Source organism: Hermetia illucens, chromosome 2 (genome assembly GCF_905115235.1).
Source record: "Hermetia illucens chromosome 2, iHerIll2.2.curated.20191125, whole genome shotgun sequence".
Taxonomy (NCBI): domain Eukaryota; kingdom Metazoa; phylum Arthropoda; class Insecta; order Diptera; family Stratiomyidae; genus Hermetia; species Hermetia illucens.
In genome coordinates this window covers 147317104-147443526 of record NC_051850.1, presented here as the reverse complement: position 1 = coordinate 147443526, position 126423 = coordinate 147317104, and the positions used below count along the sequence as shown (strand labels likewise).

The window sequence follows — 126423 nt, the reverse complement described above, 5'->3', positions numbered from 1 at the left end:
AGTTCCCCTGGCTGGCGAGAAAGCGCGTTTGAACCAACAGCTCCAAGTTTTCGCTAGAAAATTCCGTCCAGGAGCCTTCCGACTTTTTTTAGAAAGGATGGGCTCTTGGACAGAATCTTACTGAGCCTCGTGGATTCACTGCTGCTTTCGATGTTCTGACAATAGCCCAAACAAGACCGCCTCTTGGCAGTCCTGATTGCCGACTTGTACTTCTTCAGGCAGTCCTTATATGGATGCCAATATTTTTGCCTGTAGCAGATGTTGAAGATTTTTCTGGCCAGGTTTCCAGAGCCCCGACCTTTGACTCCAGTTCGTCTGTCGTGCCAATCTTACCAATTTGCGCATCGGAGAGTTTGTTCTTAATTACTTGACCAAACCTTCTCCAGTCGATCCTCCTGGGGTCTCTGAAGGGTTTGCAGACCTCTACGGCGAGATCTAGGCTGAAAAGTATCCAACTGTGATCAGAGAAGGATCTCTGGTCAGACACTCTCCAGTGCTCCACCCTAAGAATCCCACTGTCTGTTATTAGGGTGATATCAAGGACCTCCCAAACGTCACAGTTCTCCGAGCAGGAGAAATGGAAAGTTGGTGTACTAAAATCAAAGAATGACTCACCTCTCTGGTTGATTTTCGAGCTGCCGGAGCTGGCGTCGCAGCCTATTAACAGGTTGGCTTTCTTTGTTGCTATGGTGTTCGACAGATGTTGTAGTTCTTCTGGCAGAGCTGATCGGTCGTGTGATATGTAAGCCGAGGAAATGTACACATTCTCTGCCCCCGCCTGCTCAAGCTTGACCATGACTAGGTCGCTGGAACTCAGGTCCGGACACAGAAAAGCGTGCAGACTCTATCCTGATCAGCGTTTCCTGTGCTGTGGAATAAATTAAAATATTTGCTTTGGAGCCATTTGATGGTTCGGTCGCCCCAGGGCTCCTGTATTAGTGCGATGTCGATGTCTTCCTCTAGTAGGAAGAGAAGCAGATTAGCCAAGGCGCACTTCCAGTGCTGCAGATTTATCTGCGTTACCCTCAGCATGATCTGCTTGCGTGGGGGTTCGTCAGTCCCCGTTGGACCGTTGATCGTTATCTCCTCCGACAGCTCCTTGGCGGCGTCGATAGGATCTAGGTCGTCGTCCAGTTTTGCAGTACGGAACACTTTTACCTTTGCATTTCTGACTTTTCCAGTGCCTCCAGGCACTCTTCGTTTATAGGGAGTAGTAAAGGTTGGCTGTTTATCTGAGGTTCCTCCTCCTTGATAACAACCCAGCCGTCCATGGGAATCCTGGGGTTTTGAAGGCGCAGATATTTAGCGAGGGCTTTTTCATCCCGCTCGTCGATAGTACCGGCCTCCTTATTCTTAGCAATCTTGCTGAGAATATGCATGGCCTTCTCGTACTGGCTCTTGAGCAGGACACCGGTGGACCTTCACTTCTTAGTCGGTTTCCGACGACCGACGTTCTTGTCGGTTTTCACTTTCGAGGGATTCGACGACGTTGATGGTTTCGGATTAGGAGTACTATGTCTGGTATTCGCTACACCCACTTTGACGGCAGTGGATTCCAGGCTGGAAGCCAATAGCCTGTCTGCCGCCTCGTTTCGGGTGCTACGGCTGGCACCGAGTGTACTGCTACTGTCTCCTGGCTGGATGCCAGTAGCTTGTCCTCCGATGATGCGCCTGGCATCACCCCCTCTTCTTCTATCGTCGTTTTTTGTTTTTTTTTTAAAAGACATGGACTCAGTCTTGGTCCCACGAGTAGTCCGGAAAGAATGTCCACCCTGGCTGGCCCGGCCACCAGGGTAAGGGTCTTATTTGAAACTGAAGGTGCCCAAAGTACTCTACTACCAAACCCTATCCCCACCTCCACGTGGTCACTGCTGGGAATTCTTTCTTAATGGAAAGGTGCAGACGAAGAAGGATGAAGTCGAATCTCCCGTGCCTAAAAACGGAGCAAATTGTACCAACTGGTCCTCCAAGTTTGGGATTGGGTAGGGCTGACAACCCTTCACGGAAAATCGAAGTTACGAAGCCACAACAGGAGCCTCGGACTGGATGGATAACACAACGACGAACCCGGCAACGACAAAGGAATAACGATTTGCGCATTTTCTCATGGAACGTGCCCTCCCTGTACAAAGATGGAGCTACCAAGCAGCTAGCCGATACATAGGGCTGCTGTAACCGCGTTACAGGAGATGCGTTGGACAGGGACCGGTTTCCTGGAGAAGAGTCGCTACACCATATATTATAGCGGCTATCCAGTAAACCATGTTCGTACTAGGTTTCCTAATCAGCCAAAAATGAAACCTACTGTTATCGGCTTTGAAAACATGAGCGCACTCGACGCTTGCGAGGCAAATTTAGAAATACAAGCCTCATTAACGTTCAGGCCCCTCCAAAGGAGACTGCAAAGTGGGAGAAGGATACCTTCTACGGGGCAGTAGAAGGAACCCTCGAAACCTGTCCGAAATATGATATCAAAATCATACTTGGGGATTTTAACAGCCAAATAGGGACGGAGCTCGTATTCAGGCGATACGTTGGCTCCCATAGCTTACATCAAAATACAAATGATAACGGACTGCAGATTATTCAATTAGCAGTGTCACACGAAATGATTGTTGGAAGCACCTGCTTAGTGCCGAAAGGAGTCCACAAACAAACCTGGACCTCTCCAGACGGGACCACTTTCAACCAAATTGACCACGTGTTGATCGAACGCCGCCAACTCTCAGCCTTAATGAATGTCAGAACATGTGGGAGGCCAATATAGACTCGGATCACTATCTCGTTGGCATGGTGCTTCGAGCGCGGATAGCAAAACCGCCCAGAATCCCCTCTGACATTCAGCTGAGAGTTAACACTGAAGCCATCCAGAACACAGCCCTCTGCAACACCTATAAGAGGGAAATGGATTCCGCAATAACCGCAGTCAACAGAGAACCTGGAGATGAAGCATCAACAAATAATCTTCACAATCACCTGAAGAACGTTATCATGGATACGGCCACAAACATACTTGGCTCCAGCCGCAAAAGGAGTCGGAACGGCTGGTTTGACGATGAATGTAAGCTAGCAACGGAACGGAAGACTGCCGCATACCGAGTAATGTTGCATTCTCAAAGAACGCGGGCACGCGCAGAGACTTATCACGAACTCCGTCAAGTGGAGAAGCGACTTCACAGACGGAAAAAGGAAGCCTGGGAGAACCAACAAGTCTGTGAACTAGAAAAGTACAGAGAGCAACCGCACCAGGCGCGGAAGTTTTACCAACAAGTCAGCAGGATGAAGCCTTATACACCTCGATGCTCATCCTGCCGAGACAAAGAGGAAAATCTGATTTCCGACAGAATGGTCATATTAGAGCGATGGGTTGAGTACTTTGATGAGCTACTGAACAACCAGAACATCGGCGAGTTGGAGGTCCCGCCAACTGAAGACGACGGACAAATACTGCCACCACCAAGTTTAGGAGAAACAGTCCGTGCAATTCACCGGCTAAAAAATCATAAGTCGCCAGGAGCCGATGGAATTACAGTCGAATAATAACGAAATCTATGAGCGATACCACGACCGTCCGGTTGTGGATAAAATCTGGCTCAACTGGTTACGGTGGGCGGGTGACTTAATTTGTCTGGATGATGATGACCGAGCCCGGAAAGTTTATAAAGGCAGTATCGATGGTAGACAAAGAAGACGAGGCAAACCCTGCCTAAGATGAAGCGGTGGCGTAAGTCAAGATGCCACACAGCTTTTAGGGATATTGAATTGGTGGACCCCGGCGCAAAACCGGGATGTCTGGAGTTCTTTATTAAGGCAATACTCTTTAACAACATGAGTAATTTGTGAAAATTAGTAACATGTTTGTTTCCTTTAATTGCGTATATACTAAAATTATTTGTTTTTTCAAAGATAACTCTAATCATTTGGCCACCCACTGTATATTATTTTAGAAATCGCTAATGGTGATTGCATATTCAAAAATATAGTTAAATTTTTAAAAGGGAAATGTTCATTTCTACGGAAAGCGTTTTTCAAAATTAATAATTGACTTCACTGATATTGAAAAAGTTTTACAAACATTTTTCAGTTTCTCTTGCCACAAATGAATTATAAATGTTGCTAAGCAATGTGTCCAGCAACAATCATTGCCATGTGTTGTGTCCAACTCTCTCTCATGACACATCGAATGACAGTTCTTGCAATTTTGGTTGTTTGCCAAAATCTTGCACGAGTTGTTTTGGTTCGAGTGGGGTACGCAGGGAATTCATTCCGCGTGCCACTGATAACGTGATAAGTGCCGTCCGGAAATATTTGATTTTAGTTCGCTGGCGTTTATTGTTCTGTTTGTTCTGTTGTATCTTAATTGACGACTTTTCTAGTGCTTCATAATGGCCTTAAGAATACTCACCGGCCGGGGTTTGCGGGCTGTTTTCGCTGCTAATATTCCAAAGTCCAAAGGTGGATTAATTGGGGCCCAGCGATATTTATCACATTATCCCATCGATGACACCGTCTTTGGCCTAACCGAGGAACAGAAAAAGGTGATATTGGTGATAGTGAACGTTGGGAACTAACTGAACATAACCTTCCCTTTTCTAGCTGCGCGAGACCGTCTTCAATTTCGCACAAAAGGAACTTGCCCCTTATGCTCAGCAAATCGATAAGGAGGACAATTTCAAGTAATGTTTCTGCAATTCTACTCCTTGATTCGTTCTCAATAGTAAAACTCAATTGCAGGGAGTTTCGCCAATTCTACAAGAAAATGGGCGACCTTGGCCTCTTGGGTGTGACTGCAAACCCTGAATACGGCGGCACCGGACTCTCATACCTGGACCACTGCATAGTTATGGAGGAGCTCTCGAGGTATAGTATGAAACCTGTAACGTTAACCCTTAGAAATCATTGAGATTTTCATGCTTTTAAAACTTATTCTGGTGCTCACTAACCACATTTCTTTCATCTGTTATGTAACCGGGCGGCTTTGTGTAAGTTCCCTTTGATTCGATTGGAGAGAACGTATTCAGCTCAATTTTTGGAGTGAGGACATTTCATACAAGTGTACGCAGCATCTATGATGCTCCGTAAGAGGAATTTCATCCCCATTAACGCTTAACAGACGCTTTATTGTATGGCTGTACTCATAAACTAATTTCCACAAAAATCAGGTACTTTATTCTGCATCTTTGCAAGTTCGATCGAATGTTGTGGATGTTAGTCAAATGGTGTTGATTTAAAATGGCTGTGTACGTCTCTCTGCTCTCCCGCATTTGATATCCATTCGAAAACTCCAAATAACACGACTTATTCTAGGGCTGCTGGAGGAATTGCACTGTCTTATGGTGCTCACTCAAATCTCTGCATTAACCAGATTCACCGCAATGGAACCGAAGAGCAGAAACAGAAGTATCTTCCCAAGTTATGCAGTGGGGACCACGTCGGTGGCTTGGCAATGTCTGAACCTGGGGCAGGAAGCGATGTTGTTTCCATGAAGATTAAGGCCGAAAAAAAGGGGGACTACTATGTCCTCAACGGAACTAAATTCTGGATCACCAATGGAAGTGTTGCCGACGTTTTGGTTGTCTATGCGAAAACGGATTTCAATTCCAAACCACAACACGGGATCACAGCATTCATCATTGACACGAAATCAGAAGGTTTCAGCGTTGCACAGAAATTAGACAAACTTGGAATGCGTGGAAGTCCAACGTGCGAACTTGTTTTCCAGGATCTAAAAGTTCCCGCTGCAAATGTACTGGGTGGAGTGAATAAAGGTGTTTATGTTTTGATGTCTGGGTTGGACTATGAAAGATTAGTCCTAGCCGCGGGGCCAGTTGGTCTCATGCAAGCGGCTGTCGATGTTTCCTTCGATTACGCTCACCAACGGCGACAGCACGGAAAATTAATCGGCGAATTTCAATTGCTGCAGGGTAAGATGGCTGATATGTACACAACTCTGAACGCTTGTCGTTCTTACTTGTACTGCGTTGCTCGGGGAGCCGACGCAGGAGCTGCAAATTCCAAAGATTGTGCCGGAGTGATTTTGTATTGTGCTGAGAAGGCTACACAAGTGGCTTTGGACGCAATCCAAATTTTGGGTGGAAATGGTTACATCAATGAATATCCAACGGGAAGGATTATGAGGGATGCCAAATTATATGAAATTGGAGCTGGCACCTCAGAGGTGCGTAGATGGTTGATTGGACGTGCTCTGAATAAGGAATACTCTTAACGGATATTACTATGACCGGAAAACTCAAATGGCAAACGAACTGACGAACTGCAAAAAGGTAAAATTGTTATAAAAATTAGGTCGGAACGAACAGACTCTATAAAGTGCATTTATTTTTCATATATTTTGAGATGATATTTTACTAATAAAGTATTTAAGATTTTATTTCAAAAGTTGTTTTCCTTTGAAAAAAAATCGTTTCAGATCTTTCGGAAGGGTGAATTTAGTAGCAGGAGTGACAAGCTGCTTTCTCGGAAAGTTTTTGATAAAAATAGGCTGATGGTGCAATTCCGAGGGCCCACATGTCTTCCCTTAGGCACGGAGTTGCTCTGTACGACTCTCCACGTCTGTCTGTTCGGTGCCTGGGGCCATCACGTATTACTTGTTCCAGGACCAGGTTAAAGAGGACGCATGATAGTGCACCCCCTTGTTTTGGACTGTTGTTAATGTTATTTGCCCTCGCACATTGGTCAGGGTCATCCTAGACAGTCTTATCAATTTCATCGGGATACCGAATTCTCTTATGGCTGTGTACAGTTTTACCTGATGGCTATGCTATCAAAGGTGGCCTTAAAGTCGATGAAAAGATGGTGCAACTAATGTCCATATTCCAATAGTTTTTCCATCGCTTGTTGCTGACTTGCCTGGGGTGAAGCCTCTTTGGTATGAGCCAATGATGTTCTGGGCATGTGGGGCTATTCGACCTAGCAAGATAGCGGAGAATATCTTATAGACGGTACTCAGCAACGCGATACCTCTATAATTACTGCACTGCGTGATATCTCCCTTTTTATGTGGCTCCTGTCGACTTATAATTTTGAAGCCGATGAATTGCATGGACTGTTTCTTCTATGCTTGGTGGTGGCAGTGTTTGTCCGTCGTCTTCAGCTGGCGGGACCTCCAACTCACCGATGTTCTGGTTTTTCAGCAGTTCATCAAAAGGTTCAATCCATCGCTCCAATATGCTCATTCTGTCGGAAATCAGATTTCCCTCTTTTGTCTCGGCAGGATGAGCATAGAGGTATATAAAGCTTCATACTGCTGATTTGTTTTTAGAACTTCTGCGTCTGGTACGGTTGCCCCTGTACTTTTCGAGTTCACAGACCTGTTGAATCTCCCAGGCTTCCGTTCATTTCGTCTGTGAAATCGCTTCTCCACTCGACGGAGTTCGTGATAAGTCTCTGCGCGTGCTCACATTCTTTGAGAATGCAACATTACTCGGTTTGTAGCATTCTTCCGTTCTGTTGCTAGCTTACATTCTTCGTCGAAGTAGTCGCTCCGACTTTTTTTCCCACTGGGGCCAAGTATGTTTGTGGCCGTATCAATGATAACGTTTTCCAGATTATTGTGAAGATCATTCGTTGAGGCTTTATCTCCTGGACCTCTGTTGACTGCGGTTATTGCGACATCCATTTCCTTTTTATAGGTATCGCGGAGGGCTGTGCTGTGGATAGCTTCAGTGTTAACTTTCACCTGATTATCAGAGGAGGATTCTAAGAGGTATTGTTATTCGAGCCCGTAGTATCATACCATCGAAACAGTGATCAAAGTCTATATTGCCTCCCCCCTCCCCCTCATATGTTCTGACATTCATCAAGGCTGAGAGTTTGCGGCGTTCAATCAACCCTTAGTCAATGTAGTTGAAAGTGATCCCATCTGGAGAGGCCCACCTCTCTCTGTAAGGACTGCTACATCGCAAAGCATTAAGTTTTGCTTTGAGTCGGTAGGTGTATACCGTAAAATGTTACGGATAAACTTTACCGACAAAGACAGGAATGAGTGGCTCAGGCAGTATTGCTCCTCCCTCAACGATGTGTGGGAGGGTGCGCGACTAACCGTGAAAAGGGTCTCTGAGTTGCCATCGTTAAGAAAGTGCTTCCTCTGGCTTCCAGAAGAAGAACAACCTCAACACTTCCACCTGGATGCTGTTAGGCAGCAAAACAGGAGAGAGAGTCGATAGGCCGGGAACTTTTCTCACTATCGGCCGGGAAAAATCGAGACTGCCGGATCTACTACGGGCTAGGGACCGTCACGTTACAAGTGTCGGCTCCTAAAACCATTTAAGGGGACGTGCAGCCCTCGGCATCTTCATCTGAAGCGTAGATAAGGTGCCACATTTACCAAATAAATTTGCAGCATTGTAAAGCGGCGGCTGCACTTACCAGTCGTGGGATCAATAGCTGCAAGACATTTATATACCTCATACAAGAACCGTGGGTTGTTGGTGGGGTAGTTAGGGGCCTAAACTTCCAACATTCTGACCTGTTGTACGCCAATGGAATTAATCGACCCCGCTCCTGCATGGTAGTCTCAAAAGACTTCCAGGCTAATTTGGTTAACGACCTATATGATGGCGACACCACATCGGTTAAACTCACCATAAAAAGTCAACAGGGAGATAAAGAGATACTATGGTGCTCTGCATATTTCCCCTATGACGCAGAAGACGTTCCAAGTGGAACATTCATCAGAACTATCCAATATGTCAAAAGTAGAGGCATGGGGGTACTAGCAGGATGTGATGTCAATGCTCACCACATATGCTGGGGAAGTTCCAACATCAATGCAAGAACGATGCGATGCGAGTAACCGATTTGCAGATCCTTAATTTGGATAATGAACCCACTTTCTTCAACGTGGTCAGGCGAGAAATCATAGACATCACGGTGGTATCCCCTCACATCGCGGCTCTGATCGGCTCGTATTGAACGATATCACACTCTCGGATCACAGACGCATTGATTTCGTAATAGGCATGGATCCACCTCCACCGACTCCATTTCGGAATCTGCGGAAGACAGATTGGGTGACGTATAAAATAGAATTGAGCGCCCGAGTTACGATCTCTGGGAAGCGCATCAAATTCATTGCTGAAATTGAGAAGACAATCTAAATGGTCACAACTAGCATGAGAGAAGCTTTCGAAGAAAGCTGTCCACTCAAGATGTTAAAGAAGGGTAAAGCACCATGGTGAAACTCGAATTTGGCAAAACAGAGGGGAACAACAAGGATGCTCCTCAATCATGCTCTGAAGTGTGATTCAGACGCTAGCTGGAATCGCTATAAAGAGGCCCAGGAGGCTCTAAACATATGCTCTTCGGCTAAACGATCATCATGGATACGTTTTTGCGAAGAAACTAACTCTCTTGAGGCAACCTCAAAGCTGAAACGAATTCTGGTTAAAGAACGTAGCCAGAAACTGGGTTATTTACGTTTACAGAACGGGATGCACACAGAAACCGATGAAGAAACGACAAACCATTTGCTTGAAGTGCACATCCCAGGGAGCATCCAAAATTTAATCTCAGGGCCAAAAGGTGCATATAACCCTCAACCTAGACACTGGAATCTGGCATGCAAAGTAGTATCACTGGAGCGAGTAAAATAGATACAAGCCTGCAGGTCCGGATGGCATCATCCCTGCGCTAGTAATAGTCTTTTCTACTAAAGGGACTAGAAAGACTAAAGGAGGACATAAAGGATATACACATTCATAAGTGGCCACTTCACCATAGGCAACACGCCTACCACAAAGGCAAATCCACGGAAACAGCACTCCATGAACTCACGGCAAAAATTGGAAAGGCGATGTCCGAAAAAGAATACGCCTTAGGCGCATTCATGGATATCGAAGGTGCCTTCAATTATGCCTCATTCGCGCAAGACAGCATGGAATCGAACTGCTGCTAATCAGTTGAATCCTTCACATGCCACAGTGGAGAAAAATCCACATATTGGTCGGCCAGAAGTCTATTGAAGCAAGATGTCTTAGGGGCTGGCCACATGGAGGGGTTCACTCTACGTTGTTATGGCTCTTGGTAATGGATACCTCGCTGTGGCTCCTGGAGGACAAAAAAGTCTTCGCACAAGCATGTGCGGACGACCTAGCCGTAATAATTACCGGCAAGATTGCGGACACAGTATGTGACTGCTTGAATGCAGCTCTGCATGAAATCCACAGTTGGTGCCTCCGCAATGGACTCACAAACAGTCAAGTATTTAGGAATACATTTCGACTCCAAGTTAACGTGGAAACAATATATCTAGGAACAATATCAGAAATCTTGCCGATTTCTCTGGTGCTGTAGGAATGCGATAGGTAAAACCTGGGGACTTTCACCAAAACGGATATACTGGATGTATACATCCATAATAAAACCCATTTTGATGTATGCATGCATCATCTGGTGTCCGAGACTGAACTTTGCTAACAGCAGGAAGCTGCTAACGCAAATTTAGAGACTTGGTTGCCTAAGTATTACTGGAGCAATGAGTAGTACGCCGACTGCAACACTTGAAGCTATGTAAATCTAACCCCCATTCACTTGGAGGTGAAATGGAAAGCAATCAATGACGCATATAGACTCGATACCATTGGAGCGTGGAAAGGCGGTCAATCACACGGTCATGTGTCTATCTGGAAATTCCTTGACAAACATCCGGTAGCTTTGATGCCGACCGATCATATGGTTTCCAGATTCGTCTTTGAAAAGACATACACTGTCGTAATCATCGAAGGAGAAGAATGGTTGACAAATGGTCATGAATCTTTTCAGATTACAGACTTAATAATCTTCACCGACCGGTCAATCATAGAGGGTGGATCGAGCGCAGGAGTGTTCTCGGGGAATCCGATTATAGAACTGGCCCGACCCTTCGAAAAAAGACGCCAGGGGGAGATATATGCCATTTCATTGGCGCATAAGAATGTCTGCGACAAAAATGGAGGAGTCGCACCATTCGAACCTGTTCCGACAGCTGGGCGGCATTATCAGCACTAAACAGCAACGACATAGCAAGCCAGTTGGTTTGGAGTTGTCATCAGGTGCTGTTGAAACTTGGCCGACTGAACGAAACATTCCTGATGTGGGTGCCGGGGCACTCTAACATCGCTGGTGATGAGGAGGCTGACAGACTGGCTCGCCGAGGGTCTGGATCCACAATGGTGAGGCCAAAACCAGGTTTTGGAATCCGGCCATCTACTGACTACTCTGAAGGGTGAAATTGCAAGGATTCACGCAATCGAGTGGAGAAATTTGGACTCTTGCCGGCAAGCGAAAATCCTTGTGAAGGAGCCTATGGCCACTAGAGCGGCATTTTTGTTGTCCCTTAAGAAGTGGGACATGAAAACCCTAGTAGGGCTTTTGACGGGACACTGCCCCTTAAACTACCATATGGAAAAGATTGGGATAGTGGTTTCGGCTGTGTGCAGGAGGAGGAGGAGGAGACGCCCTGCACTTTCTATGCAGCTGCCCGGCATCCTCAGATCTCAGACGAAGACACCTTGGCAAGGTTTTCTTCAATGAAGAATCTGCACACTCTCTGCCTCTGGAGAATGTTCTCAGATTCGTTAAAGCTTGCGGACGCCGTAGGCGGGAAGTCGTAGAATAGGTGATTTACGGGGATAGTACAATGAGCCTAACAATGGCCTGAGTGCTCGGAGCTGCAGCTTCCCCCAGTAAACTAAACTAACTACTTCGAACCATTTAGCACACGTAGCACTCATTTTAACAATGTCCGATTTGTGCGAATTACAAAGCAACTAAGACCTTACTTGCAGCGCGTATTGAGTAAAACTACTACAAACTGAAGTAATAAAAACTTGTTGTTTCTTTTTCGTTGGTGTGGGTATTTATTCTTGCAAATACCGATATTTCGGGAACCACTTGTTCCCTTCATCAGTGCAAACAAGTTCAACGAAAAAGAAACAACAAGTTTTTATTACTTCAATTAATTAATCGTTGGAAACACCGCATAATTTCACTCTGATACTACAAACTACCAGACACAATCATACGTGACAGGCTGCCTGAAAAAATGACTTGGAACTGCATCAAGCATTAACTCAATCCACACTGCCCCAAAAACATTAAAAGAAAAGTTGAGACATAATATCCAGATTTCTTCATCTCTCATTACGTCCCACCATGGTTTGTTTGATTGAAACTCTTCATGATTTAGTTAAAATTAAAATTTATTTTTTATTAAAACTTGTAAGGCGATCAAAATAAAAGTTATACTGACAAGCATTATAATGCGATCTATCTATATATTATTCTTGAAAATCTCTACGCTGTTTCCTCTCTGAAACAAAACGTTACTCTTTATTATTCCCTACTACACAATTTCTTTATCTTTTATCTAAAATTTAATAAAAAACCAACATATAAAAATTTTTGGTATTTTAATTAAAAAAATAACAGTCGTGTAAAAATTATACAGAATAAAAAAAATGATAATTGAAAAGCAAAATCTAAAGACTAACACGAAGAATATGATAATGGAAAAGATATTTCATTAGTATCAACAATAAGCTCATCTTCTCGTCATCGTTACTGTAAGTATTGTTTAGATCTTTGAAGGAAATCAAATCATAATAACAAATTGGCAAAATAATGGCAAAAGACACGCATTCTAGACAGTTTCACAGATAAAATCGTCAACAAAGCTTCCTATCCGTTTGATACAGTCATATAAACAATTTTTCCAAGACTGTAGATTCCAATGTCTGCTAGTTTTCTGAATAGCAGATGTTTGATTTCTTCTAAATTTTATGGGCGGTACATGCACTATACAAATGTCCTGTCCAACTTAACATATTTTATTCAAAAATTTCTTTAATAACTATTAGGCACCGAAAGAATTTTTAATTTTGTGTTTCCAGTTTGAAGCACAACAAATCCCAAATTTCAATAAAAATTTCAACTTTATGGTTTTGATTTTCTTTAGATTATTTAGAAGTTCAAATTTCCAATAAAATTATTTACAAGACAAAAGCACTTGAGGTGTTAAAGTCAAAGATTTTCTGAAACAAATTAATCAGCCAACACTATCAGATTAATGCATGCTTTCAGGCATCAAAAAGAAGTTAAAGTCTCAGCTAACTTGTTAAAACTAGTAACAGTATCAATAATAATCATAAAATCACTTTTTAATGTTAAGAAAAATAAAAGTTTGTGGCACTTTGTGATTGTTTGTTATTAAAAAAAATTATATACTTCAAATATAGAATGTTGTAGTTTTTTTTCAAGTTTTTATAGATGTAAAATTGTTATAACATCAAAAATGTGCTAAAATGTGTTATGTATATAAATGTGTGTAGTTTGTTTCACGTGAAACGGCTATTAGATTCAATAAAAGTGTAAAAACTTGGCAAACAGATTAGCTTTCAATGCTCTTTGACACAAATTGCACATTCATATGGAAGATATTTTATCTATCTTGAAATTTTTTTTTCGGACGAAAATATTTCAAACCGGTTTAGCTAAATTTTGTTATGCTTGTTTGTCTATTCTAATCGGAAGCTATGTTGCTGACTTTTCTTTTCCACTCGTGATTCAGTCGTTGTCGTCATTGTTTTGCGTTCCACCACTCGTTGTGTCATTGATGCCAAGCGTGTCGAACTTCCTTCCGTTAAATTTAATTTACCATCTTCCGATAGTGACATTTGGGAAAATTGACTGTCAACTGTTGTGGTTGGCTGCTGCTGGTCGGCGGAGCTAGTATCATAACTTCTTGTCTCATATCTGTAAGAAGGACTGGCGATTAGGAGAAAAAACGAGTGGTTAGTTTTGCAACACATTATTAGCAACCACAAAACAAGAAGAGATGTTGGTAGAGATTCAAACATAGAGCCGAAATGTTACATAATTATAATTTCGTTAAATTTTGAAAAAGGTTAGACAATTAATAACTCGGAGGACGTTCTTCGTTAATGTGCGTTCGAAGAAATATATAGTAGTTTCTCCCAATGAGAACAATTGGATCTTGGGCATGTTTGTATGATATTGATATCGGCAGTATCCACACAATTTTGCGGTGGAGGCTGAAATCAGTTAATTGAAGACAACAGTCATACTGTTGTGACGAAAGTCGTTTTGATAATTTGCAAGTATACAACAATTGTATAAGCGTAGCGCGACTATTTAGTTAGGTTGACCGCAGACGGCTCAGATGTCGATAAGGATTCCGGAAGTCAAAGTAGTTTCTAGCAGAGTATTCGCGCATATTTTTGATATATTCAGAGAGGTATAAGAGGGCCTCAGTTCCGCCCCGAAAGCTGACTCAGTTTTAGAAACAGAAAATAGTGCATCGGGTTATAAACATAACTTGAAGTTAGTAAGATGGAATTTAATTAATTGTAAACAAAGGGCTGTAAGACGAGTTTCGGTGAGTGCAATTGGCAATGTAGTGATACAAATTCACGGATATTCGTGCGATATTCCTTCGAATGTTTGGAAATATGAGAGGAAATTCACGCAACAACCGACCACGCGATGTCTGTAGGTTACCGTTGATGCTCATAGGTGGTGAGGAGGATGGGGCAGCAGCCCTGTCTGTTGAGTACACCAAAGAGCCAAAGGAGAGCCTCCAAATGGTGGCACAGGAAAACGCTGCATTCACATCGACTTGCTGGTCTTGAATACAGTAGACGAATTCTTTGAGATCAAACCGGAGTCTGCAGTGTCTCTTGCCACGAGAGAGGTTACTTGGTACCATGCAAATCGGGACGGCCCTCTGAGAGCATATGTCTGAGGACAATTCCTGGGGGATGCACAGTTTTTTGCGGTTGGCCCCCTTGTGGAGCTTCATGTGGCACCGTATTTCTCAGAGGTGTTAGATACGCCTCGCATCCAGTACCACTGTGCCAATCATACCGTGTCCGACGAGGACCGTGTTATTATACCTATACGGCAAGTACTCACATTGAACCGCGAAGACTTAATTGTAAGTTACCACTGAATCGTAGCGTTGTATTTCTCTTACTGTTGTCGTGTCGTTCCGCCTAAGAAATCGCTACGGGAAATTTACGAGAGCAAAGGGAATATTTAATATTTTGTTTCCTGCTTGAAAAATCGACAACGGAACCTTAGCGAACACTTCAACAGACTTTCAAGGAGAACGCCATCAGGCGCATTGTTTTCGAGTGGTTGCTGGGATGAACGTTGAAGACCAGTTGGCCCTGGGCGCCCTCGTTATTTCAAAATTATAAAAACGTTGAAAAAATCAACGAGGGTCGTCGTTTCGAGATCGACAAAATTAGAGAAAAGGCGGGCGTGAGTTGGAACTCGTGCAAATGGACTTTGACTGAGGATTTGCAAATTAGACGTGTTGCCGCTAAATTTTTTCCATACTTTTTCAAACTGGATCAATCAGTCAATCAATCGATTGATTTTATGTCAGGACTTGAAAAAACAGATTCAAAGTTATCCAAACTTTTTATCTAAAGCTGTTACCGATGATGAGAATTGGTGTTACGGATACGACCTAGAAACCAAGCAAGCGCTAAACCAATAGAAGGCTCCCAACTTCATCAGACCAAAAAAAAAAGCAAAACAAGTGTAGAGACCATGATCGTTGCTTGCATCATGCTCGTGAAATTATCCATTGGAAATTTGTTTTGCTTGGCTAAACTATTAACTAGCATTTTTATTTGGAAATTTTAGAAAGATGTGGAAGGATGTGCGGAGGAAACGCAACGTGATCAGACCACTGATTCCTTCAACAAGATAATACCCCGAGGCACGTAGCGTTGAGTAAATCGCTATTTGATCTCCCAGGGGTGGTTTGTCGGTCCTCAGTCTCCATGCGACTTTTTCCTATTTCGAAGAATTGAGAAAACCCAAAGGAAGCGTTTTGATGATGTAGACGTGGTGAAAACAACTTCGCGACGAGCATTGGGCGATATCAAAGTTGAAGAGCCTGAAGTTCATCACACCTAAGGCAATATTTTGAGGATGACTGAAGGAATTTTGTAAAAAAAGATAATATCGGGAAATCTCGTTATCTTTGTCCCAAACATTTGGAAAACTCCTAAATTCTATTGTTTTGATATTTAAGGACTAACTGTGGATATGATTCTTCACAAATTGCTTGAAATAGCATTTTCGATTGTGTCAGAGACAGGAAGCTCAGTGTTTCAGATATAAAAGGGTTTTGTCGATTTTTTATGTAAGAATATTTGAGTACACAATGGTTCCATTTCTATAGATAACTCGTAGTGTACATACATTGATTATTCTCGTTATTCAATTCGATATGGTACAAACATTTTATTTTTTAGGGGGTAAGTAACTTAACCTACTATAACTTTAGTAATAATATTAGGATTTCCACCAAACTTTCCAATATGAAATCATATAAAAACCTATATTGCTGCAAAAAAAAAAAAAATAATAAAACACCCCTCTTTTAGGTTTATGTTACAGTTGCACCTGCAGCAATGTAATTCACTGCATACGTGGGGATTCACAGTTTCAAAATTTCTACCGAATTTCGAGTCAATACTTGCAACCGTTTCTGAGAAAAAATACGACAGACAGACAGTACACCAAAAAAGCGCCCTCTCACCGTTCCTTTTGCTGCTTGTGGACACTAACCATTGGTATAATCACTACCAATAAAAATGGTTTGCTTAGAAATGAACGATGAAGATCATCGCAGATCGGTGCTCCGCGGACTGGTCCATGAACCTGGTTCACGCATCAGCACGATAACTTTGCAAACGATGCATCAACGCTTGCCTCGAATACAAAATATCTCTTCAATGCTTCTTAGTGCTGGGTATGTTTCCCTGGACTAGTGCCATCACTTACACCGTTCCGAATAGAATATTCCTTATTAGACATGATCTGTAGGCTAAGTTTCCACATGAAGCTCAACCTCAAACAGAAAATCGGTTCAACGTTATCAACAATTTTAGAACAACGACCTTTTTGACTTTTTATGACTTTCAAGGGCATTTGAATTATGATCGAACAAAGGTAGCAAGGGCTAGCTCATGCTTTGCAAGAATGATACCTACATCGGTCGAGGCGAGACTGGTACAGTCTATTCTTTTACACAGGCCAGTGCCGTGAACCTGAAAACTATATTTTTAATAATATTAATAATCGTTGGCACAACAATCTATATTGGATCAAGGCCTTGAAGTGTGTTAGAGCACTTCATTCAAGTCCGCAACGGTACACTGTAGGAGGAAATGTGATCAGCATTGCGCTCGCCCGAGATTATTACCTTGATTTGACTCACATAGTCATTCACAGCTGAGTCGACTGGTGTCCAACGGCAAGTCACAATATAAATCCCACTGCCACCAGTGAGATTTGAACCGCGACCCTCCGTACGATAGCCTTGTGCTCTAACCATTCAGCTATCTGTACACACATGTTTTTAAGATGTGCAATAAACACAATGCAATTTGGGAACTATTACGTAAAGGATACCGAAAATCTGTTTCAAGCCATGATGCTCGCCGTGTAAGAAATGGACGAAACTGCACACTGTCGTCTACGAATCATCAAGAAATGAGTTCAGCGAAACGCGTGAAAACCGTTCGTGAAACCAGTATTAGTGATTGATCACCAATACCAAAAAATAATCTTAACTTCCGTGCCATACAAGCTCAGCATCTCACTGATGAAAATAAGCTCCTACGTCTCCAAACACGTTTCAAGAAACATTCACGGTGGAACAATCCCATAATCCCCTAAACGATAGTCACCGAATATTGTCTAAATCTGCGATCGATCATGGTTTGAAGTGGAATTTACCCTAGGGGTGAGACATTCCTTGTTTTCGAAAAGGGTCAAAATCAACCAAATCATGAAATGTGCCGCTACAACATGCTCAAGGCCACAGTACTTTAGTGGATCCAACAGTACTTTAACGATGCGGATTCGATGTTTCAATAAGACGTCACATCGTCCGTTAAAGCAAAACTGTTTCAAGAATAGTGCCAGGTCAACTTTTCAACTTTCAGCATGTTTGATGAATGTTCGCCCTGCTCACCGAATTCAATAGGCTACAGCGTGTGGTTAATTTTAGAGGTAAGGGTCTGTGCTACACTTCACAACAATTTGAAGTTGCTAATGCTGTCGCTGCCGAGGGAGGTCATTTCGAAGCCGGATGAGCATGTTGTTATTTAAGGCCTACATTATTGCGATTGGTTGTTTTGATACATTTCTTTCATTCAATGAAAACGGATAGCAAAATATTTAATTTTTTGCTGTATTTGTGGAACAACATTAGTTGATTCCGTATACATCCTCGCGGGAATTATCCGTTTAGATCAACAAGATCCGTTTCCAGCAATCAATGTAATTAGAAAAATAAAAGCCGGGCGTCGTTTCTTCCACAAACGCGATTCAATTTATATACAAATACAGATATTTTGGACTAGATATTTTGGGAACAACTTATTCCCTTTAGGAGTGCTCGGTGTTTGTTTCAATAATTTTAAATAATCTCTACATTGATTTATATATTCTAACGATTTAAATTGAAGGAAAACCATTCCACCGAATGTGACTACGGACTACCGAAAAGTCATTAAGAAGGAATTCGATAGCAGATGTCAAAAATGGTTGGACCGATCTGGAAAAAGCGACGAGAGAAATAAGTTGCGTAGAAGAAAAGTAACACCTTACACAATCAATTCCTTACAGTTTGACGTCTAGCTTCGCTTCCTAAACGCGTCATTGTTACACCCAAGGACCGACTTTGAGTGTGCAGTTTTTACTATATGAGAATCATGGAGGAGAGGAGGAGGTGGACAATTTAATCAAAAGGATGTTGGAATCAGATAACTCCATGAAATTCTTTCTAAGATTTTTCCTTCCATCAAAATAAAAATAAAAAAATAAATAAAAAGGATGAACGCTAACGCATATTAAGGCAAAGGTGGGTGATATGCATTGATATGCTATGTCCCCGTTATCAATCAAAATTTGCTCATTACGTTAGGGACAGGAACATGACTAATGTGAGGCTCCGGCCCTAGTAATTACGACTGAAGACGTAATATAGGTATAACAAAATTTGAATAAAGATTAGGTGCAATGCACAACTATTGCTATAATATCGTGGAGCTCTTTACGAGCTGAGTATAATGTCGCCCAGGAACGATTATATTTTCCCAAATGTCAAAATTGGTTTAGTTTTTCATGTCTTTTGAGATGACATGTTTAAATGAACAACATGTCGCTATAAAATTATGTTTTTAAGTGGTCAATTACCAAAACATGAAAATGCCGAAAAACATTGTGAGTTCATAGTGGAAGAAATGATGGAATTAACTAAATTATTCTGGAGCTGGATTCAGTATAATAATCGTTGCCAAATTAGTGTCGTAAATTTCTATCAACCACCAATCGCAACGCCAACTGGAAACAAGTCATGCTTTGAAAGAATAGATCATATACACTTGCATATGACATCGTTTTCCCAACAAATACAGTCAAAACTCCTATATAAAGTCATTACTAATTGTTAATGAAGCTGATGGTTGCCATAAACCACGATATGGAGCCTCTGGATTTCCAGAGGAGCTTGCACTCCTCCCCCACTGTTCTAAGCCTAGTTCTAGGGCAATCCATTCGTCGACTATCATGGTACAATGGGTTCCATTACATGGCTTTCCACGGAGGCAATCGCTCCATTCAATAAAGAAACACTTGTATTGCTAAACTGTCATATAAGAATCTATTTAAGGCCGAAAATGTTTTCTCCATCGATAATAATAAGTGAATTAAAGTGAAAGAGGCAAATTTATAAACTTTCTATGAAAATAAACACATTGAAACATGTTTTTATGTCACATTTTCACAAGGCTCACAAAATATAATTTGGTCAAACTGTTATGCAGAAATGTAAGGAAATAAAAACAGAAAGTTATATATATTCGATCCTGTTAGAAGATAAAGACTCATTTTTAATAAATAAAAAAAATATTTTCCTTTGCCAATCAGGACAATGTGACCAAACTTTCTCTTACCTCGAAGTGAATCCTTCATAATTCTTCCCGGGTGTTTTGTAAGCTCCACTCACAGCCATAACTCCATCTTGACCGAAAGTCTTCTCGTGTAAATCTCTTATACACGCTTCTAAATTGTTATTCCTCTGAGACTTATCTTGCTGTTCATTCTGTTGTTGATTCGTTGTCGATGTGGTGGTGAAAGTTGACGTAGTTGTACCGAATGATCGGTTTGCTAATGGACTAATAGGCGAGACTTCACCAATGTGCCCAACACCCTGATATGGTCGTGGAACAGCATTAGCAGTTAGTGTTGGATTAGAACGATAGGTCGCCGACGTGATTGTTACGTTTTGATTTTGATTAACATTTTGATTGTAGTTGGCGTTATTGGCTTGTGGATGGTGAAAATGTTGGGGCGATGTGGCTGTATGTTGGTAGTAATATTGGTTTCTTTGTGATTGCTGCTGCTGGTCCTGTTGCTGTTGATACCCAGGAGATGCATTTTGCACATTGCGGTTATATGACTGTTGATTAGGGAGTTAAAACAGAATTGTTAGCTAAGAGATTAGTAATTTGTTATAAACAAGGAGAATGCCTCTCGCGATGTTAATTTATCAGTCAAATTTTTTCCGGATAACATAAGAAATAATTCTTGCCATTAAAAACTGATCTTTGTTACTGAACATTTATCGCAATCAAGTATTATCAACTACTTGTGTGAAATGTGGTTAAAGACAAGACCGGCATTCCCCTTCTTAACTACCAAAACTATTCCAATGTGAATTTTGATTATGCCAAATACCAAATAAATAAAATAAAGAGGTAATTTAAATTTAGAGCCAAACGAATCTTATAATCTTTATCTTAACAATTAATCAACTTAAGCTCGTACATTGTTAGTAAGAACCGGTGACGTATAACCCTGCTGATGATATTCAGAGTCGCTTTCATCGGTTGTGAAACCACCAGCATTTTTCTTTGATCGCGCTTGACGAATCTTTATAAGTTTATGACGAGCTTCTTCTAGTTGTTTCTCCATTCTGAGCACATCAGACCGAGCATTGATTTCCTGCGCCATTCCGTCAACCATGCTTGTGTTTATTTTCAAGATATGCTCTTCCTCCATATCAATTGCTTGCTGTGCAGCTCGTACCAGATTGTCAGTTGACTTAATAACTGCATTGCCAGCCGATTGTAAACGACGGCCGGTTTCTGAATTTGGATCTGATTTAACTTTACAAGCAATCAATAGTTGCGCAGTTGATGCAGCCACTTGCTTTGCTGACGAAATCAGCATCTCTTCAGTTCCATTACCGCGGACTAAATTCTGAGCGGCTTCGACAAGACTATGAGTTGCAGCCGCAACATGGCGAGCAGCTGAGATCAAACCTTCAGACCATTGTCCGTCATCGGATGATGTAAGTGGACGTCTCGATACTTTTCCTTGATCGATCAGTTCACGTTGTGCAGCATTGGCAGCTCGAACGAGAGCAGATGATGCCGCCATTATTCCTTTAGCTGCTTCTAAAATCATCTCATCGAATTTCATGTTCTCATCGGCTTCCTGTAAAGTAGAGATGTAATTTAGATATTGCAACATTCGTTGTTCTATTTGAGTGCATTACTATTCAGAATGTGATTGTTTAAAAGATTATTTATATTCCGAGAAAATATGGTCATATGCTTAAATATAACTGGATGAAGGAAGTTCTTGAAGAGAAAAATTATATACGCACAATTTGATGCCAATGCTTGATTTAACTGTACAACCAAATTTCGGACTAATCTAGCTTTTACTGCAAAGCACGTAAACAAAATCTCCATATTTTCTCGGATATCATATGGGTAAATAATGAGGAAATTTGTTAGATTTATTAAATATATACATGAGAGAAAGCCTAATGGGGACCACGGTAATAATATGTTTGATTCCTGGGTGAGAACTAAAGCAACAACCAAGAATATCAAACATATCTAACCGTAGCCACCAACCACCACCTGTTAGAAAATGCTAAGGATGTAATGTTAAGCTATTATATATTAAAAGGCAGAATGCAGTTGTTAAATGTTAGGAATTTAAATATAGTTAGAAGTTATATAGAATATGAAATTCATATAGGTGTGCGAAATAAATGTGTTACAAACCTTAACATCTGGTTGGCGACGTGGTCTTAGATTAGCTAATTTCTTGGCCGCGGCGTCAATCGAGGCAGCTGCTCCCAAAAGTTCATTTTCAGCAATGACAGTAGGATCTTCAGGATCAATCCATTCGGATCCCTTCAATAAACGAGCCATAGCAACTAAATCTGTAACACATTTGGCGACACGACGTGACAAATGCATTCTTTCATCCGCCGAACAGTTACGGAGAATGCCTTGAAGAAGGTCACCATAAGCTTCACCAACTCCTGCACCCGCTTCTAGAGTACGATTGCGTAGCTCTTCAGTTTCTGCACAGCTCCATGCAACAGTCTGTAATGAAAAAAATATTACTGAATAAATAGTGCACACTGATCTTTCCGAGAAAATATTTCTATTAGTCACATAAGAAGACGCCTAAGACAAACGTAGTGAGTAGTAATTCTTCTTCTGGTGGATAAATACGCGAAATTAGTGGGTCTTCACAACTTTCGTTGGGAAGCTTATATATTACTAAGTGCTTCAGCCTGGGGACAAAATAGCCAGTCGATAGGATTTTGACTTAGTATTCGCGAAAACTGACTATATATTAGTCATGTAGCTGCATTTATTTCAACGTTTCAAGGGTAACCTCTCTGGTACGTGTGCACTTATATTCCAAAATTGTACAATAAACATATATATGATAAAGGGATCGCATACAGTACAAACAACGTCGTAAGGCACACAACTGATCTGCACATTTTTGCTAAAAACGCACCGAAAGCCTAGTGTTCGTCATTTGTTACTCTCCAGATGATTATTTATTGTTACTAAACTTAAGAACTCAGAGAAGATTCGGCTTTAACGATGAAGTCAATGCTCAAACCAATGCCTACTCTGAAGGCCTCGGCAAGTCTTAGCATTTGCAAGTGGTCGACAAATTCTTCGTGGTGATTTAAGACCTTCCCCAGTAAGTGGAAAAAGGAGATAATCGATAAGGTTCTGGAAGACCATCCGCCTTGAGTACGACAACTAGAATGGTAAAATTATCCTGGGATGAATCAAAGAATACTTTGAGCACTGACTGGTTTTCGTTTTGGATCCTCCTGTACCAAGCACATTAACATCTTTCGGCTCATTGTGGAACAGTGTGCCGGGTTTAGATCACCGCTTCACGTGCTTTTCATCGATTTCGAGAAAATTTTCGGCAGTGTCAACAGGACGTGCATATGGAGTACTTCATGAATAAGGGACATTCCGGAAAAAAATAATGACTATTATCAGAGCGAAATATGATGGCGCAAAATGCCAAGTTTTGCATCGAGTTAAAGCTTAGGCAAATTTAAAGAACAAAGCGGAGTCCGACATGATTGCATCTTTGCACTGATACTTTTTCTTCTCGTTATCATGTTGCCGTGGCTGGAGGACATGGTGCGGTTCAATGGACTGTCATATTTCCTCAAATACCTCGATTACGCAGATGATATCTGTTTACTCTCTCACTAAGTCATGCTCCTTGCTCCATTGCTCTCAACTTGAAAGGATTGGTCATGTAATCTTCCTATTTGCATTAATAGACAGAATATTGAAAGGATCGGACGGTTTGTATATCTATGTAGTGTGCTCTTATCAACGACGTTACCGAACTTGATTTCGCTCGGTGTATTAACAGTGCTAGATCCGCCTTTCTCTGTTTTGTTCAAAATCTGGGAATGCAACTAACTCAATACCAACGCTAAAGTAAGGGTGCTCCGCGTCAATGTTTTGACTTTCGCCAGCATGTTGTACGTACGTGTTGATAAGAAAGCGTGACAATGGATAGGTCACACTTTGAGAAAAGCCGACAACTCCATTGCGGGTTACGCCATGCAATTAAACTCACTATCCCAGGTTGGGCAACGAGTGGCGTATAACAGTGGAGGAAAAGTACAATCGTCTTGGAAAATTGTGCAGTGGCTGACGCTTTATTCCCCACGTAGTGTTTTATGGTAACCATATAACAAATTTGAGAAGCGTTAGATGAAGTGAATAGTGCACAAAGATTAGATCGAAAGTAGATTTTGTTTTCTGTTACTTTTAGAACAGTCTGTTGTTTGCTTTAAAAGGCATGATCTCAATGGTCAATCCTTCTAATAATCTAAAGCGCAAAAATACTAATGCAGGCCAGAAAACGCTTTCACGTACAAAACAAAGCCTCAGGAATGCCAAGTTGCTTAAGCAACTTTTGAGCCGACATTAGGGAGCCATTTAAAACGTCATACCCAGAAAGTGCGGTTTTCGACATAACATAACATTAACCATTATCATAGTCCCAAAAGTGCAGTCGCTTGCACCAATCGAATGACCTGGACCGTTTTTCACAGACAACATGGGTAATCTTCGGTCGTCGAATCCATGATTTTCTGTCCTTGAGGTTATCGCACTGAAGCTGTTTCTCGTTCCCAGTCGCAATACGATATAGAAATCCCTTCCATACTCATTTTTCAAACAAATTTTCACAAGCAAACAAACGCCATTAAATCTCTCGCCCACAACTTGTGCGGCCCATGTCACAGTCATTACAATCGAATGTGCAAATTCTTGCCACTTTTGAAACGAGTTTTGATTAAAGAATGACCGTAATTCGGCTTTTACGAAAGCTAGACCACGAAACCTTACCAGGGGTATACTGTTACCATCGGAACCGACATAGTCTCTGAATTCACATGTTTCAAAAGAATTCTTGGAATTTCATGGGGCTTGTGGTTATGCTCAAGCGAACAGAGACTTTGGGCCTCAAACATAGTGTTGCGTTTCAATACGGGTGCCGTACTCCATAGTTCGGTAAAGATTTAGGTAGGTCTTGCATTCACCAGTATGAATAGCTATGCATTCAGTATAGATTAGCACCGTTGTGCTTGTCTTATTGATCATGGTCACAAAATTAATCAGACCGTGGGAAGTCGACGAAGCAGGTACTCGCGTAAATCCACAGAGAGATAACTGCATCTTTGACGTTTTCGTTTTTCTGTTTCTTGTTTCGAAATATGTGTTCTGGAGGTTGCTATTTATGTTATTACGGAAAAATAATTACAATAGAAACTCTATTTCCCTGTATTTAGCGCGTCCATTCCTTATGTAATATCATGACCGAATATTATTGTGGCTGAGTGTAGATTGAGATAATGCTGACATTAGTTATTACAGGATTTGAAGTCATATTTGGTTGAGCTGTTAATAGCTCCCTCCCTCCCTTGGCAAGAACGCGAGGAGTCCAGCGTAAAACTCAAAGAAAATTAAAAGAAGCAAAACGTATATTCGTCATTTATGAGATGTTAGTTGACGGCGAAACATAAAATACACAAGAATCGTTGAAAATGTTATCACACACCATCTAAAGCATAGTCCCCAAGTCAGTCGATAATTTCGAAGCAATGGCGTGTGAATGGAAAACTTGAGAGTACATAAGCCACACATTCATTTTTTGTTCACGCCTATGAAGCATTATCTTTCTTAATTGAGTGTGATAAAACAACTGTAAGATATTTCTTCTGAGCATTATCGACGCAGCGAAGAGGAGGCACTTCCTTTGTGATTGCCCAGCAACAAACAATTATTTGGAAACATAGAAGAGATCTCTGGTTTTATGATGGCAGAGAGCTGCTAGTCTTCGTCAACGCTATGGGCTGGCTCTGAAGCCGGTTAGATTGTGGGCTCTTGTCCTTCCCAAAACAGTCATGATCATACGAGTTTGTGAAATCAAGACGGCGCACTATAGCTCTAATCAGACTCTTCGCCATTTATATCTAGCTACTTATCTTCCCAGTTTCATAGGCGTTAAATATTTCAAGAATTTAAAAAAAAAAACTTTAAATATACTTACTCGGCACACAACGAGCATTTCGGAAATCGCACGCCGTCCCATATTAGCTGCAGCAACAATATCAGCTTGAAGATTTGATGCTCCAGCAGCAACAGCTTTAGCCGTAGCCACGGTGACGTTCTTTGTGACTCGTATAAGATCTTCGGGTGTAGCCGGGGTCATTCCAGGTGCCAGTGGAGAATGCATAGCCTGCAAAGAAAAATTGTATTAACTTCATATTTCTATATAAATAGCTATTCTCCTCGACTTACCCTAATCTCCTGCGAAATAGCTGCAACAGTGGCTTCCATTGCTCGTGTGCCACGTGTATGTTCATCCTCTACAGCTTTAACGGTCTTAAGCAATGATGACACATTCAACACCATAACCTTTGAAAGGAAACAGATTCAATTAGATAAATTTCGTTTAATTTAGGATTGGTAATATGATTGCAATGACATTGTGGCAATAGTTACCTAAAAAAATTCAACAACTCAATAGATAAGATCATAAAAATTCACTGCAGAACAATGGCGTTGGGTTGATTACATATGTTTTTAGATTTATTATGATATTATTGAATTATTTGTAATGAATTATCTTATTCGCAATTATGATGTAATGAAGGGTCAGTATAAGGACTATGAAGGGTAATAGCTAAACCAAATTGTAAGGCATCATTTAATTTTGACTGGATTTATTTCAGATATTTGATTTGTATTTAAAGTTTAAAGAATACATACATATATACTTTTTATGGCTAACGTTTTGTAGTAAGAAATTTTATTGTTATTTGTTATGGCACTTAACGAAAACAATCCGCATAACTATTGGCATTGACTTTTTTCCACCAAAATTAATTTTTATTTCATCGGGATAAAAAAACAGCATTTGTGGACTTTATTGCCAGCACTTTCAGTGCTTATCTTTCGATTAAATTCAGCAGCAGACATCGTTGAAATATGTTAATATTTATGTTAATCTTGTATTCAAATGTAGTGATTGTCGGATCGTTTTTGAAAGTAGGATACTTAACATAAACCACTAGTTAAGTGTCAATAGATTTGCTTGTCCCTTAAATGTTGAATACTTTTTTATTGGTTAAAATAAAAAAATATATGTATGGGCCAGCTATATTACAGTTAACTTATTGAAGAAGTAGGCAGACACATCAATAGGTTTTGAGTGAAGCATTCAAACATTTGAAAAGCAAACCAATTCTAAACAATTATGATCAGTTGTTAATCGAATGATACCGAGTTCGTTTTATCATATCATAATGCCGGGTTTACCTTTATTTTTGGATTTTATAGTTCAGTAATCGTGATTAATACTTTTTGTGAGTTTCTAAAAATATTTCTCTGTGGTGGTGATCCAGTGTGCCACTAATTCTCCCATTCAACATCCTGACATCGGATTCCAGAAGATCTCAACAATCTGCCCTCTTTATTCGTCTTGAGCGGGATAGCCCTTGGGTGTTTAATTAAATTGAACACAATGGTAAAGTTCCAACGCATTGTTGGTCCATTTTGGTGTTCACAAATACTAAAGCCTCATAATTTGACAATTTTCCTTTACATGGAACTTTCAACTACTCCCATTTGTACTGGTCTGCCTACTTCTTTTACAAGAATATATTACGTATAAAACTACCATAATTTAGGTATGAACCCACTATGTATTTTAACAGGAGGACATTGAACCAAAATCTAATTTAGAGACATATTAGAAAAATGATACTGATTAGCACTCAAACATCCACTGATGCCATTGTTTATGTTAACATGAGTGACTTCTGATACGCACATATCCCTAAGCATCTGTCAGAAATAAATAAAAACAATTGAATATAATATACTCTAGCTATCAATTTACTACTATGCAAGAAATTTTGAATTTCGAATAACCGTAAGGAGTTCAAATATAGTGGGGATGCAAGAAAAAAAAACAATGAAGCCATAGACAAATTAGCCCAACGAGAAAAGTAAAACCGAACATTCCATATGATTTTCTCGAAGAATAAGGTTCCTAAATATTAAACAGCTAAGTAGAACAGATGCGCACAACTTTTTCACCAAAATAAAATCGACATCGTGCAATTTTCGATTTGTATACATAACATCATCAGCATTATTAGATGAACTACTGTTTCGAGTCATTAAATGTTGTTTTTTGTAAGTTACATTTCTTTATTCTAATGCAGGCAAGCATGTGTTCAACTACGATGCATTCAAAGAGAGAGAAATAGATCGCCTTAAAGAAATTATTGTCTCTTATATTTGGACTATAGGAAATCTATTGAGAGAGTAGTTTTCTACTACTATTCTGTATTATTATTACTTGCCTCCCCCTTTGTTGGATGTTTTGTTATTTTAGATAATAAACACATCAATTTACTTCAATTTTCAAAAACGATATAGTATGATGCGGTTGCGGTTAAGTGCCATGTCCATTTCTTATGTTCTTAGAAACTTTTCAAAAGTATTTATTCAAAATATGAGATCTTTGGTCATTTATTTATATTGAGTATTTAGGAAAAAGTGAAGCACATCTATTAGTTGGAATTTAATTCTAAATTTTAAACAATATTGTAGAAAAAATCGTTATTTTACAACACAAGTAGTCGAAGATGTATTCCATAAATGTTTTACAAATCCAGTGCGTTACGATTAATGAAAATTTAAGCCGATCTATAAATTGAGTTTTTTCGGTTGTGAAATAATTAAGCATACAATGATTAGGAATTAGTGGAAAACTAAGTTAAAATATAAAAACGCAGCTCACGAAATTGTGGAGTTTCTAGTTAAAATAGAAGCTTTTTCATGAAAATTGAGTTTTCCGTTTAGTAAAACCCCGATGGCGCTCATCTATAGTGTACGTCACAAAGAATCTCCGTTGATATAATAGAACACCGATTAAGATATTTTTAGTAAAACAGGTGTTGGAAAAATATTGAGACTATGTATCTAGACTATCCATGTACAGATCTTTGTTAGCTTCTATCACGCGTACAATAATTTTCATTGGGACAACCTGCCTGAGCTTGAAATAAAATTGACTAACGACACACTAGCAAACATGACGTTCCAATATGTAATCAGGTAAATTGAACACTGTTTAAGTCCACTCAAATAATGGCGTACGCTGATGACATCAACCTAATGGCACGACTAATGTCACATGTGAAGATGCCTTTTTAGAGCTCAATTTAATAACGAGGAAGAAAAAAATCGGAGCCTATAAACCATTGAGACAAAATTTGACTTTACGAGATTAAACCTGGAATATATTGATCACTTCATTTTAAAAAACCCTTACCAAAGCTGCCCATCACTTTTCCAATTTTCAAAACATCACATATCGTCTCCCCATTTATATCTATGAAAGATATATAATTTGAACCCTACTGTCCTCTTGAAAGATGGCATGATTCAAAAAACCTCTAACATTGTTTCGGGATCATACTTTCCCCACTTATATTATACGAAACTGTTAATAGAACATGTTATTACGAAAAATAGGAACCACCAACATTGGAATGTTACATAGGGACATCTTTCATTTTGAACATGAAATCTTTTTATAAATTTTTCAAGCCTACTGATAAGACCTCTTGGTTTCTTATGAGTGTGGACCCTCGGCACAAACAAGTGCCATGGTCAATTTCTTCTCAATGGCCCACAACAGGCTCCCAAATATCTCTCAAACCCCAATTACAGCGATCGAGTAAATATTAGGACTCTACTTTATACATCCATAAGCAGGGATAAAATCATATACTCTTTTCCTGCAGTGCTCCCCATTATCATCACAACTATGATAATAGCACTGGAAAACACCCGAAAATTATTCTATGTACAAGACTTTGTACAAAAAAACTTGCCATTTATCGTAACACTGAACCCCTCAATGACTTTGTGGATGGCACACATCAAAAACACTCTTTGCATATAATAGCTAACGCTAAAAACTGACTTGGATATCCATCTCTCTACATAATTTAATTCCGTGGATATCTAGAAACGCGTTTATATAACAAACTCCTTTCACAATGAGTTTGAATTACATTGAAGTGAAAGTAATAAAAGCTTGTTGTTTCTTTTTCGTTGGTGTGGATATTTATTCTTGCAAATACCGATATTTCGGGAACCACTTGTTATCTGCTTTCTGAGTACTGCAACTTGCGCTAAAATTCTATATATATGTGGGTACCTGTTAATGATCATCAGGAGTATAGGTCTGCCCTATAGAATGATGTATTACGTTGAATACCCAACTATTGGGCAACCCAAATATTCTGTGCTGAACTCACATCCTCTCCCTGTTCTTCAATTGACCAGAAAAACAAAGAAAATCCCCATCATCCCCATTTTAACTTTCTCCCCATATTTACACACACGCAGATGACACAGCAGTTGACCTACACCCAACAATGCGCTTATCCAATGCCTCTTCTCTCTCTCAATATCTCAATCTTAATGCTCCATTGAATTTCCCTTCTAGCAAATTGCGCCACACACCTTTTAGGAACGCTTGATGAGGTCCTTGAAGGACTAGTTGAGCGTGTACGGTATTCCAAATACAGCCTACACGGCAAAATTGCAAATTACGTTTGCCCTCTTATTTCCCTAATGCCAGAGCAACAACGGATAAGTCACGATCACCCCTTTCTCTCCCCCAACCATCGACACACGTGACATCCGCACATATCTTCTTCTCCTCTGATTCCAACTCGACCACACCCCAAACAAATATTGAATAGAAAGAATCCCACACACCACAAAATCTAAAGATGGTTTTGCTCTTAGAGCTCCCTAGCATCCCGCAAAAAGCCAACCCTTTGCTTCAATAGCAACCTCTCTCTCCAAATACAAAACAGAATATCAGCCAGTTCATTGTCCAGCGGGTGCGGCCATGAGACAAAGCCTGGTACAGATCGGGAAGAGTCGCCCCCAATTTTTTATTTTGGTATGAATAGGATCGATCAATGGAGGTGGCAACGAACAAGATGAAATTCAGCGGCCAATCATATGAGCACGAGGTGTCGATATTCCTAGATACATGAATAAATAAACATAATTTCTAAGATTAGTAAAGGAGCGCTTAGAATTGCGTTTACGATACGCTGAGCTGTACGGTTTGTACGACGAACTATCTGCACCGAGCCTAGTGAAATTATGTCAAATATACTGGTATAGGCATATGCAACTCAAATTTAATGAAGAATTCTTGGTTGTACATCAAAACAACTTAGAGGAACACCACGTAAAAGATGAAAGGACTCAACTGACGCGGTCAGCAGATAGTTTTTGAGGATGCCCAATTTAAGGACACGGTTCTTGAACCAAGAAGACTAGGCAAACTATCGTGGAAGCAGCATTTTATTGTGGCTCTGAGTTCACTATCTACTTGATTACGGACTGCATTGATTTGGAGAAGCAATTTTCTCCTCCTTTCTAGTGCCTAGGCAAGGTTTAAGCCTATGGTTTTTGGTCGATATAATTCATATCGGTGGTGGGTTTTAGCATTAATATATTCGGAACCAATATCTGTAGCCACATTTAGTTACAGCACAGAGGTAAGCCAACGTCTGATGAGTCTGCCTTGACGAATGAGACCATCAGAAAATGAAAAAGAATAAATGCTTTCACATGGAAATACTTTGTTGATATGTTGTAATCGATTACTAAGATACATACATAATACACCTCATATAGCCCAGATTAGATTGTCCGAAGTAGTAATCCGTTTCCTAGATAGCATACAATAATAACTCTAGACGCTGAAGCATATTAAAACACCTGATTTCGAAGTCGTTATATCCGCTAAGATTTAATATGGTAAGCATGGCGTTTGCCCGAGAAATTTCACACAACAAATCAACCATCAAAAGTCAAAAGGTCTCAAATGTGCAGGCACGATATATACCAAAAAAGTGAATAATTTTTGAAGGTGAGAAAAATTACTACAATTCCCTCTTAAAACGAATCGAATTGCTCATGGGAAAATAATTTATACAATAAACTATAAACCGCCTCTTGTCAGAGATCCCATTTACTTGGCGAAGTAATTAGGTCTTCTTTGTTCCAAAAGTTGTAAATTTGTTGTTCTGCATCAAATACAACTGGCCAAATCTACCACTCAACCTCCCCGCGATTCCCGTTCGATAACGATAGTAGTAGCGGCCGTGAGACTGGTGTTACGTTAATGCCCTGAAACTCGAAAAGGAGCCTCGGAATGGATTGAATCAAGGGAAATGATCATGTAAATCAACTTTGGACTATCCTCTCGGGTGCTCGGATTTGGGAACCTTGTGCAGGCCATGAGCAGTAAACACCCTCCTCGAACAGGTCATTCAGTACAAACTGTATATGGTAGCAATCCAGAAATGAAACTATTGGGCAGCCAGATCTCAGAAATGAAATCGCATACATTTTTTAGAAGCAGAGAAGTCTGTAGGAAAGAGCGTTTGAAGTTTCATTGTTCATTTCTCTTGAACCACTTGTTATAGGCTTCAACCAATTAACGAAAGATTACATAATTCAAATATGAACAAAATTAAGGGATGCGAGAACCTCGAAACAGACAATATATACCTACTAGGATTAAGATCAATATGACGACCATCGCAAAGGAGTCATCGCAAAGGTTAGAATCGAATCAAAAATAAGTAAGCTCGACAAAAGGATATCAGCATCATTATCGGAAAGGAAAAAGTGAGCAAAAAATAGGGGTTGAAATTTGCCGATCTTCTCAATCAATCCGACACACCACCCAGAGATTGATTTGTAATTCCGTAGAGGAAAGAATGGATTCATGCAAAAATAAAGGACCTAAAAGCAAATAAAGTGCCTGGAGTCGATGAGAATCCGTGAAGGTCTTCAAAATCAACCAATATGAAGGATTGAGGAAATACCCGCAAAATAGTATAAAAGTATACGAAATTTGCTTTGCTCGTTCTTAAACTATTCGCAGAAAATGGCACCACAAAGTATCAAGGCAGCTTTAGGAAAGGACGCTCGATAATAGCTCTTCACCGTGCAACAAGTGCTTGAGAAGTGGTAGAAGTTCAATTTCGACATCAGTCGTCAACTCCAAACGATCATATGACAGTATCAATCGCAACGTTCTGTACGAAATCATGCTTGAATTTGGTATTTCGTCTAACAAAAGTAATCATGATAGGCTCAACCTCATAAGCACGGACTGAAAACAATCTGGTTCATTCCCAACAAGGAAGGATCTCAAGCATGGAAACGAACTGGCGCTTTTTCTCCTCAACTCGAATCTCAATAGGGAAAATCGCTGATAGTACAAAAAGAACGCTATTTTCTAAACCAACCCTAGTACGGTATGCCAAAGACATCAAAATGTTGTGCCTCCTTATCGTTAAAGAATCCTTCATGAATATCGATAAACCGCCGAAAAAAATAGGATCACACTCAATGGGCGTCTAAAAAATACCCAAAAGGATATTAAAAGAAAGAAGAAGAAATACAAAGTTATCCCCTCCCACGGAACAAAGCTGGTAAAAGACATGTAATGCAATTCAACTTCTCCCCTCAAAAGTTCTAAAAATGGAACTGTCTTCGATAGCTTTTCTGATAGCCCCTAATCCAAAGCTTTAAGAAGTAGAATCAAGTGCTTCCATTGTGGTCCATAGTGGTTTCTATTGTTAAAGAATAAGATTGACATATACCCTTGTGTGGATCATGGTGGGTCAATTGTACCTACGCGGTGTTGTTGTTGACTCCAGGAAATGCTTCCTCCACGATTTTCTGAGAAGTTGCGCTGCTCTACTATGAGTTCTTCATCAGTTACTGTCTGACACTAAAATTCTCCAATGGTACGAAGTAGACATGAGCTGATGAAAACTTATAGCTTTTGAATAACAGACTTTCGCTTTTCATGTACTATTCCCACATAGTAACACAGAGAGAAAACTGGCGCGGAATAGCTTCAACTTAATGTTGGTGTTAAGAGAGTTACATTCTCAGATTTCAGACAAAACAATGATATCGGATTTGCTGTTAATGTGTTGATCGACATCTACTTTCGGGGCAAACGTCCGCAGGAACAACGCTACCTAGATATATCAATTGTTCGACGTCCTCGATGTTCTGCCCGTTAACGCAAATAGATGCAGATACAGGAGTGCAATGACCAGTCTAAATGAGAGCCTTGGTTTTTTTGGTGTTTATCTTCCGACTCTACTTGCCCCCTCTTCCAAATTTAGAACCATTTAGCCAATGTCCATGATTCCGTGAAAGAGCAAGCAGATGTCATCAGCGAAGTAGAGATACCTGAGAAAAGATCTCATCGTGCATTGAATGCGCGGGAAACGTTGCTGGTAATTAGTAGACAATGTTTCGGAGACGATATGAAACTCCACGGATCCCGCCTCGGGCTTCAAATTCCGCTGAGATTTTACCTTGATGTAACACGTGACATTTTGCGCTATCATATGTCTTATTGTTGGAAAACGTTGATAGGATATCGATCCAAAATCACATTTAAAGAAATATAGTATAGTAGTAAGGATATCGCATCGACTTGATGACGGACTGGAGTAATTGGGAAGCAGCTTACTTCCACTCTTGTGGCCCACGGACGCGTTTGCTTTTGCTCTGGATGAAACCGTAAATTCTCTTTTTGAGTAACTTGGGTGAAGAATAGTCCGTGCATCACAAAAAAGAAGTTAAGTTGTTTCCCAATTAGTCCGGTCCGTCATGAAGTCAATGCGGACTCCCTTAATCTTCAAACAAAAAAAAATTATGTTTAGCTCAGTGTAAAAGCTTGTTTAAAGGCGGCCGCCCACTGCCACCGGACAACTGCGGCAAAACATTGCTCGAGATACGGGGTCTCATTCTTATAAGAACAAAGTAGGCTTAAACCAAAAACCTAAAATCAATACAAACGACGACGAAAATAAGAAATAAATTTAGATAAAACAGGGATTAGATGAAGCAACATTGACAAATTGCATCAATGGACGGATCGATTATTCCCAACCTATGTGACAGCAAATGTGTGATGGTTTGTCCACCAATAGGGAGAAATCAAAAATGTTTAGCACCACAAAGGTCTGCTATACTTTTAACTTTAACTAGCCAAACGAACGCGTCTCCATATCTTGGATAGCACAGGCGATTATGAAGATAAATAATTGACGAAATAAACAGATTTGAGAGAGAATGAGAAACCACTTCCTTAATATTATAAGAAAAACAAAACTGTACAATTTATTATCTGAAAATTAGCATGGTGAAGTTGTATAACACGAAAAAAAAATCAGATCAGTTATGGAAACTCCGGAGTTTCCCTTCTTTCTAACCAAATGGAATACACTTCAACATGAATGTTAATTATAAATTTATCCAGCAAACACATGTTTCTTATTTCAAAAGATTTAGTCTTGTTATAAGAAAACCTCTTAGCCTGTAACATTTTCATTTTGCCAAAGTAGTGCAGCTTTTGTTAAATTGTAAACAAATATTAATGTTTATAGTTAGACCCAACACATTTGTATCACAAAAAAAAATCAATATTGATTAATGATTATATCGTTAAGAAAAAAAACTTAATAAAGAAATGAATGGAATGGAAGCATGAAAGGAATATGAAAGTGACCGAAAAACGTATGATTGATGAACATTTTTAATTGAAGAACGTCGAGAATACTTACCCTTGCGCTTTCTTTCAAGTCCTGCATAGCCGGATCGAGGATTGGCTTGCCTGAAGCCAATTTCGTTGCATTGATTAATTCTCCGAGTGCAGCGGCGACATCTTTTACGGCGTTTATAACCATCACCTGGGAATCTGGTTGATTCGATCCTAAACTGCAAGCTCCAAGTTTCACGGCATCCGCAAGTTGAACTGCAAACATCAATTATTATTAGCGCTTAGGGACAAAGGAATATTTCGTGTGTTAGAGACTAACTAGCCAATTGTAATTGTGATCGAAAAATGTGAAGAATATATTACATTGGAAGCAAAGACAATTAATAATTTGAAAAATACTTAGAAGGAATAAGGAATTCTGTACAGAAGAGGGATGTATTTGTAAACCGTCTCAAACTTAGTGAAAATATTTACAAGAAATAATTCATAGTATAAACTCACGTATAGTTGTAACTGCATTCTGTGCAGCTGAAGCCAATTGATCTTGTGTGCCAGCAGCGCCAGCAACAAGTACTTTAGTATCCTCCACAAGAGCCTTAGCCGTTTTCAAAATATGTTCGCGATGATCAGCGAACGAGCCTTCACCATCAGAATGTAAAGTTCCAGCTGTGGCAAACATAATTGTCGTATCCAAATCACCAATAATTCCAGATACGGTACTGGCAGCATTAATGCACGCTTGTGTTCCGCGTGAGCCAGCTTGTAACGATGCCAACACTTGAGACACCTTCTCAGAGACATCGCGTGCATTGCGTGAAATTTCAGTTTGACCTGATAGGTCGTTTGCCCGAAGTCCAGCTGTCGATTGAATCAGGGATGTGACAGAGCGTCCCAAATCAATTACACTTTGTCGAATACGCATTCCAACTTCCGGTGAAGTTGTCGTGGTTGATGCGCCTACAGAATCTTGAGTGAGTTGTGTGTAGTGGTGGGTCATATCGGCGGCGAGCGATGGAAGTTTCGTTGTGTCGTATGGAGCCTTTGCATTAATCTCATTGGCTAAATGAGCAATTTCCTTTGCACTTCGCACCATGCGTGTTTGATAGTCAACGAAACTATCCGAGATCGAAGCATTCAGGAGAGATTGTCGTTTGTCGGTGAGACGGGAAATGGCACGAGCAACTTGTTCCATGAGACCAGTCACAGCTCCAGTTTCCGCTGATAGCTTTTCAGCGGTGCTATTCAAGTCCTTGATTGCAACTTTAGTGTTTTCAATAGATTCATCCAATCTGGGATGAGCGTGAGTTGCCCGGGGATTGCCACCGGACTCCTTTGCGGCCTGAACCAATTGCGTTGCGCTCTCAGCAACTGACTTCACCTGATCAACAAGGGCCATTTGTTGGTTCGAATGAATGATATGGGAGCAAGCACCAATAGCTCCATTGGTCATAGGAACTACATAGCGAGATATTTCACCTACTGCATGACCAAGCTGTTCTGCATTATGCTTGGCAGCCACTCGGATCGGTTCAAGCTTGTCACCCAACTCAGCTGCGGCATTGAGCGTTTGGACAGTGAATCCTTGCAAGTTGTTATCCTTTCGTTGTGCTAAGCCTTGGGCATTGATAGCCAATGCAGTACTATCCAATTCCCTTATGCAAGTTGCCAATGTATCCAAAACTTGGTCGCATTGTTGTTGACCTGGAGCTTTTTCGCGAATACTATCCACCAATTTCTTAACACTTTCAGAGACAGGTTTGCTATGCATAGCCAACTGTTGCCAAACTGGTGGATTGTCTGGAGAAACAGCTAAGGCCTTAGCTGCTTTCACCATTTCAATTACTCCATCAAGAACTCCACGGCCTGCATTCAGTATCGGTTCTTGAGCCTTACGTCCTTCTGGTGAAATTCTAGCAGGGACTGAAATGAATTCAGGACTTGATGCATATTGACGGACCGCTCGAACTGCTTCCAGTAAAGGTTCCACATAATGCGACCTGGAAGGCGCTGATGAATCATCTCCCAAAGCTTTGACCTCTTGAACCAAATTCGACGTGGCGTTCGCTACATGCTTAGCTCCCAAAATGAATTCGTTCTTCGCCACAGGATTGTTGGTGGTCATACTAGCTTGGCGGCAAATTGTACACAAATATGAAGTGTGCTTGGCCACAATGGTAAGTGCCGAGATCTTCTGCTGCTTGCTAGAGTTCGGACTGCTAACAATATCACAATGCTGTCGAATTCCTTGATATGCTCGTGTCAATTGGGCTTGATCGATGATTCCTGGCCGGCCAGAAATACTGCTCGGATGAGAAACACCAATCAGATAAGCTGCCTGTGCGGACGATTCAATCAAGCCATGGATAGAGTCTGCGACATTGTTAACAGAATGTCCAAATTCCATGTGTTGTGATTGTTTAGCGTTCTGAATCATTTCAGAGATGGCATAGCCTAAGCTCCTAGACTTTTCGGTTGCATATTCAACACAATCATAGTAGCCTAATTCGTTGATTGGCTCTTGAGGATGTTCTAAGAGCATACGAAGATTCTCGATAGTACGGATGGCATTATCGCATTCCTTCTGGCCAGGTGTTGCTGACACATAACAGTCGACAAGTTTGTTTATGCTTTCCGTAACTTGGCGAGCTGCCTGATTCAACAGATTCTTCGAATTATGCTGACCAGGATCGGCAGCAATTGATTTAGCGGTTGAGAGTAGAGAACATGACTGTGTTGAAACATTCCTTAGGCTATCAACCATCTGGGCACGAGCGGCTTCATCTTTTGTTTGACCAGCCATCTCCATTGCGACCGAAAGTAGATCTTTGTACGAATGACCAAAGTTCTGGCTAGAGCTTGCAAGATTTGCAGGACTTGCGTATGACTGCGCAACTTGGCCACTTGCTTCATTTAGGGAATCTGCAGCCTGTTTCAAATCTGTTTGCAGATCCTTGTAGTTTCTATTTGATGGTGGATATTCTCCCATCGTGAGCACTTCACTTAGCTCACTTACATTTCGCAGAACACTATCGACTTCTCGTTGGCCTGGTATACAGTCTACAGTTTCCGCTAAGGATTGATTGACGTCTCTGGCTGCAGTTGTTAGCGCTCCTTCATTGCCTACGTTTTGAAGCATTCTTTGGGCTTCTTCAATCAACCGAACCGAATTGATAACAGCATTGTCTGCTGAGTCGATGACTGTGCCGTTATTAGTTGTCGCAGCAACGCCATGTACACTCTTCGTGAAATCTCCTAAAGCCAAGGCAGTATCTCGTCCAGCAACACCGGCGTAGAGACGTTGTCCTTGCAACACAGCTGATACTAACTGTGAGATTGCGATACCAACATTTTTCGCTGATTTACTTAATTGTTGTGCGGTATTTTCTACAGTTTCGCCAGGAAGTGGACGCAAAGTTCCCTTATTTGCTGCGGTTCTGGTGTCGTCTAGGACTGTTCGAAGATTCTTAACAGCATCTAGAGCGGACTCTAGTTCCTGTCCTCCACAGGCTTCTCGAGCACGATGAGCTGCTGTGCTGAGTTCTTGAACAGTCTGACTCAAGTTCAAAGCACATCGGGACAGTTGCTGCGAAGCTAGCCCGTCTCTTACAGTTGGTTGAAGGGCACGAGCCGAAACTGATACTTGATTGGCAGGTTCGATAAATTGTTCGGCAGCTTCGATGAGATTTAGTTGTGCATTAGCATCGTCTGGATGGCTCATAGTGCTCTTTACACCGTTGATCAATCGAGGGATTGAGTCAGCCGTATTACGACAATCTTGCAGTAAGGATTCCTTAGTATGGTGATCTTCGCTGAATTGTGCGGCATTTCGGGAAACCTGGATACATTGCGTTGCAGCAGCGGCTGCATGTTTCGCGCATGCTTCCAACCTATTGATTACTTTCCTCTTCATTGCTGGCGTATTGGCAGCAGTTGTGGTTACTTCACGAAGTTCTTCAGCGGCACGACGGAGAGCATCTTGGTGTCCAGAATCGTGAGGACTGCCTGCACACAATCTGGCTGCTTCCACCATTTTCGATGTGGCATCTGCAAGTTGCTTTGCTGCTGCCAAAAGGCGTCTTTGAATCTCGGAATCTTGTTGTGATTCTGCTTCACCCTTAATGCTTTGAATCAAAAGGGCAGTAGCTTGTCCTAAGGCTTTGGCGTGACGGACCATTTCCTGTGGGTCTGATGAGGAAACGAGGATGTCTGTTCCCACAATAACATTCTCAACAGGATTCACTTCCTCGACCGAGCGAGTGGCACGTTCGCGTGTGGAAAGACGGATGTTGTCAAGCAAATCTTGTAAAGTCATGCTCACATCACGAGCTGCATCGAGCAGCTCAGTCTTAAGTTTCTGATCGTTTGTCGCTTCGTTGCAAAGTTGAACAAGTTGGTTTACAGCTTTGGCTACTTCTCGGGCAGCAGATTCTAGTTGTTCACGACAGGCAGCATTATGAATTGTTGGAGCAACAACTTTAGCGCAGGCAACTAATTGACTGGTAGCCAATGCACATTGAGTTGCTTGTTCGATAACTCTGTTCCGTTTCTCTTCATCCTCACAACTTGCTGCAATTGATTTAGCTCGCAGGACAAGTGCAGCCGTTGCATTTGCAACAGCTTTAGCAAGAGCCAAGAGCATGTCGTGCATTTCTCGACTTTCTGCAGTCTCCTCGCCAATCGTGCTAAGCATTTGTGTGCTTGCCTCGCCCACGCGGCTAGCAGCATTGATAAGACTGCTGCGCGGTTCTTTGCTCTCAGGCTCCGCTGCCCTCAATAAATCGCTGAATGCACTACACAATTTCCTTGCTGCCTCTAATAGTTTATCGCCGCTGTTGTCATCTTCCATGAGAGCGGCAATAAGTCGCACTTCCTTAGTAACTTCTGGAATTGTTTGTGCAATTTGCGACACTGCAGAGCCAATTGCATCCGTGTCCGTGTCATCGGGAGATGCTGTAACGATTTGAGCAGTGGCAGCACTCATTGTAGCCACATGGGTAGTAACAGCTTGTTTCGATGTATCCAATGTGTTTTCACGCCATTCAATTGAGTGTGGATCAGAGCCAAGATCAGGAATTGTAGCCTGCAATGACCAGGAGTTGTTTGTATTTCTTGTTGTAAAAATAACGTATGGTTTAGCTTTTACCTTGGTTCTTAGCTCTTCTTCAGCGCGAGAAATTGCTTCTTGACCGGCCGAAATGTAGCCAAGTAAGGCACGTTGTGGTTCACTAAGATGAACGGAACTGATTCGTATTTCTTTTGTCTGAAACGGAAATATATTTAAGTTTTCTCCATTTTAGAGCGGAATCTATTAGCTTCATAACAGTTTCTGTATTTATGTGGTCAGTGTTTCAGGACAATATATTTTAAAGTAGTCTACGTTATTCTTTGAAGGGAAACTGTTACAAAAACATATGACGAATTTTACATACTTCACAATCATGATTTTATATCCGGAGAGAAAGACGTGAAAAGAAATGATTATGCAATTAATATTGGACTATCAAGTTCATACTCTTGAAACCCAATAATTATGAAATCCACGAAGCAAAATTATTTACAAAACAAAATTCTAAACTAGCAGAGAATTGAAAGTATTCAATGAAAAAAGCCAACTAAAACTTACCGTTGGTGGTTGATGAGCAACATTCACTTGCCCGACCACCGCACCATATTGTTCGGACTGCATTTCTCCTTGCGTGTAAGATTTTTGGCCTAAATTATAGTAATAATTTGTTGTTCATTGTGAAATCAAAACAAACAACTAAATGTGATTTACAAGCGAATATTGTGGAAAGGCATAAATCCAAATATGCAAAGAAATTGAAATTTCAACTGATATAAATAATTGTCAAGAGTTTTGAGCAAATCAAATGTGAACAGTCGTGTATTTACAATGTTCTCATTTCTGAAGTGATGTATATATAATATTGGATGATGCATTGATTCCATTTCTATGACCTCTGCAACTCAAATAAAACCTTGATAGGAAGGTATTGACTAATATTTGTTAATCATGAATAATGCAGGCTTCATACAAATGAAATCTCAAGTCTAACTGTAAATGATTCGTTTCAAATTACCGTCATAAGGTCGGATTATTCCAGGTTGGGCCAGCGACTCCGTTGTTACCTTACCAATCTTGCTGGTCTCGTGTTGTAGGAAGGTAGCCCTGCAAATGTTATGGAATTAAGTAAGGCTCTTATATCATCTACCATTCAACTTACTTTGAAGGTGCAACACTTTCTTCCACCATAGTCGAGCCTTCGTCTCCTTCGATGCCAAAATGATCCTTAGCTTGTTTCTTCTTGAGAATAATATCAACATAACCAGCAATCAGCTGAACAATTTGTTCAGCTTCAGTTGTCTGAACCGAATAATAAGAGTCGGCGTAGTCTCCGAAATCTAAGGTGAATGTGTTCGGCGATGCACACCAACGTCGCACAGTTGTCAAGGGCCACGTTTTTAAGATTTCCTTGGTGCGTTCGTCCAATCGAAGAACAGAGTCTTTCGACACTCCCAATAAACGTGGGACTAGTTTGTTTTTACCAGACATTTTCTCCTTGACCAAGAAGAAGGCTACACCATATGTCGGAAGCTCACGGGCCGTTTTGGTATATAGCACCTTGGCATCGATTTCAGATAGATCGAAATGGCGGCGATGTTCAGCAAATAATTTCTTTTCAATGCCTTTTACTCGGACGTAAGATTGTGGAAGGAAATCTTTGAGACTAGAAAATAAAAGAAGAAATATCAATATTGCGTAATAGTTTTATTTTTTAAATTAAATCTACAGAATGATAGCATTGATTTTCAAAGCATCCCGGCCGGCTCAAGTGGAGTTGGATTTGCGCAAAACTGAATAATTTTCAATATTCATCGAGAAGGTAAAGCTACAAATTACTGCTTTGAATTAGCTTTTTATTCTCTCTGTTAAATATTACGAATTAACCAGGACCCGTAGTTGTGGGTGAAAAAAATGCAATACAATACTAGTAAAAGTTCTAAATCAACTAAAGAATGTGGGAAAACACACTTCGTACGATTACGTTTGCCGGTAATTATCGTCTTCAAAGTATTTCAAATTCAATTTTATGCTTTAACACTTTTCCTCAGCGCAGTTGCGCTTGTTTAGGCATCAATACCTCCGATTATGCCCAGTTCCTGAATTAGTGGCAGTGCTTTGAAACCCCCCACTCTTTTGGTAAAAATCCTTTGGCATGTTCGCGGTTTTGGCTTCCCTGCACAAGATTATATGATTGGTTTCTTTTAATAACATGATTTCTGCTTGCAACATGCCCATCAGGTGGGACAACCATTCTAGCCGAAAATGTATCCTGTATGGGATCATCGGTATACATGTAACCCTTTATCTCCCGATATATTTCGGAGCATTTAAGCTCCGGCTCTGCTGTTCCAAATACGTATTTTAGTACCAACAGTCCAATGTTTCCCACATGATATGTGTTGAACTCGTTTGGAAAGTTGACGATGTGTCCAATTTCAGATCCAATACTCACGCAATTTGGATAGTAACAACTTCGTGATTAGGCAGTTCGCTATGTCCAAAAGAGTATAGTTCTTGCACTTTGCTGATGCGTACGGGGAACAACTAATCGTTCCTGGATTCTATAAGATTTCAGATATTCATCGAACTGATTACTTATATATTCCTGTCCGTCAGAGGTCGATGCCTGTCACCAGTCAGTTGTTACGCTCCACGAAGAAGTACCTACCACATTCGTCGCGAAAAACATGGACCAAATTTTGGAGCAGACTTTTGCAATCAAATTTTGTGTGAAACTTGGTAAAAACGGATTGGAGTTGCTCGAAATGCTTCGTAAAGCTTGCGATAAATTTTTATGTGGCACAGAGGTTTAGGAAGGTCGGGAGTCCGTCAACCACGACGACCGCTCGAGACGCCCATCAACTTCACAAAGGGAGGACTCGGTGCAAGAAGTGTGTCAAGTTTTGGACAAGTCTCCATGATTAAGTGTTCGGATGAATGTGGGATACCCAAAAAAATCTTTGATCGCATTTTAACAAATGATCTTCAAATTAGGAAAGTCTGCGCGAAAATGGTCCCAGAAGTCCTGATGAGTAAGATGAAGGAGCAATGTTTATTGAAGTTTCAGGAATTTCATGAACGCTACAAAATGCATTTATAATTTTTGGATAGAATAATAACGGGACGGAAAGTGGATTTTTGAGTATGATCCCGAATCGAAGCGCCAAAGTAGCGAAGTAGCGAACAGCAAAAGGAAGTATCAGCAAATCGTGAATCAAGACGATGGTGATTGTGTTTTTTGGCTAAAAAGATGTGATTCACAGTGAATTTGTGCCACAAGGACAACCCATAAAGTGTTTTACTGTGAACCATTCACATGATTACGAAAGAGGATTCGACACGTCCGAAGAGAAATTTGCAACAAATGGATGTTGCGTAATGAAAACGCACCAATCGAGACTGCGCTCATTGTCTCCGAGTTGTTGGCCAAAATCGTAAGTTTTCCAATGACGATGGCAATTATACTTAAAAGTGGCATTTTATCTAGAAAATTTGCATTTTTGATCTCTTTGTTCCTATGTTTCACCGGTTTTTCGCTCGTTCGCCTTCCCCTTTGTGAACAAGTTATTTCCCCTATTCTTGTTCTTTAAGAGCGATTTATATCAAGAATTTTGAGTCTAAGTGTGTCAGGTGTTGCCGACGTGTCTCTGGATTTAATCATGAATCTAAAATTTGTAGTTTATCTTCTGTGTCGAAGAATTTCCAAAGATGATAACAACTATCAACACTTTAGCCCGGTCGTCATTTAAAATACGGTGAACACTGTTCAGTTTAATCGAAAGTTTGGAACTGCGTAAGCCATTTGAGTACAATTCACTTATTTTTGGGCATCGAGGACCCCTCTCCCCCTACTTCCACCCCACCCCCACCATTTATTAAACGCCGGAATAAAAACCGTGTTATCAACACATTATAAGCAGAACCCTGAGTTGCATGGGATTTCAGAAAGGTAGTATTTCCGATTTAGAACTGAGGTCATTCTGACCATTACCTCCAAAGGAGTGAAAATGCTTAGCAATTCTACTAATTGTAGAAAATGTTCCGGAAACCTTTCATTTGAACGTTTTCTGTTCCATTTACAAAATATTTTCAATAAAACGAAATTATTTCTATGATGCAATGCAAAATTCATGCTTCAATTATACTTACTCCAAAAATCCAGGTTTGTGCTTCTGTTCATTATGTGGACCGAACTGAATGTGCACTTGAATACCAGCAAATTCACAAGCTGAAATGAAAGGAAATTTCATATAGAAATGGTTCAACACTAATCCGGAATGCATTGGGTCATATGTAGTATTCTCTACAGCATACCTTTATCCTGTGTCACAGGATGTGTTCCGTCTAAAATAGCATCACGTGCCTGAACATACAACAAATTCAATTGTACTGGATCACGTGAATCAATGTTTTGATCAGAGAAGAAAAATTTACGACGCAATAAAACCGTCTCGGATTCATCGATTCCTTGTTCACGTAGCGTTTTTCCCATGTCGACCCAATTGACTGTATTTTACATGAAATAGAAGAGAAAATGATAAAGGAAGGACGAAACAAGTGAAAATTGCAGGGAAAACTTTTTTGTCTACAATAGGTTTAGGTTTAATTTCTTTCACACAGAAAAAAACATGGAAATTGGCTCGTAGTTGTATTTAAACTTTTTATTTGTCGGTTTTGAAATTAGAGTTAAATAAAGAGCAGACTCGTTGTATTTATTCCTCGCATATATCGATATCTTGATAACCAGATGCTCCTTTCTTCCTCTTCCTTCCTTCTTGCATTTACAATAAGGAAGGAAAGGCATCAATTTAAATTAGTTTGTCTTTCTTCAATACTCATTGGTTTGCACTTTGAAGGTGCACTTTTAGTAATTTGTAGTTAAGTTTATTCTTATGATATTCAACCCTACAATAGGGCAACAAAATTGAGAATGAAAAAGTTAGTATTCGTTTCAAGTTTTCAAATTCTTTTATAGCACTACTTAGAAGATAGAAAGTAACTGTGAAGTCAAGTCAATCTTCTCAAACACAGATTGGCAAATACTCACTTTCATCGTCCGTCTTCAATTTCTTTCTCAAGCTCTCCATTTTATGATCACGGTCTCTCTCGGCGATTTTCCTGCGCAACGTCAACGTTCCAAATTTATTGTCAGATATATTTTCATTCTGTTGTTCTTGCTCTTCACGCACAAGACCATATTCTTCATAATTTGTAATACCAATTTTCGTACAAATGGTCACCATCAGTTGTGAGACAGGTTGCGAGTCATCAACTAAAATCGTTTTAACCGCTCCATCTAACATTCGTACACGTAAAGTACGAATTTTTCTTCGATATTCAACTACATCTTGATTTCGAAGAAGATAATATTCAAGATTTCGTCCGGCTTCAAGCCAAACTCCTTGACGGTTCTCTTCATCGGATAGGAAGAGGCCATATTCTTGGGCTGTATGAAAAAAATAGGAAGGTAATAACAAGCGAAAAAGGGAATTCAATTGATTTCGAATCACTTACGTTGTCCTTGTACGGCTTCAGCGAATTTATCGCGAATAATTCGACATGCATCAAATATCGATGTTTGTGGATCGAATTGTATCGTCTTTGTAACTCGTCCACCTTCGAGACTGATTCGTAGCGAAAGTGTCGCCATGTTTTATGAAAGGCACTGGAATTGAAAGATAAAAAAGGAAATTAAAATCGGTTTGAAAGGACTGAATGGAATGTATATCTAATGACAGAATATTTTCTAGACTTACAAAGTTTAAACGAAAAGTTCAATGGAAAAGGGGAATTAGTTTAGGTATTTAGTCTCGAAAAAAAGGAGGAAAATATTGTTTACAAAGTACTAAATCAGACCGAAAGGAAGTTGTTAACTTAAAAACTAAAGCATTTTCCTCTGTGAAAATCAAAGTATCTCTCCTACAGTTCATAATAACATTACATCGGCTAATCGACTTTTCCTTTCTTGGCCAGCGCTCCATCAAAAAACAAAGTAGTTGCTTCCAAATAATTTCTATGTGAGTAGCAATTAAGGAAGTTTGCATACTCGAAATTAATTGACAAACTATGTAAACGTGCGATATCATTGTTAAAATGAAATTTTAAACGAAGTTTCCAAGACTTATTTAGCATTCGGAAGTGGTGAAAATATATTTTGAAATATCTCATCTTCTAGAGGAAGACTGCCAATCATTTAGAAAAATTGCATTAGGGTCTCCTTTCTTTTCATGGTTAATTTATTTACATATCTGCGGAATGAAATTGGATAATTTTTACAGAGTTTGGATTAATCCATATTTTTTGTCTCCTCCTTACTTATCGTAGGTGACGGTTGTACAATTAACGATTTGGAAAATAGATATAATGAATGAACTGCTACAAAGAAGGGAGGAGAGTTGTTGTTTGACCATCAATTTGCAGACTGTGTCAAATAGACTCACCATGATCTTAGAAAAAAAAGAGTTGGTTTGCTAAAAAGAGTTGGGGAAAGCTCCGGAATAGAGACTTTAATGAAATGGGATTGATCGAGTTTAACCTCGAAATGTTGATTTTCTCCATTCGTACTTGATGATTAGAGACAGTCTCCCTTTCGATATATACAGGAAGGAGTTCCAAGTACAGATGACGTTGAAGCATCTTATGTACGTTCAGCTTTTATGAACAGACTGAAAAATTGATTGATATAATGCACATGCCGAAGTTTGAGTCCATCACTTGGGACTTACAAGAGACCGCTTTGAAGGACTGCAGCCTGATCAACAATGCGTTTAGCATTGAAATTGAAGACCAAAATTCAGTTCCCGTGAATGGTTGGAGAGATGATTAACCATCAATGGGTTGATCTCACACTCGATACCAATGTACACGCATTCGCTCCCATGCACATAAAGGAAAGAACTTCCAAATCTGTAGATGTAGTAACTTCCCTTTGTCTTTTCGTAACCATAATGACAAGCAGGGGAGTACTGCATTACCTCTTGACAACTTGCCTAGTTATTCACTTACGTTTTCTCGCACCCATTAAATCATATTAAACTATTTGTGGTAACTTTCGAACTAGCTTTTTTCCAATTGGAGGTCAAAGCCTTTACGTATGATACACTATACCATATGGAGTCGGAAGGAATAAAACCACAGGATGGCTCTATTTGTATTTATCGAGCGAGCCTCATATATGTTAATTAGTATTGCCACTCCTTTAATCAGTTAAAACAACAATAATGAGAAAAAGAAATACATTAAAATTCCTTAAGGTACAATACCTGTTACGAACTAAAGGGCATGACAACTTGATTAAAAGACAACATTTAAAATAATGATAAATCAAGAAGTTTCTTTGTCTGACTATACTCCATGCTTCAACTTCAATGCAGGGCAGAAATTGAATTCCGTTTCCAGCCCTCCATCATTGCGGCAAACATGAAGAAGCACAGGAAAGAAATGTGGTTGGAAAACACGTACCTTTTCCAAGTGCAGCGCGCTAGGTCACATTATGTCAATATAATGCCTGCCATACATCAATCATTTGAAATGAAGACACGTATTCCATAAAATAATTTTATTGATAGTTGTCGGTTATTATTCTATCAACTTATAAGATGTATTCATAAGTATTCATGACAGATTATTGCATTAATTCATAGTTAACAGATAAGAATTTTTAATTGAATTTATTGGCAGATTTACAATAGACTAATAGGAAGAGATTCGCACATCGCCGAACTATTTTGCGTGATGTTATTGAGAATAAGTAATTCTAATTCTCTGCAGACACAATTATAAGGTGATAAAATCAACTTTTAGCAAGTTTCAGTGATTTGTATCAAGTGATTCGTAGATATGCCAATAAAAATGAAATTTTCGCACCTATTAAGTGAGGTCACCGTCATTAGGTGGAATTTTCAAGGAATAAAGTATAGTATATATGCAATGAAACTTAGCTCCCAACTTCTGTTATGTTCAATACCTTTTCTTAGCAATTCTTTCTCACCAACCGGAGTTTTTCCATCATCCCGAGCCAGACTAGATGGTGCTATATTTATATGAATGTCGAATTCCACAAGGTTCGACTTTGGAACCACTTTCATTCAAATACCACTTGATACGGCTGGTGCGTAACAAACCCTTTATGGGCAAAAAGACTTCGGTGTGGACACTCAGTTACTGACAGCCCCAAAGAAGAACAAAGATGGAATTCATCGAGCCGTGATAGTTAAGACTTGTTTAAAACAATTTTTATTTGTTTGGTGAGAGACCTTATGAGGTGGTAGGATTTTTTCATCTCACTTCTATTTTATGTTTGACTATGACATACATATGACAGTAGTATATGGTCATTACCTTCAACTGTCCCTTTCATCCGTTTAAACTTGGAAACGCAGCACAATACGCCACTAAGTTTAACAAAATTAGAACCTCTGATGACATATCCTTGTGGGTTTGAATCCCAAAATCTACTGCAGCGTCGATCATCCTGTCACCCTTTATACTACAGTTCCGAGTTGGGTAGCCACCAAAGACAACGACAACGTCTCGACGTTATGAACACGAAAATGTTGTGCTGGATCACAGCTTTAACTTTTGTGTAACTGTGAACACGGATGAAATATGGACATTCCCGACCGTTATGATTTAGTTCGGAAGCAAGCACCTTTAAAGTTACGGTCATAACATCCTTGACAGCCGGCAAGGTAAAATTGGCCTGAGTATCCAAGTCGATGGAAAACCACTCAAAGGATACCTGAAACAGCGATGACTTGACACTAGACAAAGACTCGAAATATCTCTCGACTCTATGTGGATCAAATTTACGATCAACAAAAAGGCAAATCTGACGCCAACCAGCTGGCCACGCCATCGACAAGAATGCAGAAACAAGAATGCACAAACAAGAAAACGCATTGAAAAGACGGGTATTGTTGTAGTTGGGATATGACTGTTAGTGGGTAGATAAACTGAATACAGGTTCCAATACAGCTTCCTAAGGAACTCTTGTCTTGAATAAGTATTGGTTGTCCAGAGCACTCTGTAAACGTAGTAACGAACAGATTACTAAAAAGAATGACTTGAAATATTGTCTGGAGATAGCTTCTGATTATTTGAAGGAAAGTATCAAGTTTCATTTTATCGTAAGCTTGTGATACGCCGAAGAACAATCCAGTAATTTTTTTTGTTTTTTACTGCGTCTAGTGATTGCTCAAGCTGGTCGCTTGACTAATGGAGGATTGCAGTTTTGTCATTCACTAGATCATGTCCTAAGCTTCGCTAGGGTTATTGTCGCCAAATTTCTTCAGGAATTCTATTCTCAAGGATCTGGGTTTATTAAGTACTGGTATAACCACCACGGTGAAATTTTCCGTATTTTGCGGTTGGTTAAGGGGCTTCAACTCTTTGAAAAAGAGTACAAAACTAGTACAAGTGTGAACAAGGCTATGGATTGTTTTTATAGGCTCTCATATTTAGTATTTGGTACTCGGTCTCGCTAACCAGATTTTTGTCAATCCGCTTTGACCTTGCCTTTAGTTTTTGAAAGATTTAGTATTGCTGTATTATATAACAGTTTTGACGGTCCGATTAGTGTTTTCAGGGATGAATAACTTTGCACCACCTGCAATAATTAGTGTGAGCCCGAATGGCATGTATCCTATATTTTCTTCCGATTTAAATAGACTAACTACCGTTGGCGAATGTGCTGATGAGAGATGATTGAAAAATTTATGCACTTTTATGTCGTTTATCGCTATTTTATACCATATATTGATTTGTTGGCTACTAAGTGGTACAGTTGTTCGTTATGTATTGGACTTTATTATGAAACTGATGTAAAGGGTTGTTCCCCCTTTAGGAAGCCAAATACGAAACAGTATGATGTCGCTTTGTAGTCACCGGCAACTATACATAACCTAAGTGTACTTTGTGGCTTGGTAGTTTTACAGTTTCTCCTGTGATAATCTAAAAAACGCTTTGATTTACAAGTAATAAACAATACTTAGTATCGGGAGAGTTTAAGCGATATAACCACCAAGTAAGGATTTATAACGGAAACGTTTTAATGATTGATACCTTATGATCACAAAGTACTAGTTATTTTTAATTTAATCGAACCGCCTACGGCACAACCGGTTGTTTTCATTTTTTTTAAGTTGGTACCACCTTAACTGACATACATGTTAATATTCTAGCGTCAATTCATCATTTTTTACCTTCTGTTGCACTTTAATATGGATAGTTCTGTGAAGCCAGGGGTTTGTTTGAAATATTGTGTTGCTAATGAAAAGTGGTAGAAAATTTGACTCGTTCCGGACGCCCATCCCCTGTTTCACGTGGATGAAAACGTCAAAAAAGGTGAAAGAAATGGAAAGAAGAGAGATTGCTGATGAACTTGGAATTGCATATCGAACCGCTCATTGCTTCAATGTTACGTATGAGACGTATGTAAAAATAACATTGAAAGACCGTTACTGAGGTCATGATTTCTGAAGTGAACAATGCCTCAACCTTTATAGAACGCATAACTGCTGATGATGACGCTTGGTTCTACGAATTTGGAAAAGAGTGGTGCTTCGAAGACGAGCCGGAGCCGAAAAAAACAGAACACGACGAAAGAGCCTAAGGTTATCTTTTGGCGGCCTATCTAGATGCTGAGTAATCTTATGGAAATGATCCAACGGATCGAATTACTCAGGCGACAGTCAGGTCACTATGCTGAAAACTGAGAACTGATCCTCTCCATGGCCAGTGAAACAAATGGACAAAGTTATCAAGGAATTCCAACAAATTTAGGAAACAATGAACTGGAAGTCTAAAACCCAGTACTACTTACGATGAAAGGACTTCCCAAGATCCGTAAACTAAGCAAGGAGAAGGAGACCAATTATATTCTGAAATTCGGCAGACCTAGCAGCTCAACCCACTAACATGATACTGCAGACTGGGAAGACCAGAAGGAAACCCGAAAAAGAAGGCATCAATAGTGTTGGAGAGCCACAGCATTTCCCAGGAGGACGTAAAATTATTGGAGCACATATACAAGAATACAAGGAAGATATACGTCCCCAAAAGATGAAGATTTGTAGAACCCATAAAAATTAACTTCTCAACAAAGATCAAGGCATAGGGCATTCCTGGCTATTCAAATTTATCAGGAAATACCCCATTCCACCCACAGGAGAAGAAATCAGGAGGCAAATATTAATGAGAATTTAATTACAGGTTAAGTCTATATCTAATCGTTTCATGAAGCAACGAAAATAAATAAATAGTAGATACTCATTCTCTTCTTTTCCCATTCGAATTCCGGCACTACAGAAGATAACAAAAGTAGTCGTCGAAATATGGATATTTGCGAAAAAATGGACAAAACTTTGACAGGTTTTCAATTGATTTGAAAGTTAACATTCCGAGAACAAGGATGTAAATCCAAACAGGAACAGCTGTTCCTTTGATTAAAATTTGGGGCTAAAATTGAAGCGCGTAAACCGATCACCTGCCTATGTAAAAATCCTTGAGAGCCTAGCTGTATCCCACATTCGATAATTCAGAAAGAGATTTGAAGCCAAAGAGAATAATACTTGCCGCCCCACGGACACCATTCTTAATGGGAATTACGCGGCAAAAACTCTGTCTTCCTGAATTATCTAGCAAAGTGGAATACCAACATATTTCGTTCGCCATTCATTCAACGACGCTAACCGACATGCATAATCACCAATGAGACCTTTCTACGCGCTCTAGGAGAACAATATCTATAACATGGAAATATAATCACGTACGTTTTAACAAAGATATGAAAGGATGCCTTCCGGATTTAGTATACTGTTGTTTCTGCGAACATCTTCCTGTCAAAAGCAGAAATAAATGTGAATGTGAATCAGGTAGTAAAGTCCGCAAGACATAGGTCAGAAAAAGCGGAGGCAATAATTTGCCTTGAAAGCAATTACAGATTTCTTGGCATCCGGGCTAGAACGAATACGGAATATTTTGTCCGTTTATCTTCTACTTAGCAAGACGAAAATCCTTGAGCCAAACATGACTTTTTCAACAGCAAAAACAAAGCTTTTTCAAATGGATGTCCTCCCTTTTACGACCTCTAATGGGGAAGCTACATTGAATCAACTAATTTGGCAATTAGAGTTCATTGATCCTTCTGAGCTTTCAAATCTAGAAAAGAGGCATCTGTTCAATTGAATGTGATAGTGGGTATCAGATGAAAGCTCTCAGTATGCTTATACTAATTGAATTGAGTTTGATTGAAATTTGATCCAACAAGAGTGACAAAGGTAATTTAGAGACAAAAACTTGCCGCAATAATAAAATAATATATTTAAAAAACATTGATGACAGCCTTACTAATCAGAAACGTATTAATATCATCATAGCCGTGTTTTATGTTTATAAACGAGTGATATTGTATTTCAAATGTTTGTCTTTTACACTAGAAACATTGATATCCTTTAGGAAAGCGAATATCCATCAATCGAACCATTTCAATCATTCAATTTGACGTTTTGAAGCGGTCGTTTCATCACTTTAAAGCGGAGTAGAATTTCACCCATTCCTCAAATGCGCTCTACTCTCCAATTTATCTTCCGTTAAGAAAGAAATATATCGATCGATATTTAATTAAATCACTTGGTAAATACAGCAAGCTAAATCAATTGTTGATAAGTCAACACTCTTCTCAAACTCACAATCAAATGAAAAATCAATATAAAGTACTCAGTGTCCCCTACAGATTGAATTTAAAAGTCATTTCGAGTGGAAAAAATTTACTCTCATCCTTTTAAAGGATCTAGAGGGTATGGTGTAGTGTTGATTAAAGCAAGGTGTGACAGATTCTGCTGATGGAAACCGGTATCGGAAAATTGTGGACAAGCTACATGTATATTCACAAATAGTGCATACTTCTTAAGTATTGTTCAATTTTAAACACTACCATCAGTACATCAGGACAATTTCCTACATTATGTAATATAAAAGGACATTCTTCACAATAATACGGTGACTTATAATACATATCACAGAAGAAAAAAACAGCAAGAAATAAAGATAAATTCTTTGAAGTATGGTTGGTATTTAATTTATAGAAGATGGTGGAGAGGCCACGAGAGAGCGAAAATTCAGACATTATGCTTCCCTTTTTGCCTTTGTATCAAGCACAAAGGGAGGCAAAGAGCATCAGCAGCACCACAATGACTCCACTCACTTTCCCTGGCACAGGGAAAAAGGAAGCCACATAAACGTGTCTATAGAAGACATGATGATGAGTGGGATTGTGTCGAGTCAGCTGAATAATTTTTTCTCATTCTTAACTTGAGAGGAGATCTGATGAGGAGACGGAACATGTATATATAAATGTTAGTTTATTTGCTGTATACTGACGCAATTCAATGATCAAATCGGGGGTGAAAAAACGAAGGGAAGTCTTGTTTTCGAACACCATCCTGAATTGACTGTAAAATCATTTTAATATTCTCGTCTATCTATTTTTAGAACGCCTATAAAGTATACAGTTGATTATCGCCCAAGGCGATCATTGTAATGTTATTTCACATTTTTATTGGCACTTAAAAGTCAAACAACTTTCTCAGCACTTACATTTCACGCCGAGGCACCTTAAACAATACAATTTAAAACTTCCGAAAAAAAGAAATCGAAGGATGAGTCCATGTATAAAGGAACAGGCACCACTTCTGATAAACTGCTCAATGGTAAATTTCCATAATAATCACTTCATCAAGCGTAATTCAGCGACCTAATATTTAGTTTTCTTGGTATCGTACAAGATAAGTTTAAATTGTTTGTACTATAGCAAACACGAACACTTTTACAAGGGTTCACAAACAAAATGAATACTGTACAATATTCAGAGAAAGATTGCATCACCAATTTGGATTAATATACTTTAATTAAAGTGAAGTGCACTCACCGAACCATAATGCGCTTATTCATTTAAACACTTTACTCCAGAAATATTAACACCAAAATTAGATTATTCACCGTCTGAATGTATTGTTCACAACTGTATAAAGTTTTTTTCCTATCCAACAAAGGGAAAACACTCCTAGAAATCACTTTGTTAAATTTTGTTTCAGCTTCTTTAGTCTTCTCTCTGGATCTATCTGCAGTCTCTGAATCCTTAGGTTGAACCCTCTTGAGATGTTGAAGGAAACTGCGCCAATGGAAAGCTCATCTCGAAAATTTCATCTTGGTATCCTTTACTGCTCCTCATTCTCCATATCGTCTTTTAATCCTCCTGCTCAAATACAGTTACAGTTTTGGAACTCAGAACTGTTATAACAGGGAATGCGCAAGATATCCCTTTTCCAATATTTCCCCTTCCTAGTGCTTGTATTTGACTCTTTCAACCCAATCCTACAGGATAATATTCCCTCAAAGATTCCCTATTGTGCAGAATGTTTTCTCCCCAGGTCATGGAGTAAGGATTTTTTGGCATCTGTTCGATTTAGTGGGAGGGGTATTTTCAGTGGATAAGCCTTCTCTCCACCCATGCGCGTTGAACGCATTCTCTTTCATCGTTCTGTTCGCTCAAGTTCGTCCTCTCTGCTCGTTAAATGGGTGAAATCGCTTGTCTTTGGATAGGATATTTTTCTGCAACAGAAAATTATAGCGCTTGGGGTCTAGTATGATTCTGGCACTTCGTAGACAGAGAGAAGTCATTGTGAAAAATTTCCCTCAGTTATTCTTAATACGAGCGGGTTCTACTTTTGAGGAGGATGGAGTGGAATATGAGATGACAACAGATTTCAGAAAGATTAAGTCGACTTAAGGCGCCTGGAGTTCTGGTGCCGTAATGTCGCCAATGCTGAAACGTTAACTTGCGTCCTCGATAGTGGGTACAATACGTAGGAGATAAATTCGAACAAACAGACATTTATTAGCATTTTCATCAGCATAAATGTCTCCGAAAATATATCGGTCTGAAAAAACTTATTTAACGTAGTCAAAAGTACTTACTTTCCAAAAAGGATGGTATCATAAATCCGAAAAATTACATTTTTCTCTTGAATTCAATTCAAACCATTCAGCGAAGGCCTAAAAAATTTATCTCCGAAAAAAATTCTGCATCCATTTATCAGACGAAAAATGGACTGAAAAAAGGCCAGTGTACGATTACCAAACGTTACACATTGTCCAACATTGAAATATCTCCACAGTTTATAACATCCCCAGACAATATTGGTGCAATGTTTAAAACTAGACTAGAGAACGTCAACGAGTAAATGTGACTATAAAACACACTTTTCCACACATGCGGGAAAATCAGGATTAGATGTAAGGTCAGATGAGACTAAAATCATGGAATTTATATGTGTAATTAGTTCACTATTGTTGTTGTTTTCTTTGCGGCTCTTTTCTACTCGTTCTCTCTTGTGTGTCGAAAGCATGATGCTTAGTGATTTCGTCCCTCCCACAATTTTCTGCCTCATTTTTATCATGAATACATGTTTGAAACGATTAATTGACTTGATATGCATTAATCCTGGATATAAAGTGGGATACCATTCAAAGTGTCTCTCCCTCTTCTTTCGTCTCTTTTACGAGGGGATATTTGTGAATGCTTCGAGCAAGGTCAAATCAGGTTATTACTGGAATTAGGAATGTTGTTGGTAAGGCTGAACCCAGTATTCAATGATTAAATTGAGCTCAAGATTATATTTATCTGCACTTTGTGAGTTTACTTGTTTCAAAATCACTTGAATGGATATCTTTGAAAAAGTTGAAAATCTAAAGTGGTCAGCGACCTACTTCTCCATATTTAGATATCCTGCCAAGACACTACCGGATACACTTTGTGCAAGATAATAGTTTCCTACTTAAGCTTAGATAATAGATTGTGGTTTTCTTTAGATGTCGATAGTATAATATTTTCCGACGATTGAAGTCAGATAGATGCCATTTAAGGAAGGAGAGCTTACAGCCAGTTGAAAATCTGGAATTTATTGTCAAAATTGATGCATTATTCATCGAGAGAAGTCGCCTTAATAAATAAAACGGAATTTTTGGCACGGTGGCAAAAAAGCAAAGTTCCATTAGTCCTTCCTTACTTTAAAAAGGGTTTCTATTTTGTGGGACTTTGGATCTTTCGAAATACAGAAGTAATAGTGGTGAATATGAAAAGTAAGAAATATGGGAAATATGGAAAATTATTTTTTACAAAATAATAAGACGTTATGCATCGCATTTCCACGTAACTACTTTGTATGGGTGCTGCATAAGATTTTCACATTTTCCTTTATTTTTTCATTGTGGAATTTTCGTCGAGAGATGATAACACTGATTTGATCTATTGTGAGAACTATATAACATACTATATGTTTCCAGTAAATTCTCTTCTAGCATCAAACGACTTGTGCCTGGCGTACTTTGAAAGATTTTATCATTATTCATAAGAATATGTTTCACCTCCATTTTCTTTGCAAAAATTGTTTTTGCTGATTGAGGAAGTACTATGTTCGCATCCTCTTAATGACAGACTGCTCCAGACTATCCTCTTTCCCGGTTCTGTTCAGCCCAAATGCAACCCGTCAAACACTGCCCAACCTCTGGTCACGCAAAGCCGTTTCTTATCATTTTCATCAACGGTATAATCCAGTTATTGCGTTAACCAGAATCTAAACCTTTAAGATATCCTGAGGGATACCTCAAACCAATTGCATGACATAATTGAAACCGTTAATTAGATAAGAAAACGGGAACTCCTGTAAATTAGCAAAAATGTTTTCCTTCCTCTTCTAGTCCATCATGATTCGATCAACTTCCCATCCTGGTATTCCTCGAAGTATTTCGTATTGCGGACCTAGCAGAAGTGTACGAAATAGGTCGATATATTTCCGACGCATTCGCTCTCGACTTCATCGGGACCAAGCTTACGACCAAGGGAAGTGGCGAGCTCCATCAGATGAGGTCACTCCACTAAATAACAGGATAAGAGTTAAATAAAAAAAAGAGAAGAAAACGGAGGGGTTGGTGATTGAAAGAACCTGCCTACATCCATGACCGCACCGCAAAGATCATGGTCGCCCTACCATCTAGAAGGGAAAAATGCTTTGAAAATAATATCGAATAAGAAAGTAATTGGAACCGGTAAAAGACAAATAAGGTACAAAACCTTAAAATATCCATTTTTCAAGTCATCTGTATCGATAGAAGTGACAATAGGCTCCAAGTCAATTCCTACCTAAACATAGTACTTTTAGTTTGATGATTTCAGGCAAATGTTTGGTATCAAAACTGTCTGAACTGTCCGCCCGAAATAGATGAATTTTTAATCGAAATCTTGGAAAGGGTTTTCTCTCAGGCATAGTTGAAAATTAGTGGTGGCAGTCAGATCTAATAAAGATACATTATGATTCTAGTGTAGTCGACCAATATAAAAAGCGCTTAAATTTTAAAACGAATATTTTCAAAAATGTATAGGCAGTTTACTATCAAAATTCAGGCTAATAACCAGAAAAGTTCTTCCCGTTATAAGCATTACATAATATATAAAACTTCAACGTATGGAAGCGCGACCTCAAAACGTTAAATCCACTTTTCTGCGACAATTTCAGCAAGTTTCTTTATTTAGTTAGTTGGTTGGTTTTGTCGCCGTGCAAAGAGCTCATGAGGGGTAAATTAACATTACACCATTTTAAAACCGTGAATTCTTTTATTAGTGTTCAGATAAGAGCTCTGAGATTTGGCCGCTAGAGCCCACCCTAAGGTCGTCCAATCTCCTGCTCAATGTCAACTGAAAATGAACACCGAGAAAATCGCCCAGACTATGTCGCCATCATGAGTGCATTTGTGTCTGGTGCGAATAAAATTGTAGGCTGCGTTTTTTTGGAATGATGAAGTTGTGGGCCAAGCCCCAAAAGGGCGTTACAAGATCGCGCTGACTGCGGAAACGCGGCAATGGATCGATGAATGTACGGAGCTAAGACCCTTGTTGTTGGCTGAGAGCGAAGGGGAACGCAACCCGCTTAACTTCCGTTACCGTGAAAACATACGAGAACTCCAACGTATGTTGAATCATAAAATTAGTAATTAATTAATTAATCATATACCGCATAACGAAAGAACTTGCATTTTGATGGTCCTGTGAAGGACATGAGAAAGTGGAAGGAACAGTTCACCACGATTCTGAATCGTATAATATACGGTAAAGTCCCATCTTTTATGCATGATATGACAAACCACCGTAGGATGCTGATACGGACTGCTCCTCCAAACTTAAACGGAGTAAAACCGGCAGCCTTGAGGATTTCCCTGCGAAACGTTTCCGCGCAGTTCCCCAGAGTTGCTATCCCCAATGATTTGTGCTGGGAATATGAGATTTTCCCCAGTGAATGCAAAAAAGGAATGACAATGCTGAATGCGACAATTGGAGGTATTTGCGTGGTTTCTACTGTCGCGAAGATGTTAAGTGAAATCACTCTAGAACGCATCAAGGAGCACTACCTGCTGCCGTGTAAAGCTTCAATGGACGATGATATCTTTCGTCAAATATTTCGACTGCATTGATAACATCCCAGCGCAGATCACCATACAACCGCAGATCATCTAGATATTGACACAGCCAGACAAAAGCAGACATCCATGATGCCTGCAATTGGAACCCAGAGCAACAAGATTGAGAGACTAACGCTTTACCCCTTCAACCATCGCGGCGCCACTTTACTCAATTAAGGAATGAAAGGACATACTACGTAGCATGTTAATATGGGTAGTTCTTTCAAAACAAAAGTGAAAACATCGGAAGAAGGCTTGTGGATCTCCACGCAGGGTCTGAAAAAATGCTATGGCCTCAACAAAAACTATTATCGACAACACACGCAAATCACTCGAACGATTTAGATGCCTCAGATCTCTTCCTGCTCTCTAGAAGAAAATGGGTGCGTATCCCATTAGCACGAAGTAAAACGCAATACCACAACGGCAGCAGTAATAGTTATCAAGGAACACGATTTTAAAAGGTACTTTCAATACCAGTATTTTAAAAATAGAATGTTTTTTTTTTTTTTAAAATCGGTTTTCAGGGGTGTCCCTTTGTACACTATCCTGTTACGACATTCTATATATTGGGTTCTAAAAGCTAAACTCTGGACGATTCTGAATTGGTAAAATCGAAAAGAATTAATTCAATTTTAATCAGATCCTAGGTATCGATTTTCGCATTATCATTTACGCTTATTTAAGAAGTATGGATAATTTTACATAAAAAAGAATTTGTTGCAAACAACACATGTCAGCTGAAGTGCCGAAAACTCAAGCAGCGAAGATAATATGAAGCAATGCTGGAAATTCAATTCTCTTTGCTTAAGTTCAAAGTTAATTGTGTAACAAACATCGTAATGAACCTGAAGTGTTTGCCATTCGAAATCCGTTGTTATCAGCACGTTTACGTACTTCTCAGTCAGAAGGTTGCTGATTGGAATTGGCGTCGTTATGATTGAAAGTCTAGGCCACCTACTTCAGTGATCATACAATTATGACATGTAGGTTTTTAGGTTAAAAATTAAGTGGGAAGCATTTCATTTTTCTGATAAAGCTTAGAACGGGAAATCTGATTCACATATTGTTTATGCATCTTCTTTAATTCACACTCAATTTTTTTAAAAATACTGCTGATTGCTTCTTCCTTTGTGGGCTTAGGGCCATCGTATAGACACGTGCCAAGAAGCGCACAGACCTTTCGAAACTATCAACCATAGCTCCATATCACCGCATATAAACTGAGACGCTCAACTTAGATACAGGGCGAACTTATAGTCACTACTCGCCGATTTTTCATAGCGAGGTATAGTACTTCCAATTTAATTAAAAAAAAAATGCAACTGGGGATGATCTTTTCACCAGCTAGACATAATAACAATCGTTAGCACGGAAATTCAATTGGATCAATGCCTTAAAATCTGTTAGAGCACTTCATTTTAGACCATAAGGGTACGCTTCAGGATTACAGTTTCCTGTATGAGGCAATGTGGGGGCAGGATTGCGGTCGCTTATTATTACGCTGATTTGACTCAGGTACTCAGGTATTCAGATTGACAGCTGAGTCGACTGGTATCCGACATAGAGTCACGATACAAATCCGCTGCGACCAGTGGGATTTTAATCGCAACCTTCTGTACCACCAATTTGGCATAAATTATGGTTTCTGGTTAGGATTCAATAAATTATGTACAAGCAAAGTTCTGTGGATTCAACAGCTGAAATATTTGCAGTATTGATAGAATATTTAGTGCACTTGCCGGAGAAGGAAATGCATTTCCAAATTGCCATCTTATTACAAACCTAAATTGAAGCACACCGGCCGGAAGTTTACAAAGGCGAAAGTAGCCCCGTGAAAGCCAGGGTTCAGCTGCTTTCAACTAAGATAAAGTCCCTGAACGTTCCAAAAATGGAATCAAAAGACTCGATGCATCATATACCCATACCAGACGACAGCTTTCACATAAAAATTTTATTTGACACAAAACGTAAGGAATAATGAGATGGACTCTACTTGATTATTCCTTTTAACCATTTTTTGAGGCTCCTAAAGCAGCAGAAAATAATGATGTTTCAAAAACCCACAGATCTTCCTTTTCGCGATACCGCAGACAATAGGTTACTCACTCTTTGAGTAAAAATCCTTTGGCTTGCAAATACTTTCTTTGCGTAAATAAAGTCTTATTACCACTTTATCCATTCACATCTAAATATAGTGTTCACAATTGGAAATAATGTTCTGTAATTATTTGGGGCATGCAATAGTCCTTTAAAGGATTCAACTCAGATTTCTGACCAAATATAAATTCAATCATCTAAGGATATATTACAAAGATGCAACATACATATCCCGTTTGATAAAATCCATACATACCAATCCACTCCCTTTAATCTTTTGAAAAATGTATCTATTCCTAGCAACGAACAACTCTAATTACGATAAATTAAATTTAGTCCAGAGCAAGTGCTGAATTTTTCCAATGGAGCGAAAAAAAACCTACGATATAATACCAGTTTCGGCTTCACACTGTGCTCGTAATGGATTCTAAGTTGTTAATCGAATTCTACTTAGGCTTTACCAAGCTATTAGTTCCCATGCTCCCAATTTTCGTTTCAAATTGTAAGTCTAATTAACTATCGGCCAATAGTGTCAATATACTCCAACGTAAATGGGGTGTGAAAATCACTTTACATCATAGCGGGGGAGTTTTAATAAAATTTGAATTAGAAGAAAAAAAAAACGATAGAAAAAAGATATATTTAAAACAGTAGTAAATGAAGATAAATTATTGTATTGAATGCAAGATAAATTAGCAGGCGAACGACTTAAAGAATTCGATATCTTTAGATCTATAATCTGCCTACATCAGGAAAAATAATAGGGAAAGATAATCTGAGGTATTTGTATTTTGGAAAAGAAAATAATTAAATAGTTCGCATTCTGGGGCTATGGATAATTAGCCGCTCGAGCGCGAATATTTCATAAAACATTATTTTCGTATATAGCATTTGCATTGATTCAACTTTTCATCTTTTTACCAAAAAATATTTCCAGATTATCAGAAAAGGAATATGATAATATCTTTACATTAAAATCAATTTTCAATATTAAAATATTTGCAGAAGATTCTTCCTTTAAACGGGAAAATCATCATGTAATGCTGTGTAGGAAGCCCGATATTTTCGAATAATTTACGAACTGTTTTGAGATGAATGGAAGGCATAAATGCTTAAGTTAATTTTTCAGAAAATATTAAAGTGATTGATGTGCATATTTGTGGAGTTTTCTCAGAATTTGAAAGGGATTAATGTGTATATTTGGAAATTGATTTAGAATGAATTAATATGTAGAGTTGACTGGAAGCAGAAAAAAATCATTACTGTTTGGATTTCAATTTTTAAAAAATTTATTATTTTAGTGTACACCTTAGTCGAAATCGAATGCTAAGCGCTCCAGGTACCAAAGATTTTGTAAGTTTCTGACAGGTGTACAATCAATAAATTTGAAAGTACATAGTTCGAAATTCGATTGAGCAATATTTCTCGAGACTCAGTTGACATGATATTTTTTAGTATGCCAAATATCGGAATCTTATGATGTTAGAGTGCAATGACTTCATACGAAACACATGATTTTAATACTCTATAAATTTCTTAAAAGTAGTAGGATTTACACCAAATTTTTTAGTACCGTGCCCCACTTTATACCCTGTATTGCTACAAAATTCTGCGCCACTAGGGTGAGCTTAAAGGAAATTTTCCAGTTATCGTGGTATACTATTATTGACTACATTAAGGGAAAAATTTGCCCATTTGCTCCCTCCCTCTTGCTTAACCTGAACGTAAGATGATGTGAATTTCGTGTCAATAGGTACAATCGTTTAGTAATGAAGTGCACAGTTAAGTAATGCATTTTCAAAACCAATGATAAAGCTTTGCTGATTTTCACTTAATAAAACACTTTAAAGCTCCAGAGTGATATAAGGGTGAAAACTCAAGTTTTTGAAAAAGTGGGCCATGAAGAAACATTAAGATATTCGCATGTTCCCCAAACATACACGCTGAATGAAATGAATAAAATTAACCTCATACAATTTTTGAATAATTACTAAATGGGAATGCTGTGTCTATTTTTCAATGGTGCATTGTTATATGACCAACGAAGGTTATTTAGATTGATAACCTACTTAATATGGATACAATGACATTCTACAACCATATCGTTCCTATTGAGAAACTTCCTATAATATGATAACACGTACATATATGTAGATTGTGCAATTTTCTCGAAGGCCAAGGGCCTATTCGGCTTGTCCCGTCATTGGAAAAGAAAATTTATAGAACATGCTTTCTTAAGAAATTCATTCAATACACAAAAAACATTATTTGACTTTTCTCTGCCTATTGTATCTTTGCCAAAAAAAAGACAAAATTTTATTTTTTAAATGCCGAATAATGAGTTTTTATTGCTCATAGATCGGTATTTCGAGGATCAGTTGTCCTCTTCCTTTCTTATAAAATAAGTCGAAAAAACGGCACACATAACTGAAGAGCTTGCACTTTTTACACAGAAACTAAACAAAGGCCTTAACCATTGGCCAGAACTAACAAATTATGTACAAAGAATTGTATCAACTAATCTACAAGGAGAAGCGCGATCGAACGTAGTTCAGAAAACTATTCTACACAACCCGTTCGAAATTCCATCAAATCTCAGAAATGCCTGCATAACCAAATCTAGGCTTCGTGATTACAGCAATCAAAGTCAAAAAGCACTTCATGGGAGCAACCACAGTCACATGAGATGAGTTTCACATTAAAAAATCCCTTACGATACGCAGGCTAGAAAGCGGAAGGATAACAGTTGGACACTATGCAGAGTATGGTGCAGGAAATGCGCTAAAACCAAACGTATCTGCTACAAGTTTTTTCATAGACGAAATGAATTAACTAAAGATATTCGAATTGCACAAGTTCCTGTTAGAAAATTCTATAGATATAATGAACGTAACGTAATAAGGAGTTATACGATTTACTACACTAGTCATAAGCAAATCAAAATCCATAGGACACCGACATCTTGATCAAATTTCGCTTTAAACACTTCGTCAATCCGATTTATAGAAGCTCTATTCACCTCCAAAGAATAGTTGCTCTCAAAACATCGATGAAGTTATCGAAACCTTCAACTAATAGGGCTCTAAAGCATCCACACTCTGGTGAAGCACGAGAGTAGTTCGAAAATTGACGGGGACATTGGAAAATGTGATTAATTAGGGAATAATGCGAACTGAAGAAAGTGGCACTTCTAAAACTGGAGCAAAAGCTCATCAGTGGAACTACAAAACTTCGGACTTCCCTAAAGTTGGATAAAGAAAGAGCCTTACCAGTGTTGCTGTACCAAGCTCTGATAAAACTAATATGGACTTATGAAACCCAGATATGGAAATTAGTAAGCCTTTCAAACATTGAATCGATACAACGTACGCTTTCGAAGATTTGTTTATTTCACATATAAAACGGAACGGGACCTTTAAGTCTAATATTTTAATTCATGTCAACAGACAATATTTTCGACATACCCACCCCCATAGTGAAAGCAATCAAAAGAGAACAATAACAACATTATACTTATTCAACTGTTTTTCAACACATATGCTTGTCAAAAGACGTAAACCTTGATCAAATTAGCTTAAGGCATATCTAAGCCTCTTCAGTTTTACTGGTTGCAAGGCTGACAAAGTTGCAGGACTACGCTTACGTTCTTACGTTCAGTTGCGGTGATCTTACAATAAAAGGTTGATGACAAGAGAAGAAACATCATAGTTACCGTTGTGTATCCTCCATATTCTCTTGATCCTTCGCCAAAGCGAGAACTAGGCGATTTTGTAAGGTATAAAGAAACAAGTTGGTTTGAACTCCTGATAGATTGTGATGCGAATGCTCAATATATTTGTGCCGAAAGTATTGTATTTAAATCCTACAAGAGCTAGTGGCTTATTTACTTCAGGTGCCGATGTAGAACGTGCCTCAATGTTTGTTGTGCTAAGGAGATATGAAGTAATTAGATTTACATTTTATACTTCAGATATATACTATAGTGGTGTAATGGCTGGAGGACGCTAAACGAAGTTTCACTATGGGGTCACCGTTACTAGGAATTCACTTCGATTATGCATGAAAAGACTGTAATACAAACATGGAATCAATGAAAATAACGAAGTGCGGCTTTGCAAAGAAGCGATAGACAGAACAGAACAGGCTTGCTATATTACCCGGGATAAGTGCAATAAAACTATTCCCTCATGGAACTGAGAACTACAAAGACCCAGGAAATCAATCAAACGACTTTTGAATGTCAATGAGAATGAAGACTCGTTAAACTACAGAAGCGTGAAAACTTGCTGGTGTTTCGAAACAAGATTGCTTTAGAACATGATATGAGGAATTAGGAATAGAGTTTTCATGGCTATGCAGAGCTCTCAAACGGAATGAGTCGACCAAGCTACATATAAGAATATGTAAGACCAAATGCGACTTTCAAATACATCAGAATAGAGTCAGTGCAACTTCTTTTGGTAGTTCATAATCCGGGAAAACAAATGATTTGGTTGGGCGGAATAAGCGATTTCAGAAAATCTTTCGATGTTAAACTATTGCAAGGGAAATACTAAACGATGATTAGCATTGAAGAAATAAGCACTGTTTTATAATCCTTGTCCTATGATGCTAAGAGGAGGTATAGAAGGCCCATAAGAAATATTTTCTAATAGCTGTAGGGTACGTGCCGGTTAAGATATTCTTATCAACACCAAAAATCCCAAAAAAGAATGACTATTCAAACGAAAAGGATTTTAGATAAATTACCTTAAAATCATTTTCGCGAAAATGCCCGGAGCGACATGTTAAGCATCACATTCCAGAGAAAACGTTCAGGTTATAGCCACAAGTGAAACTCGATGTGCTCAGCAGCGTGCAAAGTCCTATGCGCCTGCACTTTATTCCTTGATTTTCAAGATTGAGAATGCAATTCTGAAAAGTGAGTACTTGGTGGGAATATTCGTGAATATTGAGTGGAGTTTGACTGCGCGCCTTTCCGAAAATTATGTGATGCTACCAAAGAGCATAGTCTCGGCATTTTAGTTAATTGGGTTTATGTTATGCTAATGCAGTGACTGTCGTGTGCTGAAGTAGATATTATTCTCTCTTCGGCAACTGAAGCATCTAAATGGTGCCCCTAAAGAGGTGTGTCATTACCACTTTTGTGGAGTATGCTGATTGACCCACTACTGGGTGACCTGCCAGAGCTGTCAAGATATTCCCAAATGCATTCGGATGACGTGGTTGTTCTGACTATAGATGAACACCCCATAGGCATAGACATAGGTTTTTAATAAATCAACAAAAAAAGGAAGCTGAACCATCTTTGACTTCATAAGCCTTTAACTTCTTTGGAGAAGTGAAATAATGAGAGTTATTCTAAATAAGAAAGTTGTTTCGATTAAACACCTAGATGAAACCAGTTCTCACAGTTTATAAACTGTGCAGGAAAATTTTAGAATTCATATGGCTATCCTCAGGTCCATATTCGCCCACGCATTTGTGGTGGGGTGGATCTAGGCTAGCCAAACTGCAAAGAACTGTAAGGAACCAACAACTAAGAGGGGGAGCAGGTTACCCATAAGGACAAATGATAAATATTAAATGCTACTAAAGACACCAAATTTTTCATTGGAAAACCATACAAACATTCTACAAAGTTTTTCGCCTATGAATACATCAGAGAGCAGTTTTTGGGTACTGATGGACTATACTTCAAATATGGTAGGAAGCATCGCATTCACTAAAGCAAATCTTATCGACCATAAACGATGCTGAGATATTCCATTATGCGGTATTGGGCACAATAGACTAATACGGTGTGAGTCCTCATGACTGAGCGTCTTTTCTACCCCATATACACTAGCATACACACATACATAATTTAAGAAACTTATCTCTTGAACACTGATTTACTTGGTGTGATGCTGATTGACAGCAATGCAAACCTCAGTAATCTTTAAAATACAGGTTGCATGGTGTTAAGCGGTAAATATCAATGTGAAGCATATTGCGATTGATCTATATGACCCAAAAGAAGAGCAAACACTGCAAGCATCAGAAGGGTTGGGGCTCAAAACTCCCGCTAACCAGAAACAAAAATAGAATCTATACGATGTTTCTAATAGTAACGACTGAATCCGCCAGCCTATCAAACGATTTTCATAATTTTGGGAAGCTTTCCTAGCTGATAAAACATAAGATTTAATCGATTGATTTTTCCTCGAAAAATAGAGATGGCATTCCCAAATCTATCAAGAATTCCTTCTAATAGAATCCATCGAGATTTATATCGCAGGGGATGGTCAATGGAACTGCATAAGAATATACGATCAAATATCAAGGTATCAACTTACTCAGTAGTAGTAAGTATCAAATAAGGTAGAAATAATTAGGAACGGTGGCTTATAAACAGAAAGGAAAGAGGAAGCTGTTAGGATGTCACTTTATTGGGTAAAATCGGGTATTTTGAAAGGGTGGATCAAACCCTTTCTTATAATTTTAATATTTATACTTGAGTAGAAATATTCAGTTTCATGATTAGGAGACAAAGGTTTGTGGATTTCTAGCAAGAAATGTAATGTTGACCAAAATGTAAAATCGTCTGAAAAAAAACAGTAGCTGGACAACTAAACTGTGACTAAAACAAGGCAGGCAGATAAATCACATGTGATCACATCTAGTTTTAGGGGATGGAGAAGAAGAAGACCATTTGCACATTATCCACCTATTGATCGACAGCGAAAGGACACAATTATCTGCAAAAGTGGCGGTCACACAACTTACAGTTTGTGGAAAGACCCTAATGTAAAATGGAATTAAGTCTGACATCACGCCAACTTATATGAAACAAATTAAAGTTAGGAACAATTTGAGAGTAAGTCAGGAGAGAGACCCTAAAAATTAGAGCTTATTTTCGTTTGGACAGTATCAATTGTGAATTTGACTTTAGGTAGATTGACTTTTAGGGTCCAAAACTTAACAAATTTCGAAAAAGAATTATATGTCAAGCAATTAATGCAAAGTAATTTTGAAGTTATAGCTTATATAAATTTTGTCCATCAAGTGACTGTGTTAATCACTTATCGCGCAATTATTCTTTCAATGGAATAAAGGCGTCTTTGTAGGCATAAAGTGGCAATTTTCTATTTATTTTTAGATTCAAAGATGGGTGATAAACGACCTTTTCAATTTTTTTAATCCATAAAAGTATCTTCATAAATTTTATCGGACCTCTTTTTTGTGAAAAGAAAATTTGTAGGATGGAGAATAGTATAAGTAGGAATTCCTTGTGGTTGCCTTAAACCACTATGTGGAGTACAGTGCTCCTACGCGCCGCGCGGAATCCTTTGAAGATGTAGAAACCCTTTCTTCGAATAGTGGAATCAAGTTCGTTATCCAATAGAAACGATTTATGAGATGCAAATTTCATTGGCATGGATTTAATTTAAATTTTGTAGTGAAGATTTTCTTTCAGCCCTCAATACACTGTATAATTACCTAACATGAAAAGTGCTAAGACAAGAAAGATTGACATTTTTTATTTATTTTATTATTAATTGTCAAGAATTATAGTAGTATTTCTGTTCATTATTTAAATTAATTTGTTGGGAAATACTTTCAAGTATAAAACTTGGAATTGTGAACAAGTCAACCAAAAAGATTTGCATTTTCATCTCTACCGGAAAAACAACCGAAGGCACAAATTTGTTCGTTCTTTCAAATCCGAACATTCTCAGATTCCAAGTAAATAAGCGTCAGAGGACAAACATTTCAAGGGGATCCACTTGTTGGTGGCGAAAATGCAATACATACAGAAATAAATTGAACAAGGTTGAGGTTATCATCCTGTGATGATGAAAGTAGTTGCCTTGAGTGATATTCTAGGAAAAACGGAACGTGACAAGTCAATACCGTTGATGGAAAACAATTTGAGTGGAAATTTAATCTAAAGTTATTTTGCTTTTGTTGAATTCGAAACTATGACAAACACTTTGTAATGAAAATATTTTTTTAAAAAAATACACTCTACGTCTAAAATGTTACTCACTTTTTTTCTGGCGGTTAATTTTATAAAAGGCACAAGTCGACATTTTAAGTTTGAAACAAATTTTTAAAAAACTTCTAGTAAGAATTTAAAAGGCCTCTGAATACTCTCAGTGTATGCTAAAAACTCTATTGGCACTTTGAGGAATTTTAATAGTAATAGGCACGATTGTGTTCAACCGGTTTTATAGAAATATTCAACTCATAATTAAAACTTTACAAATAAAATCACAAAATATACTCCTTAGCGGCTATTTTTAAGGCACAGCAACGTCTTTTATAGATAGTAGATATTCGAAAAATATTGAAAACGTTCATTAAAACAAAGCAGATAACACTATTAACTTTATAAAAACAATTAACTATGAGCACTGTCACAACGAAAACTAAAATCTTTTAACTTTCAACAAATTTATCTTAGATTTTATTCAGAGCGAGGACAGAACAGTTTTAGAGTTAGTAAAGTTAAAAGTAAAAAAATAACTTTAACTGATTATACAGAAGAAGTAGAGGAAAATGAGAGAGAAAAGTGTCCTTCCTGATCTGTGGTTAGGCCTAGAATGATGTCCTCGAGGGCTCGCATCCACGGGCTTAGGTTGCCGTGGAATCACCAAGAACCGCGTGTGAGAATTTTCTGAAAAACTGTCGCCGCAGTCGTAGTCGTTGTCGTCGAGAACTTCTACACTGGATTATGTTTTCCCTTTTTTGATACGGACGCACAGAGAATCGTCGTTGTCCTCTGTGTGTTTTCTATGCCATATCCTTTACGGCGAAAAAGAGTTTTCCACTATATTTGCGCAACTATACTCTCTATGTTGTATGCTTGACACACACATTATGTACGTAGTCAAACAATCGTGGGACGTATGGAGCACAATACGACGACCCTTTGCAATGTCCTTTTTTATCGTTCTCGCTCTCACTGCTTTTCCCTTCGCATCCTTCCTTTTTGTAAGCCATCGCTACTACATTCTACCCCTCCTATCATCCCTCCGTCGATATACTACAGTAGAAATATTGGGGGAGCATCGGACACACAGTATGAAAACAATTTCACCATAACATTTCCACACATTTCTCTTCGCTCCTTGCACAAATCACTGCGAATACGAGCGTAACTAGAAGAGTAGAGCAAAAGGATATCAATGGGGAAAGGGACCTGGATTGAATTGAATATATGCACTATAAAATTTTTCATGTACTAAGTCGAAGGGATGCCGATGATATAGAAAAGCGACCGAGAAGATAATGATGATTTTGTCTGTTGTTGTTGCGTTCGTTTCAGACCAAAATTGCGAATATTGTGTGTACAACTTTCATATAACATGGTTTGAATTAACACAAAATGATATAAAAAGAGTGGGGTAAATATTTGAAGTGGACAGTCAGATATGGTTGTTGGGGGGAATGAATTCTAGCGGAATTCACTTCCATCCTATTTTCGAATAGTGCATCGTTTTCGGATATAAGTAAAGAATGTATGCGTGACTTTATATGCATATGGTTTCCCTTTCGTTCCCTTCGGAGTAAATAAAGACTTCTGAAGGACGATAAAATTTATAAACATCCCAAACTTCATCGAGAATAAAATCTCAAACTACCATTTCCGCAAAAACTTCCCAATATCCATGATCCTTTTCGTATGCCTTGGTAACCAGCATTGATTGACTGTGTATAGGACTAATTGTTTCAAATAACCTGTGAACACAGGATTTTATTGTTTATATTTAGCCCGCAGATTGGATAATTAGATGATATTTTCGAGGGAAGTTTTGAAGGTATTCCTTGCTTCATAAATAAAGATAGGATTCAACTGATAAAACTATTAGGGAAATTTTGTTGTCCTCAATGAATATCGATAAAGTACATACGTATTCCAGCATTCATATCTTTTAAAGAATTAATCTAAATTTCCTAATTTAAATATGTACTCACCAAGCGTTGTGAAGGTATCACGTGAAGGAATGAAGCAGGTCAAATATCAGTCGTTTAGTTACAATCTGAAATGCAGAAAGGAACTCATAAATATTCAGTTAAATAGTAATAATGGATGAAGTTACTTTTCATCATAGTACAAAACGGGAATACAAAACTTATCTTCTACGTATGCAATAGAATCAAATCTAATTAAGCAACTATAAGGATAAATGGGTTAAAGTCACCTAATTCTTGCAAAGGGTAGTGGAACAAAACGAAATTCACTCTGATTTTAAAACACATCCACATCCCGATAGGAAAAATGTGTGAACATTTCATCACACGAGGAGCTAAGAGCAACCAGGCTAGGTGGTTTCATGCTAACACATTCCGTAGGATGCCATGGAGCCACCATCATATATATGTGGCGCCCGACAGACGGGAACCATACTTTTTGCCCATCGCCCTTGCCGCCATCGCCGCCGTATTAGCAACCTCCCGAAAAAATATCTCTCATGTTTTCCAACGGTTGTTTCTACACTACACAAATCTGTGGATAGATACTGCCACCCCCGAAAACCATCATCAACCCACCATATATTTTTATCTTGGTTGCAGTCAGTCCAGTGTCTGTTATGAGGGGGATGTTCAAGTCAAAATGATCAAGAAATTTTATATAATCATTATTTTGGATAGAGTTACCTGTATCTATTAATTAAGCGTGAATGGTATGAGATACGAGTATTTTGGCAATGTCACAACTTGTTCAGAAGGGAATTTTTGGACTGTGTTCAAGTGCCAGGGAAATAATTCTGATGTTATTGATTTCCTTAGAAGAGTGAGTAGGTCTAAGGGCGTGATACGTGTGAAAATTCAAGGACTTCTAATGAATAACACAAAGGTAGAGCTAATTTGCGTTTAGTAGCAAAGTATCTATTTATCTTTCTATTCAAATTCATTTGAAGATTCCAACGTATGTATATTGACTCTGGTGAGCACATTGACCTATCTGCCTAGTAACTATGTATTTGTACATGCGTCCTCACATCAGTTACTGAGGAGTTGATTTGGTATTCGTCTATATTCAGGTTGCAAGTTGTCTTCTCAAATGTTTGCTTGAGTGGACGTCTATGTTTTCCTTCGCATTGGTGATACAGGGACGCGGTTGAATGGTTCCTGCGAGACCCAGAATCTGTCATAACAATAAGCTGCATTCCTGAGTCGAATGAACTGCAGTTTATTGGAGAACTTATCATAATCAAATGAACTAATAGACAACTGGGTAGACGCACAATTAGTTCAAGCTAACTCAGGAAATTGTGCAGGAAGACAGGACATGGATCGTCGATATTCAGAAAGTACAATGCGAAACTTAAATGTTGCAGTATTCAACGCTAAAAGAGGAAAACTGTGAGCGTCAATGGAAACCAATAACCTTCGTTTCCAATAATTGGAATAAAGAAATAAGCCAAGGAAATCAGCCCTCACTTTACCAGATCGAGTCATCAATACAAAGTAAGCCGATCAAAACAGCCTAACATCATTTTCGCTGAAATTTCAGGAGAGACTGGTTGCGCGTCACATTCGCGAGAAGGCGCTAAAGTCGCGCCCACTAAGTGAAGACCAATATGCTTACCAACGTCGAAAGTCCTGTGAGTCTGCTCTTCATTCTTTGATTTCAAAGATAGAGGATGCAACTCTGAAAGATGAGTAGGCGTTGGGGGTGCTCGTGGACATTGAAAGAGCTTTTGATTGTGCGCCCTTCCAAAAGTTCTGCGATGCCGCCAGAGAGCATGGTTTGACGAAACTCTAATAAAGTGGATCTACGCTATGCTAACGCAGAAATTGTTGTGTGCTGAAGTGGGTGTTAATCACTACTTAACAATGGAAGCGACGAAAGGCTGCTTTCAAGGAGATGTGCTATCGCCACTTCTGTGAAGTATACTGACCAAATCACTACTATGCGAACTGCAAAATCTGCCAATACACGTTCAAGCTTATGCGGATGACGTGGCTGTGCTGGCTGTTGGTCGAGATCTCGGAATGGTGTGTAGAAATACACAACACGCCGTTGATTTGATTGACAGTTGGTGTCTCAGGCATAGACTTTCAGTAAATCAAAATAAAACCACTACCACCACCAAAAAGGAGGAAACTGAATGGTCTTTGCCTTCCAGAAATGAGGGGTACAAGCCTTTAACTCTCCGAAGAAGTGAATATCTGGGAATTATTCTAGACAAGAAGCTTCTTTGGAACAAGCATGTAGAGGTAAAGATGAAACGAGCTCTCACAGCTTATGGCCTGTGTAGGCGGACATTTGCCTCAACATGGGGACTTAGGCCTCAGGTAGTAATGTGGATATACCTTGCTATCATTAGGCCGATATTCTCTTATGCATCCGTGGTAGGTTAAGGTGAAACAGAAGAGTTTTCGCTGTAAACTAGCCACACTGCAAAGAACTGTATGTCTGGGTATCACCGGTGCCATGAGCATCACATCTGGCGCAACTCTGAATGCATTACTCAATTTGCAGCCCTTGAATTTATTTATTCAGAGCACTGCAATGAGAACAGCTCATAGACTAATTCGATTAGATCTATGGGAAAACAATGGACGTGGGGGGCACAAAGCATTGGAAGAGGCGCATCACAATCTGTAGGAAAGGTCAAGCTGCATTGAGGACGTTGAGTAGTACTTTGATCACTTCAAAAATCGTTCAGGAATGTAGAAACCGATTGAATTTCTAGGTACCTGGTCATTGTGGTGTAGAGGGAAATGAAATCAACTTTCCCCATGCCTGGACCGGAACCAGCAATTGGGATGTAGGTAGCATTGGCTGATGCTGCTATTAAAAACTGGGAATAAGCTTTCCATAATGACAGGTCGCGAAGCCTTAATGCTGCTAGAGAGACCAAACTCTTCCTGTCAGAACCAAACAAACACACTGCAAAGTTTATCCTGTCGAAAAGCAGGAAGACTTGCAGAAGTATTGTGCGCATTTTGACTGGCCATAATTCACTAGCTGGGCATATATTCAGAATAGGAATTATCCAAGATGATACGTGTACATCCTGTAATGAGGAAGCGGGATCCACGGAACATTTTATATGTGAGTGCCCCGATTACGGACGCATCAGACATTAGGTTTTTGGTGCTGATGTGCTCCAACTGCAGCGGATAGCATCACATCCACTAACGGAAATCCTGCGATACATAAACGAATCCGGGATATTACGTTAGACAGGGGAATCAAATACAATGGACCACTAAGGTCTGAGTGCTGAGAGGCTTTGCCTCCCACCCACCTCAAACACACACACACGCACATAAGCCGATCATGCGAAAACGGCGTCAAAAATTCTAGGAGAAAAGATCTTTGATAGTTGATAGCTAAACAAAATATTAAATGATTTCCTTTATTGCCTAAAATTATTTGTTAGAAATTAGAAGGGAACAGTTGGTTCCCGGAATATAATATTTCCAATTTCTGACAAATAATTTCAACTAACCCAAAAAGATCTTTGAATTCGGCGAGTTTAACAAAGATAGAAAAAATATACACCGGAAAATGCGGAGAATTATAAGGGATATAAGTTTGGTATACAGCAGAGTCAAGAATCTTCCGTCAGAACTTGAAAAGTCCGGAGATACATGAGAAGATAGATAATTTCTACAGGAAAGTCACTGGTGCAGTAGATGGGGGTCTTCCCCGGGTAATCTGTATCGATCTTATTGTGAAATCTCATGTTTGATGGCGTTTTTGTACTATTTTTTCCGAAGGAGGCGACTGTAGTGGGTCTCGCCGATGATCTGACCTTGCTTCTGGTTGCGAAAAATCCCGAGGATGTTAAAGTATACGAAACTGCCAATACAGTAAAATATGGTTGGAAGAGGTCGGGTAGATCTGGTGGAAGAAAAGAAAAATCTCACGAAGGAGCGCAAGACCAACATTCGGTTTGAAAATCATATCAATCACCTCGGGCTCGATCATCAAATGTTTCGGTCTTATGAGCGATTATATCAATTTTAATCACAATGACAATGATGATGGCTAACAAAAATAGATCAAAGCATAGTCGCGATTTTTTAGCCATGGAAACAAACTGCAAGAGGGCGACATCTTGCCTAGCTGCAATGAAAATATGCTGCGCCTTCAGAGCCCAACATTACGGAAAGTAAGATCCCAATGGACCTTCTCAATGGAATGGCTACTTGCAAAAGGCAACACAACATCATTTATCCGAACCTACCCTACTACCGAGTGACCTCTGAAGGATAACGAGAAACAGACCTACCTCCGATGGGAGGAATCAGAAAGTGTCGGAAAACTAGCATATGTCGCGCAGTCGGCTGAAAGATGGCAATTCCTTAAGCGGAATGGCGTTTTTTGCAAGAGCTATTTGAACAGATTCCGTGAGGTCGTGGTCCGGACCAGGACTACTGATGTGTGGAATAATGTAAAAAATTCTGGTGGTGCTGAATTTATGATAATAAATGTGGTTTCGAGAAAAACGTCTTTCAAAATTTGTAGGTCAACATGGCGCGTACTCTTCTATTTGCAGTAACGGCAAATATTTAAAATTTCGGTTCAAACTTTTACAGTATACTAATAACGTACTTACAGTACACTACTAATAAATATGAATGGAAAAATCGATTTCTGGAATCCGTCACACCCCCTTAAGTGAGAGGACTGGCTGGCACTAAACTCCGCAGTTAAAACAGACGAGTTTTCGAGGAAGGGACGTACGAGCACGTGGAGGGAAATAAACAGACCGCTGTGCATAGCCAGGGTAAAACTGTACACGGCCATGAGAGAATTCGGTAACCCGACGAAATTGATAAGACTGACTAGGCTGACCCTGACCAATGTGCGAGACCATTCGACATCAACAACGGTCTACGACAAGGGAATGCCCTATCATGCGTCCTCTTTAACCTGGCACTGGAGAAAGTGATCCGTGAAGCTGAGGTAAATGCGAGGGGTACGATCCTCTTTAAGTCCACCCAACTACTGGCCAATGCTGACGATATCGACATCATGGGATGAACGACCCGAGACGTACAAACTGCCATCATCCAGACCGAGCCGACGGCAATCGGGGCGAGATCTTGGGCTGCACATCAATGAACGCAAGACAAAATATATGGTGGCAAGTCAGCACCAAAATCCAACCAACCAACGTCATCAACCGCACTGGTCAAACGGAAAGAATAAAGATAGGAGACTACAACTTTGTGACCGTTGATAATTTCTCCTATCTAGGGTCGAAAATCACAACCGATAACAGCTATGACGATGAAATCCAGACATTTTTTACGGATATCGAATTGGTGGACCTCGGCGCAAAACCGGGATGTCTTGAGTTCCTTATTAAGGTAGGCCTAGACCGGATACCGGTAGTTGCACCGTTGATGATGATGTGACCGAATGTAGACATATGCATGTCTAAATCTTTCCACTTAATGACGATGTAAAAAATATATTTCCGCTAACATATCATTGAAAATCAATTTCAACCCAAAAGGCTAGAGTCTAACCTTAAAACTGTTCTTCGCCATTCTGTTCTGCACCATGGATACACTTCACTAGAATTCAATCTCAAGCTCTACTTCTTCATCCTGAAAATACCATATACTGTGACCATTATCGCCGCATAGGCTCCATGCATCTAATTCAATGCATATTCTTACTGAGGTCCTTAGTACCACATATATCGATACTATGCAGATCTTAGAGCACCTCTACTTTGCAGTCAAACTCTCAACAACACTTGTCGCTGAACATTCACTCTCCTTATCGAATTCCTTTTTTCAACCTCCAATAGCACTGATTAAGTACAGAAATAATTTCTCAATGGCAAAAGGACGTAGAAATGACGGAATGAATATAAATCTGTGAAATGAGTGGGAGCTAGGTTGTGTAAAGTGCAGGCAGTTAGATATAGGAAAAGGAGGGTTTAGCTGCGTATAAATGAGAAAGAAATAAACAATAGAATTTGCGAAATTCTTGATGTGCAGAATATGTCGCATTTGTGAGGATTGATGAGTGTCAAAGTTTACCAATTATCTGGGAAAATAATGGGTCTCGATATAAAGCATAAAAACTAATTATTAATTTTAGTTCGAGTGGGATATTGAGCTAGCGGTTTGTACCTCTATCGCAAGATGTGGATTTCCTTTGAATATGTCCAGAGAAGGAAATATGATAGCAGCCAGTTGTATTTTGAAACTTTGGAAAAGGCAGAACTATTGCTGATACAAATCCTCTATCTAAGTCTATTAATCTTATCAAAAAAAGGTAAATAAACAAAATTCGTAACCAAAACTATGTATATCACATAATAAGATACTGATCATATATATTGCTTTCTACGTTTTAAATGATCATAACGTATTTTCTATAAGTTCATGCTCGCTATCGGTTTATGATATTTAATCTAAAATTTCAAGACTTATACGAGCATATGTACATAAAATTCTACCCACCAATGGCGATTGCAAGTTTTTATCTTGTGGACAGATAAGCTTGTTCACTATTAGATAATATTTCGATTGGCTTGCTTAATTTCGGGTAAAATTACAACATATTTCTACCCCTGTCGGCCGTTCTTTAAAATAAACAGGAAAATTTAATTATTTCTTTACAAAAAAAAGCAGGAAGTTATTTTCCTATAAATAATAGTAACAATGATGAAATTGGAACTGAATTTCGCCAACAAGGAATAGAAAATTAAATAAGAAACCGAATGGATGTATTATCTGTAATACAATATTAATGACAAAATTAACCACATTCTAATCCACTCCAGATTGTCTACATTGACTGACTGAGGAACTACATAGATACTATTTTCTAAATTCCACAGCAATGAACGTTGCTTTCAAGCAGAGTTCCTGTACGCAATTCTGTCCTTTCAACGCTATCAGCCAATGGAGAACTGCGTTATGAAATTGCTTCACGCATTAACGCAACCTGGATGAAGTGGCGTTCCACAACTGGTTTTCTTTGTGATCGATGTGTCAACGAACGTCTCAAATCTAAAATTTACCGACGTCCGTCCTGTCGCCCTCTATGGTTCTTAGTGACTATAAAAGACAATGAACGCCGTCTGCGATAATGGAGACGAGGATGTTGCGTTGGTCTAGTGGCGGGACACGTTTTGATCACATTCGAAATGAGGAACGAGAATTCACTTCCCAAGATTGGTCTGAACATCGAAGTCGATGGTAAACGACTAAAAGGCAGGCTGAAACAACGGTTGCTTGATACGCTGGATGGGGATTTAAAAGTCTCGAGATTGCACCCAGATCAGGCATTCGATAGAGCCAAATGGCGAAACCGATCACGACGAGCCGACCCCGCTTGTGAACGAGACAAAAGTTGTAGAAAAGAGGAAGAAGTTTCCAAAAAACGACTTTGAAAATTGAGTCATTTTTCGAGCTGTCAAAAGAACCTTCAATTCGAATGCTGATCATTGTAAGCTTGAAACATAAGTGAACTAGTTCCCCGTAATTATGCACTCCTAGCTTATTTCAAATATAATTTAGCCACTTTGTTTGGAATCGAATGTTTGGAGTTTAAGTGTGAATCAAAGAAGGCATTTTTTCGCACTCGATATGAGAACAACTAGTTCCCGAAATGCTGTGTATGTTAGAATTTGTATTAAAATAAGACTTTAGGCATGAAGCACAGTCATCTCACAAACTAGATATAAATATCAATGTTTGAAAAAAATCAGTTCAAATTAGAAAGAAGGACAAAGGCCGATGAAGGTGGATTAGCAGGAAAAATAATAAGTATGTTATGGAAAATACATCAATCGGCATATAGAATAAAGGATTTGGTACTATTACACTAGTTTCTACGCAATATACAATTAAAATGAGAGTGTCGAAATAATGACGATATGATGACAGGATAACAATTAACAAACTTGAACTCTCAGAGGGCATCCGCACGGTCTCTTTTCCCCCTAATTGATTTTCAATGAGACTGTTCTTCAAATTCATTATCACCATGCTTAATGCCTTGCAAATGATAAGCCAACAACGTGGAACAACACAAAGACGAACACCAACGTCCATAATCAACGGAATCCTCCAGGTTTAGGGGGCGACATATATAGACCCAATAACGGTTCTATTTAAATTTGTGATAGATTTTGTTGCGAATAAATTAAAAAAAACTAAAGAGCTGATCTCTTTAGTTTTTTGCTGACGAGGGCAACATTATCCTAAACTTGAAAAAAAAGGCAAATCTGCGTGAAACAGTACACTTCATAGGAAGAAATCACTCTTATGTGCAGTATATCGTGCAAACATACATTACCGCTCATTCTACAGCGTCAAAGCAACGTTGTCAACTCAGCAAGTTGACCTTGATACGAATTAGAGAAAAACGAATTATTTGCAGTCAAAGAAAAAGAACTGTAGAACAAAAGCTTCCCAAATATGTGAAAACATAAAAAATTTGATTATTTAAAAATAAGCAATGAAATTCTTCATTAAAGTTATTATTATTTGTTATTTTGAAATAACTGAATAAGTACGGTCAGTGCAATCAAGTCACCACTTATATAAAAAATTCCTCTTTCAAGGGTATCGCACTTGTGGTCAGTTTCCTCATGATGTCAAGATATGCTGCACAACATGGAGCTTTCGTTGCTTTGCAACTCAACGTTCATAAAATACCTGACAGGAGGTTTCTCTAATTCACCTAACCACAAGAGCTGTAATTTGTTAATATAAGAACTGCCATTTGGTACAATCAAACTTTAAAGCTCGCTTCTGATATTGGCTATCATTGCAGTTTATTCGAACTTCTATTGATCGTTTTTAGCCTCTCATTTTAACTCTAAAATAAAATACAAATTATTACTTTTTGTTCACTGGAGGCTAAAAGGCAAAGATTCATATTATCATCAGCCAGTTGCTTCCATCATTTCAATAGACAAACTTTGAATTAGAATAAAGAATTCATGCAAATGCACAGGTCCTTGAGCAAACTCAGTCACGGCCTCAATTATGAATATTATCTAAACCAAAATATGTACACCTAAACTGCTATATAAACTTCTATCTCCTATGCCCCTTTTACCACAAAATCAAGCAAGAAAAATATATGTCCTCGCCTCACATCAAGGTAAATATTCAAAAGCAATGCACGTGCATAAAATCAGGAAAAAAGATTCCACCCTAAAGATATGAATAGAAGAACTGATTATTAAACAAGAGAGAGCTCGACAGCGTGCCAGACTTTTCAGATAATAATCTCATGTAGGAGGCTGATTATGTAATAGAAAGAAAACGCCGGCAAGGATATTGTCACCGCAGGAATCCAAACCTGGTACACGGATAATGCAGTATCGTACCTTGGAATAAATCAATTTTTTATTGAAAACGATCCACTTTAATTAGCAGACTATTGAAAATGAGATCAGATTAAGTATTCAGATTATTGTTTATGATTGGTGCATTTTATTATGGTCAACAATGAGAAATATTGAGAATATAATTATGGAGTTAATAGAGACATGTACACTGTTGCTTGGACTAACCATTATATAAAGTCGTGAAAACTAATCTAACAAGTCGGGAAACCGGAAGCTGGATGCTTCAGATATGAAAGGTTTTGTGTAGTTCTGTCATAAAGGCATTTGAGTGTACATTTGTCATATTAGTCACATATGCATATATTATGTGAATATATAAATTTGCAAAGAAGTGAAAACTTTGACGGATTATAACTTTGTTAGTAATAGTGCGATTTCCACCAAACTTAGTAGAATCATGCTCTATGTTATAGCCTACATTTCCTGGTGCTAGGATGAACTTGAGGGGGGTTCTGCAGCTAATTGATGAAAATTATAGGGATATACTATTATTAACTTTAATTGAACAGATATCGGTATGTAGGGTATTTCGGAGCCCTCTGCCCTGAACGAAACCTTCAGCCATTTATTTGAAAATTGGGGTATTTTGCTAAAAAAGGGAGGTCCGTGGACCACAAATGTGAAAGAAAATTTCTTCCCAATTGGTCCGGTCCGAAATTAACTGGATCAACTGGCGGACTTAGGACTCGCTCAATTCTCAAACACAAATGATACCCTTTTTCAAGCGATTTACATTAGAATAAAATTTTGCGTTTCTGCCTGCCTGCATTTATGAAAAATGGTCTCATAATAACTTAAAGCTTCAAGATGATTCATAGCGTGATCACAGTGTTCAAAGCAGCTACCATAAACATCAAAGTGATAATTTGGCTCATTGACACCCTCTTATGGAAAACTTTTAGCTCTTATACTTCAGCCATTCCATTTATAGCGATAATCTTGCTTCAATGAATCTAAAGAAAAGAACTCGGTCATATATTCTTTATTTTATTTATCCTTTTGTTATTGGAGGTTTAACAATAACACTTTCATCAATTTTTGAATACAAATTATCAATTTGACATTACTTTTTAAACAAAACCATATTTCAAAAGCAAGAGAATTTCAATGGTGTCACAGATATCAAAACATCCCACCAACAAATAAACAGCAATGTGACTGTAAATCTGCGTTTTCTCTCTATTGTATTGTTGCTTGAAACCACCGTCGTTGTATGTTGATTTTTACAAGCAATTACTCATAGAAGCTTTACAATTTGACTGGTTTTCAATTAATTTGAAGATCAATCGAAATGAAAAACTTATCAATAAATAGATCAAGGCTTTGTTATTCTAACCATTTAGGAAGTCAACATGCAAATGATTTAACAACCAGAACGATATTGTGGATGTTTCGAGCATGTATGCTTTGGGTACCTCATATTATTCTACGTCTGAAGTTAGATGACATAAATCCAAGACAGAATATTTTATCTCGAGAAAACATTCCAGTAGTAGGCCAACATTTGATAAGACTCACGACAAGCTCCTTAAATTTGCATTTTTCCATAAGATAAAACAACTGTAAATAAGAGCTGCCTTCAATTGACGTAAATTGAAATATAATTATAAACAAAAGCTAATTCTCAACTATGCGGAGTGAATGGCATGCGTAGTCATCGTAGCTATTCATAATGACGAATCTTAGATTCTCCAGATGCATGAATATTGTGACTGATTGTATGAATTATCATATTTGATAATCACCAATGGTATTTTTACTAGGAAATTCAACGATTTTCAACGGAACGCAACATAAAAAGTGGTTATCATATAACTGGTTATAGGTTATGAGTCAGATTTTACGAAATAGTTGGGCGAATATAATTAAAAAATCTTTGATCTTCTGATATATTTGGATCTTTTTACAAGGAAAATTTTACCTGAACGTTATCTGCAAGCATAACTACACATAAATAGAGAATTTTTAATTTTTGAGTAAATTAAAAGCAATTACACTGCTTAATTCTACTAATACTGGGAATCAGGTTTCAGTGCAAATAATAAGAAATCTCCGTTGTACCGTACAATTTTTATTTTAATAACATATACCTTCTGGCAAGGACGATCTTACATCCCATCTTGCGCCCAAAACTCACTTTTTGATTGACCGAAGTATTTGCTAAATTGAGATCGGGACTTATAAATGAAGAAATCCTAGAAACCGCAGCCCACGCTGGTGAGTCAGTTTTTCGCATCGCGCTGTAGATAACAGATAAATTATGCAACTCAAAATTCAATTTACGCTGCAGAACAAACATATAGTGTAGAGATGCATCTATGGGTGAGATAATAACGAATTCAATTCAAATATATAACTACAACCGCCTTGTCAACGCGTTTCTAAAAAGTAATTCCTAGCGATTTCTACATAAGGGCGTCCAAACTGCAAATTGTTAACATATTTGTACAAAGAATGATTGCGAAATCCCCAACTGATTTTAAAAATGAAATTGCCCAAATTTGGAACATATCAACCAACAACGAAACCATAATATTCATATGAGTCAGACCCTAAGAATACTCGTCGCCCTAGCCCCTTAAGAATTATTAGGGAGAATTTTCTGCTACAATTCCAAATGATTTACGTGGTACGATGTTTCTCCATTCATTCATTCATTTACTTTCACAGTCATTGCTGACTCAGATAACGTTTAGTAATAATAATATTTTCCAGAACAAAATCCCAAACTGTTTACTTCCACACATTTTTTGCAAATCAAGATTTTTTACGCAAATTACCATAAGAACTATAAATTTCCAGAATAACAGGAGTCAAACTAGAATTAGGTGAAGGTGGCTAAGCCTTAAAAAGTTGATATTGAATTTTTGACTTTAACCTTCGTTCCGCTCAGTAGCAATGTCAATTCGTCAATTATCTAAGCCGACATTTTTCTCAGTCATAGCCTTGATCCAAATTGAGCCGAAAAGTTTTCAAATCAGCATCCAGCGTATCAATTCATCGTTGTTTGAAATATAAATTAATATTTTTTTATACTATCAAGTGGTATTTTACCACTATAACAACAAATCCGCTATTTCAGACCGGTAGAATTCACCTTCCAATTCTGCAAAAGAGACTGCTGCATCGCTAAAGCTTTTCTTCTTCCTGTAGGAGCATCCTTTGAAACCTCCTTGCTACGCTTTGCGTGATACTTTCTGTGCTTATCCTTGTTCTCAGCTATTGCATTGAAAATAATCCAGCTGTACGTGTACGGATGAACTTTGAGGTTGTTATAGATATTCTTGGTGGTGAAAGGGTAGTATAGGTCCCAGGGCGAAACGTGCATTGGTACCCACGATGGAGCATAAAACCTGGGAAATGCCTGCTGAACCAACACCAACAGCTCTACTACAAAACCCTATCTCCACCTCCACGTCGTGACCGCTGGGAGCTCTTTCTTAACGGAGAAGGATGAAGGCGAGTCTCCCGCGCCTAAAAACGGGGAAAATTGTACCAACTGGTCCTCCAGGTTGGGGTTTGGTTTGTTGACAACCCTACACGGACACCAATTTGTTACAAAGCCACAATAGAAGCCTCGGACTGGACGGATAACACAACGACGAATCGGGCGACGACAAAGGAATAACGATTTGCGCATTTTCTCATGGAACGTGCGCTTCCTGTACAGAGATGAAGCTGACGAGCAGCTAGCCGATATCCTGTCCCAATATAGGGCTGATATAACAGCGTTGCAAGAGATGCAATGGACAGGGACCGGTTTCCTGGAGAAGAGCCACTACACCATATATTGCAGCGGTCATCCAGTAAACCATGTGCTCGGAGTAGGTTTCTTAGTCAGCCAAAAATAAAGCCTGCTGTTATCGGCTTTGAAAACGTAAGCGAACGGCTATGCACTCTGCGTTTGCGAGGCAAGTTTAGAAATATAAGCCTCATAAACGTTTACGCCCCTACAGAGGAGACTGCAGAGTCGGAGAAGGATACCTTCTACGAGGCAGTAGAACGAACCCTCGAAGCCTGTCCCAGATATGATATCAAAATCATACTTGGGGATTTTAACAGCCAAGTAGGGAAGGAGCCCGTATTCAGGCGATTACACGAAAAAACAAATGATAACGGACTGCGGATTATTCAATTAGCAGGGTCACACGAAATGATTGTTGGAAGTACCTGGTTTGCGCGGAAAGCGGTCCACAAACATACGTGGGCCTCTCCAGACGGAACCACTTTCAACCAAATTGACCACGTGTTGATCGAACGCCGCCACCTCTCAGCCTTGATGAATGTCAGAACATATAGGGGGGCCAATATAGACTCGGATCACTATCTCGTTGGCATGGTGCTCCGAGCTCGAATAACAATACAACCTAGAATGCCCTCTGACAATCAGGTGAGAGTGAACACTGAAGCCATCCAGAACACAACCCTCCGCGACACCTATAAGAGGGAAATGGATGTCGCAATAACCGCAGTCAACAGAGGACCTGGAGATGAAGCATCTACAAATGATCTTCATAATCACCTGAAGAACGTTATCATGGATACGGCCACAAATATACTTGGCCCCAGCCGCAAAAGGAGTCGGAACGGCTGGTTTGACGATGAATGTAAGCTAGCAACGGAACGGAAGAATGCCGTATACCGAGTAATGTTGCATTCTCAAAGAACGCGGGCACGCGCAGAGACTTATCACGAACTCCGTCGAGTGGAGAAGCGACTTCACAGACGGAAAAAGGAAGCCTGGGAGAACCAACAAGTCTATGAACTAGAAAAGTACAGGGAGCAACCGCACCAGGCGCGCAAGTTTTACCAACAAGTCAGCAGGATGAAGCCTTATACACCTCGATGCTCATCCTGCCGAGACAAAGAGGGAAATCTGATTTCCGACAGAATGGGCATATTAGAGCGATGGGTTAAGTACTTTGATGAGCTACTGAACAACCAGAACATCGGCGAGTTGGAGGTCCCGCCAACTGAAGACGACGGACAAATACTGCCACCACCAAGTTTAGGAGAAACAGTCCGTGCAATTCATCGGCTAAAAAATCATAAGTCGCCAGGAGCCGATGGAATTACAGCCGAATTGGTTAAATATGGAGGCGACCAGTTACACCAAGTGGTTCATCAACTTGTGCTCAAGGTATGGGACAGCGAATCAATGCCTGACGATTGGCAACGAGGCATTATCTGTCTCATACATAAAAAGGGAGATATCACACAGTGCAGCAATTATAGAGGTATCACGTTGCTGAGTACCATCTATAAGATATTCTCCACTATCTTGCTAGGCCGGATATCCCCATACGCCCAGAACATCATTGGCCCATACCAAAGAGGCTTCACTCCAGGTAAATCAGCAACAGATGAGATTTTCTCTCTGCGGCAAGCGATGGAAAAACTTTTGGAATATGGACAACAGTTGCACCATCTGTTCATCGACTTTAAAGCCGCCTATGATAGCATAGCCAGGGTAAAACTGTACACGGCCATGAGAGAATTCGGTATCCCGACGAAATTAATAAGACTGACTAGGCTGACCCTGACCAATGTGAGAGGCCAGATAAAAGCAGCAGGATCACTCTCAAGATCATTCGACATCAACAACGGTCTACGACAAGGGGATGCGCTATCATGCGTCCTCTTTAACCTGGCCCTCGAGAAAGTGATCCGTGATGCCGAGGTAAATGCAAGAGGTACGATCCTCTTCAAGTCCACCCAACTACTGGCCTATGCTGACGATATCGACATCATGGGAAGAACCACCCGAGATGTACAAACTGCCTTCATCCAGATCGAGCAGGCGGCAATTGGGGCGATATCTTGGGCTGCACATCAATGAAGGCAAGACAAAATATATGGTGGCAACGTCAGCACCGAAGACGAGTCAGCCAACACATAAAACCGCACTGGTCAAACAGGAAGAATAAGGATAGGAGAATACAACTTTAAGACCGTTGACAATTTCTCCTATCTAGGGTCGAAAGTCACAATCAAGAACAGCTACGATGATGAAATCCGCGCACGGTTGTTGTCAGCCAACAGAGCCTATTTCAGCTTACAAACACTGTTCCGCTCGAAACGTCTCACCATAGGGTCAAAGCATCTTACTGTACAAGACTATGATCTTGCCAGTCCTCATGTATTCCTCGGAAACTTGGGTTCTTAGCAAGAAAAATTGCGAACTCTTGGCCGCGTTCGAGAGAAGAATCCTCCGAAGAATTTTTGGCCCCCTACATGAGGATGGACGATTCCGTACCCTACACAATGACGAAATCTATGAGCGATACCATAACCGTCCGGTTGTGGATAAAATCCGGCTCAATAACCTATTGGTGGGCGGGTCACTTAATCCGTATGGATGAAGATGATCCCACCCGGAAAGTCTATAAGGACAATATCTATGGTAGAAAAAAAAGACGAGGCAGACCCTGCCTAAGATGGAGCGATGGCGTGGGTCAGGACGCCAGACAGCTTTTAGGGATATCGAATTGGTGGACCTTGGCGCAAAACCGGGATGTCTGGAGTTCCTTATTAAGGCAGGCCTAGACCGGATACCGGTTGTTGCGCCGTTGATGATGATGATGATAGATATTCTTTAGAATTTGCAGTTTGATTTTTCCGTGTTCCAATGATTTCAAATTCACTTTCATATTCTGTTTCAACTCAGTAGGATATTAGGGAGATTAGATCAACGGTGTACAAAACCAAAAGATTTTCGAAATATTTTCAAATAAAAACAAATCCTAAAAACGATAGACTTCACTGCAAGAAGTTCCGGTATTGTAGCTCTCAGGAAAGTGTATTGACATCAGATCGTATTTTTAGAAGTGGACCTCAAGATTTAACACATGTTTGTCAGAAGTGATGTACCATAAAAACAACGAGAAGTCGAATATTTTGCTAATTTAAAACAAAAGAACCAACATATGGGGTACGTCAAGGTTTTTCTCAAAAAAACTCGCTAAGTAAATGTGTAAATGGCGCTTCGATTGAAATTACACTTTTATAATATTAAGAAAAACAATGTCCAAATTATTTTGACAAATATAACTAAGAAATTACAAATTTTTGTTTGAAGTTGAATTGGGTTAGGCTCGAATATACATTTTTCATTAACGTGATTCTTTCTATAATTTATAACATCGTCTATGCGCCCGGCGTCGAAAATGTTCTCATTTTATCCTACACATTTGTAAGCATTTTCAGACCGATTGCTCTCAAAAATAAATCTGAAGGTAAACATAAACTTTATATTTTTAAATCTTACCACCCCCTTTTCCGAGCTGCCTTCCTCAATCATGTGTTTCGAATATAATGTATTCTTTATATATTTTCGGGAAAACCTGTTTCAAAGTCACTCATGACTAAGAGCATCTAACGTTTCCGATGGTATCGTCATTCATGTTGTAAAAGCAACGGAAAATGTACGAATTCACTTGGTGGTTCGAGACTAGTTTTCCCAGTTCTGAATTGGAACATAAATAATCGTTGCCAAGATTTTCATTTCATATATTTCAATTTGAGTTTATTTTATGGGCGGTTGGGTGTAACTTCAGGCTAACTGAAAGTTCATAGAGTTCTAATTTGTTTAGACTGGTGCAGCGTAAAATGGAAAGTCGTTTTGCGATTCGAGCTGATTAGGTTGAAGGTGGTAGCTGCCATGGGAGTCAAGTCACCTGTTTATTGTACAGAAATATCTGAGAGCCCACGCACTTGATGTGTAGGATGGTTTCACAATTATGTAATGCCGCGAGCACTTCTACTTATGGCAGTCAATATCTAGATTTGTGTCGAAACCAATTTACTACATTTAATAACAAAATACTTGGAAATTTCATAAGTTGAAGATAGTATTTAATGTTGTAGCACCTAATGCCAATTAGATGTCAATAGATGCGATGGAGGGTTATTGGCATTACAATTTCGTAATTTTACTACTAACAATTTGGAGCACTTACTTCACTTGCTATTGATCATGGAGAAGTTGGGTTGTCGAGTGGGTCTCCCAATTCTCTTCGACGTGGAACTAGGGCTACATAAGCGCACTTTTCGGAGGCAACGTTGTCATGTCATGTCATGCTCATGTTCAGTGTCGAATTCCAATGATTCAACCTGAAGGATTTTAATCTTAAGGCACATTCGCAACGCAAAGGCTTCTAACTAAGGAGGAGCAAGTGACAGTCGAATTAAATCACTTCTTGAAGAATAAATATGTGAACCTAAATTGATTCGTTAGAAATTCCGAGAGTTGGCCGAGTCCCATAAGGGATGAATGAATGAACACTAATGCGTCAAGAAGTTAAATTTCCAATATTTATAAATTGTTGTTCTCCCAATTTCTCAAAACTTGCCGCAACTATTTCGAACCAATGATGAAGGTCCTGCGGCTCGAACAATTAAAAGCCGAGAGATCCCCACATTATTAGAATACTAGGTGCTAGTTAAATTAGTAGGCAAAAAGGGATCCACCAAGTACCCAATATTAAGAGAAAAACTCTTTTTGCTGCTTTTTTGTCAGTTCACAATTTGAATATGCATACCTGAGAAGTCGGGAAACCGGAAGCTTTTATAAAAACATTTGAATGTACAGTTGCCCAATTAGTACGTAGCATGTAATATTTGCATAAATGTTTGAATTCGCAAAGAAGTGACAACTTTGACATATTATAACTCATACATTCATGTTGTATTACTTGCGATTTGAACAGATATCCTTATAGACGGTATTTCGGAGCCTAGGCACCATATAGTGGCGAACTCCAAATTTTTTTTTTTTGGGTTGGGTAGTTTCTGAGAATATGTCCGTTAAAGAAATGATAATTTTCGACCTCCGCACTCCAAGCTATACAACATATGTCAAAGCTAAGACCGGCTTCGGAAAGTACTAACCAAGGCCTTTCATTTGATACCTCACAAGACTATCTTTAATGAAAAACAATTAACAGCCCCTTATGCATGTAAGTACGACGTAGAATTATGTAACTCCCTGTATGCGCGAGCGTTCACTGTTTCCACCAACTTTGATGTCAATCGCTACAACCGTCTCCAAGAAAGATGCGTCAGACAGACAAACGAACAGACACATAACCTTAAAAAAGTGTATCTGAAACGCGATTCAATAGGCATTATTATTCTCCATTAAGAGTTTTAAAAGACGTCTCCTTGATAAAAGGACCCAGGTTGAACTCAGAAACCGGTGAAAGTCCAATACATCAACCTGTGTTGATGTCAGAGCTGTAGGTGCAAATTACTTAATTTCAAAATTCTGAGAACGATTTTGCAATCTGGAGTAACTAAACTTTAAACGAGATGAGAAAAATCAGGAGACATTAGGGAATCGAACAGACCTTCATCTATCCTGTTGCTATTTTCATCGCAACAACACTTGGATCTTACAGGTCTTGACTGAAATCTGTAACAAATAAATATCCTATTGTCATTGTGTTTAGAATAAATTTGAGTGTCGGTGAAATACTTTTGTCACTTTTTTAAGAGTCTAAAATTTGATTATTTCCGTATTTGAATTTCCCGGATGTTTCCCTCCTAATGACAGGTTTTTCGCTCAGTGGTCAGGATAATCTGTCATGTTTTCTTCTAGGGAAATGTTAACAGCTATATGGAAAATGGAAATACGATGACATTTATTATTATTACACCTTTTCATCCCCCACTTAGTTAAAATAGTAAATTTATTTTTATAAATCATCACCAAGAAATGTAATATGTAATAGAAGCAGATCAGCGCAACCTCCAACCGACTTCAGCCTCTAATTCTACGATAATTGATCGAATTAATCACCAACATTTCCATGAATTTGAAATTATTAACCCTATCAAAATATTTAGTTGGGGAAGAAGTTTCATTCAAACTTCGACGATAGGTGCCTTGCAGTCGATTACATCTGGAAGTGCTCGTTGAAAAGCTAATACTTTGGGGGTCTGAAATATTGCTTCAGTTCCTTTTCAACTGCTAAAAGTTATTTGAATTGCAAAATGGATGCGTTAAGTGGAAAAATTTGATTTAGTCGAAACTGCTTCTTTTTAGAATGTCAACGCAGGGCGAGGATACGAAAAATTTTGAGATTTACGGATAAGTTTTTTCACAAGAGTGAGTAATCTAGAAATGATTTTAGTGACACATTTTAGTAATTTTGTTGAAAGAAAGTTGCTCTCACATGCTAATTGACTACAAAAGAAGACCACATTTTGCGAGAAGGCGAGAAGGGGGGAGGGGGGGGGGTTCCCTGCTTATCGTAAAAGGTGATTAAAAGGGATAGAAATTTATGGGCTAGCAATCTGCAAATTTAGAAACATTATTGCTACCAAAAAGTCGATACCTCGGATAAGGACTGACCTCACGTCAAAGATCTTTGGCTAACAAAAACATACTATGATTTCTAGAATTACACGCAGTTTAGAAGAGGCTTGCTAAAGGTCACATTGTAATCGTGATAGGTGACCTGAATGTCAAGGTGGGCTCTAACAACACCCTTCCTTCCCCAGGTGATGAGGAAAGAAGCACTCTCTTGGCGATGGCAACGATAATGATGGGAGTTTTGCGGAATTCTATAGCTTCCATCGCTACGTCAAAATTTTTCGAGTACACAGCCTGCCATAAAGTTAGTTGAGTTTCAACTGACCGACAACAGTAGATTTACAAGTTGTCTCACTCTTTGATAGTCGCTTACGTTTGTTTGCGTGTTGCATTCGCCACTTCTCACAGAATTGGAGAGCTGCAACCCTCAACTTCAACATCGACCGCTTGTATGATCTAACTGATCTGACGACAGAAACCCGCCTGAATATTGGTGCTCTTTTCTCAGGTACTGTGCAGGTCGTAGGCCATGTCACGAAAAGACGCCAACAGACCTGGTTGGTGGAAGCGGATCGATGAACGGAAGAAATTGAAAATTCTATTGATCGCTGCGATTCATGGTGGGTATGACGTGCTCGAACTCCGATATCGTGCGAAATCCCGGAAAGTTCGCCGTGACAAAAGGGAAATTGTTATTGCGTTGGTCAGGCAAACAGAAGATACCACAGAACGCAGTGATATCAGAAGTGTATACCGCATCACGAAAGAACTTGCATGCGGTCGCAAACTTTTCGATGGTCCTTTGAAAGACGTTGATGATGGACTTCTCATCCAGTGAAGAGGTAAAAAGAACACTTCACCAAAGTTATTAACTGAATTTAATCCGGTGAAGTTCCACTTCTTGTACATGAAGTGATTAATCACCGTGACATGTTGATATGGACTGTTCTTCCAAGCAGAAAGGAAATTTTTTCGGCCATCATTGCACTCAATCACTCCGGAGAGTTATTTACCGCTTCATCTGCAATTACTGCAGATCTTCTATCTCCACTAGTACGGAAATCTTTGGAGTTCGAGATCTTTCCAAGAGAATTGAAAAAAGGGATAATAATAATCGTTGGCGCAACAACCCATATTGGAACAGGGCCTTGAAGTGTGTTAGAGCACTTCATTCAAGACCGTAAAAGGGATGATCGTTAAAATTTCAAAGGACATCCGTTTTTAGTGTGACAATTCAGGGTTCAGGGTTTCAGGGTAGTCGCATTTCAGCGAACAGTGAACAATATAATAGCGCGGCGCCGAAGAGTATTTCAAGAAAAACAACAAGTTTGTAATAGCGCAAAGAGAAAGGAAGATCGTTCTCGTTTCTAAGCGATTTGAAATTCTATCTAGGTATTCTTGCAGTATTTTTCCATTATTTCTATTATTTTAAAAGTGAGCAATACTTCAAGGGAGGACTATAGTCTTGCAATTTCCAAGACCCGGCTTTTTTGAAAATAGTTCATAATTTAAAATTGATAGACCAGCAGCTTACTCCAAACTACAATTTTTATTTTACAGTGTAGATATATATTTCGGGAGCAACTTTCCCCCTTCATCAGTACAAAGCTTTGTAATTTTAGGCTTAACTACAAATAGAAGACCTCTTAGTTCATATTTTCCCAAGACCTCAGATTATTTGGAATAAAACCCATGGCTCCGAAATCCGCCCATTAAACGCATGCTTATCATTGGGAATAATTTGGAGCCTTCTCTTAGAAACGTCAGAAGAAAACAAGTACCAAATGTCTCACTTTCAAATAAACGACAACATTAATGGTTTCCCAATAAGGATAGAGACGATTATCTGGCTCAATTGGATCTATCATGCCAATCGCCTACTAATAAACTGATCAAGAACAAAGTTTTGATGATTTGGATTATTTCCAGGGACAAAGTCAAAACGAATTGGAAGTATCAAACTCCCCATTACTAACTACCTCAGACAAGTCATTATCAAAAGGAATTATTTTGACGCCTCACAATGCATCACCATCATCCATTCAGTGCAAAGTTCACGAAAAGTGAATTGGATTATTGGAAATGCTCCAATGCATTTCCATATATTTTTTCGAAATTCGATACAGAGAGATGCGATTCGATAAAGTTTCCGACTACATTAAACAAGATTAAAATTCAAAGCTACAAATTTGGAGTTTCGTACTCAAGTGATGGAATGTAAAATGTTTGGTTAGTTAGTATGCAAAGCTGGACGAATATGTGTTGTTTTCAGTTCACTCTGTACACGTAACTTAGCTGGAGTTTAGATACTTTCTTGCCCAGAGGATGAAAGCTATGTTTTTCTAGCAAGCCAATATCAACAAATGCAGCTAGAAATACTTTACACGTCTCTCTCAGACGAACTGATCTGTTTTTTCTTCCCATTATGTTTTTGGAGCAGCAGAGGTAATAGCAATCTTCAGAAATCACGTCCACTTTCATTCTTCAAGATGACACAAAAAGACACGGTTCAACCGAGCACGATGATGTGCTTGCATTTATTATCCCGTAGTATGTCGTGCTCATATGTATGAAGATATTTTCTAACGTGTGTAAATTTTAAACAAGTGTTTCCCTCTTTTGGCGTTATGAATGAAAATCACTTCATATTGTCGTATATGTTTTGATTTTGTCTTTTTATCTGTATTCCTCCTCTCTCTTTTTGTCAATGTCTATGCAAATTTATATCGTTTTGATCACGAACATCGAGTTATAAATGTACTCGTAAATGGTAAACGGCGCGACGCCGACGTACGTTCTCTGCAAACGTAGATATCTGAATCTGTATATTGAATGAACGATGGGAAATGACGTCATTTCCACAGATGGGCTCAGGCAACTATATTTAGTTAAGTGCAGTCTGAATTGTATGGAGAGCAAGGGGTTTAGATATGCTGTTAGTCCATCATGCATCAACTTATGTATGAGATCAGCAAATATCCGCACAATGTAAAATATATAATAGCTCGAAAAAAAGAGAAGTTTAAGTGACCTCATAGTAGCATTTCTATGAATTCTTCATTAAATTTGGGTAACCACCTCTCGGAACTTTATCTCTGGATCAAGACACACCACCACCGGAAAGATATCAACAAATTACCTTTTATTGGGATTTAATAGAATAGTTCAATAGAAAATCAAACATGATTAGGATAAATACATTTTAGTGAGATAATACTTGGTGTTAAATCATAGACTGTTGTATACTAAAAGTGGATAAGCAAGTATTAATGTGTCCTATGAATCACACATGGCACCGATGTCACCCAGTGTAATCATGAAAACAACTCAAAAAAGTTGACGCTCGACAGCAATCGCTCCAAAGGACTTTGGAATATCTCCTCTCATTAGCGCCACATTTACTCCCAATGTACTTTCATTTTGGGTTGGTTTTCTCCTTCTATCGAATGGATCGACCATCATACAGAAGTTTTAGTGTAAAAAATTGGAAACAGACGGGCACACATCAAGAAAATTCCAGACCTCCATGAAAGACAAAGGGAGGCCATCGAGGAAATATAAAGAAATGTAAATAAAATGTTAAAAACGAAAAATGAGAACGTCTCCAGAACAAGCAAAGGAGGCTGTCTCATGAAAGACTTTCGTCAAAACATGGCATTGCATTGAAGACTCGACTTGGATTGAGATGGAAAGCACGAAAAAGCCAGAGAAAAGACGCCGACCAAATGACCAGATCAGACCTTAGCGTATGTGAGGTCCTGTACAAGGTTAAACCAGACAGTTTGTTAATGGATCTAGGTTAACTACATTAGGCGACTTGTTGCCAAAAAACTAGCAGAACAAAATAGAATTGAATACTTTTACTTTGATGAGATTACTATAAATCAAAAGAGCTAAGGCTAAGGAAGGTGTAAGACGATACAATAATTTCGGTAATAAGTTTGACATTTGAGAGAGCTATCCTTGCTAGTAAAGTTAATCAGTTGGATCTTTTGCCGGCCGTATCTTTAAAATGTTAATACCTAGCCAAAAACTGAACCAGCGCAGACGTCAAATCCTAACTAAGTCGTAACTACGAAAAAAACAACTGTCCTGCAGGTAGCGACAGCGCTCACATAGCAAATTACCGGTGTTTGAGTATTTTAACAGTGTGCCCAAAGCTGAAACATTACCAAGTAGTTCAGGACCTCCTCTTCCACAGTGTGATCGAGAAAAAAACCGACTCCGAAGAGATCTATACAGTAGAGTATGGTCTAACCGAGAACACTAAAACTACCAGAGAATGAGAGAAAGAGAGAGAGTTAAAATCAATGCCGGAGAGGTTAATCGAGAAGTGAACGCAAGAGGCCATACATTAGTTGAAATTCTTTCTTGTCTCCATATGGCACTCGCAAATAATAAAAGTGTCCATACTTCTCAAAGGAAAAAAATGGATTTAGTGATAGATGCCAAATTTTTTGCAAAAGATTAGCTAAGGACTTTCAGTGATACATCACCGAGCATTATATATATAGTGATCAACAGATCATAATGCTTGAACGATCCGACCCCACTTTCGAACGAAACAAAGGATAAGAAAACCATTATGATTGAACAAGAATAATTTCGCCCAGAAAAATAACTGTGAGATGAGTGTCAGTTTAACAAGGAGAGGCCCAAAGGGAACCTAATGCAAACTATAAAGTTGAAACAAGTCGGGAAACCGGAAGCTAGACGCTTCAGGTATGAAAGGTTTTGTATATTTCTTTTATAAAGAGATTTGGGTGTACATTTGTCCCATTAGCATATAACACGTAAAATATGCATATATTATGTGAAAATAGCCACTTTCAAGTGATATTGACATTCATAGTATCGAATTTGCAGAGAAGCGACAGCTTTGACCTAGTATTACTTTGTTAGTAATAGTGCGATTTTTACCAAATTTGGCAGGATCATGCTCTATGCTGTAACCTATATTGTTGCAAAATTTTGTGATTCTAGGGTGAACGTAAGGGGGGTTTTCCTGTCAATTACTAAAAATTATAATGATGTACTATTATTAACTTTATTTGAACAGGTATCAGTATGGAGGGTATTTCGGAGCCTAGGCACCGTATAGTGACAGCCCCCTGATTTTTTTCAGATTTTTCGGTTGGGTAATTTCTGAGAATGGGTTCGTTAAAAAAATGCCCACTTTCAACCCCCCGCACCCCCCACCTTTTCAACAAATGTCAAAACTAAGACCTTTAATTTGATACCCCACATGACTATATTTTATGAAAAAAAAATTTACACCCTCCCTTTGCATGTATGGGGACCCCCCCTTAAATTCGTCGTAAAAGGATGTAACTCACTATATGCGTGAGCGTTCACAGTTCCCACCTTTCTACCAAATTTGGTGCCAATCGCTACAACCGTCTCCGAGAAAAATGCGTGTGACGGACGGACAGACAGACAGACAGACAGACAGACAGACAGACAGACAAACAGACAGACAGGCAGACTAATTAAAAAAAGGTAAAAACATCAGCGAGAGTCACTCTTCATAATTGAGTGAATTGGACGTTACTATCTAAATCTAAACGTTCCAATTTCACAAAGAGGAGCTTCTTAATTACAGGGAAACAGCAATATGTCTCGAAATTCTGCTATGAATTCAACTACAGGCGCAAATTGAACCTACATAACTACTTAATATGGCTGAAAATATATGTGATGCCAACTAGAAAGAATTTTTTAATTTATATCCACATGCCGTAAGAGGTAACCCTAAAGATAAAGATACAACCATATAAAAATCAAAACTCTCTGGAAATGTGATTATAAGTACCGTCGAATATTTTTTGGGAAAGCCAAGCAATATGCCGCGAACAAGGGGATTGCATATATACAGGGTGCGTACGGTATTTGACGACATGCATATATGTCGCTATAATTTCCCGAAACCATTACTTTCCTTTTTGCTCTTTTTCAGATAATACATAGAGGACTACTACTTAACTCAAGAAATGAAGAAACATGCGGTTACCGTCACTATATGTGCAAATCACACCGATTTAAAAATCTCTAATTTTCTTAAGTGCGCCCGTTCCTTGGTTCATAAGGTTCGCGGTGAATTGGAAGCATTAGGCGGTGATATAGAATCTGTTGCAAAACGTAAAAAACACGTGCGATGTTCTGACACTGTTCGATCTGCAGAATTTATTCACGAAGTGGAAATGATCATTGACGAGGACCCTTCAAAATCAATGAGGACCCTTGCGAGGGAGCTTAATGTTTCTGACCGTCTTATCCGTCGACTCGGCCAAGAAGATCTCCGGTATAAATTCTACGTTTTGCGCAGACGACAGTTTATGGCGAAGCAAATACGGGAACAGCGAGTTATCCGATCAAAACGACTTCTAAACAAAATTGACCACCCTGAAGCGCCTGAGACGATATTGTTTTTTTTTTGATGAAAAAAATTTTGACCAAGACCAAAAGGCCAACCACAGAAATGACATGAATGGTTCCTGTTGTCATGCACACGAAATTTTCAGCTGCTGTTATGGTTTTGGGTGTTGTGAGCAACAAAGAACATGTCATGCCACCTCACTTCTTTACTCAAGGACTTCGAGTGAATTTTGCTGCATACATCGAGGCTCTAGAGACAGTAGTGAAACCCTGGATTGATAGTGTTCGCGGTGACAGCCCATAGATCTTTCAACAAGACTCTGCACCTTCACACAAAGCTATGGCGACACAAAAGTGGATGGCTGAAAATTTCCATGACCACATAACACAGAACTTATGGCCGCCTAGCTACCCAGACCTTAATCCTCTGGATTATTACGTATGGGGCGTAGTTGCACATGAAAACAACAAACATCCTCATAACACTATTTCTTCTCTGAAGGCTGCAATTAATACCGTTATGGTCAATATGAACAAAGAGCATTTGATTCGGGCATGCAATCGTTTCCGGACCCGGATCGAAGAGGTAATTGCAATTAATGGAAATTTTATTGAATGAGTTTATCGATATACAATAAGTTAATGTTGTGTAAAAAAATTCATGTCCAAACTAAAAGCTAATTAGTTATACTTTCAAGTTGTCCTCAAATACCGTACGCACCCTGTAGAACGTTTAAGATAGGTAAGCAAAGGACTTCCGTCCGCTGATTTCTACGGCTCTTTAACTTACTAGAACCTTTTAGTGCACCAACTTTGCTATACGAAATTCCTAGTTTTTTATCTGTTTCCAACCGTAGTTCCACTACTCAGGCCTTTCTTGACCCAATGTACTATCCTACTCCCTTTAGACCATCCCTGACATCCACGACCGTGGCCTGGATTCGAACCCAGGGCATGCGACAAAAACCGTGCCGTCGTCAACACAGTTACTTGCATCGAAAAATATAACGTCCTAGTGACTGAAACTAGGTGTATGAGTATTGTGCAGCTCACAATTCTAGCAAAGGTGACGGCGTTCATTAAAACTTCTAATAAAATGTCTATCCGCGGATAAAAATTGGCTATGGGATACTCAGAAAAATGAAGCACATATCGAGGAGTATAAGAATGAGTGCGAGAGCGCTAGACTGTTATAACAAAGAGTCGCGGTTCAAATCTCATTGACAACAGAGGGATTTGTATCGTGACTAGATGTCAGATACCAGTCGAATCTGCTGTTAAATTTCGAATTAGCATAATACTCACGGGTGAACGCAATTTTGAATACACTGCCTCTTATAGTATATTGTAGTGTACCGTTGCGATCTTGAATAAGATGCTCTAAAACACTTCAAGGCACCAATCCAAGGAGGTTGGGGGTGACAGCAGTGCCTCGATAGTGTGAAGCTTGACCACTGTGATATCAATGTTATGAGAGATAACAATGAAGTAAATATTAGATTGACATGGATCCTTTTAGATATAATTCCATCTTGGTAGGCCACCGCTAAAAACAGTGTTGCCATTCTTCAGCAGTCGAAATTCGTCGCGGGACTCTTAAAGGAATACGGATAGCACCGTGATCGATACCAACATTCCTGGTGCTACCGGGGAAAGTAGAAAGGAATAAATCGGAACAGCGTCCGGCATACCGATTCAATTAGATCTAGCAAACGATGTTCATGGCTGAAGAAAAGAAAGTTAAACGGTGCCTTCAATGTAGTTATCAGACGGCGTAATCTCGTGGAGGAGATGCTGAGGTCAGAAGCGAATTAGAACGTGGGAAACCCAACAATATCATGGATACAAGAGAAGCTTCAGGAGCTGGATTGAACTCGAAAATGTGACAAACACGAGATTTGCAACCTGCTAGTGCAGAACACAACTATCTCCACGAGGTAATAAATACTTCACGCTAGTCCCGCGCGGAAATGAACAGAAGAATTGAAGTGTTTTTAGTGTTCTTTTAGTTTTATAAGAGATCCACCTCCATCCATAAAGAAAAAATATACTCAAAGATGATGATATGCCAAAATTAGAATTTAATTAGCAGTTATTACTAAAACTCATCTCTGTTCGCGGAAATATTTACGGTGCGCGTGCAATTTTTATCTTTTTGATGATATTAGAGGATCACAGGACGAGTTAATTTAAAATAATAATAATTTGTTTGTCAGAACTCTCTGCAGATATAAGAGGAAAAATATCAGCCTTCACAAGATCATCTTTTGCCCCTAACAATGTGACCTTGCACTCATCTCAAACAAGTCATTCTTTTCATTTAACAATTCAACAATTCATTCTTTTCATTTAACGAGTTGCTCTTCATGAGGATACAATGTTGAAAAGCACATCGAAGCAATCATATGCTGGTACACATGATCTATAATCTGAATCTGAGTTGTTAGCGTAATAAACGTAAAAACTCATGGATCACAAATGATCTAATCAAATACACCTCCTGAAGGTCTCCAAATATCTTAAAAGGGACAATACCAAATATTCGATTATATGATTTGTACTGAAAAATCCGCTCTAGGAACGAATCGATTAATCTTAAGATAAGAAGCGTGCGGTATTTCTCTAAATGGCAAAAGTCCGTAAATGGTCCTTTAGGTTGGTCATTTGCCAAAGTCAAATATTCTTTTATATTTGGTTCATGTGAGGAGTGTACGAAAATGATCAAAAGAGCACCATTTGTTATCAAGCAGAAATATCATCTTCAAGGAAATTTACTTTGTCCTAACTTCTTAGAGATGACTGTAAAGAAGCTCGAACTGTGTAATGAGGGAAAAGAACCAAATGCATTTGGTGGTTAACTTTATTGAGGTTGCTTATAAGGAGAAGGAAAGTTGCATTGGAGTTCATTGAACAAGTCTTTCGGTTGAATGAACTGATTTTAATCGTCAGCTTGTTGGAATGTAGTTGAAGATGTGCACAGACAAATTAATTCGAAATTTGGTTTAGAGAAAGTTTGATTTAAAGTCGTAAATATATTTATTGACACCAATCAATGGGACTGTGTATATTATTATACTACCCTAATTTCGCACAGCATACACAGTTCAGTTTATAGCAAGGTAGCGATGACAATCTCTCTTCAGTGTCACTAAATTCTCAATTAAATTCGCGCCGAATCATTCATCATACAACTAATCAATGTGTGTAAGGCCATATCAAAATTCAAATCCAATGCAGGAAGCCCATTTTCTGTATATAAAAATCATTCTGCCCACACAGGCAAATTCCACTACTAGAAGTAGGTGAAAAATTGCCCACGCTGTCTACCAACTGGGAGTAGCTTATAAATGATACGCCAGATGATCGGTACTTTACAAACATATGATACAGAATTAAAGCAGATTGGAGAAGCTATTTACCATGAAATTTTCGATTTGTTGAGTTTTCAGAAAAGCTGGTTCAAATCCATTTACTGCATGCGCGCACTTTATTCAATTTTCGAATGGAAAAACCGCACTGAACCCGTTGAACAAGGACTAACAGAATCGGTCATACATATAATTCCATCAGCTGATTTCACTCGCGGCAGGATATTTTGATTCTTTACAAAAACAAAAAAAAACTTTCGACTTATCTGCAACAAAAAAATAACAAATTACAATACACTCACTAAAAACAACTCTACAGAATACACTAAAAACTATGAGTTCAAATGTCACATTCCGAATTCAAAGTCGTGACAATACACACTCGCGTGCCTACACTATATCAAAAGGACATTATATTGGCGCTACATTTACACTGCTCCCACTTTTCTACCTTTTTCGTGTTCCGCAGGATAGCAGGGAAAACCATTCATTCAGTGATACATGTACATTAGGCGACAGAGAATATTCCAGTTTTCCATGGGATTTCCCAAAAGAAAGTTATACTCTCTCCGTGAATGTTCTATGGTAGAAACACATGAAGGAATTTTTAGTGTGACGAGATAAGTGCGAAAAGGACGAGGATTTTGTACAAAATCGATAGTTTAGAGACTTTTATAGCGGGAACAGTATATTCAGATAAAATTGATGAGACGTTGAATGCTTTGATAAGACAGTGCAGGAAGAGATTAGTTGGTCCTTGGAGAAAGGAGACGATAAATATATAATTCTGAGCTGCAGTAATAATATGAAAACGAATTTCAATTCTCAATAATTGATGTGTACTAGGTTGTTGCGAGGCATATAACACGTCAACCGTGGTTCGTTGCCTGTTTCTGGCAACGAGGGTCAAAACCTCGGGACCGAGTTAGCTTTTATGCGCCGAGGAAAACGAAATGCACAGCTTAGGGTGATTCGGAATGCCAATACCTCCAACTGAACACAACAGTGGCCATATACACTTTGTAGACAAAACCATAACTGAAACCAAGCTCGGAATAAAGAAACTAATGCCCGCCATCAACGAACAGTTTTGCCTGTCAGTTACGTCTGGTGCTCAGAGGTGGCGATGAGGAAGACTTGGCGGCAACCTTGTCGGACGAACCAAAATCAAGTGGCCGAGGAAAACTTCCATACTGGTGGCACCGCGAAACGCTGTATCATAATGGTTTGCCGGCCGTGATGCAGTAGGCGAACGCTCCAAAAGCCTAATTAGGGCGATCAGACCCGAGTCTGCACGGGGACTCATCTGAAGTAGCAATAGGTCATGAAACCTTACCAGGGGTATACTGGTACCATGGGAACAGGGATAGCCCCTGAATTTACATACTTTAGGATAATTGGTGTTGTATGTGCATTCAGTTCGATTATTGCAGTTGGCCCCCTAGTGGGAGCTTCATGGGGGCTGTGACCGCGTTCAAGCGAACAGAAACCTTCGGCCCTCGACATCGTGTTGCGTTTCAACACGGGAGCCGTGCTCCTTAGTTCCGTAGAGGTTTAGGTAGGTCTTGCATCCACTCGTATGAATGCTGAGCCATGCACTCGGTATAGACTGGTACCGTTGTAGCTTGTCGCAGTGGGACTCTGATTGTGGTCACAAAATCAATCCGTGTCTTAAGGAAGCCGTGCGATTAAATCCCCGAGACAGGTACCCACGTAAAACCATAGAGATCAGTTACGTCTGAAGGGTCTACATTTGACCGGCGGTCGTTGCGTGGATGGGATAACTTTGCTCTGTCCGTTTTAACTGTTTAGCGGCCGATGATCAAATGAAAAATGATTCGGTCAACCGGCCAGATACGTTTGTTTAGGCTGCCAGCGAAGATTCCATGTTTGTTTAGGCAGTGAGCGAGAATTTTATGGGCATCTTTATCGCTAATAAACATTTTTGATTAATGCTCACACACAAAAATATCTCGAATTCTCGCCTCAAGTCCTTCAACGCCCAGAGATGAACTAATGATGTTGCCGGTTGCCGGTACGTGGATGGTGCATTCAGTTCAACTACTGAGCGGGGGCATTGCGGGCTCTTCCAACGTAACCAACAGGTCGAACGGTATGTGGTTGGGGAACTTAACGGACTAACCGAAAAAGGCTGCCTAGAGCTGAAAGGCGAAAAAATTGTAGAACGAACAAGGCAAAGAGAGAAACCTATACAATCACCCATCCCAGGATAAAAGCGTGAATTGACAATGAAATTTCGAATGAAACAAAAAAGGGAATCATTAAAATAAAAAACACTCTCGGTTCCAAAACAGGGCAAACAGGGCATCGTAAAAATGTCAGCTATCCTGAGCCTCTCTGGAAGCCACTCACTGGTAACTTTTTGGAAAGCGTTGTAATTTAGACCTGCGCAAATCAGCGAGTTAAAGATTGCCTCTAGATGATGCCATTGTGCGAGTTGGTGGATCTCAGATCAATTTAAAACCAAGCCCAAAACTACCTAGTGATCTAAATACCAAATACGGACATCTTGGATACTGATGATCCAGAAGGGCAACTTACTGGACACAGGTCTCAAAAGTGAAGTGTGGAAGGTATCGGCACCAAATGAGATGGGAATGATGTGACCTTTGTGCTAAAAATAAATGATTACAACCTAAAGGCGCTAGAAAGCTGGTACTAAAAAGGTTGCTATGGCTTATTTCAGCTAATAATGAATGATGAAACGGTTTCGTTTAATAAAGCGAATAAAGACTTGCGAATTTAATCGTGACGCTGAATAGGGTGAAATGGGTGGTAAATTGATTTGAATCATACAAACCATATAGTCCAGGTGGAATCCACGCCATGTTCCACATATAGAGAAGCAATCAGGTAAAACCACCCAGCCAATATTACAGTAGACTATGCTGTAAGGCAGGTTAGAATAATCCTCCTAGCAAAGGCAAGATAAAGCATATAGTGTAAAAATTCTAAAGCCTTCCTTCAAAACATCTTGGAAAAACTGGTTGAAAAGTACATGAAAGAGGAGCTAATGTCCTCCACCCTTTTTGCAATCAGAATGACTGCAAATTAGGAAAATTCTAAGGCGACCCTACATCAGCTAGTATCAAAGGTTGAGATTGTAACAAACAAGAGAGAGGCCGCCATAATGGTTCTAATGGATGTAGTGTCTTCAATAATACTTCCTTCAGATCAATATGAGACAAGTAACACAGGCGAAGGCATTCCATGTAGACTTCCATAATCATTGCTGGTTCAAGTCCACTTGTGTAGTGAGGTTTGGAACAGAAAAGCTTCAGTTGAACGGCATATGAGCACCTGTGGCATACGAGCATAACAAAATTACTAACAAAATCACAAACCCCCAGCCTTGGAGGTGGGCAATGACTTATGTCACTGAAAGTCTGATTCGATTCCCAGAGTGAAGACCACAATAGTCAAGGAGAGTTGGAATCTTTGAAGTGATAACCATCTGACGAACCACACACTATCTTATACAGATGGACCTAAACTAGAAGACGAAACTGTACATCTGACCTGTAAAGAAGGGCTAACATGAAGACTCTGCACTGCCCCGTGCTCTCGCGGTAAACAAATACTAGTTGTGGAGTAACAACCTCTGAAGAAGGGCTTAGATCCATAACAAATCAAGATGAGAGCCCAAGGTAACGTAATTACGTTCAACGCAACCATCTCACCATCAACAAATATCTGGCATATACTCCGAGGTAAATTTTCATTAAAAATCAAAAATTCCAATGGCGACTTCATTTCCTTCGTTAGTAACTTTTATTTCTCGCAAATACTAATATCTCGGAAACAACGTATTTCCTTCTTCAGGGGTGGAGGTCTGCACTGTTGAAAGGAATAAGTTGTTCCCGAAATATCAATATTTGCAAGAACTAGAAAAAAAATACTGGCGAAGTGAGCGACGTCTTGAGCAGCTGCATTGGTGAATGCAATAAGATATTCCCAGTGTTTGCGATAAATAGCAAGTTTTTGCAAGCGCTAGAAGCATCGCTATACAAATAAACGTTGCATTTTCCGACTCCAAAAAACAAGGAACTAATCCTAAACGTTTATACCCAATTGAAGAGATGCATGACAGGAAGCAAACAATATGTATAAAAATGTTATTATTCGCTGTCATTAATATCTTTGCCGTATGCACAAATGCAATACAGTCATCAATGCTAATTTGCATGGACTCAATCAACATTTCCGCATTATTTCAACTTCTAGATTACCCTAACGAATTCAGGTTGATAATGAAGTGCTACCTAGTACTGCTCTCACTGAAACATAGTCAAGCAGCTTTCATGGGCTCGATGTCGGCTATAATATTTTTCGAGTTGATAGAAAGGTCCGTGACAAATTTTTCTATCTGTGCGAGTGGCCACTTCAAGGAGTAGAACTCATTTGCTGTTGCTCTTAGTCTCTTACGCCACATCATAGGGATATTATCTTGACAATAGCATTAGCTATTCGAGGTGTACGAATTCAAGTGTTCCCTATATCATCCGGTAGCTGCAAGACTTTGACTGAAAAAGAAATAAATGATCTTATGCTCTGCGAGGGCCCAGCCCTAACTAGGTATAGTCCAATAGCAACTCACATCTTAAATCTATTACATATTGCGTAGTCTGCCCAATAAATATGCCAACTGTGGTTGTGGATTGAGGATGAGGTCATGATCAGTCATGCACACTAGACGGTCAGTTTAGTGGCACCTTCCTAGAGACTCAATAGCTGCTATATGATGAGTGTGCTGTGCATAGCGTAATTTTTTTTTGTAGTAAACTTTTTTGTTCTTACCCCCGATGGAAATGGATAGAACTCTATCCACTTTCGGGATTAAAAAAAATTGATTGTTTTTGCATATTTCGAATCTTCATGTTGAAATTCCCCACACATTATTCTTCGTAGGTATACGTAACCTAAAAGAGCCACAATGGGCTTTTTTCGCGCGTGGACCCTCGGTCTTATTTTCAACTATATACCCTTTTTCACAAGAATATAACTTTCCATTGTTGGCAAGCCAAGAACATCTTCGTGGTCAAGGAGAGCTTTACGGCTCTGGTATGGCCGATTAAATAGTAAGTTAAGAGTTTGCAAAAACTATTCCAAAAAATGCTGACTCCTGGCCAAAAGCTATGAAGAATGGAATGCTACGACACCGCCATGTAATCACAAAGCAAATATAAAGTCGATTAAAAATCAAAATGACGCTAATAGTTTCTTGGACAGCGAAGGTGTTGTTCATCAAGAACTTTTGCTTCAAGAACAAACAGTGAATACTGTCTTCTACGTAAAAATCCCGAAGTACTGCATGTATCCCGTGCGTCATGTGAACACTTTTCTGCAGAGATAATAAATAGCATCAAATGCAATTTCTATGACCTCATCATCATCGACGGCGCAACAGCTGGTGTCCAGACTAGACCACCCATAATAAGGAACTATAGAAGACCCCGGTTTTGCGACGAGTTCCAACCAATTCAGCATCCCTAACCACTATCTGGCATCTTGGCCCACGCCATCTTTCCATCGGAGGCAGGGTCCGCCACGTCTTCTTTTTCTACCATAGATATTGCCCTTATAAACTTTTCCGGGCTGGTTCATGCTCAAAAATACGGATTAAATGACCCACCCACCGCAACCTATTGAGCCAGATTTTATCCATAACCAGACGGTTGTGGTATCGCTCACGGATTTCTTTATTATGCAGACCTAGTCAGTTGACCCATAATTGTACCCAAATTCCTACGGAGGAGATAAACCTAAATGCTGCTATAGAGCCCAAAAGTGAACTAGTTACAAGTGTCAATATCAAACTAACTAATACTACCTTATAACTGTGAAAGAAAAGCTGTTCCACAATCCATATTTCCCATCCCAAAGCTAAACAGCGAAACTGCAAGATCCCTCCTTATTAAGCAAAGGAAGACCTGCAGAAATTTGGTCGGTGTTTTGATATGACGGAATACAGTCGTGCTTGATATAATTTATTTATTTAATGAGGACAATACACAGAAAACAAATTCCTTATTACATATTGTCCTCAGACGGAGGAGCAAGTGAATGGCTTATTTTGCACTTAAAACTAGAAAAGGAAATATAGTCAAAGGACCCAAGCTGTAAGGTGTTGTAGGACCGGCATAGCCTCGGGATCGAAGAGTGGAAGTATTATAAATCTCGAGCTCCGCGAAGGGTACATCAAAAATGTCCGCACTACGTGTTATAAGACGAGGCAATACGGAAAATAATATCCGAGTTGGCGGAGCAGTCAATCAGACAATTGCAGAATTTGAAAAGAGTACACATATCAAGGAAGATGCGGCGTTGCTATAGGGAAGGGAGATTGAGAGTGCGGAGTCGTGACGGATAATGAATCCGTGGAAGGTTCTTTTTGTAAAAGAGGGTCCGGGTGAATTTACGTTGAACAACTTCAAGAGCGCGGCAGTCCTGAATGCGGAAGGGGGACCAGATTACACAGCAATATTCAAGGACGTTTCTGACAAGGGAATTGAAGAGTGTTAAGGAGGGCTAGATTGAGGTAAAGTCGGAGAAGGAACGTAGGAAAAAACCAGACATTTTCGAAGCTCTATTAATGATGTCAACGAAGTGGGAATTGAAACGAAGTTTGTCATCGAATTTTATACCCAGGTCTTTGAAGGGGGTCAGTAGTGAAAGGCGTTGTCCACTGAGAGAATAGGAAAAGGATGTTGGGGAGCGTTTAAGCGAATAGCACATCCAGTGGCATTTATTGACATTCAGTGTTAGCTTGTTGAAACTCCGCCATGCTATTAACATAGTATGCTGGTCCCAAGCCCAGGTAAAGGAGGAGGGTTTGAGGCAACGTACTCTGTACTATCCTCAGTAAAACAAAAATAAAATGCTGAGATCAGGGAAAGAGATAAATAGAGTATAGTTGGATTTATTCTACTATGCAAAATCCTACCTGATCTCTCTTGGTGACAGGCCCCGCGACAGGTCGACCAAGAAAATGCATAGAATGTCGTTACAAACATGATGATCGGATTAAGTCAGAGGCCTCGGAGAAATGCTAGGGCGTCCACCTCAGTCGACGCGGCAGGACGGGCCCCGGTCCTGTCGAGAAATGGGCAAGGGTTCTTGACGCATGGACGGCGTCAGGACGTAAGCAAGTTAGTCCGCACACAACGAACAAAACAAATACGTGTCTGCACGCTAAATGTTGGTACCCTAACTGGAAAGACCGAGGAACTCGCAAGAGCCCTTCGGAAAAGGTGCATTGACATCTGCGCTCTGCAAGAAACCCGATGGTCTGGTGCCAAAAGCTGCGACATTGAACGCGAACGCGGTAAAAATGGCTACAAACTTCTCTATTTTGGTAACCCACACACTCAATATGGTGTTGGCATTGCCATCTCAGAGGGTTTCCGTGATGCCATTAAAGAAGTCGAACGATTTGATGATCGGCTGATGAAGCTCACCATTATATCAGCTGATCGCACTATTCACTTCTTCACCGCGTATGCACCACAGACAGGTCGACCTGATGCCGAGAAAGATGCCTTCTGGCAACTTCTCGATGAAAAGACTTGTCACGTGCCTGCTGATGATTACATAATCATTGCCGGCGACCTTAATGGTCATGTGGGTGAAAAGGCAGACGGTAGCAGGTGCCATGGGGGAAAGGGGTTCGGAGTGCGCAATGAAGGTGGCGAACGTATAATCGATTTTGCGGACACCCATGACCTTGTACTTATGAATACATGGTTCATCAAACGATTGTCTCATCTTCCCACATTTTATAGTGGGAACAATAAAACGCAAATCGACTATATTCTCATAAGACGCCAACATTTTACCACTGTCACTGATTGCAAAGTCGTTCCCTATGAGACCATCGCACCTCAACATCGGCCGTTGATTGCTGTCCTGCGAATTAAGCCACCGATAAAACGGCGTGAGGAACGCACTGGCCCGCCGCGCATTAAATGGTGGCGATTTGGTGAGAAGAACGAAGAAACGGTCTCACTCATACGATTGCCAACCATTACGAATGTGGAAGAATCATGGAACCAAATGAAAGACACGATCCACAAAGCGGCCTCTGCAACCCTCGGGGTCACCAAGCCGGGTAAGCGGTACATCAACCGAGATACTTGGCTTTGGAATGATGATGTTGAAATGAAGGTCCGTGAAAAGAAACGCCTCTACCACAAATTTCTCGACGATAAAACGCCTGCTAATTGGCAAATTTATAAGAATGCCAACCGGGAAGCAAAGAAAGCGGTCGCTGTCACCCGAGCGAACCATTTCAAAAATCTTTACGATAAACTGGACACTCGGGATGGCGAGAGAGATCTGTACCGACTTGCTAAAAGCCGTGATGAACGCACACAGGATATCGAACACTTCTGTTGTGTTAATGACAAGAACGGTACTTTGCTTACTGATCGTCGAGCCGCGACGGATAGATGGCGAGAATACTTCGAGCAGATTTCAACTGAAGAATTTGCTCATCCTCCACTTCCACAATCATTGCCGACATTTGGAGCAGTTCCACCAGTCAGCGTAACTGAAGTCGAGGAGGCAATAAAACAAATGAAATCGGGGAAAGCAACAGGACCTGACGACATCGCATCTGAGCTCTGGAAAGCAAAGAGCTGGGACCCAACACCGTGGCTCAGTGAATTCTTTAACCGGGTTATTCAGGAAGGAAGAACACCATCTGACTGGCAAGAAAGTACCACTGTTCCAATATGGAAAAAGAAAGGTAGCCCAGCAGAATGTTCAAATTACCGTCCGATCCGGTTACTTTCCCATACCATGAAGATTTTTGAACGCATTCTTGACAACCGTATTCGCGAAATCGTTGAAATAACCGTGAATCAAGCCGGATTTGTCAAGAACTGCGGAACTACTGACGCAATACACACTGCGCGGTTACTCATGGAGAAACACCGTGAGAAGCATCGCCCTCTTTACATTGCCTTTCTGGATCTTGAGAAAGCGTTTGACCGTGTGCCACACGAACTCATCTGGTATGCTTTACGACAACACTTCGTGCCAGAAGAACTCGTGCGCTGGGTTCAATTGCTCTACCACGATCCGAAAAGTAAAGTTCGAAGTATGGCAGGTGTATCAAAACCGCTTCGTGTCTCTGTTGGAGTTCATCAAGGAAGTGCCCTCTCACCACTCCTCTTTGTCCTTGTTATGGACACCGTCACACGGGATATCCAACGTCCAGCGCCCTACACACTGCTTTATGCAGATGATGTTTTTCTAGCATCTGATAGCAAAAATGATCTCGAGCAACTTGTTCAAAAATGGAATGATCGCCTCATGCAACACGGTCTCAGATTGAATTTAAACAAAACTGAATTTTTGACGACCGATCCCCATGAAACAGGCACAATCACTGTCAGCGGCAGTGATCTGCCCAGAACTGAGCGATTTAAATACCTCGGGTCAACGCTATCAGCCAATGGAGAGCTGCGTTATGAAATTGCTTCACGCATTAACGCAACCTGGATGAAGTGGCGTTCCACAACTGGTGTCCTTTGTGATCGACGTATCAACGAACGTCTCAAATCTAAAATTTACCGCAATGTCGTCCGTCCAGTCGCTCTCTATGGTTCTGAGTGTTGGCCGACCATAAAAGACAATGAACGACGTCTTGCGGTAATGGAGACGAAGATGCTACGTTGGACTAGTGGCGTCACACGTTTAGATCACATCCGAAATGAGGATATCCGCGATCGTTATGGGGTTGCACCGATCGTGGAAAAGTTGCGAGAGAGGCGTCTTCGATGGTATGGTCACGCAATTCGTGCAAACGAGAATTCACTTGCCAAGATTGGTCTGAACATCGAAGTCGATGGTAAACGACCAAAAGGCAGACCTAAGCAACGGTGGCTTGATACGCTGGACGGGGATTTGAAAGCCTCGAGATTGCACCCAGATCAGGCATTCGATAGAGCCAAATGGCGAAGCCGATCACGACGAGCCGACCCCGCTTGTGAACGGGACAAAGGCTGAAGAAAAAGAAGAAGAGTGTTAGCTTGTTGACCGAACACCAACGGATTAAATAATCAAGGTTGTACTGTAAGAGAGCACAATTCAACGGAGACGAAACAGAGGCAAACAATTTAAGGTCGTCTGCGTAAAGCAAATACGGGCAGGTGAGGATGGAAGCGAGGTCATTGATAAAAAACAGGAAGAGTAGCGGGGCAAGTATAGAGCCTTGGGGAACAAATGGCACAGCTTGCAAAAATGAGAGGCTAGTAGCGATTTGTAGATTTATCCATGGTAGATACGATAAAGCCCACTAATGAACCTGTGCAACTACTTACAAGCCTGTGCTCAAAAACTTGTTTGCCATTCTTTAGTTTTCAGGCTTTTAGTCACTTCAACACTCCTTCCTCCACTCAAATGATTTTTTAAAAAATGCTTTACGATTAACAAAATTCGTAATAATTCCCTGCTTGTAATCACGTCTTTTATAGATAATGAATGGTGCCAATATAAACTTCTAAACTGCAAATAAATCAAAAAATTGTCCAAAAATAAAATATCTTTTTCAGACTTTGTTCATTCAGATTTGTCCGTGTTAACTTTTGAACGCCAGAGAATAAATTTCGAAATTCAGAGGTTTCTACATAAATGTTTGTGGTATCATAATTCTGCTGGCGACCAAATGACAATAAAGTTTGTGGTGACTTAGTTAGTTCGCTAAGTGGTTCTTCTAATTCTATAGTCGACAGAGGGAAACTTTTCGTAGGAGGACGCGCCCGCGCACATCTACAACCACACAAACACAAACTGAAAGTACGGAATTGCGAAAGTTTCGTTTTCAAAAATAAACAATGAAACAAAAAAAAATACTAGAATGAAACGGCACTGTGTGTGAAATGCACTTGGATGTTTCTTCATAGCAATTAATAACCGGATGTATTACGTTTTAATCACTTTATCACAAAACCACACTATGCTCTGTAATTTGCATCTGAACTACGATCTCTGATATCATTTTTCCCACCTTGAATACTTTGTATACACTATGAACACAGATTATTGTGATTAATTACGGAAACTGTAGTAACTGATTAGTCAATACACAAAAATAGCGACAACTACGGGACACACTCTGGGCAAAGCGAACAGGTAATCGTCGTGTGAATGAAATCAAAAGTCCGACTCAACTAAAATTAGTCAGAGTTGGCAGAGACATTTGCTCAAGTCAAAACCGCGAAATGATCATGACCGACGTAGCGCGATATACAAGCTTGCTGCCTACAGGTTCTCTATACTCTTACTAAAGATACTACCGCGAGCAAAGTTAAGGCTGCTAGTCCGCCTTAGATTTTACAAAAGCCGTTGGCGAGGTATGGCGGAGAGTGAGCACTCTCTAAAGAAGAGGTCTCAAAACTGGAGCTCGTGCGCTCTAGCTTACTTTAGTCTTAAATTTCCTATTGGACTTCCTTCAAGGTTAATCTATACTTTTCCAGCCTGCATTTGCAAAAAACATTTGGAACAAGTTCACATTTCATAATAAAGAATTAATGTCCAGATCAATGTAAATGTCTCTCTGAAATTAAGCCCAATGAAATCCACACATCTCTGCTTTGGAATCTCTGATTCAAAAGTGATATCTGCTTCCACAAACTTATGTTTATCAAAATATACTCTTCCACTTTTCATATTTAGCACTGTACACAAGCTCCCGTACAGTTTCAATCCAAACACACTAACAAACAAAGACGGAGCGCCATAAATTCCTCTCACCATAGAGAACTAACAACTAGAAGTATCAGACTGTTTACTTTTCTGATCACACCTAAAATAATATAAAGATATCACAGTCATGGGGATCGCCTTACTAAATGCCATAGCTTCCGGATAAGGCCTAATTTCGATGCTAACTCGAGGGAAATAATAAGCGAAGGTGCGCGTCAATGCTCGATAACGTACACATCGTGGGGTGAACCTAAGAAATTCTTTCCTTTTCAATGTAATATTATTAGATAATTCCAGCAAGTCCATGAGAAGTCAGCAGTAACAGCACGCAATGGAATGATGCCAATACACGCATATTGGTGCTGTTGACGACGAACATCTGGCAATTAAGAATAGTCAGTCCCTCGCAGATCTGGGAAAGATCTGAATTTAATTATCTATTGACGGCGACTGGTAACTGGATGCGGGGCAACGACTGTGTTGGTGGTTTGTTCCTATTCATATCGAATTTAAATTTAAAAGAGTGACACTGGGATTACCTCTGAAATTTAGAATGCTATTGCAGTGGGGTCAGTTCCCGAGTAATCCCCACTAGAATTATAAATGCAAATTCGGGAGTAGAAACTTAAGTTTTAGTTAAGTGCGTCCTTGAATCACGTAGCGTAAAGCTGACACAACAAACTATCGTATCAGATAATTTTAGGAAGAAAAATATAATTAGAACTACTCAATACCGCCCAGACAACTAGCCAAAATGAATCACATCATGACTCACACGAAACAGACTTGGCTCCTTCAACTGGTAACACCAATTCAACAACTGAATATATTTGATGTAAATTGACCCGAAAAGTTCATTTAATCAAGTGCACGGTCAAGCAACAAAGCGATTTAATTGCAGACAATTAGTTTTTTCTCTCAAGAGTCTGATTTTTCACGAGCATTGCAATTCTTGCAGACCCGTTGAAATTTAATCAATTTCACCAACTCAAGCACACAGTACATATGTAATATTCAGTACGCGAAAAGTCCGATGGAGTATCTTAAAATATCGTGATGATTTAAGCTCGCATAACTTTTCTACGTATGCATGCAAATTCAAGGAAAAAAATTAAAATCCATCTGGCAGATTGGAAACGATGGTATGTAAACACTTCGACGTTCTGAATATATGGGGCTTGAATGATGAATCCATTGGTGAAGGTATCTTTGCGAAAAAAAAGTTGTTTCCAATGTTATGAAGAAATCAACATGGCGATAAGATAACGCTTGGCCGGCCTGTTTTATAAGCCGTCTGGAACATAACGAAAGTATGGCATATTCAAGAGTTGCAAAATATTTTTCTTGGCACACATCACAAATTATTAATAATTGTTTACATAAAAGTCATTCGAGATAGGAAATAAATTATCACTCAAATTTTTTTAACACTCAACATCTATTTTCGATCATTAACAATTTCTCCTTTTCTTCTTTGGCGCTACATTCCGATGTCGGTCCTTGGCCTCCCGAAATCTACGCCACTAGTTTTCTGAGTCGAGCCAAAAACTGAGCAGCGTGTAAGCGCGTTGTCAATCGAATCCTTCGATGTACCTCGAGATTATCCAAACTGTCGTCTGCCTTCTAGGCCTATTCACTAAAACTTCCGGATGTCAATGTAGATAATAGCCTCCGGCTCGCTGTACAAAAGATGAAACTACCTGTTATCCCTAATCTGTTATCGGCTATTCTCCATAATAATAATAATAATCGTTGGCGCAACAATCCATGTTGGATCAGGGCCTTGAAGTGTGTTAGAGCACTTCATTCAAGACCGTAACGGTACACTAGGAGGCAATGTGGTCAGCATTGCGCTATTCTCCATAACTGGGCCAAAAATTCGCTTGAAGCCTTTCGAATACATTAACTTCCTGCTCTGTGACCTAATTCATCGTTCAGGTACTTCTGTCGTAGCATCCTAGCTAACTGTGGTGTATCCCCGACTACGTGGATTTTTATTTTTTAATACTGATAGCATGAGGGTAATAGGTTTTGTCAGCAAACATTTTCCGTTTCATTTTAAAAGTTTTGTGTAAAACATTCTCAGAAACTACTCAGAAAAATCTGGAACAAGTCGGGAAACCGAAAGCTAGACGCTTCAGGTATAAAATGTTTTGTGTTTCCCTTTGTGAGGAGCATACCGCAGTTCTCCATTGGCTGATAGCATTGACTCGAAATATTTAGATTGCTGTCAGTGCTGTCAGCTGCAATAACCTGGCCTGATTTCAGATTTCTCGGTTGGGTAGGTTCTGAGACCGAGACCTGTTACACTTTTTGTGGGTCATATTTTTAACCCTCACTAATTGAGACCTTTCATTTCATACCTCACATGGCCATATTTTATGAAAAAAAATTGTGCACCCTCCATTCACATGAATGGGGAGCTCCCCCTTAAACTTAACACAAATCCCTGCATGTAAAGGGAACAGCAGATCACACACTCTTGCCAATTTTCGTGACAATCGGTCAAGCCGTTTCCGAAAAAGGAAAATAAAAAGGGCTAGAGAGAAGTAGATTCTTCTTGAATGGGATTTTAATAGTTCATTCGAATGTCAATTATTCTCGTTAATTATGACGTCAGCATCTTATTTGTACGGCTTAGGATGCGGTAAATTCGCAGGAAATTGATAAGTTTAAACTGCTATAACTTTTACACTAATCGTCGGATTTCCAGTTCTCTATGTCGGTGCAAAATTTAATATTCCTAGGAGGGACAAGGGGAGTTTTTCAATCAATTTCTAAAAGTTGGCAATATACTATTAGTAAGTTTATTTGAGCAGATATCGGAATGTGGCATCTTTCGAGGCTTAAATTTCACATGTGTGTTTTGCACTAGCTAGGAAGAAGTAGATTCTTCATAAATGCGAATCTAAGATTTCACTCGATTCTCAACTATTCTTAACTTAATTTGAGCAGATATCGATATGAAGAGTATTTTGAGGCCTGGACACCATATAGAGGCAGCTTCGTGATTTTTTCAGATTTCTAGGTTGGGTAGTTTCTAAGAATCGATCCTTTAAAGAAATCATCACTTTCCACCAGTCCCACTCCACGCCTTTCTAACAAATGTCAAAATTAAGGCTGGCATCGGAAAGTACTAATTGAGACCTTTCATTTGATACCCAACATGGCTATATTCGGTGAAAAAAAAACTTGACACCTTCCTTTTACATGTATGGGGACCCCTTCTTAATCTCAACGTAGAAGGATATCACTCACTGCATGTCTGGGCGTTCACAGTTCCCACCTTCTCACCAAATTTCGTGTCGATCAGTATAACCGTTTCTGAAAAAAGTGCGTGTTACAGACAAACAGACAGACGAATGTTTGCCGAGGCGTTCACCTTAAAGAAGGAGCATTTCCTACACAATGGAAGAAGCAGAAATTAATACTAGTCCCCAAATCAAACATACCTCTGGGGGAAGCTTCGTTCTACAGGTCGATATGCCTTCTAAATAATACAGGCAAACTATTCGAACGAGTAATCTATAATAGATTACTTCCAATTGCCGAAAAGGATGGCGGTCTCTCCTAAAATCAGTTCGATTTTCGAAAGAGGAGGTCTACAACGGATGCAGTTGTCCTAGTAGCTAACACAGCTAACACCGCACTTGACGAGGGCAAATGTTGTGCAGTGGTTAGACTTGATGTGAAGAACGCCTTCAATTTCGCTAGATGGCACAAAATACTTGAGTCCCTAATCCACTTAGTCGTGGCGACTTCCTAATCGATAGGATTCTGTGCTGCGAATCATATGAAGGAATGAAATTATACCAAACGACATGCGGAGTTCCACAAGGGTCTGTCCTAGGGCCACTCTTGTGGATTATTATGTATAACGGAGTATTGACGCTAGACCTTCCTACTGGTATGGCCTCCATTGATTTCGCTGTATGCAGCCCCAGTTTGGCAGATGCACTGAAAAATATAGCAAATAAGAGAAAGATTGAAGCTGCGTATCGAATAAGTGTACTGCGAACATGTTGCGCGTCGGCGACAGTTCACAAAATGTCGCGGAATGGCAAGAGAAGTGGGGCTCACAAAATCATATAGGATATCCGGAAATGGGTCGAGCGACCCCACGGCGAAGTATGTTTCGACCTAACTCAATTCTTGAGCGGACACGGAAGCTATGGAGCATATCTGTATCGATTTGAGCGTGATGATTCGCCATGTTGCCCAAAGTGCCCAAATATTCCAGAGGACGCAGAACACGTCTTTTTTCATTGCCCCAGATTCGAAGCTCAAAGGGCAACATTAGAAGCTACAACCGGGGAGCACTTTACACCCGAAAATATAATGAAACTTATGGTGAAAGCAAAGGGAATATGGACCGAAATTGAAAGGGTGATTACAGCCATCGGAAAAAAAGTTAGGCAGGAAGAAGTCATCCGAAAGAATGAACGCGAGAGAAACACGAATATTAACATGAGCACAGAATAAATTCTGATCCAGTCCCGCGACGTAATACAAAATGGGAATCCCGCGGGGAGAATGGAAGGAGATGGTTTTAATGGGTAAGAGTCCCACATAACCGTGTGGCAGGAGCCTGCGCTAGCTTTTGAAGCTTTCCGTCTTCCATCAGCAAAAAAAAAAGACAGACAGACATTGAGCCGATTTTAATAAGGTTTTGTTTTGCAAACAAAACCAAACCAAAAATGATATATTTGGTGAATGCACTTCAAAGTTGACTATAATTTACTTATGGACGAATTGAAAGATAGTCCTCCAACTCTGCCATGGATGGTCCCCAGCCTGTTTGTGAGAGGAGGGAGCAAGAGTCACTACAGTCTTTGGCGTATCAGGAAGTAGCCAGGGCCCAAGCCTAAAACTAATGTTAATGGTATTAGGACGGGCACCGTGACAAGTCAGGAGAAGTTGTCTCAAATAATCACGATTTCGCTACCATATACCGCATTACGAAAGAACTTTCAGATGGTCGCCGTCCTCTCGATGCTCCAGTGAGAAACATAACATTCACATTTCACCACGGTTTTCAACGGTATCACATCTGATCAAATTCCACCTCTTTTGGTTGAAACGGCTAGTCACAATAACATACGGATACGGACTACTCCTCCAAACAAAAGAAAGGTCATCTCGGTTATCAATTCACTTGTTAAGTGGTGAAATCGAAATGTGTAAAAAGCTAAAACTGAGACAAAATATGAGCTCTATATCTCTCACTTATTTCGTATTCGGAATGTGCAATGAGAGTTAAGGTGTCTCCGACTCATTGATTATCAATGCGCAATCGGATGAAAACTATGTAATCACATAATTGTGGTGGAAGAGGTTTAGTTAAACGTGTAGGACGAGCATGGTAATACGCAATTAGTAGACGTACTAACTTGTTGCCATAGCTTGCAATCCTACACAAATGAGAAAATTGGGAATGGATCTTGACGGAGATCTTCCAATAATATATGTGTGTGTGAAAACAGGTTTAGCTTGAAACCCTTCCACTTGTCCAGTTTTACGCTTTAAGTAGATAATATAAGAAAGGATCTCAATCGGAGATATGCGGTGAAACAATAAAATAGAAGATTTTAGAAGAGAAAAGATCTTGGTCGAATATCGAGCACGAAATATTTGAAATAAAGACAAATTGACGTACTTTTTTGTGTTTTAATATTTGTGCGTTTAAGTACTTTACAGCACTCAAGCGGAATAAAGCCGTCGGACTTGAAGATCCCCCCGCGGAACTGTTCCTGCTGCCCTGCCCAGAAGACGTGAAGAATTTCAAAGGACCATGTCATCATTCCCTTAATGACATGTATATTCTCCGTTCGTATGTCCGGATAGCTGAGTGGTTAGAGCGCAAGGCTGTCGTACGGAAGGTCGCGGTTCAAATCTCACTGGTGGCAGTGGAATTTGTATCGTGATTTGACGTCGGATACCAGTCGACTCAGCTGTGAATGAGTACCTGAGTCAAATCAGGGTAATAATCTCGGGCGAGCGCAATGCTGACCACATTGCCTCCTAGTGTACCGTTACGGTCTTGAATGAAGTGCTCTAACACACTTCAAGGCCCTGATCCAACATGGATTGTTGCGCCAACGATTATTATTATTATATTCTCTCTTACCAAGTCATGGACCTTGGCCAAATGGCTTTGGATTTGAAAAGAGAAACAAGCAGTGTTGGACTGAAGACCAAACAAAGCCAAGATTCTCAATCTAATTGGTCACCGCATCCTTCTTATCTGTTTTAATGGGCAGAACATTGAGGGTGTCAATTAATTTATTTATCTTGGTAGCGTTGGTTCTACCGACGGTGCCACTGAAATCCGCCGTGTCATCAGTGTCATCTGGTCCAACAAAATCTCGAATGATGACCTGAACTTGCGTACTGGTCAGTTACCGGTAGATGTGTCATGGGTGAAAGTGGCAGTAGATAGGGCAACGAATGCTATGCCATGCAATGGAACCCACTTCTCCAGAAAGGCCGAAAAGTAGGCCACCCTAGAACCATATGGCGCAGAACAATGGAAGAGCAGTGTCTTTTTCTCGGGAAGACCTGAACAAAGGTAAAACTCATTTCGTCGAAACGGGAACGATAGCGCGTAGGCATAGAGAATACGCCATGTTCCATTTAAAAGAGATTGCCCACCACAAGCCTACAATATTGCAACATTTAATGATGAAAAGTGTAGGAATTATTGATGCAAGCCGTATATAATCTCTACTCATGTAGCAAATACTGGATATATGCAGATAAGCCCCAAAGTAAACGACTTTCAACGATGCATCCATTTCGAGTTGAGCCAAAATTAACAAAGTTCGCATAAAAAAATACTTTTTACTAGTGTTACTTTTCACATTTTTGTAATAATTTTGTGTCAATAGGGACTCATAAGATCAAACAAAAAAAATTGTCATTGTTTGTTGACACGTAAAAGACGCGGGGTTATCGTTAACCATGACAGTGTGTGCCCTGACAATTGAAACTCAAAATTTTTCCGGCCACAGCATTGAGTTTATGGTTTATACGCGCAGTAGCCTTGGTTTCATTCAATACGGGGAAAATCAAGTACGTCGTCAATCATTTTTTATGCCAAAAGAGGCGATTGCCGGAACAAAACGTACTTTTTGGAAGTAGCTCAGTAGAAATATTGAAGATAGTTTCGGGGAATATTTAATCAAAAACAAACAAAGCCATTTAGAGTTAGAAATGTTATTTTATTTCACAAGTTGTATTTCGGGAACCAGTTATTTCCTCCACCCATGCGAGCTCCTCTGGAGAAGAGAGAAATTCCCAATTATATCAGGGACACCTGATGACCGAAGTCCGATCTTTGAAAGAAAACATTTTACCCAAGGGAAAAAACCTGTATTTTTTATATTCAATTCTGGAATATCAATTAGCATCTAATTATACGCCAAAAACGATTATGGCAATAGCAAATGAAGATGAACATGAACTTGTCATAGCTTACTTAAATCTTCCATGGAAGAGCCTCCTAAGGCAAGCAAATTCCAGCCATCATCAAATACGACAGCTTCATGCGGAGTATCAATCACCTCCGCATCTCAAGTTTCGCTATTGATTTTAAAATTTGCGCTCATGCACTTTGACAGCGTATCGTTCCCAAATGTAAACAAACCTTGACAGGATGGAAGCCAAGGAAAACATCGGATGAGTAATCTCTTAATGTTTGCTGCCCACAACTTCCGGAGAAATTTCACTATTTCCCGCGCAACAGCGAAGAAAAGCAGACAGAGCCATTTCACAGCAGCCAATTACCAGGAAAAACAATGACCGATATTAAACAATTTATTGCCCAAATAAGGAGCGAAGTATGCGGACAGACAACTACCCAAAAACAGTCATTGCGAGTATGAAACCGGCGCGGGATTCACTTCGTAATCCCCAAATATCTTCGCCCGGAAACTGCACAAACACCGCTCAATTAATTACTAGAAGTTAATGCACATCTAGACCCCGAAGTGGAGCAAAATATTCACTCCAAATAGCGAAATTCTGCAGACAAATCCTCTCCGTTTGCAATTGGCTGGAAAATGGCGGAGTATGGACAGCGGATGTAACAGATGATACTGCGAACCACTTTTCCGCGGGATCGAGCTCTTGTGCAGACGAAATCAGATTGTTGAAGGGAACACAAGGAATCTACAAATCATTCACTTACTTTTTTAACATAGCCGTAAGGCTCGGAACAGCAATAAAAACAGAAATTCGACACTACTTTTAAGCACTTTGACACTTCGCTTGAAAATAGACTAACACTATCAAATCATACACGCCCGACTTGTAGCTGTCATAAACCTACCCAGCGACATCTGTTGCTCGGTACTAATTACGTGAATAGGTAAAAGTGTTATAATTAAAGTTGGCGTAGGTAAAACGATTTATAACTGAAATTTTAAAACGCTCCGTCGGATAAAAATTGAGTTTCCTCTTCACAATATAAGGAACGCATCTAACTAGATAAATCTCCCTTATACCATTTGTATGTTTTCTCCGCAATTCGATTCATTCCTTCTTCATTTCAACAATTGGAACATTTTCTCCGCGAAAAGGTAAGCGTAAACCTATGTAGTTGGAAATGCATGCGTTTCGTTTAAGTTGCTAGTGTCTAAATTCATTACTGGTTTATTAAGTAGCTCTGCCCACGTGGTTGACAATAGTTAGCGCGGATGTACATTTTGTACATCCTCCTTTTTGGATCATTACATCCGAATTATACAAGTCATCCCTTAACAAACTGGCGATAAAGGAAATCGCTACTTTTACTCCTCTGGTAACGATCTTATAGTATAGAAAGCAGAACAGCATTACAACTTACCAAATAAATTCGAAGCGAGCTAAAACGCGCCCAATTTTCCGAAGGTAGCTATAGTTAAACCTACAAAAAGTTTAAAAATGTGAGTAAGAGGACAAACCGTTCCATGGAGTTACTTAGATTCCAGTTTGAAAAACAAACAAGTGAAAAAGTTTACCGCCATGTTACACCAAGCTCATTGGAATTCTCAGTTCAAAGACATGAAAGTAGCTTGCTAAATATTAGTAACTAATGGTTCGAAATGTTTTTGCGTCCTGGAACGAAAATTTTACTCAAATATTCTAATAATGTTACCAAAAAGAAGGATAATACGAGTTAGTTTAATACAATAATACAATTTCAAACTATTGAATCAAAAACCACATTTAACATGTTTATGCAGTAATAAAATGTTGCTCATCTAAAAAAGTTATATAAAATGGTTAAACAAAATTTCTGAGACATTCGGAAAAAAACCAGGCAAATGAAATCTGCACCTCTTCCAGTTTGCTTTTTCTTTAGTCATTATCTTGTTTGCTAGTGGAGTCTACTAGTATGGATCGAGTTAAAAAATTCTATTTATTTAAAACTTGCTTGTGAGAAGTCAAGAGTCATTAGTTAGTCAACATTAATGTTTCGGACGATTTCTTGGTCGTGCGGATGACACAACCATATCGTCAAAGGTGCTTCTCTAGCAAATTCTCAACAATGGGTACAACACCATCACTTTGGTAATGAGTATTGCAAGTTATACCTCTGATTCAACATTCTGGCCCTAATCCCCCATCAAACTCACCAACTCACCAAAAGAGGAATGTTCCGCAAGTGACCACGGGTCGTTTATGATTACGAGCATAATAATCTTTGCCGACAGGTCAGTCATGGAAAGCAGATCGGTTCTTCGAAAACCTCAATGGAATTGGTTTATTCCCTGAACAAAATGAGGATAATATTTATGACTAAGATGAACTGAGTCTGTGCTGCCAGTCAAGAAACATTATCAGCACTAAAGTGCAATATCATCTCTAACCATTTAGTTGTCCGCATTGGTTTTGACGCCGGTGTCGCAAAAATGAACATCAGCTACTCCGTGATATGTGACGCCCCACCATACCCTCACAGAAGATCATTTTGTCGGTCGAATTTTTCCTCGATGGTAAAAATTTGTTCATCTGAAAATATAATTTTGCGATATTTTTTACCAGGAAATCGTTGCAGAAGAGCAGCACACAGAGCTCGCCGTATTTTCTTCAGTTTTGGCGTTAACATATGGCTAACGCACCGCCGGTACGCAGTGAGATCGAGATCTTCTCATAAAATACGACCCATACTTCGAAATGGGCGTTTCACCATTTCTGCCGACATTCGTTTCTGCTTGCGGAAAGATTGCGACGAACACGCTCACCAACCAACTACATAAGCTGTTTCGCGGTATCGAACTAATGTCCTAAAAACGAATCGTTCGTTTACCGGCAGCTTTTTCAACAAACTATGAATCTTTTTCGGCGTATTCCCACATTGGTGCAACGCATTCTTTTTTCGTAGTTACCGAACTTCATCGTGTTGTCGTTCACGCACACTGACCTTCGGAACCTGAAAGTCTAACGGAAGTGAGGTATGGCTCTCCGTGCACAGTGTTACCAGTTTCGACGGCCTAACATTTCTCGCTCTACGCATCGACTGACAGAACTTTGTCTCAACTCCGTCTCACGTCTTAGCACATCTTAACTTCTCCAATACACTCCTCGTCCGGTAACAAACTGACGGGAATATGTGTGCTAATATGCAGTATTCCCCCTCCTTCTCACGTGTTTGGAACTCTCAGCTTTTCCAATACGCTCCTCCCAATTTTCTAATTCCATCCATTCACTTGTACTAAAAATTTAATTTTTCCAACACCCTATCACCTTGCATCTTTCCACAAAACTCTAAAATCCGTTTAAATATTTCAAATTTTGATATGGCAACTTCGCAATATTGTGGAATGGTCGTTGATGTCGTGCTTTCACATAGGCTTATCCATGCTGCATATTATGCTACGTGTTGCTACGGGTTGAATCTGAGTTCGTTTTTGCAAAGAAGCTGATTCGAAGCATACAGGCTGTGAAAAATTCAAGGTAGTTCTTGCTATTGTCACTGCCGATGTTGTTGGGAAAACAGTTAACGATGTTGCATAGGTGTGGCTAACAGATACTAGTTTACGGGAACTATATTTATTCCTTTTGTTCTCTGGCAGCCAATGTTTTGAGATTTTGCTGGCATTTCCATTTCCGTGCAGGTCTGTTTTGGGGTGCGCCAACTTATAGACCCTGTGATTTTTAACACGCTCATAATTCCTCCCTGAACCACAATAATATGTTAAACTAAGGTTTGGGGCATATTATATGTAAGGTTCACTTCATGTATCCGATCCTTAATTCGGTCTTCTGACTAGAGATATTTATGTGTACCGCAGTATGTAATTCCCAAGATGATTATCATTCCTATGATTCGAATCCACCTTAACTATCGCGGTCTAGACTTTCGAATCGAAACACCATCCTGGTGTCCGCACATTCTTATACTATTCAGGTATAGGGAATTGGTCAATCGAGCAGATAATCGATATATTTTTGTTTTGTTTTTAATTTAATTTTATTACCCTTTTCGACGATTGACTAGGCAGCTCCAACGTTATCAGACAATCTCAACCAGAAAAGTTAAAGTATCATCTTTCAAGACACTATTGGTTTCAACTCCGTCATACTATTAACATAGCATGCTGGTACCAAGCCCAGGTAAAAGAGGAGGGTTTGAGGCAACGTACTGTGTACTACCCTCAGTAAAATAAAAAAAAAAATGCTGAGATTAAAGAAAGAGATAAATAAAGCATAGTTGGAGTTATTCCACTCTACCAAATCCTACCTGATCTCTCTTGTTGACAGATCCCGCGGCACGCCGACCAAGAAAATGCATCCAATGTCGTTTAAAACAAAATCATTCGATCGAGTAACAAGCCTCAGTCAACGTGGCAGGACCGGCCCCGGTCCTGTTGAGAAATGGGTAAAGGTTCTTGACGCATGGATGGCGTCAGGACGTATGTAGGTTAGCCCGAGCAAAACAAATACTTGTCTGCACGCTAAATATTGGAACCGTAACTGTAAAGACCGAGGAACTCGCAAGAACCTTTCGGAAAAGGCGCATTGATATCTGCGCTCTGCAAGAAACCCGTTGGTCTGGTACCAAAAGCTGCGACATAGAACGCGAACGCAGTAAAAATGGCTACAAACTTCTCTATTTTGGTAGCCCACATACTTAACAAGGTGTTGGCATTGCCATCTCAGTGGGTTCCCGTGATACCATGAAGGAGGTAGAACGATTTGATGAACGACTGATAGAGCTCACCATTATATCAGCTGATTGCACTATTGACTTCTTCACTGCGTACGCACAGGTGATCTGGTCGACCTTGTACTTATGAATATATGGTTCATCAAACGATTGTCTCATCTTCCTACATTTTACAGCGGGATAATAAAACGCAAATCGATTATATTCTCATAAGACGCCGGCATTTTACCACCGTCACTGATTACAAAGCTGTTCCCTATGAGACCATCGCACCTCAACATCGGCCGTTGATTGCCGTCTTGCCAATCAAGCTACCGATAAAACAGATTGAGAAGAAAGAAGAAGTGATCTCACTTATGCCATTACCAATCATTACGAATGTAGAAGAATCGTGAAACCAAATTAAAGACACAATCAGCAAAGCAGTCTCTGCAACCCTCGAGGTGACCAAGCCAGATAAGCGGTACATCAACCGAAATACACGGCTTTGGAAAGACGATGTTGAAATAAAGATCCGTGAAAAGAAGCGCCTCTACAACAAGTTTCTCGACGATAAAATGCTCGCCAATTGGCAAATTTGTAAGAGTGCCAACTGGGAAGCAAAGAAAGCGATCGCTTTCACCCGAGCGAGCGGTCCATTACAAAGATCTTTATGATAAACTGGACACTCGGGATTGCGAGAGAGCGATACATATCTCTTGCCAAAAGCCGACACGAACGCACACAGGATATCGAACACTTCTGTTGCGTTAATAACAAGAACTTTACTTTGCTTACCGACCGTTGAGTCGCAACGGACAAGTGGCGAGAATATTTCGAGCATGTTTCAAATAAAGAATTTATTCATCCTCCACTTCCATAATCATTGCCGACATTTGAAGCAGTTCCACTTGTCAGCGCAACTGGTGCTCAGAGGTGGCGGTGAGGAAGACGGGTCGGCCAAACCAAAACCAAGTGGCTAAAAAGAACCTCCATAGTGGTGGCACCGGGAGACGTTGTATCACATTGATTTGCCGGTCGTGATGCAGTAAGCGTATGCTCCAAAGACCTAATTAGGACGTTCTGACTCGAGTCTGCACGGGGACTCATCTGAAGTAGCAATAGGTCACGACACCTTACCAAGGGTATACCAGGAACCGGGATGGCCCCTGAATTCACATACTTCAAGAAAATTTCTGTTGTATGTGCGTTCAGCTCGGTTTTCGTGATTGGCCTCCTAGTGGGAGCTTCATGAGGGTTATTGGTTACGTTCAAATGAGCAGAGACCTTCGGGTCTCGACGTGGTGTTGCGTTTCAACACGGGTACCGTGCTCCTTAGTTCGGTCTTGTATCCACCAGTATGAATGCTGAACTATGCACTCGGTATAGACTGGTACCGCTTAGTTTGCTGCAGCGGGGCTCTAATTGTGGTCACAAAATCAATCCGTGTCTTAAAAAGACCGTGGGATTAAGTCCCCAAGGCAGGTACCCACGGGAACCCATAGAGACGTAACTGCCGGCGTAACAGAAGCCCAGGAAGCAATGAAAAGAATGAAATCGGGGAAAGCCACAGGACCTGATGACATCGCTTCTGAGCTCTAGAAAGCGAAGCGCTAAGACCCAATACTGTGGTTCAATGAATTCTTAAATCCGGTTGAAAGTACTACAGTTCCAATATGGGAAAAGAAACGTAGTCCAGCATGTTCAAATGTGTTCAACCGATCCGGTTACTTTCCCATACCATGAAGATTTTTGAACGCCTTCTTGGCAACCGTATTCACGAAAACGTTGAAATAATCGTGAATCAAGCCGTGATTACTCGTGGAGAAACACCGTACGAAGCATCGCCCTCTTTACATTGTATTTCCGGATTTGGAGAAAGCGTTTGACCGTGTGCCACATGTACTAATCGCTTCATGCAT

General features: G+C 39.6%; 2 protein-coding genes across 7 annotated transcripts; one reads left to right on the top strand and one right to left on the bottom strand.

The window, feature by feature from the left end:
• Positions 1–4201: 4201 nt before the first annotated feature.
• On the top strand, positions 4202–6399 carry LOC119649250 (isovaleryl-CoA dehydrogenase, mitochondrial). Its single transcript, XM_038051318.1, has 4 exons — positions 4202–4538; positions 4597–4676; positions 4735–4860; positions 5308–6399. Exons 1-4 carry the CDS (start codon positions 4386–4388, stop codon positions 6224–6226), a joined length of 1278 nt encoding a protein of 425 aa, XP_037907246.1. The 5' UTR covers positions 4202–4385; the 3' UTR covers positions 6227–6399.
• Positions 6400–12182: 5783 nt separating this feature from the next.
• On the bottom strand, positions 12183–120667 carry LOC119648236 (talin-2). Of its 6 annotated transcripts, none has more exons than XM_038049861.1 (19): positions 120560–120649; positions 100693–100907; positions 71207–71271; positions 46145–46295; positions 45678–46076; positions 44945–45136; positions 44780–44858; positions 41790–42293; positions 41646–41734; positions 41189–41277; positions 40709–40825; positions 36067–40645; positions 35630–35820; positions 26217–26333; positions 25966–26154; positions 22128–22454; positions 20875–21546; positions 20001–20506; positions 12183–13764 (listed from the first exon to the last, which is right to left on the bottom strand). In XM_038049861.1, exons 4-19 carry the CDS (start codon positions 46278–46280, stop codon positions 13515–13517), a joined length of 8436 nt encoding a protein of 2811 aa, XP_037905789.1. In that variant the 5' UTR covers positions 46281–46295; positions 71207–71271; positions 100693–100907; positions 120560–120649; the 3' UTR covers positions 12183–13514. The 6 variants fall into 6 exon arrangements, with proteins under 6 accessions (XP_037905789.1, XP_037905787.1, XP_037905790.1 ...); XM_038049859.1 differs by lacking the exon at positions 120560–120649 and adding an exon at positions 111674–111934; XM_038049862.1 differs by lacking the exon at positions 120560–120649 and adding an exon at positions 111674–111934 and having other exon boundaries at positions 12183–13752.
• Positions 120668–126423: the final 5756 nt, after the last annotated feature.

Coding starts and splice junctions, on each gene's coding strand:
- LOC119648236 (XM_038049860.1), bottom strand. CDS start 46,280: ATGGCGACACTTTCGCTACGAATCAGTCTCGAAGGTGGACGAGTTACA. Junction 44,859..44,944: donor TCCTGTGACACAGGATAAAG/GTATGCTGTAGA, acceptor CTTTCATTTCAG/CTTGTGAATTTGCTGGTATT. Junction 41,735..41,789: donor GAAAGTGTTGCACCTTCAAA/GTAAGTTGAATG, acceptor TAACATTTGCAG/GGCTACCTTCCTACAACACG.
- LOC119649250 (XM_038051318.1), top strand. CDS start 4,386: ATGGCCTTAAGAATACTCACCGGCCGGGGTTTGCGGGCTGTTTTCGCT. Junction 4,539..4,596: donor TAACCGAGGAACAGAAAAAG/GTGATATTGGTG, acceptor TCCCTTTTCTAG/CTGCGCGAGACCGTCTTCAA. Junction 4,861..5,307: donor GTTATGGAGGAGCTCTCGAG/GTATAGTATGAA, acceptor GACTTATTCTAG/GGCTGCTGGAGGAATTGCAC.